At 51.4% G+C, this 140053-nt stretch overlaps 6 protein-coding genes and 2 pseudogenes across 13 annotated transcripts; 6 read left to right on the top strand and 2 right to left on the bottom strand.

Moving 5' to 3' along the window:
• Positions 1-4868: 4868 nt before the first annotated feature.
• On the top strand, positions 4869-5836 carry LOC308531171 (insulin growth factor-like family member 4; the record flags this gene model as incomplete). The annotated part of the gene is made up of 4 exons (XM_081108047.1): positions 4869-4887; positions 5220-5270; positions 5368-5627; positions 5750-5836. The coding sequence occupies 4 exons, from the start codon at positions 4869-4871 to the stop codon at positions 5834-5836; spliced, it is 417 nt and encodes a 138-aa protein (XP_080964173.1).
• Positions 5837-22711: 16875 nt separating this feature from the next.
• Positions 22712-23386, top strand: LOC308530636 (nascent polypeptide-associated complex subunit alpha-like; annotated as a pseudogene). The gene has a single exon. The product of its transcript is annotated as a nascent polypeptide-associated complex subunit alpha-like (transcript).
• A 2110-nt stretch (positions 23387-25496) lies between these two features.
• On the top strand, positions 25497-32281 carry LOC308531612 (peptidoglycan recognition protein 1-like). Its single transcript, XM_081108622.1, has 3 exons — positions 25497-28739; positions 31115-31236; positions 32031-32281. Exons 1-3 carry the CDS (start codon positions 28456-28458, stop codon positions 32207-32209), a joined length of 585 nt encoding a protein of 194 aa, XP_080964748.1. The 5' UTR covers positions 25497-28455; the 3' UTR covers positions 32210-32281.
• Positions 32282-32797: 516 nt separating this feature from the next.
• On the bottom strand, positions 32798-36603 carry LOC308531252 (centrosomal protein CCDC61-like). Of its 3 annotated transcripts, none has more exons than XM_081108181.1 (9): positions 36462-36603; positions 36194-36280; positions 34990-35695; positions 34752-34827; positions 34363-34502; positions 34199-34277; positions 33994-34051; positions 33249-33327; positions 32798-33113 (listed from the first exon to the last, which is right to left on the bottom strand). In XM_081108181.1, exons 3-9 carry the CDS (start codon positions 35606-35608, stop codon positions 33016-33018), a joined length of 1149 nt encoding a protein of 382 aa, XP_080964307.1. In that variant the 5' UTR covers positions 35609-35695; positions 36194-36280; positions 36462-36603; the 3' UTR covers positions 32798-33015. The 3 variants fall into 3 exon arrangements, with proteins under 3 accessions (XP_080964307.1, XP_080964309.1, XP_080964308.1); XM_081108183.1 differs by having other exon boundaries at positions 34945-35159; XM_081108182.1 differs by having other exon boundaries at positions 34990-35159.
• A 1996-nt stretch (positions 36604-38599) lies between these two features.
• LOC308530634 (nascent polypeptide-associated complex subunit alpha-like) lies at positions 38600-41263 on the top strand (annotated as a pseudogene). The gene is made up of 2 exons: positions 38600-38612; positions 40650-41263. The product of its transcript is annotated as a nascent polypeptide-associated complex subunit alpha-like (transcript).
• An 8043-nt stretch (positions 41264-49306) lies between these two features.
• Positions 49307-53093, top strand: PGLYRP1 (peptidoglycan recognition protein 1). Its single transcript, XM_081108297.1, has 3 exons — positions 49307-49862; positions 51940-52061; positions 52843-53093. Exons 1-3 carry the CDS (start codon positions 49579-49581, stop codon positions 53019-53021), a joined length of 585 nt encoding a protein of 194 aa, XP_080964423.1. The 5' UTR covers positions 49307-49578; the 3' UTR covers positions 53022-53093.
• A 516-nt stretch (positions 53094-53609) lies between these two features.
• On the bottom strand, positions 53610-77070 carry CCDC61 (coiled-coil domain containing 61). Of its 4 annotated transcripts, none has more exons than XM_081108177.1 (14): positions 77045-77070; positions 69532-69690; positions 69204-69286; positions 66273-66430; positions 64793-64954; positions 57489-57699; positions 57195-57277; positions 55815-55975; positions 55622-55697; positions 55177-55316; positions 55013-55091; positions 54806-54863; positions 54061-54139; positions 53610-53925 (listed from the first exon to the last, which is right to left on the bottom strand). In XM_081108177.1, the coding sequence occupies exons 2-14, from the start codon at positions 69677-69679 to the stop codon at positions 53828-53830; spliced, it is 1536 nt and encodes a 511-aa protein (XP_080964303.1). In that variant the 5' UTR covers positions 69680-69690; positions 77045-77070; the 3' UTR covers positions 53610-53827. The 4 variants fall into 4 exon arrangements, with proteins under 4 accessions (XP_080964303.1, XP_080964306.1, XP_080964304.1 ...); XM_081108180.1 differs by lacking the exon at positions 77045-77070 and adding an exon at positions 76967-76986; XM_081108178.1 differs by lacking the exon at positions 64793-64954 and having other exon boundaries at positions 77045-77068.
• A 16755-nt stretch (positions 77071-93825) lies between these two features.
• On the top strand, positions 93826-122410 carry NOVA2 (NOVA alternative splicing regulator 2). The gene is made up of 4 exons (XM_081108669.1): positions 93826-94088; positions 103987-104130; positions 109689-109855; positions 120943-122410. The coding sequence occupies exons 1-4, from the start codon at positions 94004-94006 to the stop codon at positions 122023-122025; spliced, it is 1479 nt and encodes a 492-aa protein (XP_080964795.1). The 5' UTR covers positions 93826-94003; the 3' UTR covers positions 122026-122410.
• Positions 122411-140053: the final 17643 nt, after the last annotated feature.

Here is a 140053-nt window from a genome sequence, read left to right as displayed (position 1 = left end):
AGAGTCTCTCTTTATCTTTTGCTCTTGGCATTTTAATTATGATGTGTCTTGGTGTGGTCCTCTTTGGATTCCTTTTGTTTGGGGTTCTCTGCGCTTCCTGGACTTGTAAGTCCATTTCTTTCACCAGGTAGGGGAAGTTTTCTGTCATTATTTCTTCAAAAAGGTTTTCAATATCTTGCCCTCTCTCTCCTTCTGGTACCCCTATAATTCTGATGTTGGTACGCTTGAAGTTGTCCCAGAGGTTCCTTACACTATCTTCATATTTTTGGAATCTCTTTTCTTTTTTCTTTTTCGGTTGGGTATTTTTTGTTTCTTTGTACTTCAAATCTTTGACTTGATTCTTGGGATCTTCTTGTCTGCTGTTGGATCTCTGTAAATTATTCTTTATTTCAGTCAGTGTATGCTTAATTTCTAGTTGGTCCTTTTTCATGTCCTCCATGGTCTCACTATACTTATTGAGGGATTCATTAAATTTATCGGCGGTTTCCATAAAATTCTTGAAAAACCTTATAAATGTGGCCTTGAACTCTATATCCAGTCGTTTGCTTTCCTCCATTTCTGCCATTTGTGACCTGTTTCTTTGCCTCCGCAATTTGGCTGCTTCCCTGTGTTGATAGAGTGGCCCTGCGCTCCAGGTATCCTGTAGGGCCCAGTGGCTCAGCCTCCCCAGTTACCTGGGGTGGACACTCTTGGTGCACTCTTGGTGCCTTGGTTGATGTAGGATCACTGGGAGGAATTGACCTCCAGGCCAATTGGCTGTGAGAATCAGCTGTGTCTGAAGTGGGAGAACTTCCGTGCTGAAGACACCCTTCTGGGGCAAGACTTGCTTCAGTGGGGCTTTGGTGCTCACTGAGTCTGCTCCCTGAGTGTGTCCCTTATGGATCTGAGGAGTTGCAATCTCAGAGGATGGTCCCCCTCTGACCACTGGGCACAGTGGCTCCTGGATCTAAGGAGGTGCTAATTCAGCCCCTGCCTGAGGCCACACAGCAGGAGCCATGAAGAGGCTCAGCTGTGAAGCAATGCAAGCCACTGCGGGGCCTTGGGCCTTCTCTTGGAAGTTCCGGGTCTGCCTGGCTTGGCTGCAGTTAGGTACATTCACATGCAAAAGCCTCTGCCGCAGCCTGGGTGGGGCGGGGTCTCAGGGAGTCAAAGGGCAGAGAAAGCAGCTATGGCTGATTCTCCTAAGGAGTCACGCGTCTCAGTGAGCCGATAATTGCTGCAAGCACCTCTGAGGGAAAGCCGCACTCAAGTTCGCCCACTGCCCGACAGACCAGCCTCTCCCCGTATGAGTCCTGGGTCCCCAGAGACTTCCCGGAACCAGAGTTCAGAGCAGTCGGGAGCTTGTGATTCAAAAAAAACAGCCGCGTCCTCAGGTGCCACCCCCTTTCCGCGCGCGCGCACGAGCCACCGTACCTCTGCACTTCACCTCCGCAGCTCCTCTGGCTCTCAGCGTGCTTTTCTTTCCTTCTAGTTGTAGAATTTACACTCAGCCAGGCTTCCTGTTGTTCTGGATGATGTCCGCTCTGTCCTTTGAGGTATTTTTCAATTGTTGTGGGAGGCGGCAATTTCCCGGTGTTTATCTATACCGCCATCTTAGTTTCCTCGATCTTTATAGTTTTGCCCAGATGTTACATCAATGGAATTACCCTGTCTGTAATCTCTGGAACTTGCTTCTTTCCAGCATAATGCCTTTGTGATCTGTCCAACTGTTTGGGTGTAGCAATAGTTCCTTGCTTATATTGCTCAGTAGTGTCCATTTTAAGGTTATTTCTACAACCTGTCTATCAATTCACCTGTTGATGGACATTAGGGTTGTTTCCAGTTTGGGGCTTTTACAAATACACCTGCTATAAGCCCACACAGAATTTTTGTGGGACCATAAGGTTTTGTTTCTCTGGGGGCAAATGCCCAAGAGTGTGCCTGCACCTGAAAAGCTAATGGATATTCTGTTAAGACCCGCCCGAGACCTTTCTCAGACTCCAGGAAGCCAAAGGAAGAGAAAAAGCTACAAGACAGCCCTGGCCAGTGTTTCTCAGTGGTTAGAGCCTCAGCCCACACACCAAAGCATTCGATTCCCAATCAAGGGCACATACCTGGATTGCAAATTCGATCCCCAGTCCCAGTCAGGGTGAGTGCGGGAGGCAACCAATTTATTTGTCTTTCTCACGTTGATGTTTCTCCCTCTTTCTGTCTCTATCTGCCCCCCACCCCTCTCTAAAAATCAATCGAAAAAATATCTTCAGGTGAAGATTTAAATTTTTTAAAGCTTCAAGACAAAGGATCCGGGCTCCCTCTCCCTCCTGGGAGCACACCGGCACCTTTCCCTTCCTGGACTTCTCCCCCCAGAGGCATGCATCTTCTAAACCCCAAAGGACTCACAAGAAGTGCAGCCAGGGAAGCGGTGGACAGAGGTATCTGGACCTGGGCTAAGCCTCTGACCCTGTCTCCAAGGCTCCCTTTTCTCTTCTTCTGCCTGTTGCTTCTTCTACCTTAAGCCCTCCCTTGGTTTCACTGCCCCCGGCTTTAATAAACATACTCTCAAAGCCACCTGGACTCCTGTTGTGAAATCTTTCCTACAGGAAGTTAAGAATCCACACACTACCCATGGGCCCTAGGCAGACCCGCCCCAGGCCCAGACCCCGTCCCGTAACAAACTGACATCTTAACTATATTTATACTGCATCTTCCAAATCACAATGTAAACGTCTCCCCATTTATTTAGTTCATCTTTGATTTCTTTCATTCATTATTTATAGTTTCCTCATATACATGGTGTACTTGTTTCATTAGACTCATCCCTAAGTATTTCAATGGGGGGATAAATGGTACTGTTTTTTCATTTTCAATTTCCCATTGTTAATGCTCGTGTATAGAAACATTAGTCTTTGTGTGTTGACTTTGTATCCTGCAACCTTTCCAATTTCAATGGTAGCTTTCAGTTTTTCATGTTTCCGCATGGGACACATAAGCCAGGATTGGGTGTGGTTAACCTTAATCTTGGCAGGACACTATTCCTCCTGGGACAGGAGAGCCTGGGAGGCTTAGGAAGAGCTGCCATAACGCTGTTCTCACTGCTTCTCTATCCTTCAGGGAAGCTGTCCTAGGAGCCTTTCTCCTTGTCATCTCCCAGTGACGACGGGTCTGAGGCTTCTACCTCGTGCCTGTGGGGTTGAGCTGCAGGCTCCAAAGCTGCTCAGACACAGCATGACATTCTCTCCTCAGCAGCAGGGTCCTGTCATCCTTGCTGCAGTCACCTGACGCCTTTGTTCGATTGTCATCCTGTGCAAAGGGGCAGGGGCAGCTGGCACCTGGCACCTGGGGCCAGTCTTACTTTCATTGTCTATGTAAGTATTAACCTGTCTGACTCTAAAAGGGTTTGATGGGCCTGGCCCGTGTAGCTCAGTTGCTTGAGCATTGTCCATGCACCAGGAGGTTGCTAGTACGATTCCTGGTCAGGGCATCTACAGGGTTGCAGTCTCCATCCCCATTAGGGGCCTGTCAGTGGATGTAGCGCTCTCACATTGATGTTTCTCTCCCTCCCCTTTCCTCTTTCTATAAAAAAAATCAATAAACTATTCTTTAAAAAATAATCAAAAAAAAAATTCTAAGGGCTCCTTGTCTTGTGACTGACTGGCTGAATCTATCAGCTTTGCCTCTGGCTCTACAGTAGCTCCCGTGGGATTTCTATGTAGACAATTTGATTACACAGACATGAAGTCCTCTAGGAATAGCTTATGGTTTTGCTTCATAGTCAGTGGTGCTGTTTATCGAGGGCTTTCCATTTTAGTCAGGAGTTCCTTGCCTGTAGATGGAGAATTACGAATGAAACACTAAGCTCATTTATTTAGGAAACAGGAATGTAGTCCTTCCGAGTCTGTTCTTCCAGCAGCTGTGCTGTGTAAATGGGAGGCGAGTCTCTAAAGGTGGGAGCCCAGGTGCATGGGCAGGAGGGCACATTAAGGAAACCTGCCAACATATATACCAACCCACACAGACACCTGCCAAATTAAGAGAGGAGGGCTGGCATACGTGAATGCATGGACCACTCATACAGAAGTACGGCACATACACTTAAGGGGAGGAAGTCCCTCCACTAACCATGAGCTTTACCAGGTCTGAAAGTCTCTGCCTCCTCTCTTTCACCTTCCCAACCTATTCACTGTGACATGGCGGGGGGTCGGGGGGCAGCAGAGAACAGAGGGGCCATGGAATAACTCACTTATTATCTTGTGGCAACAACAGTGATGGTAACAATACAATAACAGTGAGAATCATGGATGGAGCCTTTCTTTGGACCAGGCACTCTACAAGGTGCCCTTTCAGTCGGTTTTATGAATCCCAGAGGGTCTATCCTACGTCTGTTCCTTTTTTATTCTCCCTACCAGGGTTTCTGCAGCCCCTGCTCTCCTTCTAAATCACACTGCAGCTTCATAATTTCCCCTTAAAAACTCAGAAGAATTACAGACAGTGCGGGTTTGGAGGTGGATTATGTGCCAGAGTGTGGGAAGTGAGGACAAGGCAGCGTTTGATGGGTGAGGTGCCAATGAGTCTTTGCTAACTGGGTTTCCCTGTAACAAAGAAACACATCACAATTTGGAAAGGTTCCTAAGTAGTATTCACCCTGAGGCTTTGAGATACCTGGGAAGATGGAAATCAGTTGGAACTGGTTCAGAAACATTTTATTAAAATGTTGATGTGGTGTTTTCTCCCATACAACTATGACTCTTCAGGCCCCTTTCTGGCAGCCCTGCCCTTCTTTGTAATGTGAGGTGTGTAATGTGTGTTTGTATATAAGTCAGAATATACGGTCCCACACTCAGTCCTCCTGCTGCTCTGCCATCAACTACTCTGGAGGGTCATCAAGAACCATGGTGCCCAGAAGCTTTGGTAAGAGGGCACCAGCCCCAAGTCTAGAGTATGTGTTATCACACCCATACTACCTCTGAACCTCACACTTAATTCTCTCTCCTACTCTATTATTGGCTTCCTACCCCCTAAACCCGCCCCCCATAACATGTCTGACTGCATTACAATCTCTCCCCCAACCTGCAAATTTCAGAATCTTAGCTCTTCCTAGAGCCCTCCCTGCCACCCAGAGTCCGTTTCAAAATCCACTGTGAGCTGTTAGCAATGAAAGAAGCTCATTGGCATCTCTTGGGCCCCATCACAGCGACCAGGCTACTCTCCAGCATTATTCTCATTCCCCTTCTGCTTCTCAGCTGCCGTCTTCATTTTTGAACTCCTGTTCTCAGACTCGGAAGGACTCACAGGTGAGAAAGGTGGAGGGAGGAGGTGGCACTTTAAGTGGGAGGAGGCTTCCAAGGCCTAAGACCCATCCTGGAGCCCCTTCTGCTCTGGCTTGTTCAGATACTGGGCTGTGCATGTGCTATCCAGCACCCAAGTGTGGGGACGAGATCTACAACCCCTTGGAGCAGTGCTGTGATGAGGGCACCGTCCTGTCCCTGAACCACACCCGCCTCTGTGGCCACAGCTGCACCTTCTGGCCCTGCTTCCAGCACTGCTGCCTTGAGTCCTGGGGCTCTCAGAATCAGGCCACTGTCAGGTTTAAGGTCCCAGGCACAAAGTCCAGCTGCATTGCCGCCCCCCTCAGCAGGATCTGTGGCCAGGTAAGAGTCCAGTTCTGGCTGTGGGCAGGGCAGGGGATGGCATTTGTTGCATCAGTCTCTGCTGAGCTTCCCATCACCCATGTCTCTCTCTGGTTCTCTCTCATCTCTCTCTCTCTCTAAAGGAATACTTGCCCAGCAAGCCCTCTACCAGAACTGAATTTATCTGGACCATCCTGAGGAGCATAGACACAGGACACTCAAGACTGTAATATTTGCGGGTCAGCAGTCCTATGATAAACTATAAGGTCTTTAATCCTGGCCTGATAGCTCGGCTGGTTAGAGCATCGTCCTGATACACCAAGGTTGTGGGTTCAATCTCCAGTCAGGGCACATGCCAGAAACAATGTATAAATAACTGGAATCCTATATAATAAAAGGGTAATATGCAAATTGACCCTAATGGTAGAACCAGGAAGGACCGATCACTATGATCTGCCCTGACCACCAGGGGGCAGACGCTCAACACAGGAACTGCCCCCTGGTGGTCAGTGCGCCCCCACAGGGGGAGCTCCACTCAGCCACAAGCTGGGGTGAAGGCTATGAGCACAGAGGCAGTGGCGGGAGCCTCTCCCACCTCCTCAGCTGCACTAAGGATGTCCGACTGATGGTTTAGGTCTGCTCCCTGGAGCGGGCCTAAACCATCAGTCAGACATCCCCCAAAGGCTCCCAGGCTGCCAGAAGGATGTCTGACTGCCAGCTTAGGCCCAATCCCTCAAGAAGCAGGCTTAAACTAGGAGGTGGATATCCCCCAAGGGGTCCCAGACTGTGAGAGGGTGCAGGCTGGGTTGAGGGACTCACCCCCCTGAGTGCATACATTTTTGTGCATCAGGCCTCTAGTATATAAATAAACTGGAACAACAAAGTGGTGTTTCTCTCCATCACCCTTCCTCTCTATCTCAAACCAATAAATAAAATTTTAAAAAAGGTTAAATACTTCATTGTATTTAATAGTGCTAGATAAATAGTGGTATACAGGCAGTCCTTGGGTTACGTCGAACTCGACATACGTCGTTTCATGGTTATGTCACCATCTCCCATTTATTTATTAAAAAAAAAATTCCATCATTTTGATATATGTACATATGTGCTTTATGTTTTTTATTATTTATTGTATTTACTACAAGTAAAGGTCAGGAATTGTTATCTTTCTTTTAAATTTTTTTATGGTTTCACTTCACTACTGCTGTGTATGTGCTCCATGTGAGTGACATAGGTGCTTATGTAAGTGGGTTCCAACTTACGGTGAAAATCACGTTATGTCGCGTCATAGGAACAGATCTCCAATGTAGCCCAAGGACCTACTGTACTTTTTAGTTGATTTAAACAGTCTTGCCTTAACTAGAGCAAGTGGTAGTAGATTTAATTATATTTCTTTCTTTCTCTAGACTCCAAACAATTTTTGTACATATGTATGTATCCCAGTCTTTTTATTAAATTTATTGGGGTTAAAAAAATAAACATGATTTTACTTATATGTGGAATCTAATGAATAAAATAAACTAACAAACAAAATAGAAACAGACTCATAGATACAGAGAACAGACTGACAACTCTTAGAGGGAGGGTGCTGGGGATCTAGGTAAAAGAGTGAGGGGATAAAGTAAAAAACAGCTCATAGACAGATAACAGTATGGTGATTACCAGAAAGATATAGGGGTGGGGTGGGGGGTAGAAGAGGGTAAATGGAGGATAAATGCTAATGGAAGGAGATTTGACTTTGGGTGATGAACACACAATACAATATACAGATAATGTATTATAGAATTGTACACCTGAAACTGATATAATTTTAGTAGAGGCCTGGTACATGAAATTCGTGTGGGGGGGGGGGGGGTCCCCTCAGACCAGCCTGCACCCTCTCCAATCTTGGACCCCTCAGGGGATGTCCAATTGCCAGTTTAGGCCCAATCCTAGGGATAGGACCTAAACCTGCAATCAGACATCCCTCTCACAATCTGGGACTGCTGGCTCCTAACTGCTCATCTGCCTGCCTGCCTGTCTGATTGCCCCTAACTGCCACCCCTGCCAGCTGGGTCACCCCCAACTGTACCCCTCTGCCAGCCTGGTCATCCCTAACTACCCCCCTTGCTGGTCTGGTCGCCCCTTACTGCCCCCCTGCCAGCCTGGTCGTCCCCAACTGCTCCACCGGCTGACCTGGTTGCCCCCAACTGCCCTCCATTGGTCTGGTCACCCCTTACTGCCGCCTCTGCTGGCCTGGTTGCCCCTCAGAGCCCCCCCCCAAGCCTGGTCTCCCCACGCAGCCTGCTGTGCGATCGTTACTGTTACTGTGATGGCATCCCAGACAATTTGCATATACCACTATTATTAGTATATAGGTTAACCAAGATCAACCAATAAAGTCAATAAAAAAATAATTAATTAATTAATTAATTAATTAAAAAGTCTTGGCTACTAAGTGTATGAAGTACTTTTTTTGTTTTTTTAAATATGTTTTATTGATTTTCCACAGAGAGGAAGGGAGAGGGATAGAGAGCTAGAAACATCAATGAGAGAGAAGCATCGATCAGCTGCCTCCTGCACACCCCCCACTGGGGATGTGCCCGCAACCAAGGTACATGCCCTTGACCGGAATCGAACCTGGGACCCTTGAGTCCACAGGCCGACACTCTATCCACTGAGCCAAACCGGTTCTGGCATGAAGTACTTTTTTCCCCACAAGAAGTTATGTTATTTGTTTGTTTTTATTATTGACATTATTACAGAGTCCCCCAATTCTCCCCTTTACCCTCCACCCAACCCCAGCCCCAGACCTTCACCACATTATTGTCTGTGTCCATGAGCTATGCATATATGCATATATGTTCTTTGGTTAATATCTTCCAGTCCCTCAGCCTGCCTCCCCTCTGTAGAGTACTCTAACCAACTGAGCTATCCAACCAAGGCTTAGCATCATCTTTTAGACCTGTGATCCATTTCAAGTTAACTTTTGGCATGGCATGAGGCTTAAAAGTTGAGGTTTAATTTTATCTTAATGGATATGGCAATTCCTCCAGCATCATTTGTTGAAAAGATTATCTTGCCCTAGCCGGTTTGGCTCATTGGATAAAGCATTGGCCTATGGACTGATGGGTCCCGAGTTCAATTCCAGTCAGGGACACATGCCCAGGTTGCAGGTTCGATTCCCAATGGGGACGATGTGGGGGGCAACAGATCAATGATTCTCTCTCAACGTTGAGGTTTCTTTTTTTTTTTTAATTTATTGCTTAAAGTATTACAAAGGGTATTACATATGTGTCCATTTTATCCCCCCGCCCTAGACAGTCCCCTAGCCTCCCCTATCCCCCAATGTCTTATGTCCACTGGTTATGCTTATATGCATGCATACAAGTCCTTTAGTTGATCTCTTACCCCCCTACCAACGTTGAGGTTTCTATCTCACTCTCCTTCTCCCTTCCTCTCTGAAATCAATAAAAATATATTTTTTTTTAAAAAGAAGAGATTATCTTTTCTCCATCAAAGAACCTTGACAACTTTGTCAAAATCAATTGACCATAACTTAGAAAACGAAAGATGAGAAAAATCTATTTCATTTATTCTGTGTTGTTCTTTCTTCCTTTTTGATGTTTTAAGATTTCTTTTATCATTTCCTTTCCGTTTCAATACTTCCTTTTAGCCATCTTTTTAGGGTAGATCTGTGGGAAACAAATTTTCTTAGGTTTTCTTCATCTAGAAATGTCTGTATTTCCCCCTTTATTTCTGAGGAATATTTTTTATGGATATAAGATTCTGATTGACAGTTTTTTACTTTCAGTGATTGAAAAATACTAGGCCCACTTCTTCTGACCTCCATGGTTTCTGATGAGAAATCTGCTGTCATTTGAATTGTTTTTCCCTTACAAGTAAGGTGTTTCTTCTCTCCCTTGCTGCTATCAAGACATTTTCTTTCATCTTTAGTTGTCAGAACTTTGAGGATGATGTATCTTGAGTGAATTCCTTTGGGTTTATTTGTGTGGATTCCATATACCTTCTTGAATGCCTAGGTTTATGTTTTGCCAAATTGGAAATTTTTTCATCCATTATTTATTTGAATAATTTTTCAGTTCTACTCTCCTTCTCTCCTTCTGGGACATATAAGTTAGATCTTTTGTTATAGTCCCACAGTTTTTAGGGTTTTATTCTCTTTTATTTTTCTCTCTTTTTCTCAGATTGGGTAGTTTCTATTTTTCTTTCTCTCATGATTGTTTCCTCTGTCGTATCCATTCTGCTGTTGAGTCCACCATTATTTTTCTTTTAGTCATTGTATTTTTGAGTTCTAAAAAGTTCAATTTGGTTCATCTTTATATCTTTTATTTCCTTGCTAAGGTTATCTATTTTTTCATTTGTTTCAGGCATTTCATAATTGCTTGTTGAAGCATTTTTATTGATTTTTAGGGAGAGAGAAAAACACCAATTAGCTGTCCCACATGCTCCTCTCTGGGGATTGAGTGTGCAACTCAGGCATGTGCCCTGACCTGGAATCGAAACAGCAAGCTGTTGTGCTTGGAAAACAGCCACTCAACTGAGCCTCACCAGCCAGGGCTGTTGATGCATCTGTATATATAAAAGCCTAATAAGAGACTGAATGACCAAACTACTGGTTGACCAGTCACTATGACACACACTGACCACCAGGGGGCAGACGCTCAATGCAGGAGCTTCCCCCTGGTGGTCAGTGTGCCCCCACAGCGGGAATGTCGTTCAGCTGACCAGAATGAGTGGGGCCAGGATGAGCAGGAGTAGCTCCTCCCCGGATCCCCACAGGCCACACTGAGGGACCCCATCAGTGCACGAATCTGTGCACCAGGCCTCTAGTTTTTAATAAGATGGCTGCTTGACAATCCTAATCTGATAACTGTACAGATGTCAGATGCCAGAAAATTCTGACATCTGTGCCATGTTGGTGATTGTCTTTTCCCATTCAAGCTGTGGCTTTTCCAGCTTCTTAATATGATGAGTGATTGCTGATTTGTCCAGGATATTTTCTTCTGCCTTATAGGGCTCATCTGACACCATGCCACCTGCTTATTCTTTGGGTTCTGAGTCTCCCAGCCAGTTTGCCTCTTACCTTGATTTTTCAGGCTTCTTTTATATTTGCTTATATGTAATTTCCAGGTACTTATGTGCCTGGAAGAAATATGTGTGTACTTAATGGGAAAAATAGAAATAAGTTTGTCCATTCTCTCTTGTCTCAGAACAGGAAGGCCTGTGCACACTTTCATTTTGTAACAATTATTAGTGCAGAATACGGCCAAGGTACTAGCAGTTCCTGTCCTGCCCCTCAGGACAAAGCATTACTATTGGTGTGGACGCCACAGGGATGTGCTCCAGGGATGGGTGGACAAGCTGGCCTCCAACCACAGGTCCCAGTGCTGCCTTATGATGGGCCCTCTTCTTTCCCTTGACTGTAATACTGTGGCCACCACTGTTGCCACAACTGCTGCTTCTGTTGCTGCTATCACCATCACCACCCAGCCCAGGCTACCCCCTGTGGGCCCCTGCAGTGCCCAGACTGCCATAGGCATGAATATGGGTGCTGGGAAGCCAGGCCAACAGCTCAGTGTTCACACTGCCCACTATCTGCCATGCCCATGCAGGTGAGCATGTCTGTCCACCATGTCTCCTCTACTTATGCCCACAACCCATTGTCTCATTTTCCTTTTGCCTAAAATGCCCCAGACTCAGCGCTGAAGAAGCCACAACTGGGAAACACCATCAGACGCAGATTTTTTAAATGCCCCAAAAGATAGACAAAGGCACAGACTAGCAAGACAAGAAACGTTCAGATAATAATGTCTCCACTCCAGCCAAACACAACAAAAATAAAACTGTGAAGCCACCTCCACACACTTTGGCAAAAGATAAAGAGCTGGGATTTCCACCCTTACCAGGCTGTAAGGTGGAGTCTCCACAACACCCCCAGATGGTGTTAGAAGTCCCAAGAAAAGCATAGGGTTAGGGAACCTGGATTTTCATCCCCATCCAGCAGCAGCAAGGCTGCTATTCAACAGTGTATAGGAAGCTCTGGCCAGAAAAGTTAGGCAAGTACAAGAAATAAAAAGCATCCAAACTGGATTAAGTAAAACTATCTCTATAAAAAGATCTTGCAGATAGCAGATCCTTTAAAAATCCACAAACTACTAGACCTAGTAAAAGAACTCAACAAAGTTGAAGGATTCAAGATTAACACACAAAAATCAGTTGTATTTCTATGCACTAGCAATGAAGAATCCTAAAATCAAATTAAGAAAACAATTCCAGGAGAACCAAGATAGTGGCATAGGTAAACACCTGTACTTGCCGCTTCCCACAACCACATCAAAATTATAACTAAAATACAGAACAGCTATCATCCAGAACCGAGGGAAAGCTGGCTGAGTGGAAGTAGTACAACTAGAGAGTAAAGAAGAAAGCGCACTGAGACTGGTGGGAGCTGTGGAGGCGCGGAACAGGCTGGCACCCAGGTGTGCCACTTTTTTAATCAGGAGGGAGATACAAGGTCCGACTTGCTCTGAGCTCCAGTGCTGGGAGAGACTCAGGGGGACCCAGACACATACGGAGAGAAACTGGTCTGTCTGGCATTGGGGCAGGAATGCGGGGGCAGCTTTCTACCAGATGAGGTACTTGCAAGGGTCATTGTTCCTGTGCTGGGACCTCCCCGGTGCAGGGCTGACTGGCAGCCATTGCTGTTTGCTCCACCCTGGAGATTACCTGAGATCCTGCCCTACCCAATTTACAACCCTACCCAAGCTGTGCGCAGCAGCTTTTGCATATGAATGGTCTGAACTTTCTCAGAGCCTAAAACCTGTCACACAAGCTATAGCTGGGTCAGGGGCCCCCAAGCTATCAAAAGAAGGCCCAAGGCAGCACCAGCACAAGGCTGCCTTGCTTCACAGCTGGGCCTCGTCTGGGCACTTCCAAACCCAATACAAAGAGGAGGAATCTGCAGATCTCAATACTGGGTGGCCTCAGGAAGTGGCTGACTTTGCACCTCCTTGGAGATCCAAGAGCCAGTGTACCCACTGGTCAGTGTGAGACCATACTGGATTACAACTCTTCACATCCATAAGAGACACACTCAGGGGCAGAACCAGTGAGCACCAAAGCTGCATTGAAGCAGGTCATGCCCCATGAGGGTGTGTCCTGCACAGCAGCTCTTCCATTGTAGATACAGCTGGTTCTCACAGCCAGTTGGCCTGGAGGTCAATTCCTCCCAGTGATACCAACAACAATCAAAGCTCAACTACAACAAGACTGTGCACACAGCCCACAAAGGGGTGCACCAAGCGTGTCCACCTCAGGTGACTGGGAAGGCTGAGCCACTGGGCCCTACAGGACACCTACCACACAAGGCCACTCTATCAACTCAAGGAGACTTAGCAGCTACCCAATATATAGAAACAAACACAGGGAAGCAGCCAAAATGCAGAGACAAAGAAACATGTCACAAATGAAAGGAATGGAAGACAGCAAACTACTGGGTATAGAATTCAAAACCACAGTTGCAAGGTTACTCAAGAATCTTCTAGAAACCTACAAGAAACTCAGTGAGACCTTCAAGGATCTTAGTGAGACTGCCAAAAAAATGGAAAAGAATTAGTCAGAAATTAAGCATATACTGACTGAAATAAATAATAATATACAGAGATTCAACAGTAGACTAGAGGATCCCAAGAATCAAGTCAAAGAGTTGAAATAGGAGGAGGCAAAAAACACCCAACTGGAAGAGTAAAAAGAAAAAAGAATCCAAAACTATGAAGATATTGTAAGGAGCCTCTGGCACAACTTCAAGCATACCAACATCCAAATTATGGGGGTTCCAGAAGAAGAGAGAAAGATATTGAAAACCTATTTGAAGAAATAATGACAGAAAACTTCCCTTACCTGGTGAAAGAAATAGACTTACAAGTCCAGGAAGCGCAGAGAATCCCAAACAAGAGGAATCCAAAGAGGACCACACCAAGACACATCATAATTAAAATGCCAAGGGCAAAAGACAAAGAGAGAATCTTAAAAGCAGCAAGAAAAAGACAGTCAGTTACCTACAAGGGAGTACCCATACAACTGTTAGCTGATTTCTCAACAGAAACTATACAGGCCAGAAGGGAATGGCAAGAAATATTCAAAGTGATGAATAGCAAGAACCTACAACCAAGATTACTCTACCCAGCAAAGTTATCATTTAGAATTGAAGGTCAGATAAAGAGCTTCACAGACAAGAAAAAGCTAAAGGAGTTCATCACCACCAAACCAGGATTATATGAAATGCTGAAGGGTATACTTTAAGAAGAAGAAGAAGAAAAAAGTAAAGATACAAAATTATGAACAACAAAGTGACAACAAATACATATCTATCAATAAGTGAATCTAAAAATCAAATGAATAAAAAATCGAACAGAATAAACTGGTGAATGTAATAGAATCAGGGGCATGGAAATGGAGAAGACTGACAATTCTCGGAGGGGTTGGGGATGCGGGGAGGGTGTGGGAAGAGATTGGACAAAGATCTTTTTTTTTTTTTAAATATATTTTATTGATTTTTTACAGAGAGGAAGGGAGAGAGATAGAGAGTTAGAAACATCGATGAAAGAGAAACATCGATCAGCTGCCTCCTGCACATCTCCTACTGGGGATGTGCCCGCAACCCAGGTACATGCCCTTGACCGGAATCGAACCTGGGACCTTTCAGTCCGCAGGCCGACGCTCTATCCACTGAGCCAAACCGGTTTCGGCTGGACAAAGATCTTATATGCAGGTATGCAGTACCTATGGGCGCAGAGAGTGGGGTGGCAAGGGCCTGGGTAGGGTGGGAACCAGGTGGAGGGGAGCAATGGGGGGGAAAAAGAGGGACATCTGTAATAATCTGAACAATAAAAATTAAAGAAAAAACAATTCCACTTACACACAGGAATAAATTTAACAAAATGTGTTGAAGAACAATACACTGCAAAGCACAAAACATTGTTGAAAGACATTAAAGCCACATTCATGGATTGGAAGACTTCATAGTGTGAAGATGATGATATTCCCCAAAGTGACCTACAGGTTCAATATAATCTCTATCCAAATACCAACAGCCTTTTGCAAAAATGGACAAGCTGATTCTGAAGTTCATATGGAATTACGAGAGAGAGGAAAAAAAAAAAAAAGACCAACGTTAGAGGGCTCACACACACCTTGATTTCAAAACTTAATTTTATCTTACAGAATTGTTTCCAGTGATAAACTTCTATTTTCCTTAATGTATACATAACTTCAGGTTTTAGTCTATATACTTTTTGATTTTTTGGATCCCGAAATGAATTAAATTTGTTTCTAGTGCAACAACCACATGAGTACTTCTTAAATTCAAATGCTGAGCTTTTCTTTTTTTAAGGAAGGAGCAAGAATGGTGAGTAAGAAAACAGTGTGGTACTGCCATAAGGATAAACATAGAGACCAATGGGGTAGACTCGAGAGTCCAGAAATAAACCCATGAGTCTATGGCCAACTGATTGAGTAAAAGGGCGCCACCATCATTCAACGGGAGAAGGATAGGTCTCTTCCACAAATGGTGCTGGGACAATTGCAAAAGAATGAAGTTGGGCTCTCACCTCACACCACATAAAAACATTAGATATGGCCGAAACCAGTTTGGCTCAGTGGATAGAGCGTCGGCCTGCGGACTGAAAGGTCCCAGGTTTGATTCCGGTCAAGGGCATGTTCCTGGGTTGCGGGCACATCCCCAGTAGGAGATGTGCAGGAGGCAGCTGATCGATGTTTCTCTCTCATCGATGTTTCTAACTCTCTATCTCTCTCCCTTCCTCTCTGTAAAAAATCAATAAAATATATTTAAAAAAAAAAAAACGTTAGATATGTACATTATGTCACTTGCCAAATACATGTGGGTGCACTTCTTTTCTTTTTAACCCGGCCTGACACTGTTTAGTCTTAAGTTTGCAGCATTTTTTAAAATATATTTTATTGATTTTTTTATGGAGAAGGGAAGAGAGAGTATGGATAGAGAGTTAGAAACATTGAGGAGAGAGAAACATTGATCAGCTGCCTCCTGAACACCCCCCACTGGGGATGTGCCTGCAACCAAAGTACATGCTCTTGACCGGAATCGAACCTGGGACCCTTCAGTCCGCAGGCCGACGCTCTATCCACTGAGCCAAACCAGTCAGGGAAGCTTGCAGCATTTTAATTTTGATTACCACAACCTTAGTGGTTTAAAAACAACAGAAATTTGCCCTGGCTGGTTGGAAATATATTTTAAAAAAAGAAAGAAATTTGCAGTTCTGGAGGCCAGGAGTCTGAAATCAAGGTGCCAGCAGAGCCAAGCGCTCGCCGAAGGCTCTGGGGGAGAATCCGTTCCAAGCCTCTTCCAGGTTCCAGTGGATGCTGGTCTCTAGATTGTGGTTGCTTCACTCCAACCTCTGCCTCTGCCTCCACATCACCCTCTCTTCCGTCTGTAGTCTAACGTCCCTCTGCTTTCCTCATATATGACTGTACTTAGGGCCCACCTGGGTAATCCACGTTAACCTCCCCATCTCAAGACCCTTAACTTTATCACATCTGCAAAGACCCTGTCAGGGGATGATGGTGGTGGTGGTGGTGGTGGTGGTGGTATTTGCGATATAAAGTAACATTCACAGGTTCCAGAGATTATCTCTGGGGGAACCTACCACAACCATTATATTACACAGCCTTTCAAAGATACAGTAAAGACAACCTCCTGACCAATTGGGAGGTTGACACAAGAAACGAGTAAAAATCGGTCTACTTTACAAAGCGTCAAAGGGCACAAGAATTTGGCAAGAGGGCTGGTCTTAGGAGAGGCTACCTCCAGGGGCTCGGCAATACTATCACGGACTTGGTTTCTTCCGCGTCCTCTCTGCCTCTGGAGCACACTAATCAGGACTTGCCTCCTGGTTGAAAACTGGCTTCCAGGGCTTTCGTGGTCATAGGTGCCCTCGAAGAGTGTGTATCTCCCACTCCAGCTCCCTCCGCTCCCCAGAATGACCTCTCAAAAATGCAAAGTGGTGCCTGGCCAGTGTGGCTCAGAGATTGAGCGTCAACCTATGAACCAGAACGTCACGGTTCGATTCCCGGTCAGGGCACATGCCCGGGTTGCGGGCTTGATCCCCAGTGTGGGGCGTGCACGAGGCAGCCAATCAATGATTCTCTCTCATCATTGATGTTTCTCTCTCTCCCTCTCTCTTCCTCTCTGAAATCAATAAAAATATATATTTTTTAAATGCAAAGTGGCTCACATCACTCCCATCCTTATATGCTCTTCCATGGCTCCCCAGTGCCCACAACATGAAGTTGAGACCCTCAGTGTGCCAGACAAGTCCCAGAAATTCTGCAGACCTGGCTTCCCACACACCCTGGTCCTTTACACCCCAGCAACATCGAGTTTCTTATGGTTCCACAACACTGCCCTGCCCCTTCTCTCCTCCATGCCTTGCTACCCTGATCCCTCTGCCTGCAAAAGCCTCTCGCTCTCTCCCTCCCCGGCCCCTGGCTAATGGTGCTATAGACTCAGACAGATCTGAGGGACCAAAGTGCTGCGAGATCTTCCATACTCTTGGCTCTAAGTTGCTTCATACTGTTGTTAGAGAGCAAACACCGCTCGCCCTCTGGCGGCCAAAGGAGGCAACAGCAAAGAGGGATGCTACAACCTTTCCCCAGCGCAGGAACCAATCCCAGGGTCACAGCTGATGATGCTCCCTGGCAGGCACCAGGCTAATAGGCAACCACGTGCAATAAGTATATATTTTTAGTAGATACTATTTACTGTCTGTCTTCCCCACATGTGGATGCAAGAACTTCTGTTTTGTTCACAGCACCTTCAACAGGTAGGCGGAGCAGAGAGTAGGTGGTCAGTAAGTTGTGTGGAAAGGAATTGGCATCCATCCTGCCCTTAGACTCAGGCCTGAGTCACCCCCACAGGACGAGGGATCACCAGAAGCAAGATGGGTCCCTTGCTCTGGACATGCTCTGGGCCTCAAGACCCCAGAATTCCCAGAACAGGCAGCCCCTAGCCTCCTCCCAGAACGTGCGTGGGCCTTTTCCCTGAGTCAGTGATGCAAGGGGGACAGGCATGTGCCCCTAAACCCAAGGGGGCCCCTATTTCAGGGTCTGTAGACAGATCTGGGGCAGGCGAGTGGGGTGCACTGGAGGGCTCATGATAAGATGGAGGAGATTTGGAAAAGAAGAGGGGTGGGCTGCAAGTTGGGAGCCAGGAGCCTGCTCTCCAGAAGCCTCCAGAAATTCTACCCTGGCCAGTTGCACAGTGGTTAGAGCATCGGCCCGTGGACTGAAGGGTCAGGGGTTTGATTCCTGGTCAAGGGCACGTACCTGGGTTGCAGGCTCAATCCCCGCTTCCTTGCAGAAGACAACAATTCAGTGTATCTCTCTCACATTGATGTTTCTCTCTCCCTCTCCCTCTCTCCTCTTCCACTCACTCTAAAAGTCGGTGGGAAAATATCCTCCAGTGAGAGTTAACAAAACAAAAAAATTCCAAGGCATTCCAGGTTCCAACGGAGTCTTCCCGCCTCCACTCCCCGGAGGAACTTCCTAGGACGCGGTCTGCAGGGTGGCTGAGGGCACCTTGTGAACAGAGGCATTAGCCGGAGGCAGGAGGGAGGGGGGGGGAGGCAGGAGACCCCAGACAGGAGCAAAAGGGAGCAGTCCCCTCCCCCATAGAGAAGAAGGAAAAAGGGTATTTATTATGGGAGTTTCCCAAATGACCAAAAGAGGGACCGCGTCAACAACTGTGGGAGCAGGCTGCCTGCTCCCCTCCTCCCACCAGCCCCCCAGAGTGCGCCACGGCCTCCGGCGGAAAAGGAAATCCCTCCTGAAAGTGCCTCATCCACAGTCGCTGGGTGTGGACAGGTGCTCTGCACGCATCTTTCTGCTTTGCCTTTTCGCAGGTGCCTTTGTGAAGAGGGGAGTGCATTGTGTTCAGCCGCCGTTAGCTTGATTCTAACTTTTACGTACTTAGCAACAGGGCGCGGAGGCCTCCATCTGCACGCTTGTCCAGGAACACGCTTACGAGGGCAGCCCGAAGCTTACAGCTGCCCTGTGGGGGACAGGCTGTCCTTAAGCCCATTTCACAGATGGAGAAAGCAAGGGTGGCTTAATAGGTGAGACTCACAGGTCTTTGTCTCCAACTATGTGCTAGGAATGGGGGCTGGAATGAGGAAGAAGAGGGGACATGATCGCCCCTTCTTCGTCTTTAAACGGGGAAATTACCGATTCTGGGTTAGTTGGGACGGACCAGGTACATCTATTGACCCAGAATAAGCAATAGCTCCTCCCTCTGTTACTCTCAAGTGTCATTGTTTGGACAATAAAGTATACCGTGACCCTACTTATAGACCTACCTGTACAGCAGGAGAGACAGAAATTAATCAAAAGATTGCACAGTTAAGTTAATAACCACAGTTACAATAAATATGAAGAAAAAGCAGAAACCATGTAGGGAAAGCAAGTAAGGGGACCTGTCACCTCCTCAGAGGTGACAGGGAAAGAATAGTCAGTGACAATTAGGCCGGGGAAAGGAAAGTAAGCCGGGTGAGCATTCCAGGCTTGGGAACATCAAGGGAAAAAATTAAAATTCTGCATTGTGTTTTACACTTGCCCTTGCTATAATCACCATTTAATCTTATTTCTATTACTGTCGATACAACAAAGAAAACACGTGTTGTTTGCTAACTGCAAGAGAACCTGGTGAGTTTTTATACTGGCTGAATTAACTATAACACGACCAAATAAAGGCAGTAGATAAGTTAAATATTTAAAATGATAACTTCCTGAAGCATGCAGGGAATAAATATAATTTAATTTCCTACTGGAAAATCCCAAGATTAAAGGCAATAGAACAATTGCCCAATGACTAACGGTTCAGTAAACGCTCACAAGTGCGTGTCACAATCTTAGGCTGATAAGATGCAGACTAGATAAAACTCTAACAAGGGAAGACTTCACCGCCATCCCTGGCTAATAATTAGTCTTAGTATCATGAGGAACCTGACGTGCAAGTCTTTACGAAAGACTAGTTGAGTGTTTTGTAACCTTAAGGCTAAGATGCAAAGTTCCTGGATTTCACAAGCTTGCTGTGTTTGAAGCTGTGCGCGTGTGTACAAAAGTCCCCTCAGGGGCAGGGCAGTCAAAGCATCTTCAAGGGCGGCCAGAAGGGCAGGTGGCAGGGGGACGCAGGAAGAGGGGTGAGCAAGGTGAGGCGGATGAAGGCAGCCATGGTGAGGAGCTCGGGACCCTTCCTGAGTGTCATGAGACGCCACAGAAAAATGTGACTCATGCCCTGACCGGTCTGGCTCAGTGGATAGAGCGTCGGCCTGCAGACTGAAGGGTCCCAGGTTCCATTCCGGTCAAGGGCATGTACCTTGGTTGCGGGCACATCCCCAGTGGGGAGTGTGCAGGAGGCAGCTGATTGATGTTTCTCTCTCATCGATGTTTCTAACTCTCTATCCCTTCCTCTCTGTAAAAAATCAATAAAATATATTTTTTAAAAATGTGACTCATTTCTGAAGGTGACCTTCAGGAAATACGTGATCAGGTCTCAGCTTTGGCCTCACAGGGGCCAGGGTGCATGCTGGGAGGTCACTGAGCAGGGGGGAGCAAACTCGAAGTTCTAGGAGATGGTGACAAGACCAGGGTGAAGATAGTGGAAACAGACAATAGAGGTCTAATTCGTAAAAGATTTAGGAGGCAACAGCAACATGACTTAGAGGTGAACTGAATATTCATTTAATCATTTGGTATTTATTGAGCACCTGCTACATACTGGCCATTGGTTTGGGTACAAGAAACAAGAGGGAAGAGAATCGCTGAACCGGTTTGGCTCAGTGGATAGAGAGTCGGCCTGCGGACTCAAGTGTCCCAGGTTCGATTCCGGTCAAGGGCATGTACCTTGGTTGCGGGCACATCCCCAGTAGGGGGTGTGCAGGAGGCAGCTGATTGATGTTTCTCTCTCATCGATGTTTCTAACTCTCTATCCCTCTCCCTTCTTCTCTGTAGAAAATCAATAAAATATATTTTTTAAAAAAAAAGAGAGAGAAGAGAATAGAGGTTGGTCAAGGACGGTGCTCAGATGTATGGCTTCTGTAACTGGAAGGTGACCTTATAATTCCCTAGATAGGGACTCCTGCAAGAGGATTCATTTTGGAAGAATAACTCATGAGCCCTTTGGGGAATTTTACATTTTAAGTTCCTCTGGGACATCCAAGTGGAGATGTCAAGTACACGGGTGAACACACAGAACCAGAATTCAGTTGAAAGTTCTAGGCTGGACATAAAAACCTGGAAGTTATCTGCATTTCAGTGGTGGCTGAAGCATTACCTGGATAAGATCACCTGGCAGGAAAAGTATAACAAACAGAGAATGAGTGAAAGGGAGAACAAAGGACCGGCCAGAGAAGCAGAAGGAAAACCAAGACAGTCTTATGACACAGAAGCTAAGGGAAGAGAGTATTTCGAGAAGGAAGTGGTCAATTATGTCAAATGCTAACCAGTTGCCTGAGATCATCCAGTTAATAAGTGGTAGAGCTAAAATTTAAAACCAGGTCTTCTCTAGCCAGTTTGGCTCAGTGGGTAGAGTGTCGGCCTGCAGACCAAAGGGTCCCGGGTTCGATTCTGGTCAAGGGCACATACCTTGGTTGCAGGCTCCTCCAAGGCCTGGGCCCTGGTCAGAGCATGTGCAGAAGGCAACTAATCAACGTGTTTTTCTCACATCAATATTTCTCTCTGTCCTTCCCTCTTTCTTCTACTCTATCTTTTAAAAAAAAATCAATGGAAAAATATACTAGGGTGAGAATTTTTAAAAAATAATAATTAAAATAAAATAAAATTTAAAATCAAGTCTAACTATTTAATAAATAGTGTTGGGACAAATGACCAGCCATTTGGAAACAAAGTTAGATCCCTACCTCACACCATATACAATTATAAATGCAAGCCAAAGTAAAGGTGTAAAAGTAACACACACAAAAAAAAAACAATATTTTTTTAAAATAGACAAAGATTTATCATCTTGGTGTGGAGAGATTTCTTAAGGCCTTATAGGAAACACAGAAAGTGTAAAATAAAAAACCCAACAGGAAAATGATTTGAAAAGATGAACAGCCCTAGCCAGTTTGGCTCAGTGAATAGAGCCACAGCCTGCGGACTGAAGTATCCTGGTTCAATTCCGGTCAAAGACACATGCCCGGGTTGTGGGCTTGATGCCCAGCAGGGGACATGCAGGAGGCAGTCAATCAGTGATTCTCTCTCATCATTGATGTTTCTCTCTCTCCCTTTCCCTTCCTCTCTGAAATCAATAAAAATATTTTTAAAAGATTAACAGATTGCAGGAGATGCTGCAGTCATGAATATGTAAAAAGATGAAACCCTCTCTGATGTTCAAGATGATGCAGATAAAACACTAATAAGATACCATTCCTGGGTTGGTAAAGCATTTTAAAACTGATCACATGGCTGTGGAAAAGAAATACGAACACTTTTGTGAAGTGGTATTTGGCATTATCTATTCATAAATGTAGCTCTGGGTGCTGGATACATGGTGTGTTCACGATGTGAAAATTAATAGAGCTCGCCACTCTACTAATTCTATTAACTCTATAAATTTGTCCTATTAACTCTACAAAAAGTACAACTGAACACTGTTCTGTATGTACGTTATCTTTCATGCTTTTAAAAAGAACAGACACAAAATGTACATATCCAATAACTCAGCAATACCAGTTATAGCATTCTTTGCTCCATTTTCTAAATTGATAACAACAGCAAACACCCCAATTTATTTTTAAAATGGACAAGGGAGATGAACAGGCAATTGACAAATCCAAATGGCAAATCCAAATGGACAGCAAACATAGGAAAATACTCATTCTCCTGAGTGTTCATAAAAATGCCAATTAAAGTTACAAAGAGCTATCACTTCATGCCCATCCCAGATAATAAAAGCATAATATGCTAAGTGTCTGAATGGTAGACCACTCGACCAGTTGCTATGACGGACACTGACCACCAGGGGGCAGATGCTCTGATAGGTAGGTTAGCTTGCTGCTGGGGTCCAGCCAATGGGACTAGGCAAGAGGGGCACGACAGGCCCTGGAGCCCCCCACAGTCCCTCCCCAGCCTGCGGGCCCCAGTCGGCCCTATCCGGTGAAGCCACAGAAACCGTCCCTGCTACAGACCAAGAGCTGCCACAGCCCCAGGCTGAGACAGGGTCTGGGACAGAATCTGACAGTGATGAATCAGTACCAGAGCTCGAGGAACAAGATTCCACACAGGCAACCACACAACAAGCCCAGCTGGCAGCGGCGGCTGAAATCAATGAAGAACCAGTCCGTGAAGCAAAACAGAGCCGGAGTGGAAAGAAGGCACGGAAGGCTGTGTCCAAACTGGGTCTTCGACAGGTTACAGGGGTAACCAGGGTCACCGTACGGAAATCTGAGAACCTCCTCTTTGTCCTCACAAAGCCAGATGTCTACAAGAGCCCTGCTTCCGATACCGACATAGTTTGGGGGAAGCCAAGATCGAGGGTTTATCTCAGCGAGCACAGCTAGCAGCTGCCGAGAAATTCAGAGTTCAAGGTGAAGCTGTCCCAAACATTCAAGAAAACCCACAGGCTCCAACTGTACAAGAGGAGCGTGAAGAGGAAGAGGCCGATGAAACAGGTGTGGAAGTTAAGGACATAGAATTGGTTGTGTCACAAGCAAATGTGTCAAGAGCAAAGGCAGTCCGAGCCCTGAAGAACAACAGTCATGGGGCTGTAAATGCTGTTAGGGAATTAACAGTGTAAGCGCCTAAAAAGGAGGGCCCTGTTTTGTGTGCTTCAAAAGAGTTACTGCAGCTTGGTTCGAAATGTGCACTGTGTCTATCATTAATGAAGTGATGGCTTCTTGTGGGATGAACTCAGTGGGTGCTTGGTCTCTCCCCCCCCACCCTGAAAGCATGAAGACTTTAGAAATGAAAGCACGTGTATTTCTCTTAAGACCTCAGCTTCAGCTGCAAAGATTTAGGGCCACAGGTGACCCCTTAAAATCTCAGCCTTTTCCCTTCCTGTAAGAAGGAAAGTATTGTCTGCACCAGGCTCTCTGTTAAGAACTTTTTTTTTAATCATTATTGTTGAAAGTATTACCTATGTCCTCTTTTATCTCCCATTGACCCCTTAGGGCTCACCGCAGGCCTTTGCCACCTATTGTCTAGGACCTTCTTGTCTTCAGAGATGAAACTGAATTGTTAAGTTTCTTGTTTTCAGTTTCTTTCCCAGATGTTAACCGTGATCACATGCTGATTCTTCTTTATTTAATAATCAGCTCCTTCTCTAACCTGCAATCTTTCTGAACACTTTGGACCTTATCTTTCCCTTATGAGAGTCAGTGCACGTTGGTTACATTTTGACACCTAAGAGCTTGATAGAGGGTTGGAGAGATTGCATAACGGATGTGATGAAATGACCACACTTTGTATAACATCGGAAGCTATCTTATGAAGGGAAGGATTTGGGCTATTATGTACAACTAGAGGCCTGATGCATGAAATTTGTGCACAGGGGGCGGGGGGGATGTCCGACTGACATCCAATCTGGGAGCCCTCCGGGGATGTCCGACTGACATCCAGGGGAGGGGGCCTAAGCCAACAGTCGGGCATCCTTAGTGCTGCCACGGAGCCGGTGGGAGAGGCTCCCGCCATCGCCACTGCACTCGCCAGCCATAAGCCCAGCTTCTGGCTGAGCTGTGCTCCCCCTGTGGGAGCACACTGACCACCAGGGGGCAGTTCCTGCATTGAGCATCTGCCACCAGTCGTTCTGCTGTCCTGCCGAAACCGGCTCTCCGACATCCCCTGAGGGGTTCCGGATTGCAGGAGGGTGCAGGCCAGGCTGAGGAACATGGGAGTTTGGCCAGCTGGGGAGGGACCTTGTGAGGGCTCCAGTGTGTGTCCAGCCTGTATCGCTCAGTCCCAACCAGAGGGACCCTGCAGCAAGCTAACCTACCGGTTGGAGAGTCTGCCCCCTGGTGGTCAGTGAACATCATATCGAGTGGTGGAGTGGCCTTAGCATATCATTAGCATATTACACTTTGCTTGGTTGAACAGCCAACCAGTCAACCGGACACTTAGCATATTAGGCTTTTATTATATAGGATGCAAACACTCTGCTCTCACACATTTTAATCTACAAAGTAAATTATGATTAGGGTAGTCTTAATCATGCTAAGATAATATGTGAAAACCAGAACTGCACCAGGCAAACATACTTGTCATTACCCAGTTTATGATGAATATAAATAATGCTATAGAAGTCCTAAGAAGAGTAAAGTCAAATTTTCCAGGTTTAGGTTGTTAATATGGTCAAGGGTAAAGCATGGACTAGGAAAGCTCCAAGCAACTTAGAAGCAAGCATCTGAAATGAGTAACTGATATTACACCTAGAAGGAATGTTAGAAAGATTAACATCACGGAAGACTTTTGGGTCTAAAATTTATAGACATTTTATTGAATCCAATCTTCTTGGTTCCTATGGGAGTATTATTTTAGTGATGTGAAAGCTGAAGACCAAATAGGTTAAATGACTTCCCCAAAGACAGTCACTAAAAGGATTGTATGTACCTTTCCTTTGTGGCAGGCTATCCTGGAGAAACACAAACTGACTTCTGACTGAGAATGATGTCCTGCTTCCATTTCACTGGGATACAACGGATTCGTCTCATTCGGCTAACAACAGGCTTCTTGGCTGCCAAATCTGAGACAGCCAGTAATTCTCACTTCAGGAAAAAACTTAAGGATATTCACTCATAATTTATGCATCCTTCCTTCTGTACAGTTAACAAACTGCCAATTCTTGGTTACTTTTTTAGAGAATTGTATTGTTCAAGGCTATTATAGCCACCAGCGCTGTGGTTCTGTTTCTTCCCACCTCGAGGACCTTGCTGTTGCTAACCCTTCCTTACATTGATTCCTGTCCCTTAACCATTTTTCCCACCATCCTTGAAAGGTACAACTAACTTCCTTTGTCACAGAATGATTATGGAGTGCATAGTTCAAACCTTTTGAAGAGGAATTACTCCTTCCTGGTTCGCAAACTGATTAAATACCTGTATTCAAATATTTGGTAGACCATTTAACAATGATATCTTAACATCTGGCTTCATCTACAAAAATAGACCTACTACAAAACATATAGGATTGCTGAAAGTATTTGCCAAGTATCTGAAACTGGCACAGGTTTACTAAAAGACTTTTATTTTTTAGGTTGGGGGCGAGGGGGAGGGAAATGTAGTGGACCAGTTTCGTTCCTTAGCTATACTCTCACCATGTTGCTACCATTCTCTTAAAAATTGATTTTTTAAAGTATTAAATACTTGAAAGGATGTAGATAAAAGGCTGTGTGTACATCTGGCTTTTAAGAAAATAAGCATTACCCCCCAAAAACTAGAAAATAAGCATTGCAGTTGGTGACCTCTGTCTACCCTTTCTCAGTCCTATTTCCCTCCATCAAAGGTAACCACTATCATAAATTGGTTGTTTAATTTCTTAGTACCTATTTTATGTACCCCAAAAAAGGTAGCATTCTGCAAGTTTGGAAACTTTAAATAAAATTGTATATTATACATTAAAAAAAAGAATAAACTAGATGTAGTAAGTTGGAGCAATGTGCATGAAATATTAGGTGACAAAAGGCAAAGTGATATGCATGGTGTTTTTTAACTAGAGGCCCAATGCACAAAATTTGTGCAAGGGGCTTAGCCCCCACCGCCGCTGCCTCTCTGCCTTGGCCCCCGCCCACTGCAGCGGCCACCTTGGCCCTCACAGCCCTGGCTTCATCCAGAAGGTGTTCCGAAAGGCTATCTGGTCTAATTAGCATATTACGCTTTTGTTATTATAGATATTTGTTCCTGTATATGTTTGTAGGTAGTGGAATATATGGTTTAGAACTTAATCTCTGGAGCTAGGAAGCCTGTGGCTAAACCCTGGTGTCGCCATCTTCAAAGGAAAAAATGCCTCTGGGCTTGTTTCCTTGGCTGTAAAAGGGGGTTCGTAATAACATCTACCTCACAAACCTGCTGGGAGCAGATGATGAGGTAATTCAGGAAAAATGCTTAGACATGCCTGGTGTGCCACTCTGTGATATCGTGGGTATAAGCATGATCTACCTGAGCATGGAAAATATGGTGGAAGTAAACATACCACACTGTTCTCATTGGTGACCTCAGGTGGGCAGAGCTGGAGAAAGTAGGACACAGGTGAGTAACATTTTGCATCAATTCAACTTCTTAAAGCTAGCATGTGTTATTTTTGTCATTTTTTTCATGGTGTTTTATTTCTTTTTTTATGTATTGGTTTTGGGTGTACAGCTTAGTGGTTAGACAATCATATACTTTACATCGTGTTCCTACATAGTTATGACCATATTATTGATTATACTCCCTATGCTTTACTTCTGCCCCCCTGACTATTTTGTAACTACCAATTTGTGCTTCTTAGTCCCTTCACCTCTTTCACCCAGTGCCCCAACCCTTTTGTCATTTTTTAAAATATATTTTTTATTGATTTCAGAGAGGAAGAGAGAGAAGAACATCAATGATGAGAGAGAATCGTTGATTGGCTACCTCCTGCACACCTCCCTCCAGAGATGGAGCCCATAAGGGCATGTGCCCTGACCAGGGATGGAATCAAACCATGACCTACTGGTTCATAGGTCGATGGTCAACCACTGAGCCATGCCAGCCAGGCTGTCTTATTCTCCACCTGCCCCCCGCCCCCCAAAGTAGCAGGAAAGGATGATGAGCAAACTAGGCAATCTGCTCTGAGCCCACCACGTGCTCTAGGAGGGAGTGGGAAAAGGGTCCTGGTGAGAACAGAAGCCCCAGGAAAGCCTTCTCCCCAACAGGTGGTCCCAAGCCATTGGCTGGCGCTGGGCCAACGACTGTTCCTCTCCGGCCCACAGATCCCCTCCTGTGCAGCATGGAGCTGGGAGGGGCACCCACGTAAAGCATGTTGCCTACCATCAGGACAGATAGGAATTCAACGCCCAGTGGTGCTTACCTGGCACTATGAGTCAGGCATCCTCTGAGGGCCCAACGCTGTCAACCCATGTAATCCCACACTGACGCTCTTTTTAAATCCCATCCCCTTTTTGCAGGTGGGGGAAACTGAGGCACAGAAAGGTTAGGTCACTTGCCTGGGCCCACACACTGGGATGTGGCCGGAATTCAGCTGCAGGCAGCCTGGCTCTGAATCCAGGCTCTGGGCCCCCAGGCTCAGACATGTACCCTGTCTCCCCAACATGACTTCCCTTCGCCCTGCCTTGTGTACTCAACTGTGAAATGGGCTTCTCAATACTCACCTCCGCGATTTGCTGAAAGGGTTACATGACTTGGCCTTGGGGGTGGGGGTGGGAGAACTAAAACAAAGGGCAGCCTGTTGCAGTCTCTGCGGGAAAGAGGAAGTGGCCTGGGGCCTCTCTCTGGAGAGGTGTGCAATGCCCCAGGGGGAGGAGACAAAGCCGGCAAGGATCCAGGGCAAGGCCCTGGGTCTTCCAGAAACCACAGGGCAAAGTGCCCAGGGGCCGGTGCGCCGCTCCCTGCCCCCACTCTCAGCTGAGGGGCCCCTTGACTTTCTCCGGGGTTCCCCTTCCCCGCTTCCCTCCGGCCCAACCACTCGCATCCTGTTGCAGCTGAGACAGAGAAGGAAGCAGAGTCCGGGGTCCCTGTAACCTGCCAGGGTGTGAAGCAAGGCTTTCCCCGCCCTGAGGCCCCAGCATAAAAGGCAGCCCCGGGCACCCCTGCGCTCCTAGCCGACCCTGCGCGCCCTGCTCGCCATGTCCCGGCTCTGCGCGCTGCTCGCCTGGGCCCTGCTCGCCCTCCAAGGCCTCGGGGAGGGGGCGACAGAAGACGAGGCCTGCTGCGGCCCCATTGTGCCCCGGAGAGAGTGGAGGGCCCTGGCGTCCGAGTGCGCCCAGGAATTGGATCTGCCCGCGCGCTACGTGGTGGTGTCGCACACGGCGGGCGGTCACTGCGACACCCCCGCCTCGTGCCTGCAGCAAGCGCAGAACGTGCAGCACTATCACGCGCGGACACTGGGCTACTGCGACGTGGCCTACAAGTAAGTGCGGGGAGCGGGAGGGTGGCGGGGCCTGGGAGACAGCGGAACCCCCAGCCCCCAACCCCCACCCCTCACCCCGGTCTTGGAGCCGCCCCGCTGACACCTGCGCAGCTTCCTCCCTGGGTTCTCCCGGCACCATAGGCGGCTGGGCGCGTGCAGGCAGCACAGGATGCTAGGAGGCGCGGAAGGGCTCACGTTCAAGTTCAGCTCCCTGGAGGAAGGGCCAGGCTTTGCCGTGTTAGGAGGCTGGTGCCGGTGCCCAGCTCTGCTGTGGCTGCCTGAGACCCGGCCAGGCTGTCACCCTCCTCAGCCTCCTCCTCTGCAGTCGGGACTGGTCCACCTGATCACTGAGCCCACACAGGCGAAGCACTTAGGACACCCCTGGCATGTAGCGGGGCCCCCAATCCGTGGGCTATGCCGTTAGGCACCTGCCACACGCCGGCCGCGTGCTGAACGCTGGGGTGGGAATCTAGCCGACTGGATTTCGAGGCCGGCAGGGAGAAACACAGGCAGCACAATGAACTCGGATGGTGGTAGAAGTGATGAACAAGCGTGATTGTGGGGGACCCCAGAAGCTGGGCTCCTTCTGAAGGGCAGGCTGAGGGACCGGCTTCCTGTTATGGTGGCTCTGAGGTGGGCTGGGTGCAGGGGCTGAGGAAGTGTAGTAACCTAGGGGCAGGCAGAGGGGAAGGCCAGGAGGGGGTGAGCCCATGGTGCCAGAAGGCCAGAGCTCCCCATGGAGGTAGCTGGGAGGAGTGATAGGCAATGAGGGAAGCCATGGGAGGAGCCAGGTGGCAGGGCCTGCCCCTCCCTGAGGACTCTGGCTGTACTGAGGCCGGCAGGAGCCAAGGGAGGGAGGGAGCCTCCTTAGATACAAGAAGCCCCTGGAAACCGGGGCAGAAGCAGGGTGGCGACGGATCAGACCTGCCTCTGGGGCCATGCCCACCACCGCCCGTTCCAGGGTAACAGGCTGAGCCCGACAGGTTCGGAGATTCGGGGAGCACCAGAACCGCCTGACGGAAATGCAGGCCCCCGGGTCCCCCTTAGGGGGGCTTCAGCGGGGGGCTGTGGTGAGGCCCAGGAATCTGGGAACCTCACCTGGAGAACTCTAGAAGCTTCCAAGAGCATCCAGCTCAAGAGTTTAACATTCACAGGTTCAGCGTAGAGGTTTTGTCTCCACGTGTCCGGATTCTCCGCGTTCCCGGGGAGTAATGACCAGAGCCTGGCCCCACGGCCTCTGGCCTGACCACCTCACAGGAAAGCATGTTCCTCCGAAGTGTGTTTCTCAGATTTGGGGATTCAGAGTCTGATTCAAATGTTCTGAATCCTCCTTCCTTCCGCATGGCGTTCTCTCTCTCTCTCTCTCTCTCTCTCTCTCTCTGCCTCAGTTCTTCACCTGTAAACTGGGGCTCCGAGTGCACCACCTGGTGGTGGCGGTGGAGGTTTCAATCAGAGGCATCCTTCTAACAAACACACGAGGAGCACCCACTGCCTATGCCAGGCAAGGGGGACACAGCAGGGCTGGCACTGGCCCAGGCCCGAGGGCCACTATGATATTGCTGGTCTCTTCAGAGCCAGATTCTGAGAGTCTGGCTTCCTGAGATCGGTAGTTCCGACATGGGGGGCTGAGGCGGCAGGTTCTGCTTCTCTAAAGACGCTGACCTTCTAGATAATTCCAGTGTGCCAGGTCAGACTCACTCAATCAAGACATGTTGAATGAGAAAATCTTAAGGACCTGCCAGAATTGGGAACCTCAGAGGCAGGTGCTAGGGTTCCAGGGTCTGTGTCTGGTTGTGGCCCCGCCCTTCAGTCCCTGGTTCTGACCCCCAGCAGGCAACAGGAAGCAGGAGGCAGGCTGGGGTGAGGGCTCTGAGCTTCTCAGTGGAGATTTCTGAGGCAGGGGCCTCTGGGGCATGACTTTGGGGCATCACCTCTTTCTAAATCTGCTTCCTCAGCTTCAAGGGGGTGGTAACAACAGTGCCTGCCTCAGAGGACCTCACATGAGGACTCAGCAGATCAAGAGCTCAACACATCCTCCAGGAGGCAGGAGAGAGCAAGGCCTCAGATCCTGGGGGTGGGGCTCATGAGGACCTGGGCGAAAATCCTGCCTCTGCCCCTGACTAGCTGTGTGTCTGCGGGCAGGTGTCTTTACCTCTCTGGTTATCTATAGAATGGGGCAGTAGTGACTCAAGGGCTGCTGTGTGGATGAAAAAGGTGCATCCAGAGCTGTGCTTGGCAATCTAGGGGCCACTACCACTGGGGAGAAGAAGGGGGCGGGTTGTGAGTGGCAGGAGCAGGCGCAGGGCAAGCGGAGGAGGGACTCCTCTCCCAGGAAGCCCTCCTTCGTTCCTCAGTCTCCCTCACCCCTCACACAGCTTCCTGATTGGAGAAGACGGGCTCGTGTATGAGGGCCGGGGCTGGAAGATCAAGGGTGACCACAGCGGGCCCACCTGGAACCCCAGAGCCATCGGCATCACCTTTATGGGCAACTTCATGGGTGAGTGGCTGTCCCACCGGTCAGGACAGGGCGCCATGGCCCGGGGGGCACAGCACGGTGTGTAGTTAAGAGGCTCTGCCACCCACAAGCGCTGTGACTTTAGACAAGTGACTGCTTTTCCGAGTCTCACTTCCTCCTTTTGGGATAATGAGAACTGTCAGCCACAGGGTTCGGATGAGGATTAGTTGATCTATGTAAACGTTCTCAGGCCAGGCCCTGCCACCTAAGAAGTGCTTGCCAAGGTCACTGTGTTGGGCAGGACCCGAAGGCCTAGGGCCGTGGTCGGCAAACTGCGGCTCGCGAGCAGCATACGGCTCTTTGGCCCCTTGAGTGTGGCTCTTCCACAAAATACCACGTGCGGGCGGTACAGTGCGATTGAAACTTCCTGGTCCCTGCGCAGAAGTCGGTTTTCGGCCTGGGCGAGTCTGTTTTGAAGAAGTACTGTTGATATTTGGCTCTATTGACTAATGGGTTTGCCAACCACTGGCCTAGGGATCCAGGAGGAGAATGACAATGATCCTGACAGCCAGCACCTGCTGTGCCAGGCACCATTCCAGGGCTTTACATACACTAACTCGTCTTACGGTCCCAGAGCTCTGTGGCAGGTGCCACTATTCTCTCCTTTCACAGATGGGGAAACTGAGGCACAGAGAGGTTAAGTCACTGGTGGGGAGTGGCAGACCAGATTCTGGGATCTAGCGGGCAAAGCTGGGAGTGCACAAGCAGAACCACTACCCTCACTACCTCTGCCCTTCGAGGAAACCCCAGCTTAAATCCTGCCTCTGCCCCCACAGAGCGGACGCCCCATCCCCGGGCCATCCGGGCGGCCAAGAGTCTGCTGGCTTGCGGAGTGGCTCGGGGAGCTCTGCTTCCCAACTATGAGGTCAAAGGGCACCGGGATGTGCAGCAGACGCTCTCTCCAGGCGACCGGCTCTACGATATCATCCAAGAGTGGCCACACTACAGGGAGTGAGGCCCTGACCGTCTCTACCCCCCGTCAGAAGCCCCTGGCCTTCCCTCCAATAAAAGTGCAACTCCAACTGTGCTCCTGTGTCCGGCACACGCCTCCCCTCCCCGCCTCCCTCCCACAAAGACCTCAGCCACTCTCCCCCACCTCCCAGCACGCTGTCCTCGCTGGTACTCGGATCCCAGAGGCCCCAACCCTGAACCATCACCCGAGAGATCCCAACTCAGAGCAGCATCACAGCTCAGAACCCGGAGTTCTCAGGTCAGCGCGCAGGGGTCAGCAGCAAGCCGCCCAGATGTCACAGGCAGCAGCTCGGGGGTCCTCCCAGGCGGTGAGCCACGCTGCAAGGCCCCCCTCCCAGCACACAGCCAAAGACCTCCCGTGCGGGACCTCTGCTTGGACCCCTCTGGGGATGGGCTGCTCACTACCACCCCGCAGGTCCCCCAACTTTCACTGCTTTAAAGTGCAAGATTTTTCCTGAGCCTGAACCCCAACCTGCCTCCCAGTCACAGACATGCCCAGAAATGCACACAGGTACCCCCAGTCCTGATATCTCCCCCCTCTACCCCTACCCTTCAGTCATAAGCTTAGGGATCCCAAGGGTAAATATGTTTATTTACAAAATACACAGACCCTCTCTCCCAGCATGCAATGCCTGGGAGAGTGAGAGGGGTCCGGGCCTCACACACCTGAGACCCCAAGAACACCAGGAGGGGCAGGGCCTGGGCGGGGCTGGAAGGACACACCAGCCCCGCCCCCCATACCAACCCATTGGTGGGTAAGGGATGGAGGGGCAGTGCTCCTTCTCAAGGTCATGACCGTGTGTCCAGTCTGTTCATGTATTCCTGCAAGGCCTTCAAACGGGCGTCTATTTCTGCTATGTCGGTTGCCTGGTAGTCAGAGCTGTACTCTGTGAGAGCAGACGTGGGTTTGGGGGACTGTAGGGGCTGAAGCCACAGGGAGTTCGGGGGCCCAATAAATGCCCTCAGTACCACCCCAGCAGACTCTGGGCATGTGAGGGGGAGATGTGGAGTCCCAGGCTCACCTTTGATGGGGACCCAGCCCCCAGAACTGGCCAGATGCTTCAGTCGACGGCCACGTTCCATGGGGGTGAACTTCTGCAACTGGGGGCGGCACGAAAGGAGTCATGTATTCTTCCTCTACCCCTGCCCCCCAAATCCCACCAGAAATTCTGAACCTAAGGACCTCAGGAAAAATAAGAGCTGACACCTATTAGGCACCTATAACTTTGTATCTTCACCAAAATCCTCGAAGTGAATACTATTACCATCCCCGCTTAACTGATAAGGAACAGGCCGGGCTGGTGTGGCTGGTAGTGGAGCGGGTGAGCGTGGACCTATGAACCAGGAGGTCCCCACGGATTCTGGTCAGGGCACAGGCCCGGGTTTCAGCCGGGATCCCCAGTGGGGGGCGTGCAGGAGGCAGCTGATCACTGACTCACTCTCATCCCTGATGTTTCTCTCTCTCCCCCTCCCTTCCTCTCTGAAATCAATAAAAATACACTTTAAAAAAGGAAACAGGCACAGGCACGGAGGGCCTATCTTGGAGTCACACAGGTCGTGGGGGCGATTTGTGGCCAGAGCTGGCGCTTAACCAGTGTCCTCTGCCCCTCGCCACCCATCCTCCCTCCAACCCAGTGGTCTCAAAGCACTGTGTCCGGAGACTTCAGAGGCGCCCCATCCCCACCCTGGACGCGGGGAGAAGGGAACATGGGCTCTGGTGGCTTCCTGCTGCCCCACCTTCCCCGGGGCCTGAGGAAAGCCACTCACCGTGGTGGACCCACTCAAGGTTGTGGAGCTGGGCGGCTTCCCACGGTGGCGGCGAATGCTAGAGGGGGAATGGGGGCCGATGGGAGGGTCTTCGGCCTCTCCCCCCTCACCCTCCCCTCGGTTTAAAGCCCCATCGCTCCATTTCCCAAAAAGACTGTTCCCAATCTCCCCCAGGAGGCAGTCCTTTCCCCGACCCAAGTTTTACCCTCTAGAGAGGGATTCGGAGAAATCCTCGAACTCGCTGCAGGAGCTGGCGGACGAGCAGCGGCTGCGGAAACTGTCCACTAGGGGGAGAGGACACGGTGAGCCTCCAGCGCCCCCTCCCGCCCCGCCCACCTGCTGGCCCGGCGGCCCGTCCAGCCCGGTTACCGGAGGAGCTGCGGTTCCGGGAGCGGTTAGCCGCGTCCCCTCGGCCGGTCCCGGCAGCAGGGGGGCGAGCCTGGCGAGCCCAGGAGATGGACGGCCCGTCCCCGCTTCCTCCGCTGCCCAGTTGGTTCCGCTGCTGCTGCCTGGGGAACCGCAAGCAGAAGCAGGCCTGTGCGCCCACCCACGGGGGGAGGGCGTCGCTGCGCCCCGGGGGCCACGGCCAGGCCGGTGACCGCCTGAGGTCACGGGGCCAGGGGAGACGGAGCGGTGACAGGTGGGTGACAGGTGGGAGACAGGTGGGAGACAGGTGGGAGACAGGTGGGAGACAGACGGGACAGACCGGAGGAGCAGGTCCAGGGAGAGATGGGGCGGTGAGGGGGAAGGATGCTCACTTCATCTTGATCTCCCGCAGCTTCTGCTCCTTGGCTTTCACGAAGGCTGTGGGGTCAAAACGGGGCAAGCGACCACCTAGGAGGCGGAGGTGTGGAGAGAGGAGGCTGGCGCCACCGGATCGTCACCGGGTCCTGCCTCCACCGCTCTCGGCCATCCCACCTCCTCCCCCTGCAGGGCGGGGCTGGCACAGACCTGAGGGCGAGGGCGAGGTGCGGGCAGGGCGGGGCTGGCACAGACCTGAGGGCGAGGGCGAGGTGCGGGCAGGGCGGCCTCGGCCCCGGCCCCCGCGGCCACTCTCCCGGGAGGAAGAGCGGGCGGCGCCGCGGCCACGCGAACTGGACCGCTCCCTGGACGACGATGCCAGGTCCTCCCGGGCTGGGCGCGGCACCACCGGCGAAGCCCGTCTCCTGGGAACACAGGACCCCGCGGCCACTTCCCACCGGCCACGGCCACTCCTGCCCAGGCCTCTCCCCGGCTTCCCCACCGGCCACGGCCACTCCTGCCCAGGCCTCTCCCCGGCTTCCCCACCGGCCACGGCCACTCCTGCCCAGGCCTCTCCCCGGCTTCCCCACCGGCCACGGCCACTCCTGCCCAGGCCTCTCCCCGGCTTCCCCACCGGCCACGGCCACTCCTGCCCAGGCCTCTCCCCGGCTTCCCCACCAGCCACGGCCACTCCTGCACAGGCCTCTCTCCGGCTTCCCCACCGGCCATGCCCACTCCTGCCCAGGCCTCTCCCCGGCTTCCCCACCGGCCACGGCCACTCCTGCCCAGGCCTCTCCCCGGCTTCCCCACCGGCCATGCCCACTCCTGCCCAGGCCTCTTCCCGGCTTCCCCACCTGCGAACCTTCAGGCCCATCAATTCCAGACATTCCTGCCCTCGCGTATGCACACGACCCCACAGGACCTTCTCCCAGGCGCTGCCCCTCTCGGAGCCGCACTGCCCCTTCCAAAACACCACGTGTCACTTCCCTGCAGCCTAACGGCCCCCCTTCACCTGACCCTCCTTCCTGAGCCTCCCACAGCTCCTGGTTTTCCCTCCCTAATTATCTCCCCCACCCCAATAAAAACCTGCAGAAATCACCAGATTCCCACCTGCAGGGCAACGCCCCACCCTCAGGCCCCGCCCCTTCCCCTGGTCGCTTCCAGCAGCCCCACCTCCAGAATGCCGCCTCCAGCCCTGCCCATCTCTCCACACCCTCCTTTTCCAGCTACTGGAGTCCTGTATGCCACATGCAACCCAGTAGCCCTCCTGCCCCTCCATCCAACCCCTCCATCCAGCCCCTCCCTCCTACCCCCCTCCACCCAGCCTCTCCATCCAACCCCTCCCTCCTGCCCCTCCATCCAACCCCTGCCCCGCCGGTTCCACTCCGAACCCACCTGCAGGCCGGGACCTCGCTCCGAGACCGCCCCCTCCCCGACCCGACCCGGTCCAGCCCCTCACCCCCTCCGGTAGGCGGCCAGCTCGCTGTTCAGCGTCTTCAGCCGGACGCGCAGGCTCCGCTCAGACAGACGCCTTCACCTCCTCGAGCTGCAGGGAGGGGACAGGAGCGCAGAGTCCAGCCCGAGGCCCGGGTCGGCTCCCCCTCACCTCTTCGGCCAGGCGGCCCGCCCCCCCGGCGCCCCCTCACCTCCTTGGCCAGATGGTGGCCCGCCCCCCGGCCCCCTCACCTCCTTGGCCAGATGGTGGCCCGCCCCCCGGCGCCCCTCACCTCCTTGGCCAGGCGGCGGCAGTCCTGGCCGCGGCGGCCCGACCCGCGGGGCCCGCGCTCCCGCTCCTGCCGCAGCTCCGCCTCCAGGCCGCGCACCCGCCCGCGCAGCGCCTCGGCCTCCTGGCGCGCCGCCCGCCCGGCCAGCGCCTCCTCGCGCGCTCGGCCCAGCTGCGCCTCCAGCTCCCGCTTCTCGGAAGCTAAGCGCGACGCCCTGGGTGGAGGGGAGAGAGCGAGCGGAGCTGGGGGGAGCCGAGGGGCACGTCCCTTCTCCCCATTCCTGCCGGGGTGGGCACGCACCACCGTTTCACCTTCCCCGCAAATGGGAACCCACCGCCCCAGCGGCCCCGTGGTGCCCTCGCCCCCTCCTCCATTTGCCCCACGGGACAAGGACTGGCCCCCTGAGTCCATCCCGCCCACCGGGGGACACGGCTGGTTGAGTTCTACTTCCCAAACAGACCACCGATCCGCCCTTCTCCGCACCCCCAAAGCCTAACCCCGGGGTCCCAGCCTCCCTCTGGCCCTTGGCGGGTCTCACTGCGCACTCGCCAGAGGACTTTCTAAAATGCAAATACCATCAGGCACTACCGCGCTCAAAGTCCTCCTCTGCGAAATAGATGTACACACAGGCTACTACTCGCAGCACGTTTTGTAATACAGGAGAGTGGAAATAACCCAAATGTCATCAGCAGGGAACTAGCTGCATGTCTATGGCACGCCCACTAAATGTGTGCCACACACCCTAAGAAGGAAAAGGAAGATCTCCATATCCTGACAGGATCTAAGTTTGGAAACAATACAGAAAAAAATGTTTAGTATGTCTCTGTGTAAAAGAAAAAGGGAAATAATAAATTATAATGTTCATATTTTCAAAAATATATAAGGATAAATCAAAAACTTTAAAAAGGGAGGAGCAGAGGTGGCAACAGGGATAGAAGCTGGACCTCTGAATGTACCCTCCTTGTTAGTTTTGAATTTGGAACTATGAAAATATTTTGTGTAAATAAATGTTAATAAAAGCAGTCACTAAACATTTTTAAAGAAACTGGCTCAAACAGATCTAACGGTATCAGAGTTAGTGGCATATTGGAGAATTATGTCAAGTGACAAAACACACACACACATACTTTATTTTAGCAAGTAGGAAATAAGTCTAAGGAAAAAACTGCAAAGAAATCTTAAACTTCATTCAGTACTCTTCTTTTTTTCTTTTTTTTAAAATATATTTTATTGATTTTTTACAGAGAGCAAGGGACAGAGATAGAGAGTTAGAAACATCAATGAAAGAGAAACATCGATCAGCTGCCTCCTGCACATCTCCTACTGGGGATGTGCCCGCAACCCAAGTACATGCCCTTGACCGGAATCAAACCTGGGATCTTTCAGTCCGCAGGCCGACGCTCTATCCACTGAGCCAAACCAGTTTCAGCTTTTCAGTACTCTTCTTATTAGTAATTATATTGGTGTCATTAGGATAAAGAAAATAATTATGTTACTATAACTAGAAATTAAGATTTTCACTATGAGAAAAGACATACACATCAAAGAGGTGAACATGGACATCATTTTTCTCTTTCTAAAAATGTATCTCCTTGCCCTGACCGGTTTGGCTCAATGGATTTAGCGCCAGCCTGCGGACTGAAGGGTCCCGGGTTCGATTCCGGTCAAGGGCATGTACCTGGGTTGCGGGCACATCCCCAGAAGGGGGTGTGCAGGAGGCAGCTGATCGATGTTTCTCTCTCATCGATGTTTCTAACTCTCTATCCCTCTCCCTTTCTCTCTATAAAAAATCAATAAATATATTTTTTTAAAATGTGACTCATTTCTGAAGGTGACCTTCAGGAAATACATGATCAGATCTCAGCTTCGGCCTCACAGGGGCCAGGGTGCATGCTGGGAGGTCACTGAGCAGAGGGGAGCAAACTCCAGGTTGTAGGAGATGGTGACAAGACCAGGGTGAAGATAGTGGAAACAGACAATAGAGGTCAAATTCGTAAAAGATTTAGGAGGCAACAGCAACATGACTTAGAGGTGAACTGAATATTCATTTAATCATTTGGTATTTATTGAGCACCTGCTACATACTGGCCATTGTTTTGGGTTCAAGATACAAGAGGGAAGAGAATAGAGGTTGGTCAAGGATGGTGCTCAGATGTATGGCTTTTGTAACTAGAAGGTGATCTTATAATTCCCTTAGGGACTCCTGAATGAGGAGTCCCTTTCATTTTGGAAGAAAAATTCATGAGCCATTTGGGGAATCTTACATTTTAAGTTCCTCTGGGACATCCAAGTGGACATGTCAAGTACACCAGTGAACACACAGGATATTCAGTTGAAAGTTCTAGGCTGGACATAAAAATCTGGAAGTTATTTGCATTTCAGTGGTGACTGAAGCCATTGCCTGGATAAGATCACCTGGCAGGAAAAGTATTACAAACAGGGAAGAATGAGTGAAAGGGAGAACAAAAGACCAGCCAGAGAAGCAGAAGGAAAACCAAGACAGTCTTATGACACAGAGCTAAGGGAAGAGAGTATTTCGAGAAGGAAGTGGTCAATTATGTCAAATGCTAACCAGTGGCCCCAGATCATGCAGGTAATAAGTGGTAGAACTAAAATTTAAAACCAGGTCTGCCCTAGCTGGTTCGGGTTAGGGTATAGAGCATCGGCCTGAGGACCGAAGGGTCCCGGGTTCAATTCTGGTCAAGGGCATGTACCTCCGTTGCAGGCTCCTCCCGGGCCTAGGCCCTGGTCAGGGTATGTGCAGAAGGCAACTAATCGATGTGATTCTCTCACATCAATAATTCTCTCTGTCCTTCCCTCTTTTTTCCACTCTCTCTTTTTAAAAAACTCAATGGAAAAATATATTTGGGTGAGAATTAAAAAATAATAATAAATAAAATAAAATTTAAAACCAAATCTAACTATTTAATAAATGGTCCTGGGACAAATGACCAGCCATTTGGAAACAAAGTTAGATCCCTACCTCACACCACATACAACTATAAATGCTAGCCAAAGTAAAGGTGTAAAAGTAACACAAAAAATAACAATATTTTTTAAAATAGACAAAGATTTATCATCTTGGTGTGGAGAGATTTCTTAAGGCCTTATAGGAAACACAGAAAGTGTAAAATAAATAACCCAACAGGAAAATGATTTGAAAAGATGAACAGCCCTAGCCGGTTTGGCTCAGTGAATAGAGCCACGGCCTGCAGACTGAAGCATCCTGGTTCAAATCCGGTCAAGGGCGCATGCCTGGGTTGTGGGCTCGATCCCCAGCAGGGGACATGCAGGAGGCAGCCAATCAACGATTCTCTCTCATCATTGATGTTTCTGTCTCTTCCTTTCCCTTCCTCTCTGAAATCAATAAAAATATTTTTAAAAGATTAACAGTTTGCAGAAGATGCTGCAGTCACAAATATGTAAAAAGATAAAACCCTCTCTGATGTTCAAGAAGATGCAGATAAAACACTAATAAGATACCATTCCCTGGGTTGGTAAAGCATTTTAAATCTGATCACATGGCTGTGGAAAAGAAATATGAATACTTTTTTGAAGTGGTATTTGGCAATATCTATTCATAAATGTAGCTCTGGGTGCTGGATACATGGTGTGTTCACGATGTGAAAATTAATAGAGCTCTCCACTCTACTAATTCTATTAACTCTATAAATTTGTTCTATTAACTCTACAAAAAGTACATCTGAATACTGTTCTGTATGTATGTTATCTTTCATGCTTTTAAAAATAACTGAGACACAAAATGTACATATCCAACAACTCAGCGATACCAGTTATGGCATTCTTTTCTCCATTTTCCAAATTGATAACAACAGCAAACACCCCAATTTATTTTTAAAATGGACAAGGGAGATGAACAGGCAATTGACAAATCCAAATGGCAAATCCAAATGGACAGCAAACATAGAAAAATACTCATTCTCCAGAGTGTTCATAAAAATGCCAATTAAAGTTACAAAGAGCTATCGCTTCATGCCCATTCCAGATAATACAAGCATAATATGCTAAGTGTCTGAATGGTAGACCGCTCGACCAGTTGCTATGACGAACACTCACCACCAGGGGGCAGACGCTCTGATCGGTAGGTTAGCTTGCTGCTGGGGTCCGGCCAATGGGACTGGGAGAGAGGGGCAGGACACGCTCTGGGACCCTCCTATAGTTCTTCCCCAGCCTGCTGGCCCCCATCGGCCCTATCCGGTGAAGCCACAGAAACTGTCCCTGCTACAGACCAAGAGCTGCCACAGCCCCAGGGTGAGACAGGGTCTGGGACAGAATCTGACAGTGATGAATCGGTACCAGAGCTCGAGGAACAAGATTCCACACAGGCAACCACACAACAAGCCCAGCTGGCAGCGGCGGCTGAAATCAGTGAAGAACCAGTCTGTAGCAAAACAGAGCCCGAGTGGAAAGAAGGCACGGAAGGCTGTGTCCAAACTGGGTCTTCGACAGGTTACAGGGGTAACCAGGGTCACCGTACGGAAATCTGAGAACCTCCTCTTTGTCCTCACAAAGCCAGATGGCTACAAGAGCCCTGCTTCCGATACCGACATAGTTTGGGGGAAGCCAAGATCAAGGGTTTATCTCAGCGAGCACAGCTAGCAGCTGCCGAGAAATTCAGAGTTCAAGGTGAAGCTGTCCCAAACATTCAAGAAAACCCACAGGCTCCAACTTGCAAGAGGAGCGTGAAGAGGAAGAGGCCGATGAAACAGGTGTGGAAGTTAAGGACATAGAACTGGTCGTGTCACAAGCAAATGTGTCAAGAGCTAAGGCAGTCCGAGCCCTGAAGAACAAGTCATGGGGCTGTAAATGCTGTTACGGAATTAACAGTGTAAGCGCCTAAAAAGGAGGGCCTATTTTGTGTGCTTCTTACTGCAGCTTGGTTCGAAATGTGCACTGTGTCTATCATTAATAAAGTGATGGCTTCTTGTGGGATGAACTCAGTGGGTGCTTGGTCTCTCCCCCCCACCCTGAAAGCATGAAGACTTTAGAAATGAAAGCACGTGTATTTCTCTTAAGACCTCAGCTTCAGCTGAAAAGATTTAGGGCCACAGGTGACCCCTTAAAATCTCAGCCTTTTCTCTTCCTGTAAGAAGGAAAGTATTGTCTGCACCAGGCTCTCTGTTAAGAACTTTGTTTTTAATCTTTATTGTTGAAAGTATTACCTATGTCCTCTTTTATCTCCCATTGACCCCTTAGAGCTCACCGCAGGCCTTTGCCACCTATTGTCTAGGACCTTCTTGTCTTCAGAGACAACAACTGATTGTTAAGTTTCTTGTTTTCAGTTTCTTTCCCAGATGTTAACCGTGATCACATGCTGATTCTTCTTTATTTAATAATCAGCTCCTTCTCTAACCTGCAATTTTTCTGAACACTTTGGACCTTATCTTTCCTTTATGAGAGTCAGTGCATATTGGTTACATTTTGACACCTAAGAGCTTGATAGAGGATTGGAGAGATTGCATAACGGATGTGATGAAATGACCACACTTTGTATAACATCGGAAGCTACCTTATGAAGGGAAGGATTTGGGCTATTATGTACAACTAGAGGCCTGATGCATGAAATTTGTGCACAGGGGGTGGGGGTGGGGGGGGATGTCCGACTGACATCCAATCTGGGAGCCCTCGGGGAATGTCCGACTAACATCCAGAGGAGGGGACCTAAGCCAACAGTCGGGCATCCTTAGTGCTGCCACGGAGCCGGTGGGAGAGGCTCCCGCCATCGCCACTGCACTCGCCAGCCATGAGCCCAGCTTCTGGCTGAGCTGTGCTCCCCCTGTGGGAGCACACTGACCACCAGGGGGCAGTTCCTGCATTGAGCATCTGCCACCAGTCGTTCTGCTATCCAGCCGAAACCCGCTCTCCGACATCCCCTGAGGGGTTCCGGATTGCAGGAGGGTGCAGGCCAGGCCAAGGAACACGGGAGTTTGGCCAGCTGGGGAGGGACCTTGTGAGGGCTCCAGTGTGTGTCCAGCCCATATCGCTCAGTCCCAACCAGAGGGACCCTGCAGCAAGCTAACCTACTGGTTGGAGAGTCTGCCCCCTGGTGGTCAGTGCACATCACAGCGAGCGGTGGAGCGGCCTTAGCATATCATTAGCATATTACACTTTGCTTGGTTGAACGGCCAACCAGTCAACCGGACACTTAGCATATTAGGCTTTTATTATATAGGATGCAAACACTCTGCTCTCACACATTTTAATCTACAAAGTAAATGATGATTAGGGTAGTCTTAATCATGCTAAGATAATGAGTGAAACCAGAACTGCACCAGGCAAACACACTTGTGATTACCCAGTTTATGATGAATATAAATAATGCTATAGAAGTCCTAAGAAGAGTAAAGTCAAATTTTCCAGGTTTAGGTTGTTAATATGGTCAAGGGTAAAGCATGGACTAGGAGAGCTCCAAGCAACTTAGAAGCAAGAATCTGAAATGAGTAAGTGATATTTCACCTAGAAGGAATGTTAGAAAGATTAACATCATGGAAGACTTTTGGGTCTAAAATTCATAGACATTTTATTGAATCCAATCTTCTTGGTTCCTATGGGAGTATTATTTTAGTGATGTGAAAGCTGAAGACCAAATAAGTTAAATGACTTCCCCAAAGACAGTCACTGAAAGGATTGTATGTACCTTTCCTTTGTGGCAGGCTATCCTGGAGAAGCACAAATTGACTTCTGACTGAGAATGATGTCCTGCTTCCATTTCACTGGGATACCACGGATTCGTTTCATTCGGCTAACAACAGGCCCCTTGGCTGCCAAATCTGAGACAGCCAGTAATTCTCACTTCAGGAAGAAACTTAGGGATATTCACTCATAATTTACTCATCCTTCCTTCTGTACAGTTAACAAACTGCCAATTCTTGGTTACTTGTTTAGAGAATTGTATTGTTCAAGGCTATTATAGCCACCAGCGCTGTGGTTCTGTTTCTTCCCACCTCAAGGACCTTGCTGTTGCTAACCCTTCCTTACATTGATTTCTGTCCCTTAACCATTTTTCCCACCATCCTTGAAATGTACAACTAACTTCTTTTGTCACAGAATGATTATGGAGTGCATAGTTTAAACCTTTTGAAGAGAAATTACTCCTTCCTGGTTCACAAACTGATTAAATACCTGCATTCAAATATTTGGTAGACCATTTAACAATATCTTAAGATCTGGCTTCATCTATAAAAATAGACCGACTACAAAACATATAGGATTGCTGAAAGTATTTGCCAAGTATCTGAAACTGGCACAGGTTTACTAAAAGACTTTTATTTTTTAGGGTGGGACGGGGGAGGGAAATGTAGTGGACCAGTTTAGTTCTTTAGCTATACTCTCACCATGTTGCTACCATTCTCTTAAAAACTGATTTTTTAAAGTATTAAATACTTGAAAGGATTTAGATAAAAGGCTGTGTGTACATCTGGTTTTTAAGAAAATAAGATTTACCCCCCAAAAACTAGAAAATAAGCATTGCAGTTGGTGACCTCTGTATACCCTTTCTCAGTCCTATTTCCCTCCATCAAAGGTAACCACTATCATAAATTGGTTGCTTAATTTCTTAGTACCTATTTTATGTACCCCAAAAAAGGTAGCATTCTGCAACTTTGGAAACTTTAAATAAAATTGTGTATTATACATTAAAAAAAGAATAAACTAGATGTAGTAACTTGGAGTAATGTGCATGAAATATTAGGTGACAAAATTTGTGCAAGGGGCTTGGCCCCCACCGCCGCTGCCTCTCTGCCTTGGCCCCCGCCCGCTGCAGTGGCCTCCTTGGCCCTCGCAGCCAACTTCATCCAGTAGGTGTTCCGGAAGGCTGTCTGGTCTAATTAGCATATTACGCTTTTATTATAGACTAGGGGCCCGGTGCACGAAATTCGTGCACTGGGTGTGGGGTAGGGGGGAGAGTGTCCCTCAGCCCAGCCTGCCCCCTCTCACATACTGGGAGCCCTCAGGCGTTGACCCCCATCACCCTCCGATAGCCGGATCGGCCCCTTGCCCAGGCCTGAGGCCTCCGCCAGAGGTGTCTGGCTTGGACAGGGGACCCCCATCTCCCCCCCGATCACTGGCTCTGGCCCCCGCCCAGGCCTGAGGCCTCTGGCCCATGAATCATGCCTGGGCAGGGGACCCCCATCTCCCCCCAATCCCCGGATCCACCCCCCACCCAGGCCTGATGCCTCAGCCAGAGGAGTTGACCCTCATCACCCTCCGATCACCAATCACAGGATCGGCCCCTTGACCAGGCCTGAGGCCTCCGGCAGAGGTGTCAGGCCTGGGCAGGGGACCCCCAGCTCCCCGCGGTTGCAGGCTCCACCCCTGCCCAGGCCTAACGCCTCTGACCTAGGCGTCTGGCCCAGGCAGCGGGGACCTGCAGTGGCAGCGGGGGGCGCCGCGATCGTGGGCTCCGCTTTAGTCCCAGGCAAGGGACACCTAGCTCCTGGGACTGCAAGCTTTGACCGTGCCCAGCTCCCATCGCTGGCTCCACCCCTACTTCCTGCTATCACTGGCCAGGGCTGCAAAGGCGCCTGATTCTCCGATCATGCCTGCCCCCCAACTCTTACCTCCCCCCTGGGTTTCAGATCACTGTCAGTGGCAGGGGGCTTCTTCCTGCTTTCCCTTTCGCCTCCCTGCATTGTGCCTACATATGCAAATTAGCCGCCATCTTGTTGGCAGTTGACTGCCAATCCTAGTTGGCAGTGAACTGCCAATCTTAGTTGGAAGTTAATTTGCATATAGCCCTGATTAGCCAATGAAATCGGTATCGCCATATGCCAATTACCATTTTTCTCTTTTATTAGTGTAGATATTTGTCCTTATATATGTTTGTAGGTAGTGGAATATATGGTTTAGAACTTAATCTCTGGAGCTAGGAAGCCAGTGGCTAAACCCTAGCCTCACCATCTTCAAAGGGAGAAAATGTCTCTGAGCTTGTTTCCTTGGCTGTAAAAGGGGGTTAGTAATAACATCTACCTCACAAACCTGCTGGGAGCAGATGAAGAGGTAATTCAGGAAAAATGCTTAGAGATGCCTGGTGTGCCATTCTGTGATATCATGGGTATAAGCATGATCTACCTGAGCATGGAAAATATGGTGGAAGAAAACATTCCACATTGTTCTCATTGGTGACCTCAGGTGGGCAGAGCTGGAGAAAGTAGGACACAGGTGATTAACATTTTGCATCAATTCAACTTCTTAAAGCTAGCATGTGTTATTTTTGTCATTTTGTTCATGGTGTTTTATTTCTTTCTTCATGTATTGGTTTTGGGTATACAGCTTAGTGGTTAGACAATCATATACTTTACATCGTGTTCCTACATAGTTATGACCATATTATTGATTATACTCCCTATGCTTTACTTCTGCCCCCCTGACTATTTTGTAACTACCAATTTGTGCTTCTTAGTCCCTTCACCTCTTTCACCCAGTGCCCCAACCCTTTTGTCATTTTTTAAAATATATTTTTTATTGATTTCAGAGAGGAAGAGAGAGAAGAACATCAATGATGAGAGAGAATCGTTGATTGGCTACCTCCTGCACACCTCCCTCCAGAGATGGAGCCCATAAGGGCATGTGCCCTGACCAGGGATGGAATCAAACCATGACCTACTGGTTCATAGGTCGATGCTCAACCACTGAGCCATGCCAGACAGGCAGTCTTATTCTCCACCTGGCCACCCCCCCAAAGTAGCAGGAAAGGAGGATGAGCAAACTAGGCAATCTGCTCTGAGCTCACCACATGCTCTAGGAGGGAGTGGGAAAAGGGTCCTGGTGAGAACAGAAGCCCCAGGAAAGCCTTCTCCCCAACAGGTGGTCCCAAGCCATTGGCTAGCGCTGGGCCAACGACTGTTCCTCTCCGGCCCACAGATCCCCGCCTGTGCAGCATGGAGCTGGGAGGGGCACCCACGTAAAGCATGTTGCTTACCATCAGGACAGATAGGAATTCAACGCCCAGTGGTGCTTACCTGGCACTATGAGTCAGGCATCCTCTGAGGGCCCAACGCTGTCAGCCCATGTAATCCCACACTGACGCTCTTTTTAAATCCCATCCCCATTTTTCAGGTGGGGGAAACTGAGGCACAGAAAGGTTAGGTCACTTGCCTGAGCCCACACACTGGGATGTGGCCGGAATTCAGCTGCAGGCAGCCTGGCTCTGAATCCATGTCTCCCCAACATGACTTCCCTTCTCCCTGCCTCGGTGTACTCAACTGTGAAATGGGCTTCTCAGTACTCACCTCCGCGATTTGCTGAAAGGGTTAATTGACCTGGGCTTGGGGTTGGGAGTGGGAGAACTAAAACAAAGGGCAGGAGAAACTAAGATGGCGGCATAGGTAAACACCCGGAAATTGCTGCCTTCCACAACAACTTCAAAAATACAATGAAAAGACAAAACGGACATCACCCAGAACTACAGGAAGGCTGGCTGAGTGGAAATTCTACAACTAGAAGGAAAGAAAAGCACACTGAGAGCCAGAGGAGCTACGGAAGTAAAGTGCAGAGGTACGGAGGCTCGCGCGCACGGAAAGGGGCTGGCACCTGAGGATGCGGCTGTCTTTTTGAATCGGGAGGGAATCACAAGCTTCCAACTGCTCTGAACTCTGGTTCCAGGATATCTCTGAGGACCCAGGACTCATACGGGGAGAAACTGGACTGTCTGGCAGCAGGCAGAACTCGGAACTTGAGGGCGGCTTTCCCTCAGAGGTGCTTGCAGCCGTTATCAGGACACTGAGACGCACGACTCCTTATGGCAGGGCTGCGGACCCGCCATAGTTGCTTGCTCCGCCCTTTGATTCCCTGAGACCCCGCCCCACCCAGGCTGCGGCAGAGGCTTTTGCATATGAACGCCCCGGCCCTTTGCAACCTGAAAATTACCTAAAAAACTGCAGCAGGGCCAGACAGACCCAGAACTTCCAAGAGAAGGCCCAAGGCCCCACAGCAGCTTGCATTGCTTCACACCTGGGCCTCATTAGGGCACCTCCAAACTCCAAAAAAGGAAGGGGAATCTGCAGTTCTCTTCGTAGCTCCTGCCGGGTAACCTCAGGCCGAGGCTAAATTAGCACCTCCTGAGATCCAAGAGCCACTGTACCCAGTGGTCAGAGGGGGACCATCCAGATTACAACTCCTCAGATCCATAAGGGACACACTCGGGGGCAGACTCAGTGAGCATCAAAGCCCCACTGAAGCAAGTCTTGCCCCAGAATGGTGTCTTCAGCACAGAAGTTCTCCCACCACAGACACAGCTGATTCTCACAGCCAATTGGCCTGGAGGTCAATTCCTCCCAGTGATCCTACAACAATCAAGGCATAACTACAATAAGACTGTGCAAAAAGCCCACAAGGGGGTTCACCAAGAGTGTCTACCTCAGGGAACTGGGGAGGCAGAGCCACTGGGCCCTACAGGACACCTAGCACACAAAACCACTCTACCAACGCAGGGAAGCATAAAAAATGGGGAGACAAAGAAACAGGTCACAAATGACAGAAATGGAGGAAAGCAAACGACTGGATATAGAGTTCAAGGCCACATTTATAAGGTTTTTCAAGAATTTTATGGGAACCGCCAATAAATTTAGTGAGACCCTAAATAAGTCTAGTGAGACCCTCGAGGACATGAAAAAGGACCAACTAGAAATTAAGCATACACTGACTGAAATAAAGAATAATATACAGAGATCCAACAGCAGACAAGAAGATCCCAAGAATCAAGTCAAAGATTTGAAATACAAAGAAACAAAAAATACCCAACCGAAAAAGAAAAAAGAATAAAGATTCCAAAAATATGAAGATAGTGTAAGGAGCCTCTGGGACAACTTCAAGCGTACCAACATCAGAATTATAGGGGTACCAGAAGGAGAGAGAGGGCAAGATATTGAAAACCTATTTAAAGAAATAATGACAGAAAACTTCCCCTACCTGGTGAAAGAAATAGACTTACAAGTCCAGGAAGTGCAGAGAACCCCAAACAAAAGGAATCCAAAGAGGACCACACCAAGACACATCATAATTAAAATGCCAAGAGCAAAAGATAAAGAGAGACTCTTAAGAGCAGCAAGAGAAAGAAACTCAGTTACCTACAAGGGAATACCCATACGACTGTCAGCTGATTTCTCAACAGAAACCATGCAGGCCAGAAGAGAGTGGCAAGAAATATTCAAAGTGATGAATAGCAAGAACCTACAACCAAGATTACTTTATCCAGCAAAGCTATCATTCAGAATAGAAGGTCAGATAACGAGCTTCACAGATAAGAAAAAGCTAAAGGAGTTCATCACCACCAAACCAGCATTATATGAAATTCTGAAAGGTATTCTTTAAGAAGAGGAAGAAGAAAAAGGAACTCTTACCATTTGCCACAGCATGGATGGAACTGGAGAGCGAATAAATACCACATGATCTCACTCATTTGTGGGATATAATGAACAACATAAACTGATGAACAAGGACTGATCCAGAGACAGAGAGGCATTGATTGGACTGTCGGGCCTTGGAGGGAAGGTAGGGGAGGGTGGGGGTAAGGGGGAAAGATCAACCAAAGAACTTATATGCAAGCATATAGGCCTAACCAATGGACACGGACAAGGGGGGGGGGGGGGCGGTGAGGGCATGAGTGTGTGGGGGGGGGTAGGGGGTAAAGTGGGGATAAGGACACATATGTAATATCTTAATCAATAAAAAATATATTAAAAAACAAAAACAAAAACAAAGGGCAGCCTGTTGCAGTCTCTGCGGGAAAGAGGAAGTGGCCTGGGGCCTCTCTCTGGAGAGGTGTGCAATGCCCCAGGGGGAGGAGACAACCGCGGGCAAGGATCCAGGCCCTGGGTCTTCCAGAAACCACAGGGCAAAGTGCCCAGGGGCCGGTGCGCCGCTCCCTGCCCCCACTCTCAGCTGAGGGGCCCCTTGACTTTCTCCGGGGTTCCCCTTCCCCGCTTCCCTCCGGCCCAACCAATCGCATCCTGTTGCAGCTGAGACAGAGAAGGAAGCAGAGTCCGGGGTCCCTGTAACCTGCCAGGGTGTGAAGCAAGGCTTTCCCCACCTGAGGCCCCCCGCATAAAAGGCAGCCCCGGGCAGCCCTGCGCTCCTAGCCGACCCTGCGCCCCTGCTCGCCATGTCCCGGCTCTGCGCGCTGCTCGCCTGGGCCCTGCTCGCCCTCCATGGCCTCGGGGAGGGGGCGACAGAAGACGAGGCTTGCTGCGGCCCCATTGTGCCCCGGAGAGAGTGGAGGGCCCTGCCGTCCGAGTGCGCCCAGGAATTGGATCTGCCGGCGCGCTACGTGGTGGTGTCGCACACCTCGGGCGATCACTGCGACACCCCCGCCTCGTGCCTGAAGGAAGCGCGGGACGCGCAGTACTATCACGCGCGGACACGGGGCTACTGCGACGTGGGCTACAAGTAAGTGCGGGGAGCGGGAGGGTGGCGGGACCCCCCATACACACACACCCCGGTCTTGGAGCCGCCCCGCTGACACCTGCGCAGCTTCCTCCCCGGTTCTCTTGTCACCATAGGGGGCTGGGCCCGTGCAGAGCTCAAGTTCAAGTTCAGCTCCCTGGAGGAGGGGCCAGGCTTTGCTGTGTTAGGAGGCTGGTGCCGGTGCCCAGCTCTGCTGTGGCTGCCTGAGACCCGGCCAGGCTGTCACCCTCCTCAGCCTCCTCCTCTGCAGTCGGGACTGGTCCACCTGATCACTGAACCCACACAGGCGAAGCACTTAGGACACCCCTGGCATGTAGCGGGGCCCCCAATCCGTGGGCTATGCCGTTAGGCACCTGCCACACGCCGGCCGCGTGCTAAACGCTGGGGTGGGAATCTAGCCGACTGGATTTCGAGGCCGGCAGGGAGAAACACAGGCAGCACAATGAACTCGGATGGTGGTAGAAGTGATGAACAAGCGTGATTGTGGGGGACCCCAGAAGCTGGGCTCCTTCTGAAGGGCAGGCTGAGGGACCGGCTTCCTGTTATGGTGGCTCTGAGGTGGGCTGGGTGCAGGGGCTGAGGAAGTGTAGTAACCTAGGGGCAGGCAGAGGGGAAGGCCAGGATGGGGGGTGAGCCCATGGTGCCAGAAGGCCAGAGCTCGGCATGGAGGTAGCTGGGAGGAGTGATAGGCAATGAGGGAAGCCATGGGAGGAGCCAGGTGGCAGGGCCTGCCCCTCCCTGAGGACTCTGGCTGTACTGAGGCAGGCAGGAGCCAAGGGAGGGAGGGAGCCTCCTTAGATACAAGAAGCCCCTGGAAATCAGGGCAGAAGCAGGGTGGGGACTGATCAGACCTGCCTCTGGGGCCCATGCCCACCACCGCCCATTCCAGGGTAACAGGCTGAGCCCGACAGGTTCGGAGATTCGGGGAGCACCAGAACCGCCTGACGGAAATGCAGGCCCCAGGTCCCCCTTAGGGGGGCCTCAGTAGGGGGCTGTGGTGAGGCCAGGGAATCTGGGAACCTCACGTGGAAAACTCTAGAAGCTTCCAAGAGCATCCAGCTCAAGAGTTTACCATTCACAGGTTCAGCGTAGAGGTTTTGTCTCCACGTGTCCGGATTCTCCGTGTTCCCGGGGAGTAATGACCAGAGCCTGCCCCACCGCCTCTGGCCCGACCACCTCACAGGAAAGCAGGGGACACAGCAGGGCCGGCACTTGCCCAGTCCCGAGGGCCACTGTGATATTGCTGGTCTCTTCAGAGCCAGATTCTGAGAGTCTGGCTTCCTGAGATCGGTAGTCCCGACATGGGGGGCTGAGGCGGCAGGTTCTGCTTCTAGAGACGCTGACCTTCTAGTTAATTCCAACGTGCCAGGTCAGACTCGCTCAATCAAGACATGTTGAATGAGAAAATCTTAAGGACCTGCCAGAATTGGGAACCTCAGAGGCAGGTGCTAGGGTTCCCGGGGTCTGTGTCTGGTTGTGGCCCCGCCCTTCAGTCCCTGGTTCTGACCCCCAGCAGGCAACAGGAAGCAGGAGGCAGGCTGGGGTGAGGGCTCTGAGCTTCTCAGTGGAGATTTCTGAGACAGGGGCCTCTGGGGCATGACTTTGGGCCATCACCTCTCTTTCTAAATCTGCTTCCTCAGCTTCAAGGGGGTGGTGACAACAGTGCCTGCCTCAGGGGACCTCACATGACGACTCAGCAGATCAAGAGCTCAACACATCCTCCAGGAGGCAGGAGAGAGCAAGGCCTCAGATCCTGGGGGTGGGGCTCATGAGGACCTGGGCGAAAATCCTGCCTCTGCCCCTGACTGGCTGTGTGTCTGTGGGCAGGTGTCTCTACCTCTCTGGTTATCTATAGAATGGGGCAGTAGTGACTCAAGGACTGCTGTGAGGATGAAAAAGGTGCATCCAGAGCTGTGCTTGGCAATCTAGGGGCCACTACCACTGGGGAGAAGAAGGGCGCGGTTGTGAGTGGCAGGAGCAGGCGCAGGGCAGGCGGAGGAGGGGGTCCTCTCCCAGGAAGCCCTCCTTCGTTCCTCACTCTCCCTCACCCCTCACACAGCTTCCTGATTGGAGACGACGGGCTCGTGTATGAGGGCCGGGGCTGGAAGATCAAGGGTGACCACAGCGGGCCCACCTGGAACCCCAGAGCCATCGGCATCACCTTCATGGGCAACTTCATGGGTGAGTGGCTGTCCCGCCGGTCAGGACAGGGCGCCATGGCCCGGGGGGCACAGCACGGTGTGTAGTCAAGAGGCTCTGCCACCCACAAGCGCTGTGACTTGGACAAGTGACTGCTTTTCCTTTTGGGATAATGAGAACTGTCAGCCACAGGGTTCGGATGAGGATTAGTTAATCTATGTAAACGTTCTCAGGCCAGGCCCTGCCACCTAAGAAGTGCTTGCCAAGATCACTGTGTTGGGCAGGACCCGAAGGCCTAGGGCCGTGGTCGGCAAACCGCAGCTCGCGAGCCGCATGCGGCTCTTTGGCCCCTTGAGTGTGGCTCTTCCACAAAATACCACGTGCGGGCGCACGTACAGTGCGATTAAAACTTCGTGGTCCCTGCCCAGAAGTTGGTTTTCGGCCTGGGCGAGTCTGTTTTGAAGAAGTGCTGTTGATATTTGGCTCTGCTGACTAATGGGTTTGCCGACCACGGGCCTAGGGACCCAGGAGGAGAATGACAATGATCCTGACAGCCAGCACCTGCTGTGCCAGGCGCCATTCCGAGGGCTTTACATACACTAACTCGTCTTACGATCCCAGAGCTCTGTGGCAGGTGCCACTATTCTCTCCTTTCACAGATGGGGAAACTGAGGCACAGAGAGGTTAAGTCACTGGTGGGGAGTGGCAGACCGGATTCTGGGATCTAGTGGGCAAAGCTGGGAGTGCACAAGCGGAACCACTGCCCTCACTACATCTGCCCTTCGAGGAAACCCCAGCTTAAATCCTGCCTCTGCCCCCACAGAGCGGACGCCCCATCCCCGGGCCATCCGGGCGGCCAAGAGTCTGCTGGCTTGCGGAGTGGCTCGGGGAGCTCTGCTTCCCAACTATGAGGTCAAAGGGCACCGGGATGTGCAGCAGACGCTCTCTCCAGGCGACCGGCTCTACGATATCATCCAAGAGTGGCCACACTACAGGGAGTGAGGCCCTGACCGTCTCTACCCCCCGTCAGAAGCCCCTGGCCTTCCCTCCAATAAAAGTGCAACTCCAACTGTGCTCCTGTGCCCGGCACATGCCTCCCCTCCCCGCCTCCCTCCCACAAAAACCTCAGCCACTCTCCCCCACTGCCCAGCACACTGTCCTCGCTGGTACTCGGATCCCAGAGGCCCCAACCCTGAACCATCACCCGAGAGATCCCAACTCAGAGCAGCATCACAGCTCAGAACCCGGAGTTCTCAGGTCAGCGCGCAGGGGTCAGCAGCAAGCCGCCCAGATGTCACAGGCAGCAGCTCGGGGGTCCTCCCAGGCGGTGAGCCACGCTGCAAGGCCCCCCTCCCAGCACACAGCCAAAGACCTCCCGTGCGGGACCTCTGCTTGGACCCCTCTGGGGATGGGCTGCTCACTATCACCCCGCAGGTCCCCCAACTTTCACTGCTTTAAAGTGCAAGATTTTTCCTGAGCCTGAACCCCAACCTGCCTCCCAGTCACAGACATGCCCAGAAATGCACACAGGTCCCCCCAGTCCTGATATCTCCCCCCTCCACCCCTACCCTTCAGTCATAAGCTTAGGGATCCCAAGGGTAAATATGTTTATTTACAAAATACACAGATCCTCCCTCCCAGCATGCAATGCCTGGGAGAGTGAGAGGGGTCCGGGCCTCACACACCTGAGACCCCAAGAACACCAGGAGGGGCGGGGCCTGGGCGGGGCTGGAAGGACACACCAGCCCCGCCCCCCATACCAACCCATTGGTGGGTAAGGGATGGAGGGGCAGTGCTCCTTCTCAAGGTCATGACCGTGTGTCCAGTCTGTTCATGTATTCCTGCAAGGCCTTCAAACGGGCGTCTATTTCTGCTATGTCGGTTGCCTGGTAGTCAGAGCTGTACTCTGTGAGAGCAGACGTAGGTTTGGGGGACTGTAGGGGCTGAAGCCACAGGGAGCTCAGGGGCCCAATAAATGCCCTCAGTACCACCCCAGCAGACTCTGGGCATGTGAGGGGGAGATGTGGAGTCCCAGGCTCACCTTTGATGGGGACCCAGCCCCCAGAACTGGCCAGATGCTTCGGTCGACGGCCACGTTCCATGGGGGTGAACTTCTGCAACTGGGGGCGGCACGAAAGGAGTCACGTATTCTCCCTCTACCCCTGCCCCCCAAATCCCACCAGAAATTCTGAACCTAAGGACCTCAGGAAAAATAAGAGCTGACACCTATTAGGCACCTATAACTTTGTATCTTCACCAAAATCCTCTGAAGTGAGTACTATTACCATCCCCGCGTAACTGATAAGGAACAGGCCGGGCTGGTGTGGCTGGTGGTGGAGCGGGTGAGCGTGGACCTATGAACCAGGAGGTCCCCACGGATTCTGGTCAGGGCACAGGCCCGGGTTTCAGCCGGGATCCCCAGTCGGGGGCGTGCAGGAGGCAGCTGATCACTGACTCGCTCTCATCCCTGATGTTTCTCTCTCACCCTCTCCCTTCCTCTCTGAAATCAATAAAAATACACTTTAAAAAAGGAAACAGGCACAGGGACGGAGGACCTATCTTGGAGTCACACAGGTCGTGGGGGCGATTTGTGGCCAGAGCTGGCGCTTAACAGTGTCCTCTGCCCCTCGCCACCCATCCTCCCTCCAACCCAGTGGTCTCAAAGCACTGTGTCCGGAGACTTCAGAGGCGCCAGATCCCCACCCTGGACGCGGGGAGAAGGGAACATGGGCTCTGGTGGCTTCCTGCTGCCCTTCCTTCCCTGGGGCCTGAGGAAAGCCACTCACCGTGGTGGACCCACTCAAGGTTGTGGAGCTGGGCGGCTTCCCACGGTGGCGGCGAATGCTAGAGGGGAGAATGGGGGCCGATGGGAGGGTCTTCGGCCTCTCCCCCCTCCCCCTCCCCTCGGTTTAAAGCCCCATCGCTCCATTTCCCAGCAAGACTGTTCCCCTTCTCCCCCAGGAGGCAGTCCTTCCCCCCGGCCCAAGTTTTACCCTCTAGAGAGGGATTCGGAGAAATCCTCGAACTCGCTGCAGGAGCTGGCGGACGAGCAGCGGCTGCGGAAACTGTCCACTAGGGGGAGAGGACACGGTGAGCCTCCAGCGCCCCCTCCCGCCCCGCCCACCTGCTGGCCCGGCGGCCCGTCCAGCCCGGTTACCGGAGGAGCTGCGGTTCCGGGAGCGGTTAGCCGCGTCCCCTCGGCCGGTCCCGGCAGCAGGGGGGCGAGCCTGGCGAGCCCAGGAGATGGACGGCCCGTCCCCGCTTCCTCCGCTGCCCAGTCGGTTCCGCTGCTGCTGCCTGGGGAACCGCAAGCAGAAGCAGGCCTGTGCGCCCACCCACGGGGGGAGGGCGTCGCTGCGCCCCGGGGGCCACGGCCAGGCAGGTGACCGCCTGAGGTCCCGGGGCCAGGGGAGACGGAGCGGGTGACAGGTGGGTGACAGGTGGGAGACAGGTGGGAGACAGGTGGGTGACAGGTGGGTGACAGGTGGGAGACAGGTGGGTGACAGGTGGGAGACAGGTGGGAGACAGGTGGGAGACAGACGGGACAGACCGGAGGAGCAGGTCCAGGGAGAGATGGGGCGGTGAGGGGGAAGGATGCTCACTTCATCTTGATCTCCCGCAGCTTCTGCTCCTTGGCTTTCACGAAGGCTGTGGGGTCAAAACGGGGCAAGCGACCACCTAGGAGGCGGAGGTGTGGAGAGAGGAGGCTGGCGCCACCAGATCGTCACCGGGTCCTGCCTCCCCCGCTCTCGGCCATCCCACCTCCTCCCCCGGCAGGGCGGGGCTGGCACAGACCTGAGGGCGAGGGCGAGGTGCGGGCAGGGCGGCCTCGGCCCCGGCCCCCGCGGCCACTCTCCCGGGAGCAAGAGCGGGCGGCGCCGCGGCCACGCGAACTGGACCGCTCCCTGGACGACGACGCCCGGTCTGCCCGGGGCACCACCGGCGAAGCCCGTCTCCTGGGAACACAGGACCCCGCGGCCACTTCCCCACCGGCCATGCCCACTCCTGCCCAGGCCTCTCCCCGGCTTCCCCACAGGCCACGGCCACTCCTGCCCAGGCCTCTTCCCGGCTTCCCCACCTGCGAACCTTCAGGCCCATCAATTCCAGACATTCCTGCCCTCGCGTATGTACACGACCCCACAGGACCTTCTCCCAGGCGCTGCCCCTCTCCGAGCCGCACTGCCCCTCTCGGAGCCGCACTGCCCCTTCCAAAACACCACGTGTCACTTCCCTGCAGCCTAATGACCCCCCTTCACCTGACCCTCCTTCCTGAGCCTCCCACAGCTCCTGGTTTTCCCTCCCTAATTATCTCCCCCCTCCCCCAATAAAAACCTGCAGAAATCACCAGATTCCCACCTGCAGGGCAACGCCCCATCCTCAGGCCCCGCCCCTTCCCCTGGTTTCTTTCAGCAGCCCCACCTCCAGCCCTGCCCATCTCACACCCCACCCACCTTTTCCAGCTACTGGAGTCCTGTATGCCACATGCAACCCAGTAGCCCTCCTACCCCTCCATCCAGCCCCTCCATCCAGCCCCTCCCTCCTACCCCCCTCCACCCAGCCTCTCCATCCAACCCCTCCCTCCAGCCTCTCCATCCAGCCCCTCCCTCCTACCCCCCTCCATCCAGCCTCTCCATCCAACCCCTCCATCCTAACCCTCCATCCTACCTCTCCATCCAGCCCCTCCATCCAACCTCTCCATCCTACCCCTCCATCCAGCCTCTCCATCCAACCCCTCCATCCTACCTCTCCATCCAGCCCCTCCATCCAACCTCTCCATCCTACCCCTCCATCCAGCCCCTCCATCCAACCTCTCCATCCTACCCCTCCATCCAGCCTCTCCATCCAACCCCTCCATCCTACCTCTCCATCCAGCCCCTCCATCCTAACCCTCCATCCTACCTCTCCATCCAGCCCCTCCATCCTACCTCTCCATCCTACCCCTCCATCCAGCCTCTCCATCCAACCGCTCCATCCTACCTCTCCATCCAGCCCCTCCATCCTACCTCTCCATCCAGCCCCTCCATCCAACCTCTCCATCCTACCCCTCCATCCAGCCCCTCCATCCTGCCCCTCTATCCAACCCCCGCCCCGCCGGCTCCGCCCCAGTCCCCCTGCAGGCCGGGACCTCGCTCCGAGACCACCCCCTCCCCGACCCGACCCGGTCCAGCCCCTCACCCCCTCCGGTAGGCGGCCAGCTCGCTGTTCAGCGTCTTCAGCCGGACGCGCAGGCTCCGCTCAGACGCCTTCACCTCCTCGAGCTGCAGGGAGGGGACAGGAGCGCAGAGTCCAGTCCGAGGCCCGGGTCGGCGCTCCCGGCCGCCCCCCCCCCCCCCCGGCGCCCCTCACCTCCTTGGCCAGGCGGCCGCCCCCGCCCCCCGGCCCCCTCACCTCCTCGGCCAGGCGGTGGCCCGCCCCCCGGCCCCCCTCACCTCCTTGGCCAGATGGTGGCCCGCCCCCCGGCCCCCTCACCTCCTTGGCCAGGCGGCGGCAGTCCTGGCCGCGGCGGCCCGACCCGCGGGGCCCGCGCTCCCGCTCCCGCCGCAGCTCCGCCTCCAGGCCGCGCACCCGCCCGCGCAGCGCCTCGGCCTCCTGGCGCGCCGCCCGCCCGGCCAGCGCCTCCTCGCGCGCTCGGCCCAGCTGCGCCTCCAGCTCCCGCTTCTCGGAAGCTAAGCGCGACGCCCTGGGTGGAGGGGAGAGAGCGAGCGGAGCTGCGGGGAGCCGAGGGGCACGTGCCTCCTCCCCATTCCTGCCGGGGTGGGCACGCACCACCGTTTCACCTTCCCCGCAAATGGGAACCCGCCGCCCCAGCGGCCCCGTGGTGCCCTCGCCCCCTCCTCCATTTGCCCCACGGGACAAGGACTGGCCCCCTGAGCCCATCCCGCCCACCGGGGGACACGGCTGGTTGAGTTCTACTTCCCAAACAGACCACCGATCCGCCCTTCTCCGCACCCCCAAAGCCTAACCCCGGGGTCCCAGCCTCCCTTGGCCCTTGGCCGGTCTCACTGCTCACTCACCAGAGGACTTTCTAAAATGCAAATACCATCAGGCACTACCGCGCTCCAAGTCCTCCTCTGAGAAATAGATGTACACACAGGCTACTACTCGCAGCACGTTTTGTAATACAAGAGAGTGGAAATAACCCAAATGTCATCAGCAGGGAACTAGCTGGATGTCTATGGCACGCCCACTAAATGTGCACCACACACCCCTAAGAAGGAAAAGGAAGATCTCCATATCCTGTCAGGGTCTAAGTTTGGAAACAATACAGAAAAAATGTTTAGTATGTCTCTGTGTAAAAGAAAAAGGGAAATAATAAATTATAATGTTCATATTTTCAAAAATATATAAGAATAAATCAAAAACTTTAAAAAGGGAGGAGCAGAGGTGGCAACAGGGATAGAAGCTGGACCTCTGAATGTACCCTCCTTGTTAGTTTTGAATTTGGAACTATGAAAATATTTTGTGTAAATAAATGTTAATAAAAGCAATCACTAAAATTTTCAAAGAAACTGGCTCAAACAGATCTAACTGTATATCAGAGTTAGTGGCATATTGGAGAATTATGTCAAGTGACAAAACACACACACACATACTTTATTTTAGCAAGTAGGAAATAAGTCTAAGGAAAACACTGTAAAGAAATCTTAAATTTCATTCAGTACTCTTCTTATTAGTAATTATATTGGTGTCATTAGGATAAAGAAAATAATTATGTTACTATAACTAGAAATTAAGATTTTCACTATGAGGAAAGGCGTATACATCGAAGAGGTGAACATGGACATCATTTTCCTCTTTCTAAAAATGTATCTCCTTTCAGGCTCTTCCCACTAACAAGGCCTAAAAGTAATGTCAACCCAATGGCAATTAGCACCCCTCATAACCAGACTGTGATCTCTAAAAAGAATTTCCCACTCAAAGAAACCACAGCTCCTTGGGAAAATTACTTAAACCAGTTCTGAGGCTGGAAAGGCACAAGAAAGTCCAAGACATCTTGACAGGCCAGAAAACAGCCTCCCAAAATACACGCATGCCAGACCCCTAGGCCCTGTGCATGTCACCTTATGTTGGGTCCAATAAAATCAAGCACCTTGCCCGGCCAGAGTGTCTCAGCTGGGTGGGGCATCATCCTGGGCACCAAAAGGTCGCCAGTTCCATTCCCGGGCAGGGCATGTGCCTGGGTTTTGTGTTCAATCCCCAGGCGGGGAGCACACGGAAGGCAACCAATTGATGTCTCTCTCTCTCTCTCCCTTCTCCTCTCTAAGCATAAAATCAAGGACCTTAACATGAGAGTATAAAGTGGCCCTAAATATAATCAACAAGTGTCCTTATAAGAGAGAAGTGGCCCTAAATATAACCAGCAAGTGTCCTTATAAGAGAGAGGCGGAGGGAGATTAGAAGAGGAGAAGGCAAGGCCACTACACAAGCATGAAGTGGCTACAAGCCCAAGGAAGATGGCAGCCACCAGCTGGGAGAGGCGAGAACTGGGTTCTCCTGTAGAGCTCTGCCCAGCCAACACCTTCATCTCATCCCAAAGACCGTGATTTCAGGCTTCTGGTCTCCACAACTGTAGCGGAATACATTCCTGTGGTCTCAAACCACAGTTTATGGTCATTTGTCAGAAAGCCATAGGAAACCAACATAGCCTCAATTCGTTTTAAATTCATGCATTCATAATGATAGTAAAAACTAGACAAAACTCATTGATCTCCATGGAGGATGTAAGGCAACCAACTAATTATTCTGACAAAAGTTAAATTAAGTAAAATAAAAATCAAGCATTAATCATGCCTTTCCCATAGGAAATGTACCTCAGGGAAGCAAAGTAGTTGATGAGAGAATGCTTTTCTTTATTGATGAATCCCCACTAACAAAAGTATTAGAGAATTAGATCATTGCTCTTTAAAACCCCTAATGAAAAACCCATCTAGCCACTGATTGTCAATAGCTGCTAAAACTATATATTAACTCAATGGTTATCACCTGGCCTGAAGATCAAAATCAATTAAAGATCTGAAATACAGTGGGGCCTTGACTTACGAGTGTCCCGACTAACGAGTTTTTTGAGATACCAGCTGTCTTTCCGCTGATTTTTTGCATTGAGTTGATAGAGTAATTTGCGTTAACGAGCTCCTTAATGAGCTTGGTCTCGGAATGAATTATACTCGTAAGTCAAGGCCTCACTGTATAGAGAGAGATGCTTATGTTTGGGGCAAAATACTGAATTTACCCTTTGCAACCAATACCAAGACAAGGATGCCACCTATCTCTACTTTCAACGTGCTGGAGGACCTTGCCAGTGCAATGAGGCAAGAAATATAAACGAAAGATAAGGATTGAGAAAGAATTAGCAAAACTCATTTGTAAACATTGAAAATCAAAAAGAATCTACTGACAAATATGACATTTGACTGGTTACTATATATAAAATCAATATATAAATATCAATTATACAAAAGGCAATGTGACTTACATTTAAAGTAAAGAAACCATTAACAAAAGCACCTAAAGTGTGATGGAGCAACATTATTGAGACATTAAATGAGACAAACAGAGAGAAACTTGTTTATAGATTGAAATACACACTACAGTGTTTATAAAGATCTTTCCCTAAACAGTTCTATTGATTCAATGCAATGCCAATCAGATTTCCAACAAGTTTTTTGTGCTTGTACTGAAAAACCTATTGATTCTGAAATTTATACGGAAATGCAAATTGCCAAAAATATATGGAGCCCTGGCCAGTGTTGTTCAGTGGTTAGAGTGTTGGCCCATGAACCAAAGGGTTTCAGGTTCAATTCCAGTGAAGGCCATGTTCCTGGCTTGCAGGTTTGATCCCCAGCCCCAGTCAGGGCAAGAACGGGAGGCAACCAATCAATGTGTCTCTCTCCTTCCACTCTCTCTAAAAATCAATGGGGGGGCAGGGGCGGGTAATATGTTCAGGTGAAGATTAACAACAACAAAAATAACTTGAAAATGAAAAACAAAAGAGAGAAACTTGCTCTACCCATATCAGACCAATTACAACGCTACAGTAATTAACACAGGATGGTACTAGAACCAGGACACACAAATGAACCAATGGCCTGCAGAGCACAGAACCCCGCTATGTATAAACATGGCCTGTGATAAAGGCGACAATGGCTGAGCAGGAGGGAAAGGACACTTCTCAATAAATGGCACTGGGAAAGGCCCTCCACCTCACCAAACACCGACTCCAGGTGGACATGAGTGTGAAAAGCAAAACACAAAGAATTACTGATGATGACATAGGACCGTGGTCGGCAAACCGCGGCTCACGAGCCACATGCGGCTCTTTGGCCCCTTGAGTGTGGCTCTTCCACAAAATACCACGTGCGGGCGCGCACATACAGTGCAACTGAAACTTCGTGGCCCATGCACAGAAGTCGGTATTTTGTGGAAGAGCCGGTATTTTGCCGACCACTGAAGGAGAATGTCTTCATGCCACTGGGAGAAAAGGATTTTAAGTTAAGACATAAAAATTACTAACTGCAAAGAAAAATTTATGAGTTTACATAAAAATGAAGAACCTCTGTGTATCAAAAGACATTATTAAGACAGTGAAAAGGCCAGGGGAAGGAGGGTTTCTGAAACACACAAAATTAACAAAGGGCTTATGTCCAGACTATCTTAAGAACTCCTGGAAAGCAATGAGAAACAGAGGACCAGAGGAAAAAACGGACATGATAGGTGAACAGGCAACTCACACAGAGGAAACCCAAGTGGCTACTAAACATGAAAAAGTGCTCAACCTCCTGGGTAGCTAGGGAAATGCAAATGAAAACCACCAAGAGGCCCTAACCGGTTTGGCTCAGTGGCTAGAGCGTCGGCCTATGGACTGAAGGGTCCTGGGTTCGATTCTGGTCAAGGGCATGTATCTTGGTTGCAGGCTTGATCCCCAATAGGGGGCGCGCAGGAGGCAGCTGATCCATGATTCTCTCTCATCATTGATGTTACTAACTCTCTGTAAAATCAATAAAACATATTCTTTTAAAAACACCACCAAGAGATGCGGGGCTGATGGGAACCTCATAGGAGAGGAGCCCAGCTCTCAACATCAGATCTCATCAGTGCCAGCAGCCCTGGCAGGAGGCAGGTACGCAGCACCAGGCTGTCTTTCAAAAACCTCAATCTGATCAGCTGACAGGTTTGATAACCACATCACCAGAAATACGAAAAACAGAGCAATACATTAACTGTGGAGATAAAATCAACAAAATCCAGACTGTAGGGAACTCTACAGGACAAGTACCCTGGCTTCTCCCACTAATGTGTCGCATGAAAAAAAGGGGAAAATAATAAATTAAAAGATTTAAGAAACACATCAACAACTGCAATGTGTCCCTATATTTGGATATTAATTCACGCAAGCCAATTACAGAAGACATGTGTGAGACAATGCTTCTGCTTTTATTTTAAATGTCCTGTATGTTAAAGACACATATTGAACTGTTTACGGAGGAGTTTTTTTCTCAGGGGAGACGGGGGAACATAGACCAAACGAAGAGGGGCAAAATGTGGTGACCATTGAGGCCGCAGCACAAGTACATGCACATTGAACTACTGCCTACTTCTGTGTGAGCTTGGAATGTTTCCTAATAAAATGGTTCTCAAAATCTGTGGCTCCCCCAAACCCTCCAAGGAGCTTCCCATGCAGCCCCTTCCAGCAGACATCCCCTCCCCCAGCCCTCCCACCTTCCCCTCCCGGTGCTCCAGCCAAGCTTCTCTTAGCAAATACAGCTCCCTCCTCCCTCTCCAGGTGGAAGGACTCCACTCATCCTTCAAACATCACGTCCCAGGGAGGCCGCCGGCCCCCAGCCGGGCTAGGTCTGTCCCTGCTCTCCTGGCTCTCTGTACATTTCCTTCCTGGCTTCCCCGCTGGTGTTTATCAGTGTGATCATCTGTTTTCTGTCTGGATCCTCCCCCCATGAGGACAGTCACCGGCTGTCTGGCCAGTGGGAAGGAACCTGGGCTCTGTGGCCAGGCTGCCTACATCCAACTCTGCTACACTTATTACAAGCTGGTGACCTTGGGCAGTTTCACTTCTCTCTGTGAAGTGGGACAATAATAATAAAATACCTATAAGGTTGTAAGAATCTAGGAAGAGTGCTTAGACCAGGTCTGGCACTGATTAGGGGCCCAAAGAAACATTAATAGTGCTGGGTGATGTGTCTGACCCACAGTACGAACTCGTTAAATATTGGATGAATGAACGAATAAATCTTGGAGTCTTCCCAACTCCCTAACTGCATTGGAAAGCAGCAGCCACTGCCAAGCCGTGGATCTCAGTGCCGAGGGCGCCACCTTGTGGCCATCCGGAGAAACACGCACGCAGGCACCCGCCAGGCCTGGGGGCAGCTCCTCCTGCTTCCAGCCCGCGCAGCCCGCCCCTCCCGGAGACCCACCGGGCTCCCCAGCGCCCTGAGCCCTCACATCCGGGAGGGAGAGGCCTGGTTCTCCCTGTCGGCACCGAGGACCCAGTCCTGGGCTAGTAGCTGCCAAGAGTGCACAGTGGCGCCCTCGCCGGTTTGGCTCAGTGGTTAGACCCCCCGGACTGAGGGGTTGAGGGTTCATTTCTGGTCAAGGGCACACACCTCAGGTGCAGGTTCGTGGGGACACGTCTGGGAGGCAACCAATGGATGTGTCTCACAAGAATGTTTCTCTCTGTCTCTCCCGCTCCCTTCCACTCACTCTGAAAATCTAGGGAAGAAAAAAATGTCCTCAGGTGAGGATTACCAAAAAAAAAAAAAAAGTGCACAGCGGCTGGGAACCCAAAGGGACTTGATGCTGGCTGCCTGGATTCAAGACCTCGCCTGGCCATCTTGATCACTGTGACCTGCGGCAAGTCCTCTAACCGCTCTGGGCCTGTTTCCTCCTCAGTGAAAGAGGGACGGCAGCAATGCCTCCTTTGTGAGGACCGAGTCATGAAGCACTGAGCGGAGTCCCTGGCACCCGTTAAACGCTCAAAAACATTCGCTACTGGTATTACTATTATTACTACTACTACTACTATTAGCCCCCCCCCCAATGTGTGGGGCCTCCCCCAGGTAGAGACCGAGTCCCCAGTTCAGCTCCCCCTCAGCCCACAGCACGCAGCAGGCACTCAATATGCCCAACGCCTTTGCTCACTTCCCTCCTTCAGTCCCCTGTTCTCACCACATTCCCACCTAACACAAGGCCTTTGCACATGCTGTTCCCTCTGCCCAGAACGCTCTTCCCCAGCCCCTTCTCTGACCCACCCCAAGGCCCTGTCAGGTTCCTGTGACAGCCTTCCATAGCACAGGCTCTTTCCTAACCATCTCCCTTCGCAGGGATACACTCCGGGGCGTATGTATCAACACCCATCTGCCCCTGTGGTGGCACTCACAGGAGGGACAGGCAGGGGACCAGCACAAAAGCACTGAATAGAGCACTTCCTCCCACCCTGTCTTTGCACATGCTGTTCCCTTTGCCTGGAATACCACCCCTGACCAGGCCGGGTCAGGGCCCCTTTCTGGGATCCCCCACCCTGCCCACGCTGCGTCTTCACAGACCTGTCTCCCCCACGGGCCTGGGAGTCCCAGGAGGTCAGGGCCAAGATTGTGTCGTCACCACTGTGACCCCAGCACAAGGCGGCCAGAGGAGAGCTCAGAAGAAATATCTGGTGAATGATGGACCCCCTGCCTCCCAACAGTGCTGAGCACAGGGCCCTGCAGTGCATGATGGGATGTGCCCCCGCCCACAGCCCCAGCTGCCCAGCCTCCCAGACTCACTGCTCCCGCAGGTGCCAGAGCTCAGAATCCCGGGTGTCCCGAGGGTCCTGGCCGTCCGGCCCTCGAAGGCGGCCCAGCTCCTCCTTCAGGGAGCGGATGATGCCCTGAAGGAACACGGGGTCCGGCTTGCCCTGGTACGGGAGGGGCAGCGGGTAGTGAATCCTGAGGATTAGAACCGCGGCATCTCAGAGGCCAAGAACCCCGAGGGTATCGACCAGACCCTGAGAGCCTTGGGGCACAAAAACACACAGTTCCAACAACTTCCTTCCCAGAGGCCTACATTCCAAACACAGCTCCCAGCACCGCCCTGCCCCCTTTGCACCAGTCAGCCCCACTCCCCCCGCCCCAAGACCCTCTTATATAGCAACTGTGGAACCCCTGGGTCATGACACTTGCAGCCAAGCACAATCATAGCTGAGATTCCATAGTAGGCGACTCTGGATAACCTGGCCTGGTCCCCTTGGCTGGAGAAAGGTAGGGCACCTTGACGAGCTGCCCCACCAAGCGCTACTCACAGATTAACTTCCCACTAGAAAATCCAGAAGTTATTAATTACCAGAGTAGACACTGTGCCCAGCTACCCAACTGCCATTCCCAACTCCCTTCTCCCTTGCTGCCTCCACTATAAAGACAGACAGCCACTCATTTTCCCAGCATCCCTTTCATGTGACCACTTAGGGCCAAATACTACGGGAAAGGTCACATGACCATGTCTGGCCAAATAGTATAGGAAGTCTGTTGGGAGTCTTCTGGAAGCACTTTGTTTTCCTGATAAAAACAGTAGATGCATTTAGCAAGCACAGCCTTGTCCCCCTTCCTCTTGCTTGGATACGTATGCAGTGCCTGAAGGTCCAGCAGCCCCTCTGTGACCATGAAGAGGTACAGACGAAATCAAAATGCCAACATGTTGCCCTGGCCGGGTTGGTTCAGTGGATAGAGAGTCTGCCCTTGGACCGAAGGGTCACGGGTTTGATTCCCGGTCAAGGATGCGTTCCTCTATTGCAGGTTCCATCCCCAGCCCAGGTCTGGGGTGAGTGCAGGAGGCAACCCATTGATGTGGCTCTCTCACATCAATGTTTCTCTCTCTCCCGCTCCTCCCTCCCTTCCACTCGCTCTGAAAATATCAATGGAAAAAATATCCTCGGGTGAGGATTTAAAAAAAATGCCAACACTTTAAGGATGACATAGAAAACAAACAAATAAAAAACCATAAGGAGCCCAAGTCCCTGATGGAATTGTTGATTTCGACCACCTGCCTAGACATCTTGCTAAGTGATAACTATTGTTTGTTTAAGGCACTGGTGCTGTAGGCAGACACAATACTAAATGGCACAAACCTCAACCATGGAGATTCCAAAGGCAAGCTCAAAGCAGCATCGCTACCTACTCTGGGCACCAGGGGTTCCTGAGGCCTAACCACATCCTCTCCCAGCCGCCCACCTCGAGCCAGCCTGGACCTAAAGCCGGTCCTTTGTCCCACCTGTCGAACTCCACGGAGTAAATGAGAATCAGGTAGCGCTTGGAGTTGAGCTGGGCCGACCTCGCGGCCGAGGGACCTGGGCGGCCCCCCATCTTGCGGTTCCGCAGGGTCTCCAGATCTGTGTAGGTCAACAGGTCAAGGGTGACAGATTCGCTGCTCTGTTGGGAGAAGGTGGGAGGAGCTACAAGACTCAACATGGCCATGCCCAGAGCTCCCCACCCACTCACTGGGCCTCGCCCTGACCCGCTGTGGGAGCTATTGGGGCTTTCCTACGCGGCTCCTGATGCACAGGATGGCCCTGTCCAAGGTGCTGGCACAGGACATCGTCAGAGGGAGAAACTAGAAAGAACTAAATGTCCACAGCTTGGGGCTGGGGCTGTGGCTGTCCAAGTCCTGCCCGCCAACCCCTGGAGATCCCTGAGACGCTTTCCGGGAGGTCAAGAGGTCAAAACAGTTTGCATTCTAATATTAAGATCATTTTGCCCTTGTGCTGTGTTACACTAATGGTGCAAAAGTAATGGTGGGTAAATATGCTGGCGCCCATTAGCAGAAATTCAGCCAGTGGCGTCAAATGTTCTCGTAGTCACCGTACATGCCATGCCGTCTCAGCGGGGGGCCAGGAGGGCGAAATAAGCAAACAGACAGACAGACGGACAGATAAAACACGGGAAATGAAACCTGGGAATAAATATCCTTGATGGCGCTGTAAACTGTATTAATTTTATTGCATCTCAGCCCTGACGTGCACAGCGTCGTCGTACGACCATGTGTGACAAAACGGGCAGCACGCAGCCCGCTGCCCCCCGTGCGACAGCTGTCCCAGGAAAGCACTGCGCCATCGAGTTCTGAGCGAAGCTGGCCACTTTTTCACGAAACGCTATTTTTACTTGGAAGAACCACTGACAGACAAAACCAGGGTTACTCAGCCTTGGGTGTCTGGCAGGCATTTTCTCAAAAATGAACAGAGTGAGGCTGTCACGTCCAGAAAACAGCTGACAGTGCTTGTTGCCAAGGATACAATTCAAATGTCAAAGCGAAAATGGGAACTTGGGAAGCCTTGTATCTGCACAGCCGCGGTTGTTGACAGACTTTCCCGGTGCGATCAGTGAGGACGGTAACCAATGTGACTTCCCAGTGTGGTATAAGGACATGTAACAACATTCGGAAGAGCTGCACAACTCAGTGAGCCAGTATTTCCAAATGACCAATACGTGATGTTACAAAATGGGTAATAGGTCCAGGCAAAATGCAAAATACACCAGTAGATTTTAGTGTAAGAGAATACAAAAAGTTCATTGCTAAGGTTTCAGATGCCACAATGCAACCAACCTTTAAGAAACCACCACCTGCTGGGAGGGTGTGTGAGTGGGAGGAGATTAACCAAAGCACTTGTATGCACATATGCATAACCCATGGACACAGAGGATGGGGTGGTGAATGCCTGGGGTGGGGGGCAGGGGCAGGCTAGCAGGGGTCGATGGGGGGAAAAAGGGACATATAGAATACTTTCAACAACAAAGATTTTTTTAAAAGAATAAAAGAAAAGAAAGCACCACCTGCCCAGTGTTAATGTGTTGGCTAAGAAAGATAAGCACAATTATCTGAAAAAAACTATGAAAGGACTCCCTTTCGAACCACACATCCACGTGAAGCAGATTTTTCTCCACATACTGAACACGGGGGAGAACCCAGCAGCTTCCTGTTAGCCGTTTTAAAGTGACACCTAAATAGCATTCCCTTGTCACTCTAAGTTTCAACCAGCGCTTTTTTTTCTAGTACTACTTTTAACTACTTGACATTATATATATTTTTAAATATATTTTTATTGATTTCAAAGAGGGAGAGCAAGAGAGAGATAGAAACATCGATGAGAGAGAATCATTGATCGGCTGCCTCCTGCACGCCCCCTTCTGGAGATTGAGCCTGAAACCCAGGCATGTGCCCTTGACTGGAATCGAACCTGGGACTCTTCAGTCTGCAGGCCAATGCTCTACCCACAGAGCCAAACCAGCTAGGGCTATATATATTTTTTAGTTGTCTGTCTCTCCCACTAGAATGTCAGCTTCATGAAGACAGGGACTTGTTTTTTTGCTCACTGTTGTATCCCCATGCCAACAGCAGTTCAATTAAATGAATGATTAGCTATATTCACTAATGTAACTAAATTTTTATGAAATATTGTTGAATCTTTCAAAAGCAGGTTAGAGAATACCTTGGGAAATATATCAACTAGCTCTAGCCGGTTTGGCTCAGTGGACAGAGCGTCGGCCTGAGGACCAAAGATTCCCGGGTTCAATTCCGGTCAAGGGCATGTACTTCAGTTGCAGGCTCCTCCCTGGCCCGGGCCCTGCTCGGGGCTCATGCAGGAGGAAACCAATAGATGTGTTTCTCTCACATTGATGTTTCTCTCTCTCTTTCCCTCTCTCTCCCACCCTCCGTAAAAATCAATGGGAAAATATCCTTGGACGAGGATTAACTATATAGAGGGCAAAAGTACTAGTAGATTTACAGTTGTTCGTATGAAAAATAATACAATAATTAATAGATAATAATACAAGAATAAACTCTGTGTTTTGCGTACTCACAACTGTAAACCTACTTTTGCCCCACCCTGTATAATCGTAGATATGTAAATGCGCGCACACACACGCACACACACACACATTCACAAATGAATAGAGAAATGAAGAAATGACCACATTTTCACCAAAATATTACCAGGAGCATTAGGAGTGATTTCTTTCTTCTTTACATTTCTCTGTGATCTGAATCTTCTACATGAGAATAATTCTCATTAGAATAAAAAAAGAAATCCATTTACATTTGGGAAAGAAGAAGAGAAAGCGATAGCCCTGCCCCCTCAATGAAAGAGAAGAGAGAAGGTCTTACATCAGATGGGCTTCTACCCCCGGCCCCCACCCTGGTCCCTACCTGGGTGAGGGCGGACTCCAGCATGTTACAGAAGATGCTGAACTGTTTGAAGTTCCCTGTCTTGTGAGTCAAGTCTTCGATGACTGGGTGGGGAGAAAAGTCCTTCCTGAGCTCTGACACTTGCCCATCTCAGGGCAATGCATCCAGGCTTCCTGACTTTCCCTGACTCCAGTGCCTCCAGCTGAGGGAGGAGCCCTACACCCCCACCCACCTTAGAGCTTCTGGTCAGGCCCCAGGGGCAGGGGGGCAGGACCCCAATGGCCTCATCGTCTAGGAGAAGCTGATCCCGGGAAGAACAGGCGAGCCCACCCCCGGCAGGCACACTCACAGCTGGCATCGAACTCGCCCCGCCACTGGTCAGCCGTCATGCGGTCCTCCACCTCCAGCTCCAGCACCTGTCCCGACACCACCACCCGCACGGCGTGCTCCACACCCCGGAAGACGTAGTCCACCTGCAGGCCGGCCGGCTGGTCCATGGCCAGTGTCGCTGGAGAAGGGAAGGAGACAGACCCAGAGGGGCTGAGAGCCCAGGCTCAGGAGCCGGACGGTCAGCACTCATTTCCTGGTTCCACCATTTACCAGCCGTGGCACCTTAGGAAGGAGACTTTGCCTCCATTTCCTCATCTGGAAAATGGGTATAAAACGGCACCAACCTCATAGAGTTGACGTGAGGATTAAATTGGCCAATACACATAAAAGCACTGACACGGTGCCCTGCACATTACGATGCCCAAAACATGCTGGCTGATAGAATATATGATGTCCAACAAGAGAATCATGATTAATACTATTGATTATTTATTAATCCTTACGCTCATTATATATTTTTTTTATTATTCACTCATTCATTCAGCAAACATTTGCAGAGAAAACTCCAGCTGGAAAGGGGACGGAGAGTATTGAGGTCGGGCGGGCAGAGATTTCAAACAGGGGTGAGGGCAGGCTCCGGGAGAAGCCGACATCTGAGCAGGGAACTGATGGAGGGCAGGGGCGGCCATGTGGCTCCCCAGGGAGAGGTCCCCGTGGAGAGAACAGCCAGTGCTTCATATTATCAATGAAACACTAAGTCGTGTACAGTGAGTTAAAACTTGATTTTATTAGTTAGTCTGCTGTAGCATAAGCACCTTCTCTCAGCCGCAGAGCTCGCGGTCGGAGCTGGAAGAGAGAGCCAGGCCTCCGCCTCAGCCTGTCTCTGGGGCTGGTTCACAAAGGCGGCCCGGGCTGCCTGGGCTCACTCCAGGCGAGCTGTGCAGGGACATGAGCAAGTGACTTAACCTCGCTTGGAGCCAGATTCCTTATCTTCGAAGCAGGTGCCACCCTGGGTGCTGGGGATCTCGGGATCAGATGATGGCCCTACTGTCAGGGAGGGTGGCAACAGTCAGAGGTAAAGAAAGGTCAGGTAGTGAGGAAAGGGAATGCTGGGGGTGGGGTAGCTCCTTTGGCGCCGGTGGCCAGGGAAGGCCCTCTGAGCAGGGCCTGGAGGGAGGGGGGGGGGGCAGGTGAATAGCTGGGGAAGTGTCCAGGCCGAGGCAACAGCCAAGTAAAGGCCCCAACGTGAGTAGTTCCTGGTTTGTTCTAAGAACAGCAAGGAGGGCCGAAACCGGTTTGGCTCAGTGGATAGAGCGTCGGCCTGCAGACTGAAAGGTCCCGGGTTCGATTCCGGTCAAGGGCGTGTGCCTGGGTTGCGGGCACATCCCCAGTAGGAGATGTGCGGGGAGGCAGCTGATCGATGTTTCTCTTTCATCGATGTTTCTAACTCTCTATCTCTCTCCCTTCCTCTCTGTAAAAAATCAATAAAATATATTTAAAAAAAAAAAAAAAAAGAACAGCAAGGAGGGCAATCTGAGGGATGGAGAGGGTAAGTGACGAGGGCAGGGGTGAACGCGCCAGATGACGGTCATGCAGGACAACTAGGCGGGAAAACAGTGCCCATCTCCTTAGACTGGTGAAGGGTGAAATGAATGAATCATGGTAAAATCCTTGGAGAAACTGGGCCATGCCTACACTCAATACAAACACTCAATACAAACTGGCATTGTCATCATCATCATCATTATTGCTTCGTTGTTTCTGAGCTTGAAAGGGACTATAGAGACAAGGCAAGTGCATTCCCTCCCCAGGGTACAGACAGGGAAACTGAGGCTCAGAGAGGAAAAAGGGCCCTGTCCAGAGGCCCAAAGCTGCTCCAAAGACAGGGCCACCCAGGGCTGTCCTCAACCCCCCTCATGCAGACCCTCCTGACTGATCTTCGCTCCCCATCCCCTCCTTCAGTCCTCCCACTTTCCCCAGCAGCTCCTCCCAAAGTCTGATATCGGGAGATGTCATATTGTGAGGGAGAAAAGAGATGGGCCCTGAAACGCTAGGTCAGTGATTTTAACTTTTTACAGCCCTGGAAACTAATGAGATCTCTGAACACACACACACACACACACCCCTCCCCCCGCTACCCACTACCACCCCACGCCCCCGCCCCCCAGATAAATGAACAGGCCCATAACTTTTGCAATTAATTTCAGGGGCCAAGAACATTGCTTCCAGGCTCTCATCTACAGATCCCCTTCCTCAAAGGCCCAATGACAACTGTCTGAGCCCCACATGTCCTCACAGGCACCTGTCCCTAGACCCAAGCTCTTTCTCTTTTTTTAATATATTTTATTGATTTTTTACAGAGAGGAAGGGAGAGGGATAGAGAGTTAGAAACATCAATGAGAGAGAAACATCGATCAGCTGCCTCCTGCACACCCCCTACTGGGGATGCGCCCACAACCAAGGTACATGCCCTTGACCAGAATTGAGCCTAGGACCCTTCAGTCCGCAGGCCAGCGCTCCATCCACTGAGCCAAACCGGCCAGGGCTAGCCGCCAGACCCAAGCTCTTGACTTCATTAGCAGAGGGGTCTCTGGTCTTGGAGGGGCTCTTAAAATCTGAAGACCTCTTTCCCTGGAAAATTCTCTCTTGCAATTGTGCTTTCATCCTCTGGGCAGTTCAGAGGTCCCTACAACTACACATTTCAACGTATCACTCATCCCCTGGACCCCAAAGTGGGTGCCATGCAGTGCTGGACCTGTCCCCCCTCCCTCCTCGTCCCCCTGCCCTAGACCCCGCCCACCCTGAACATACCCCACCCCAGCCTGGGATTCCCTGGCCAGAGCCCCTCCCTCCCCTCTCCGTCCCCCTAGCCCCCGCTGACCCTACGCTTCTACCTGCATCCTCCATCCGCGCCCTGTGACCAGTGGCCCATCTGGTGGCTGGTTTTGTTCCAGCCCCAAGTCTCTCCCAGCTCCTCTTCCCCTCTCAGCTTCCAGACGCCCATCCCAGCCAAGCCTTCAAGGGCTCACTCTTCCCAACCCTCAACGTCAACACTTGAACGATGTGCTCGGTGTGGACACCCCAGAGCCCCACTCTGGCCCACACACAGCAATGAGACAAGAAGAAGAAATAAAAGGCATCCAACTTGGAAAGGAAGAAGGAAAACTGTCATTTGCAGATGACATGATACTGTATACAGAGAACCCTGAAGATTCCACCAAAACACTACAGAGCTGATAAATGAATCCAGTAGAGTAGCAGGATACAAAATAAATATCCAGAAATCAGTGAATTTTTATACACCAGTAACAAACTATCAGAAAACAATACACCAGTAACGAACTATAAGAAAACAATCCCAGCCTTAACCAGTTTGGCCCAGTGGATAGAGCGTCGGCCTGCGGACTGAAAGGTCCCAGGTTCGATTCCGGTCAAGGGCATGTACCTGCGTTGCGGGCACATCCCCAGTAGGAGATGTGCAGGAGGCAGCTGATCGATGTTTCTCTCTCACTGATGTTTCTAACTCTCTATCCCTCTCCCTTCCTCTCTGTAAAAAAATCAATAAAATATATTTTTTAAAAGAAAGAAAGAAAGAAAACAATCCCATTTACAACTGCATCAAGAAATAAAATAAAACCCCTAGGAATAAACGTAACCAAGGACATAAAAGATCTGTACTTGGAAAATAATAAGACACTGAAGAAAGAAATTAAAGATACAAGTGGAAACAGATACCATGTTCATGGATAGGAAGAACAAACATCATTAAAATGGCCATACTACCCAAAGGAATCTATCAATTCAACGTAATTCCTATCAGGATACCAATGGCATATTTCACAGAACTAGAACAAATATTCCAAAAATGTATATGGAACACAAAAGACCCAGAAGAGCCACAGCAATCTTGAGAAAGAACAACAAAGCTGGAGGACTCACACTACCTGATATCAAACGATATTATAAGGCCACAGTAATCAAAACAACATGGCGCTGGCATAAAAACAGACATGAGCCCTGGCCGGTTTGGCTCAGTGCATAAGAGCATCAGCCTGTGGACTGAAGGGTCCCGGGTTCCTTTCCAGTCAAGGACACATGCCCAGGCTGTGAGCTCAATCCCCAGCAGGGGCCATGCAGGAGGCAGCCGATCAATGATTCTCTCTCATCATTGATGTTTCTATCTCTCTCTCCCTCTCCCTTCCTCTCTGCAATCAATTAAAAAAAAAAAAAAAGGAAGACTTATAGATCAATGGGACAGAATAGAGACCCCAGAAATCAACCCATGCCTTTATGGTCAATTAATATTTGACAAGGAGGCAAGAATACAATGGGGAAAAGGTAGTCTGCTCAACAAATGGTGTTTGGAACACTGGACAGATATGTGCAATAAAAGTTCATCTAGACCACCTTCTTACACCACATACAAGAATAAACTCAAAATGGACTAAAGCCATAAAACTCCTAGAAGAAAACGTAGACAGTAAAATCTCAGGCATTTCTCATAGCAATATTTTTTCTGACATATCTCCTAGGAGGGCAAGGGAAACAAAAGAAAAAACTCAACTCCAAGAAAACAAACAATCCAATTAAAAAATGGACAAAGGACCTGAATAGACACTTCTCCAAAGAGGACCTACAGATGGCCAATAAACAAATGAAAAGATGCTCAATGTCACGAATGATCAGAGAAATGCAAATTAAAACAATGAGATATCACCTCCTACCTGTCAGAATAGCTACCATTAAATCAACAAACAAGTGCTGGTGAGGATGCAGAGAAAAGGGAGCCCTCCTATTTGGTGGGAATGCAGACTGGTACAGCCACCGTGGAAAGCAGTATGTAGTTACCTCGAAAAATTAAAAATAGAACTGCCTTATGACCCAGCAATTCTACTTCTGGGAATATATCCGAAGAATCCCAAAACAGTGATTCAAAAGAATATATGCACCTGATTAAATTTATTCCTAGGTATTTCATTTTATTCATTGCAGTGATATTTATTATAGCCAAGATTTGGAAACAGCCCACATGTCCAAAAATAGATGAGTGGAGCCCGGCCTGCATGGCTCAGAGGTTTAGCATTGACCTGTGAACCAGGAGGTTGTGGTTCCATTCTGCACAACACAATATACAGATGATGTATTATAGAACTGTACATCTGAAACCTATATAATTTTATTAACCAACTAGAGGCTCGGTGCACAAAATTCATGCAGGGGGTAGGGGGATCTCCTCAGCCCAGCCTGCACCCTCTCCAATCCAGGACCCCTCGGGGGATGTCCAACTGCAGGTTTAGGCCCGATCCCTGCACCAGCAATCGGACATCCCTCTCCCAATCCAGGACCACTGGCTCCTAACCGCTCACCTGCCTGCCTGCCTGATCACCCCTAACCACTCTGCCTGCCTGCCTGATCGCTCCTAACTGCCTCTGCCTTGGACCCCTACCACCATGGCTTTGTCCAGGAGGAGGACTGGATGACAGGAAGATGTCCTGTCAACCTGGTCTAATTAGCATATTATCCTTTTATTAGTGTAGATGTTGCCTCAATAAATTCAATTTTAAAAAGGGAATAAATAACAACTTAAAAGAAAAAAAAGAATCCCAGTGGATATTTTAAAAAAACAACTAACATATGTCAGGTGGTGATGTTATAAAGAAAACTCAAACCAAGTGGTGAAGGTCCAGGGAGTGACAGAATGGTTTTAGCTTGGCTGGTCAGCGAGGGCCCGTTGAGTTGACGTTTGAAGAGACCTGAAGAAGGGGAGGGAGAAGCCATCTAGCTAGACATCTGGGGAGAACACAATCCAGAGGGGACAGCAGGCACATTCTCCAGGTGGGATTGTAGTTGCCATGTCTGAGGGACCATGAGGAGGCCAGGGTGGCTGAGGCAGGGTGAGCAACAGGGAGTAGGAGGAGTTGAGGGCAGGGAGGAGGGGAGCTGCATCCGGTGGGGCCTGTGGGCTTGGCAAGGACTTCTGCGGGAGGTGGGAGACTCGGGAGGATCTGAACAGGGGAGCAACATGGGCCGGCTTGTTTTAACCAGCCCCTCCCTCCCCCAAACATGGGGTCAAGGGCAGAGGCAGGGATCCCAGTGAGTTCACTGCAACAGACCAAGTAGGAACAGGTGAGGGCTTAGGCCAGCGTGGCAGCGAGGGAGGTGGTGAGAGGTGGCGGGGTTCTGGGTGTGTTTTGAAAGTAGAGCGGATGAGATCTGCTGACCCACAAAGCATATGTGGGCGCTTTGAGAAAAAGGCGGAGTGACCGAAACTCCCAGGTTTTTGTCCCGAGTTCCTGGAAAAACGGAAATGCCGCAAACAGGGTTTGGAGGTTGAAGAGGGAGAAACCCTGAGTTCGGTTTGGGACAGGTCTTTCAGGTCTGCTTGTCAACTGGACTTGCAAGTAGAAAAGAGTCGGCCATTGGATATGGATTTCACCGCGGACAAGCCAGACTGGAAATAAAATCCTATATAACAAAAGTCTAATATGCAAATAGACCAAACCACTGAACAACCTGTGGAACAATAGGTCGCTATGATGTGCATTGACCACCAGGGGGCAGGTGCTCAATGCAGGAGCTGCCCCCAGCTCCCATGCCAGCCAAGGCGGGTGCCCAGGGGAGGAGCACCCATCACTCCACCGGTGGCCCTGCAGATCAGCCCTGATCACCAGCCAGGCATAGGAACCCTACCCATGCACAAATTTTGTGCACCAGGCCCCCAGTGTCCCCATAAAGACTGTCTGAACCCCAAAAGCTGCGTGAGGCCAGGTACAGTCAGAGCAGAGGTCATTCTACCCATGATGGAGCTGGGGCACAACGGGGTGAATCACTCTATGGTTCAAGGGCAGGGCCAGTGGCAAAGCCAGGATTCAAGCTCAAGCAACCCAAAGCCAAAGCCCTAACCTCAGCAGGGTTGTTAGAAAGTTTAAGGAGTTAATTCGCATGACACACTCGATAGGCGCCTTGCACATGCTCAGTCCTCAGGAAAGGCTGTGCCTCCCCCTCGTTACAGCACACCCTGGTCTCCGGAGGCCTCGCTCCCGCTCCCCTCAATATTGCATATGCCCTGCACCCCAATCAAAGCCTGTACCTCATCGCAGGGGCCTCCGCCGCCCCATAGCTGTGCAATAATAACCCTCTGCCTTAAAACCGCCCAGGAGATCGCAAGGCTGTATTACCAGGGCATTTCCATAGTTTACCATCTGCTGCCTCCTGCTTTACACACGCTCCCCATTAAAGATCCTCCCGCGAAACACAAAACATCCTCCGACTCACAAGCTGCCCTCCGCCTCAGCGCCCTCATTAGAGCGCCCACCCGAGTTAAAGGGCACCCCCCTCCCGATTCCCACACAGCGGGGTCAGCTGCCTGCCGCAGCCCACTCTCCCCAAGAGCACCCCCTCCCCCCAGGATCGCCAACCCGGCCCGCGCACCCGCCGCTCTCCGCGCCGCTCACCTTCTCCGCCGCCACCCCTCGGCGCGAGCGGTTCAACCGCCGAAGCTCCAGCCCCGCCCCGGGATCAGGCTTTCTCACCTCTGATTGGCTCTGGCTTCCTCACAGCCAAGTCCCCATTAGTCAAGCAGACGTCCGTCACTCTGTCCCGCCCCAGAGAAGAACCCGCCCCCCCAACGCTTGCAATTGGCCAACTCGGAAGAGGGTGGGCTTGTTGGTCTCCTTTCCGATCTCCACTGGCTAATCCTTCCTGCCCGTCATACAAAGAGGTTTTGTTATTTTGAGAGGGAAATCCCGGAAGGAGTCCCTTGACCCCGCCCATCACCCCCTGCGAGAGAGTAGGCCGCGCCCACTGGGATAAAAGGCCGGGGAGCCGCGGGCCCGGGTGGCGGGGGAGGCGGACGCGCATGCGCAAGGGGAGATCTTGGCGGTAGTCTGAAAGCTGCGGAAAGGGCTCTTAGCATAAGAAAGACTGGTTGAGATTTGTCATCGCTCAGGGCGTCCCAAGCCTGCACTAAGTACTTAGTGGGCCTTGGCTTATTTAAAGCTAGCAACCCTGCAATGGAGGCGCTATTGTAATCCCCATTTTGCCACTAAAGGAACAGGCTCAAAGGAGTGCAGCCGCTGGCTGGGGACCTCACAGCTGGAGAACACCTGTTTCAAGCCAATGAGGCATCAACGGGCGGACACAGCTTATAGAATGCGGTGAAGGAGCAGGGGAGGGATTGTTCTTTAAGGAACACAAAAATCACAAACACAGCATGTGTGTGAACATGCAAATTTACTTCGAACGTGAAATAATAACAAATTGCATATTTAAAAGAGCTGCCCTGGCTGATATGGCTCAGGTGGTTGGAGCGTGATCCGGTACACGGAAAGGTGGCCCTGGTCGGGAGCATAGGGGAGGCAACCGGTTGATGTTTCTATCTCACATGTCTCTCTCCCTCTCTCTCTCTCTCTCTCTCTCTTTCTTTCTCTCTCTCCCTTTTCCTCTCTCTAGAATCCTTTTTTTTTAAGCTGACAAATACCGCAAACATTGCTAAATCCCAAAAGATGATAGCGTAATGTTTTTTATTAATTTACTGCCTGACACACCTCTGTGATATGTTTCCTACTTTTTTGGCTTCATGTACTTGTTTCACAATATCCTTATCTCCAGCGAGAAAAGTACATTTTCCTTCCTCTAGCATATTTGATGGAACTTTTTTTAGTCATTAGAATTTTTTTAAATATATGTTTATGGATTTCAGAGAGGAAGGGAGAGGGCGAGAGATAAAACATCCATGAGAGAGAATCATTGATCGGTTGCCTCCTGCACGCCCCCCACTGGGGATTGAGTCTGCAACCCAGGCAGGTGCCTTGATCAGAATCAAACCCAGGACCCTTCAGTCTGCAGGCCGATGCTCTATCGGATAGAGTCTATCCACTGAGCCAACCCGGGTAGGGCAGAATTTCAGCTTCACCAGTCAGTATTGGTGATGTCATCTAAATTTGCAGGAAATTCGTGAAAACATTCGTGAACTTTAACTCATCTGTTAGCTGGAAGTTCTGGAAAGTGTTTCCACAGACTGGCTTCTGGCTCATTCCTTTTTTTTTTTTTTTTTTTAATCCTCACCCGAGGATATTTTTCCATTGATGTTTAGAGAGTGGAAGAGAGAGGGAAAGACAGAGGATATGGATGTGAGAGAAATACATCGACCAGGGCCTGGGCCGGGGAGGAGCCTGCAGCTGAGGTACATGCCTTTGATGGGAATCAAACCCTGGACCCTTCAGGCTGCAGGCTGAAGCTCTGTCCACTGAGTCAAACCGGCTAGGGCTTGGCTCACTCCTTTTAATTATTCACTCAACTCCCCTGTGAGGTGCTTCTGGAGTGAGACACTTATAGGACAGGTCATGCCACTGTAGACTGAGTCCTTGCATCTAGTGAGCTAGCACCCTGGACGTTAGGAGCATTCCTGGAAGCCATTCCTACACCAAGAAACTCAGTAGGTCATTGAAGTCTACCTGAAAGTGTCTCTGAACCCCACCAAATAACCCACAGAACTCAGTGTATCCTCAAACCCCATCCCCCCCAGTGAGGTCCCATAAATGCCTGACTACTCCATCGCCACCATGGTAAAGAGAAGTGCAACAGGGGGAAGGGAACTGGAAAAAGACAGTGGTAGCAACCAGTTGCATTTTAAATGTCCTCCTTTAAACGAGACCATAAGAACGTATCGGTAGGGTCTTGGAAGGGTCTAGGCCAGTGATGGCGAACCTTTTGAGCTCGGCGTGTCAGCATTTTGAAAAACCCTAACTTAACTCGGGTGCCGTGTCACATATAGAAATTTTTTGATATTTGCAACCATAGTAGAACAAAGATTTATATTTTTGATATTTATTTTATATATTTAAATGCCATTTAACAAAAAAAAATCAACCAAAAAAATGAGTTTGCGTGTCACCTCTGACACGCGTGTCATAGGTTCGCCATCACTGGCTTATCCAATCATGGGCCCGGAAGCTTACATGAGCTTTACTATAAACTCACCCTGAACCTGTCATGATGCATTTCCTGAGTGACCAGTGAGTGCCAGAAGTTAGTACCAGAAATCCTACCCTGAGGCAAAATAGCCAGCCGTGCCATTTCCACCAACTGGTTTCAGGGCCCCCTTTCCTCTCTGGGTATGAGTTTTCCTGCCTGTGAATTGAGTATTGATGACAGACTGACATTTAGGGTTGTGATGAGACCTACATATAAAAGTCACAAAATAGTCCAGTTAAAAACTTGAGCTTTGGCCCTGGCCGGTGTGGCTCAGTGGGTTGAGCATTGTCCCCTGCACCAAGAAGTCGCTGGTTTGATTCCTGGTCAGGGCACATTCCTGGGTTTCGGGCTTGAGCCCCAGTAGGGTGTGCAGGAGGTCACTCAATGTTTTTCTCTCTCCCTTTCTCTCTCTCTCTAAAAAAAAAAAGGAAATCAATAAAAACATATTTTTTTAAAAAACACACACACATATCACTATTAAAAGAAGAACTTGAGCTTTGCAGTCAGAGAGACCTAGAATAGAACCCAATGCTTCCTATGACCAGCTGGGGGCACTCCCACCAATCCTGCATCTTCTGTGGGCTTCACTTTTCTCTATCTATAAATAGAGTTCAATTCATTCATTCATTCATTCATCAAACATTACTGAGCACCTGCCAAGTTCCAGGAACTTTCCAGGGTTCTGGGTGTATCAATGAACAAATAGAAAAAGCTCATGACCTGCTGAAAGGGAGATAAACTATAAACTATAAATAAATAAATAAATAAATAAATAAATAAATAAATAAATAAATAAATAAAATGTCAGATGAAGATAAGTGTTTGGGGAGGAAATAGAGCCGAATAAAGGAGACAGGCTGGTCAGCGAAGGCATCTCAGAGAAGCTGACTTAGAGCAGAGACCTGTAGTCAGTGAAGGAGCCAGCCTCCTGGGTGCAGGAGTAGAGCATTCCAGAAAAAGGAAACGAGGAATGCAAAGGCTCTGAGGAGGGAACATGCTGATGCATTTAAAGAACAGTGAGGCCCTAGCTGGTTTGGCTCAGTGGCTAGAGCGTCGGCCTGCAGACTGAAGGGTCCCAGGTTCCATTCTGGCAAAGGCTCCTTGCCCCAGTTGCGGGCTCAATCCCCAGTAGGGGGAGTGCAAGAGGCAGCCAATCAATGATTCTCTCTCATCATTGATGGCTCTCTCTCTCTCTCTCTCTCTCTCTCTCTCTCTCTCTCCTTTCCTCTCTGAAATCAATAAAAATATATTAAAAAAAAACAGTGAGGAAGCCAATCTGAGTGAGTGGAAGGGTGGTAGAAGGTGTCTGGGAGGCGGTCAGAAGCCCAGTCCTGTAGGCCATTGTGAATGAGATCTTCGGGTTTTGCTCCGAATGGGAGGGGACCCACTGGAGGAGGGCAGCAGGAGCATAACTTTACTCATGCCTTACGTGGTCCTGCTGGTGGTTGTGTCAAAAATAGGCTGTTAGCCAAACCGGTTTGGCTCAGTGGATGGAGCGTCGGCCTGCAGACTCAAGGGTCCCAGGTTCGATTCCGGTCAAGGGCATGTACCTTGGCTGCGGGCACATCCCCAGTGGGAGATGTGCAGGAGGCAGCTGGTCGATGTTTCTCTCTCATCGATGTTTCTGACTCTCTATTCCTCTCCCTTCTTCTCTGTAAAAAATCAATAAAAAATATTAAAAATAAAATAAAATAAAATCTATGTGTTTGTCTTGCTGTAAGATGTGTGTACCAAACTTTCACATTAAAAAAAAAAATAGGCTGTTAAAATAATTGAAATGAGGTAACATTTTGGCAATTCCTCAGAAAGTTAAACATAGAATTGCCATATGACCCAGTGTTTCCACTCCTGCGTATACACCCAGGAGAACTGAAGACTGATGTTTAAACAAATACTTGTACATACACAGTCATAGCAGCCCCATTCAGAATTGCCTAAAGGTGGCAACAACCCAAATGTCTATTAATGGATGAATGGATAACAGAATGTGGTATAGCCATACAATGGAATATTATTTGGCCACAAAAAAAACCCATAAAGTTCTGATGGATGCTACAGTATAGATGAACCTTGAGACCATTATGCTAAACGAAAGAAGCCAGACACAAAAGGTCAAATATTGTGTGATTCCACTCATACGAAATGTCCAAAGTAGGCAGATCCACAGGGGCAGAAAGCAGATTAGTGCTTCCAGGAGCTGGGGGATGGGCGTAAGGATGCAGAGTCACCGTTTAATGGGTGTGGGGTCTCCTCTGGGGATAACGAAACGTTTTGGAACTCAATAGAGATGATGCTTTCACAATATTGCAAATGTACTAAATATCTCTGGATTGTGCCATTTAAAGTGGTTAATTTATATGTGGCTTTCACCTCAAAAAAAATTTAAGCAAAAGATTTTTTTTTTACATGATTCAAAAGAGAGATGGTAGCTCTTATGAGGGTGGTAGCAGTGGGGGTGGCGGGACGTGTTTAGAATCTGCATACATTCTGAAGGTAGGGCTGACAGAATTTGCTGATGGATCGGGTGTTGGGAGGGAGAAGTCAAAAATGATTGCAAGATTTTTTGGTCTGAGAATCTGCCAAGATGAAGTTTTCCTTTATTGAGATTACCTGGGGAAGGGGGGATCAGGAGTTTGTTTTGGGACATGTTGAGGTACCAATGGACTTCCAAATGGACGTGTTGACAGGATAGGTGAATATATGAATCTGAACTCAGGGTGTGTGTGTGGCAGGGGCGGGGGAGGTCCAAACAGAGAGATATGTGAACTTGGGAGACCATCACCAACGGAGTGATGAAGAGAGAAAGGAGAAGGGGACCAAAGACCCAGCCCCAAGACCCTCCAGTGTTTAAAAAAAAAAAACAAAATGAGAAAGAAACATCAGAAGTGACTGGGATGGAGCAGCTACTAAGAAAGGAGGGAAATCGTGAGCGTGGGTGTCCTGGAGGCCAAGGGGAGAAAATAAACCTAGGCAGAGGGTGTGATTATCAGTGAGAGGCTCTAGTCCAGCCGTGGGCAAACTATGGCCCGTTTGAAATGAATAAAACTATTGAAATAAAAGACCGTACCCTTTTATGTAATGATGTTTACTTTGAATTTATATTAGTTCACACAAACGCTCCATCCATGCTTTTGTTCCGGCCCTCCGGTCCAGTTTAAGAACCCATTGTGGCCCTCGAGTCAAAAAGTTTGCCCACCCCTGGACTAGTCACATGAGGTGGGTCACTGGACTGTCGGATTGAGACACATGGAGGTCGCTGAGATCCTCAAGAGTTGACCTGACCTAGTGGTGCAGCCACACCCTGGCTGGAGCGATTCAAGAATGCTTGGAGGAAAAGAACTGGAGACCTTAGTACAGGTCACTTTTTTTGAGGGTTTTGTTATAAAAGAATGTTGGAGCCCTGGCCGGTTTTGCTCGGTGGATAGAGCATCATCCGGCAGGACATGGCCCTGATTTGGGGCGGGGGGGGGGGGGCGGGGGGGCAACCAATGTGTCTCTCTCACATTGATGTTTCTCTCTCTGTGTGTGTCTCCCCCTTCCTTCCACTCTTTCTAAAAAATCAATGGAAAATTATCCTCAGGAGAGGATTAACAAAAAATAATAAAAAATAAAAGAACTTTGGAGCTGTAGCTAGACAAGGGAATAAAGCATGTTTGTATCAGAGCGTGTTTTGATGCCAATGAGAAGATCGAGAAGAGAGAGAACTGATGATGCAGGAGAGAGGGAGAGAACTGCTTGACTGACGTCCCTGGGTAGGGGAGAAAAGGTGGGATGTAGTGCGCACGTGAGGCAGTGGCCTTGGCCAGGCGTGTTTACGTCTTTGACAGGAGGAAAGGCAGAGAACAGGGTCTCAGGCGCAGGTAGCGGGGTAGACATCCTGGGAACCTGTGGAAGTTCTCTTCTGATGGCCTCGCCTCTCGCTGTGACATAGGAGTGGGGTCAAGGGTGAGAGCGTGGACCATGAGAAGGTGGTAGAGGCCAGAGGAGGAACGAGAACGTGTAAAGTAACTTCCAGGAGCATGGCAGAGTGAATGGACAGGAGTGATCTTGAACTTACGGGGAGCCCATTCTCATTGCAGCGTGTGTTTTTGTCCAGCCGTGTTCGGCCGGCGGGTGCAGGCGCAGAGTAGGTGGAGAGCTGAGTGGCACCTGCCCAGCAGTCTCATTCACACAGGAACTTGGGAACGGGACGTGTCTCCCGGTGGGTGCTGGAAAGGAAGCCGACTGTGATAGTTACAAGTGCTTTGACTTAGGAAACGGAAGGGCTGTGAAAAGGATGGGGGCTACCGATGGGGACACCAAGGCCCAGGTGAGTCCCTTCCAAGTTTCATGCATGATTTTTTAAAAATATGGGATGCGATATTATTATGCCTATAATATGATCCAAAAGCCAAATCCATTATCAAATTTGCTGACGCAGCAAACATTGCCCAAGCCCCTCTAGGTTGTCCTGTCTGATTATTAAAGCTGTGATAGCCATAACTGGTTTGGCTCAATGGATAGAGCCTGAGGACTCAAGGGTCCCAGGTTCGATTCCGGTCAAGGGCATGTACCCTGGGGGTTGCGGGCACATCCCCAGTAGGGAGTGTGCAGGAGGCAGCTGATCGATGTTTCTCTCTCATCGATGTTTCTAACTCTCTATCCCTCTCCCTTCCTCTCTGTAAAAAATCAATAAAATATATTTTTTAAAAAGTTGTGATAATAAGGAGGATTCTTTCAGCCCCAGGTGCTCTTCCCGTGTCACCTCAGGGACAGGTAGTGAGGTGGTTACTGAGCCTGTCCACCTGGGTTTGAATCCCAGCTCTGCTTCTTACAGTCAACTGCTCCATGTCTCAGTTGTCGCATCTGTGAAATGGGGATGATAACAGCAGCATGTGCCCCAGAGTGTTTGGGGGGTGAATAGATGAATTGATGCATGTAAAGTGCTTAGCACAGTAAACACTCAATAAGCAGGGACCATTGTCATTTCATTAAATTGTCTTAACAACAAGGGAGAAAGGTACTATGATGACCCCTTGTTTGCTGTGACAGGAGCTAAAATATTAAAGTGTTAGCATTCAGCCCTAACCGGTTTGACTCAGTGGATAGAGCGTCGGCCTGCGGACTGAAGGGTCCCAGGTTCGATTCCGGTCAAGGGCATGTACCTTGGTTGCGGGCACATCCCCAGTAGGGAGTGTGCAGGAGGCAGCTGATCGATGTTTCTCTCTCATCGATGTTTCTAACTCTCTATCCCTCTCCCTTCCTCTCTGTAAAAAAAATCAATAAAATATATTAAAAAAAATAAAAATAAAGTGTTAGCATTCAAAGCCTTACACACACACACACACACACACACACACACAGACACACACAGACATGTGTTCGTGTTGAGTAATTTTGAGTGGCTATGAAGACTAAAGCCCACCAGTCTCTGGGCTGGTGTTTCGATGTTTCGAAATGCTAAACTGATCTGCATAAGAGAGTGAAGCAATGCTTTCACATGCATTAGCCTGGCCAAACTTAGGCCGCCTAAGAACATCACGTTCTAGAGAAGAGTGTGGAAGAGGGGCCACCCAGCACTGAGGGTAGGAGTACGACTGGGTGCATCCTTTCCAGAGAGCAATCTGGCAATACTTTGGGAAGTTAAATGTGAAGATGGCTGACAACCCAATTTCCCCCCTCTCTCCAGCAGGCTCCTAAACGAGGTATGTATGCAAATGAGAATGAGGGCATTTTAGGTGGCAGAGAGTCGGAAGGAATTTTATGTCCATTATTAGGGCTCCAGAAGCAGAATGTGGGATACATGAGGGAATACCACACGGTCATATAGGAGCCAGTGCAATGCTTAGTAAGTGCCTGATACTAAATGCTTGAAGATGCCAGCTTGCAACGGCCTTATAAGAGAGGTACCATTATTCAACACCCTCTATTTTTTAAAATAATTCTTTACTGTTGAAAGTATTACATATGTTCCCTTTTCCCCCCATTGACCCCCTCCAGCCCGCCCCCGCCCCCCCCCCCCCCCCCCGCTCCGCCCCAGGCCCTCACTGCCCTATTATCTGTGTCCACGGGCCATACATACTGTATATGCATACAAAGCCGTTGGTTGATTAATCCTACCCACCCACCCTCCCCTGACTTCCCTCTGAGATTCCGCACTTTGTTTCATGCTTCTATGTCTCTGGATCCACTCCATTCATCAGTTTATTTTGTTACTTAGATTCCACAGATGATAACAGCCTTTTTTTTTTTTTTTTTTTTTTTTAGAGAGAGAGAGAAAAGGAAAGAGAGAGAGAGAGAAACATCAACGTGAGCAAAACGTTGATCAGCTGCCTCCTGCATGCCCCCGACCAGGGATCAAGTCCGAAACCCGTGCATAGGACCTGACCAGGAATCTAACCCGCAACCTCTCGGTGCACAGGACGACACCCAACAAACTGAGCCACACCAGCCAGGACAACACCCTCTGTTTTACAAAAGGAGAAACTGGAGCCCAGAGAGGTTACGTAACCTGCCCTGGGCCATCCAGCTTGTGAGCAGCCAGGCTGAGACCTAAGCCCAGGCAGCCTCCCCTGAGCCCTCTTCAGACTCACCCATCATGAGCTAGAAATAAGCAGCCCCACGCAGAGAGCGCTCAGAAAGCACAATGAAAGAAAGGGAGGTTTGTGGCTCCAAGGCGCTTTTGCAGATTTAAGACATATATAAGACAAGATGACCTTGGAGGCTATATACATGGATTTCAATGAAAGAATAGAAGAGGGATTGGGAGCCAAAAGTTCAGCACCCTAGAGAGGGTACCTATGGGAGGGGGCGAAGATGAAGGGGAGAAATTACTAAAATTAAATTCAAGCAGAAATGATTGCATAGCATCAGCTTCATCCTATGCACTGTGATGAGCTAGAGGAGCAGCTAAGTGGGGGTGGGGGGTGAGGGCGTGGTGCATACCTGGAGAAAGTTGGCTGAACAGAGAGACATGTGAGAAAGAGGCAGGGAGGTAGAATGGTTCAGGAGGTAGCTTCTGCAGCCAGGTGGCCAGGGTTCAAGTCCCAGGTCTGCTACAAGTGACTTAACCTCCTGTGCCTCAGTTTCCCCATCCATAATATTTGTAAATGCCCACGCTGTGGGAGAGATGCACAGAAAGCTCCTTCTCCCTCCACGAACCTAAGGCCAGAAATCTACACCGTTCCTCAAAGTTCTTACAGAAATCCCCCCGTTTTTTATTTTTTATTTTCTCTCGCCTACAGTGCCGTGTATGATCTGACTTGCTTTTTAAAAGAATGACTCTGGGCCTGCACTTTCCCTTCCCATGGAAGACTGAAGACCGCTGGCTGGCTGAGCTGAAACCCGGAAGACGTCCTGCCAGGACCGAGCAGCGCAGGCCAGGGCAGAGTGGCACAGGGTGGAGGGGCCCAGAGCAAGGTGGGGCCGACCAGCACCGACCAGCACCGCAGGCCAGTCTGGAGCAGAGCTGAGCGAGCTGCCTGCGGACTGGGGCCTGGCCGAGGGCTGCTGGCCCCAGGCTGCCTCCAGCCATGCGGTTTTCACCGTCCTGCTGTATCACAATGGAGCTGTGTGCTGAATCAAGTTTCCTTCTCCACCATGCCCCAAATGGGGGATTCCTGTTGGCAATGAATTGGCACCAAGGGCCATTGATTGACAAGTGGTAGAAATACTGTCCTATATGATCAATTGATTGCCTTCTAATACAGATGGTTTTGCCTTCAGAATGAAGAGTTTTAAAATTATTCGGTTGCCCTAGCCGGTTTGGCTCAGTGGATAGAGCGTCGGCCTGTGGACTAAAGGGACCCGGGTTCGATTCTAATCAGGGCACATGCCCAGGTTGCAGGCTCAATCCTCAGTAGGGGGCGTGCAGAAGGCAGCCAATCAATGATTCCCTCTCATCATTGATGTTTCTATCTCTCTCTCCTCTCCCTTCCTCTCTGAAATCAATAAAAATATATATTTTAAAAATTATACTGTTGCCTTAGCTGGTTTGGTTCAGTGAATAGAGTGTCAGCCTGTGGACTGAAGGGACCTGGGTTCGATTCCAGTCAAGGGCACATGCCCAGGTTGCAGGCTCGGTCCCCAGTGCGGGGTGTGCAGGAGGCAGCCGATCAATGATTCTCTTTCATCATTGATGTTTCTCTCTCTCCCTCTCCCTCTCCCTTCCTCTCTGAAATCAATAAAAATATATTTTAAAAAAATAAGAAATATTGTCCTGTTAAGTCTAGTAATTTTAACTTTAAGATGTTTATTGTACTTCTAAACTTAACAATGTAGGCCTGCTCCAAAATTCTCCTAAAACTCTGTTTTTCTAGGTATAATGACATATTCAAATATATTGTGAGTTATATCTTTTTGCTTACAGTCTAAGTCAGGGGTGGGCAAACTTTTTGACTCGAGGGCCACAATGGGTTCTTAAACTGGACCGGAGGGCCGGAACAAAAGCATGGATGGAGTGTTTGTGTGAACTAATATAAATTCAAAGTAAACATCATTACATAAAAGGGTACGGTCTTTTTTTTTTTTAGTTTTATTCATTTCAAACGGGCCGGATCCGGCCCGCGGGCCGTAGTTTGCCCATGGCTGGTCTAAGTTAAAGGTCTAAATTTTTTTTCAAGTTGCTGACTTTTTTGTCCCAATACCACATGTTGAAAGAAATATAAATTTTCAATCAAAACTAATGCTGTAGTTAAAAAAAAAAAAAAGGACTCTGTCTGTTGAAATGATGGGCACGGGTGGGAGTGGGGCGCACAGGAAAGGTCCTATGAGTCTGGCGGGGTAGGCGGGGGGGCTGCTGAGGGCCTGGGCCTTGGCGGTGTTGATAGAGGCTGCGACATGGGTCAGATTTGGAATCCAAAGGTGCAGCAGAGAGCATTTGCTGATGGATTGGCTGTGGGTGTGAGGCAAAGAGGGGGTGTCAAGGGCAAATGCAAGGTTTTTGGCCTGAACAACTGGGAGAGTTTGGAATTGATCCCAGAGGCAGTAGGAAGTCATAGGAAGATATTAAGGCTGGGGGGAGGGGGGAGGGGACGCGGTCAGATGCCATAATCACCAAGGAGGCAGCCAGGGCTGGGATGGATTCGAGCCCTGGCTCAGCCCCCAGCTCTCTGTGGGCTCCTGGGCACGATGAAACCATTCTGGACCCCCATCTCCCCGTTCTACAAAGAGGCTGTGAGGAGCAAAGGACCCCTCGAGACCTTCGCAGCACCAAGACTTTTGCTCCAAGATCCTCTGACTCAAATAGCCCGGGATCAGATCTACACACACTCATTACGCAGTCAGACCCCTCTTCCCCATCCTCCCCGAAGGCCTCCTGGCCCCCGTGGACAGGACACAGAAGTTCCCTGGTCTGGGAGCCTGGGGGGTAACGGTGACAATGACAAGCGGTATTTGTTGAGCACGCATTCTGTGCCAAGGGCTGTCTCAGCTCTGTCACACTGACACCGCACAGGAGCTCTGAGCGGTGGGTGTTTTATCATCACCCCCGTTTGGTAAATGGGGAAACTGAGGCTCAGGAGAGGTGAAATGATTTGCCCACAGTCACATGGCAGAACCAGGACTCCAGGGATGTCTTCCCACCTGTCACCCGGGCCCAACCACCTGCACTTCCCACCTGCGTGGTCAAGATTCCCACCTCCGTACTTCTACCACCACCACCACCACCGGTCCCTCCACCTCCCCCTGCCCGCCGCCCCCCCCCCCCCGCCCTCGCAGTATTGTTCGCATGCAGCCAAAAGGATCTTGTGATAAAACCTAAATCAACTCACATCCTTCCTCAAAACTCTCCCACGGTCCCATTTCACTCTGAGTCAACGCTAAGTCTTTGACCGTGGCCCTCAGAGCAGACAGTCGGCTCCCTGCCTAACTCTCTGGCCTCATCCCTCCCACTCTCCAACTTCCCTGGGCTCCTCCTCTTTCCTCCAACAAGCCAGGTACACTCCCGCCTCGGGGCCTTTGCACTGGCTCTTCCCTCTGCCTGGACTGCTCTTTCCCCGGAGATCCACCTGACCTCACCTCTTTCGTGTCTCTGCTCAAATGTCACCTCCTCAGTGAGGTCTTCCCTGTCCATTCTATCTTTTCTTAAATGTTTTTATGTTTCTTGTATGTTTGTATTGATTTCAGAGAGAGCAAGGGAGAGGGAGAGATAGAAACATCAATGATGAAAGAGAATCATCCATCAGCTACCTCCTACCCTCCCCCTACAGGAGATTGAGCCCCACAACCCGGGCATGTGCCCTGACGGGAATCAAACAGTGACCGCATGGTTCATGGGTCTACGCTCAACCACTGAGCCACACCAGTGGACTGACTAAGTGAATTGCTTACTGTGGGTCAAAAAAGTTTGCAGAACCCTGCATGGAACAGTCCTACCTCTCCCAGATCCCATGTACAGACTGGATAGATGATGCTAGTATCAGCTCTTCACTGGGTCCCATGCTAAATGGTCTTACCTCCTTTGGCTCCTGGATTTCTCACTACCCACTTGACAGATAGGAAGACTGAAGCTCAGGCTAGAGAAAGCGCATGCCTGAGGTCACCGGGCTGGGAAAGAGAAAAGCAGGGCTGGAGCCCCAGCCGCCTCCCTCTCTCCTGCGCCTACCCAGTTGCCCGCTTGCCTACCCCTCCCACTTTGCTCCCCACCTACACAAAGCACTCAAGTGTGCCAGCCTGTCCTCAGAGCCCCCGGGTACAAGCTGCCTCGTAGATCCTCCAACAGTGCAGCCAGCAGGATCGTTTTCACTCCCATTTTGCAGGCTAGCAAACTGAGGCTAGAAAGCATTTCCAAGAATCGGCCATTCTATCCCCCTCTCCAAACTCCCCTCTTGGAGAAGCAGGAGAGAGCAGTGGCTCAACATGTGTCTTTCCCCCCCTCGGTTCAAACCCCATGCTTCCAAACTCTGTAGCTGTGCGATCCCAGGCAAGCTCTCTGAGCCTCGGTTTCCTTCTCTGCAAAACAGGAATAATAATAGTATCTGCCCCCAAGGCCATGCTTAACACTTAAATATGTTGGAATACGTGCAAAAGTATTAGGTCAGCAACCACACCCCTTTGTTGGAAATCTTACCCGCACCCCCGTGTAATTGGACTACTATTTGCCCCTGAACTTTGTCAAGGAGGCCCTTTCTTTTCTTTTTCTTTTTTATTTTATTATTATTATTATTATTATTATTATTATTATTATGCTGCCTCCTGCACCCCCCGATCAGTAATTGAATCTGCAACCGAGGCACGTGCCCTTGACCAGAACCAAACCCGGGACCCTTCAGTCGGAAGGCCAGCGCTCTATCCACTGAGCCATACCAGCTAGGAGAAGGGAGGCCCTGTCTTGAGTTAATACAGCTAGAAAGGGTGAGGGTCAGAATTGGGACGCAGGTCTGCCTGGCTTTTCACCACCGAGTCACAATAGTCCTTTGGGATGTTAGTTTCAACAGCAACAGCAGCAAGATTGTCCAAATGAAGGAACGTAAGACTCAGAGAGAGTTAAGGGTATGCCCGAGTCACACCGCGTGTAAATGGCAGGCCCAGGTTTTGAACCCAGGCTGTGTGTCCAGATGCAGGCTGACTTTGGTCCCGTAGTCCCCTCCATAAAGCTCTGATCAGCTGAAGGGAAAAGCAAGTTGAGGGTTGCCCTTGTCCCAGCTCAGTCTGATGATCTTGTATTCCTGGCTCCGGCCCCTGCCCAGCCTCCAGTGGCTGCTTCCCTGAAGACTCTAGGCTGAGGGTACTGGGGTGGCACGGATGATGGCAGAGGGTGCAGCAACCCCCTCCACTGGCCTCTGATTGGGGCCCTGCAATCCCCCAGGATTTGGTGCTTGGAAAGCTGACGTTGGGTTGCTATGGCAATGGGTTTGGGGCGGTTACCATAGCAGCAGAACTAGCCTGGGTTTAAAAATATCTAGGAGGAGGTTTGTGTTTGTGTGTGAGTGTGAGTGCGTGACCGACCATGCTGTCGTGTGTGTCCAACTGGGAGGGCTTGGGGGGACTGTAGAGCTGGGGCTGCAGGCATGACTAGGGGGTGGGGGCTGAGCTGCACACGGGACTCCATGTGTGTTGTGTATGTTGCTGAGTGATCTGTGAGGTCTCCCGTATTGTGTGCATGAGACTATGTGGGACATGTATCTAAAGGTGTGTGATTACCCACTTTGCGTGGAAGACACACTTGAGTCCGTGTGTCTGTGTATTTCACATGTCACTAACATGTATGCCTTATGTAACATGGGTTGTGCTTTTTCGGTGGCTGCAATCATGTACTCACAACTTCTCAGGGCGTGTGTGGCCAAGTGTGGAGTAGTTTTGGCTCTGAATGTGCGCACCTGGGAAATACTCTGATATCAGCTGTGCATGTGTCTATTTGTGTGTGAGTGCCTGTGGTATGGCTTTGGGTCTGCCTGACTAAATGTGCATTATGCATTATTAAGGAGTGTGTGTGTGTGTGTGTGTGTGTGCCTATCCCCCATGAGTCTTCTTCATACATCAGAGTGTGCCTATGTGGAACTGTTGAGAGTGTGTACCTGTGTGTCTGCAAGAGGGCCTGTGTGACTGGGACCGGCGGGACTTCACACCCAACCCCATGGATGTTGAAATATGTACCTGTGTGGTGTGAGTATATGTAACTCAAAGGGTCTAGGTGTGGATCTCCGCCTGACCCCAGTATCTCCCTGCATTCCTCTGCCTCTTCTCCATCTCCATGGCAACCAGCTCCTCAGCTTCCTCCAGGAAGATGGAGGGGGAGGATCCCGACTGCAGTGGACCACAACCCCCTACGATCCCCCTTGGCTCTGGGGACAATAGGGGGAGGGGACAGATGGGTGACCACCCCATCCACTTCAGGCCATCTGCTACCCTCTCCATCCTGGGGACCTGAGAGCATGGCAAGGGAGGGGGGGGCAGCAGTGGGATGGAGCAGAGAGAGGAGCCCCCCCCCCCCCCGCCCCGGCTGCCACAATCACCCTCACTCAGGCCTCTTCTGAGCCTAATCTTGCCTCTGGCTGACCTAAGGAAGGAAAGAATCCTTGGAGACCAGGAATCCAAGGAGAAGAAAATTAATGGATCAGTGAACGTTGACTATTAGCAATGATCAATTCCAAGGAAATACCCCATACTTTCCATGATTTTCGGCTCTGAAATTAAACTTGTCCTTCATTCAAATCCCAGTTTCCCCCTCTGTCTATCCGTGTGCCCTTGGACGAGCCACACTCCACGCTCCTGGGCCTCCACTTTGTCATCTGAAAAGTTGTTTTTCTTCATGACATGAATAGTAACACTTGACAAGGGGCGACTGTTTTGTCCCCCGGCGTTGTAAGGGACAGTGCCTGGCACCTAACATGTTGATTGAACTGAACACCAGTGGTGCGCTAGGCTCAGAGCTACACGCTTTAACTCAGGTATTCATTGAATTAATACCCAGGGGCCTTGCAGTAACCCTGTGTTAATTCTTCAAGGAATAAATGCAAAGTTTCGAGGAGGAACGTCCCAGCTGGGGTGGGAGACTGGTGACGTGGGATTTCTTATCTCGACCGAGTGATGTCCAGCTGCTGAGGCTGTTTCCTCCCCTGTAAAATGGGGATAATAAGAGCACCTAAAGGAGCCGGTTGCTCTGGGGATTCCATGCGATGCTTGTGCAGCGCTTGCTTAGAACCGGACCGAGCACATAGCAAGTGCTCAGTAAACGTGCTTTACTGGCCAGGGGCGGGCAAGTGTTGCCTGAGTCCGGGGTCCCACTGTAGCCTGGGGAAGCTGAGTCCCTCCGGCAGCGGCGGGAGGGGCGTGGCCAACACATAGGGGCGTGGTCTAGGCTTCCAGGGCAGGCCAATGGGGGCGCCGAGGGGCGTGGCCTTGACCGGCATGGGTGTGGCCTTGCGTGGGTGGGCGGGGCCAGGCCGCGGTGGGAGCCTCCGGGAAAGAAGATGCTTGGTCCAGCAGCCACCGCCAGCCCTGCCGCCGCTGCCACCCGTGCCCGCCGAGCCCCACGTCCCCACTAGCGGCTGCCTCCGCCTCCCAGCTCCGGCCCCCCGCCCCGAGCAGGGTCTGGGGGGCTCGGCCCTCCTCCCGGGGCAGCCAAGAAGGGAGCCCCATCCCTCCAGTGGCGCGGCCAGTCCCCGGGCTCCCTGATTTCGAGAGAGACCCCACCCCTGAGTTTCCTCCGGACCCCAGCGGAGACCCCCTGGGCCCTCCCCTACGGCTCACATCCGTTCTCTTGTCTCTGTCAGCCCCCCCAGAACCAGCTCCCTCCCTCCTTCCCTCCCCGGGGCTCCCCCTCCCCCATCCCTCCGCCGCCGCCCCCTCCTCCTCCCACATCCCCTTCCCTCCCCCTCCCCTCTCCCCTCTGCCCCCCCCCCCCCACCATGAGGATGATGGCCGCCGGCGCGGTGCACGGCCTCTTCACGGCCTCCGCGGCCCCGCAGCCGCCGCCGCCCCCGCCGCCGCCGCCGCAACCCCAGCCTCCCCAGCAGCCGTCGCCGCCGCCACAGCAGCCGCCGCCGCCGCCGCCGCAGCCGCAGCAGCAGCAGCAGCCGCCGCCCCAGGCCCCCCCCATGGAGCCCGAGGCCCCGGATTCCCGCAAGAGGCCCCTCGAAACGCCCCCCGAGGTGGTCTGCACCAAGCGCAGCAACACGGGAGGTGAGAGGGGGCTGCGCTCGGGGTGGGGGAGCGCGCAGGGGGCCTCGCCTTTCTCCATCCTCCTCTCTCCCCGGTTGGCAGGTGCAAGGGCTCTAGGGAGGGGAAAGGCGCCCCTCCCTAGCCCCGGAACCGGGAGGGGAGTTGGGGAGAGTCCGGACCCCCTCCCCTGCTGGCCGCGGCCCGGGGCTGGGAGCTTTGTCTGCGACCGGAGGAGTTGGGGGGGGAGGGGGTGGTAAGTGTCCTTGGGGGGGCGCAAAGGATGGGGGCGCGGGTCCCTCCGAGCCGGTGTCCGTGTCCTTGAGGGGTGTGTGATGTGACCCTTTGGGGCAGGGGTGTTCCCGGCTGGCGCGTCCTGGCGGGGGGAGGGGAAGGAGGAGCGGAGGCCTGTGGACTCGGAGCGCTCCAGTCTCCTCCCTGGGGATGTCCTGAGCAGGGGTGTCCTGGAGGGAGGCATGTGCGGGCCACGGCGGAAGGAATTGTGTGTGGGCACCAGCGGGTGGGTGTGTTGGTGAGATGGAGGAAAGGGTGGGTGTGTAGAGCTAGGTGGGAGAATGTGTGGCTGGGACAGGTGTGTGTGTGTGTGTTCGTGTGTATTCATGTGTGCGTGTGGGCCCTGTAAGGCCTGAATGTGTGGCATTAGGGATCATGGATACGGCAGGAAAGAGGGTGTGTGTGTGTGTGTGTGTCTGTGTAAGAGAGAGGGCAGATGAGAGGGGCTGGGATCCATGTTTGAGACCCTGGTATGTGTAACAAGGAAAAGTGTGTGCATGTCACCCCAAAAGTGGCAGCGGTAGAGGAGTGAGGGTGTGTGTGACATGCAAGCGGGTGTGTGGGGGGCGCTGAATGGGCTGGCTCTGGGTGTGAGCCATGAGAGGCTGTGCGGATCAGGGGGAGGCAGTTTAGTATGTGACACAGGCGTGTCTGGGGTGGGGTGGGACCAGGAGAAGCGGGTGAGGGTATGTGACCAGAAAATGGTGTGGGTGTGACTCCAGAGAGGCTGTGGCTGGGTGTGACACATGGAGGTGTGCAACAATGACATCAGAGGGGGTGTGTGCCACAAGCGGAGGTGGGTGTATGACGAGGGAGAGGTTGGGGCTCCGGGGGTGAACCGGGAACAGGGAACATGTGCATATGACACCCAAGGGGTATGAGCAGGAAGGGTGCGTGTGTGACAGCCAGCGTGTGTATAGTTGTAACAAGGGGAGAGGTGTGTGTGTGTGCGCGATGGTTGAGTGTGTGACACCGGGGAGGTGGGGATGATTGTGTGTGGTTGTCAAGGGAGTGTGTGTGTAACACCACAGAAGAGGGGCCGTCCCTGTGTGTGACCTGAAGAGGGATGTATACGGGAGAATAAAAGACATGCTGGGGGCGCTAGGTGTGTGTCTCAGGAGCAAGCAATTAGTCGGGGGGTCCTCCGAGCCCAGCCCATTAGCCCTGGACGAGGGGAGACCCCAGAGCAGAGAGGCCCCTCCTGGCGGTCACCTTGGCCAAAATCTCTGCTTCCTCCGGCCTTTTCCTCTGGATGGGAGCCGGATGGCCTCAGGCAGGGTGCACCTTCCCTTCTCGCTGCCAGGCTGCCGGGCGCTGGAGTGGGTCGGGTGGGGACCTCCCCCATCCGCGCCCCCCAGACTAACACAGTTGAGTCTCTTCCTTCTATCCCAGTGCTCCCCCCACCCCTGTCCAGGTGGGACAGGAATCGGGGACCCCCTGGCCGCCTATGAGGGTGTCCAGCAGAAATTGGAGGAAAGGGAAGTTGGGGGAGGGGTTGGGAGTGAGTTTCCTGTCCTTCTTCCTGCTCCCCCACCCCCAACACACACATGAATACGGCCCCTCCGACTTCCTTCCCTCCTTCCTGTCCCATTGCCATTCCCAGTCGCTGAGAGGGTCAGGGACCCAGGTGGCCCCAGAGCCCGGCCCGGCAGGCAGTCCAGCCCCGCCCCCCGCTGTGGGGAGGGGAATCCCATTCTTCTCTTAAAGGGGCTGAGAGGCTCCAAAGCAGTGCACTCAGAGCAGCACAACCTTTCTGCCAAAGGTGGTCAGGCCCGAGCCCTTGGCACCCTACTCTGAGCCAGACTCTGAGATACGGATTAATTTCCCAATGAGTCCCTCCAGGGAGATGATTTGGGCTGCTTTTTCAGATGCATAGAACAGAGGCTCGAGGAAATGGAGCCACGGCCCAGGCACACAGCTCATCGGTGCTGGAGCTGGGAGCGGTCAACCCCGGTGCCGGTGCCGGTGCCGGGTTCCAGGGCTCATGTGCTTGCTCTCGGCAGCAGGGAAACTAGGATGAGCCCTGAGGGACCGCTCCTCCAGGCTCTCGCCCCTCCTCCCCTCCCATTGACACACGGGTAAACTGAGGCCCGGGAAACGCAAAGGGGCAAGCCTCCATTTAGAGCAGTGGTTCCCAGCCTTCTGGCCCTTTAAATACAGTTCCTCATGCTGTGACCCAACCGTACAATTATTTTCGTTGCTACTTCATCACTGTCATGCTGCTACTGTTATGGATCGTCATGTAAATATCTGGTATGCAGGATGGTCTTAGGCGACCCCTGTGAAAGGGTCGTCCGACCGCCAAAGGGGTCGCGACCCACAGGTTGAGAACCGCTGATTTAGCGAAACACTCAGGGGCAGGGATGGGCAAGGGTCTGAGACTTTCATCTCAGAAGTGAGGGAGCTTTCTTTTCTTTCTTTTTTTATATTTTATTAATTTTTTACAGAGAGGAAGGGAGAGGGTAGGGAGTTAGAAACATCGATGAGAGAGAAACATCGATCAGCTGCCTCCTGCACACCCCCTACTGGGGATGCCCGCAACCCAGGTACATGCCCTTGACTGGAATCGAACCTGGGACCCTTGAGTCCGCAGGCTGACGCTCTATCCACTGAGCCAAACCAGTCAGGGCAAGTGAGGGCTCGTTCTGACACTTTCATGACTGTGGGGTGTTGAGTCAACATCCCTTTTCTGAGCTTCGGTGTTCCTACCATCTGCCAAATGGGGAAATAACAGTGACCACAACGATAATAATAATAAAAGCTACCAGTATCATTGCTTAATGCCTTACATGCAGCATTTCATTCATTTAATTCTCCCAGTATCTAAGATGAAACATTAATAATAATAACAATAATAATAAATTACAATGATGGCTAGCATTGAAGGTCTGCAGTGTGCCGTGCCAAGAAAAATTATGGAAAACATTTGGTACCGGCCAATCATTGAATCCTTACAGTTCTATTATGTTATCCATCTTACCGACGGCAAAGTGCGGCCCAGAGAGGTTAAGTAACTTGCCCAAAGTCAGTCAGCTAATCAGAGGCAGAGCCGTGATTCGAACTCGGGAGGCTGCCTCCATTGTGTGGGCAGACACCGTAGGGAACCTCATTTTCAGGTGAGGATAGGCTCCGCGAGCTGGGGAACTCCTCTGGGGTGTCCCAGCAGGTTGTGGCAGACGGGGCTGACGGAGTTCTTGCCCAGGGCACCTGCCCCGTTCTTGGGGGCCGATAGAGGAGATGGTGGCTGTTAAACTGGCTTCCGGGCACCGTGACTGGCAAGCAGGGGCGGCTGGGAGGGAGATGAAGCTCTGAGGACAGGAGGCGTTAGATGAAGAGGTGGCTGGAAACTCCAGTTAGAAGCAGCGGATGACCAGGCTGAGGGGCAGTAACAAAGAGCGTCCCCCTCGAGTACAGATGATAACTCTGAAGGTGCCGATAGAATGGCCCCCGTACTTCTGGCCGTGTTCCCACCTCTGTCACCCCCATATATAAACAGAAACGCACACTTCACCCCCCACACGTAGCTTACACCAGCCAGGTCCTGTTCCCGGCATCCCTCACATCCCTTAACACAAAGACAACGGCACCAGGGTTAAGGGCGCTCAGGTGGGACCTTCCAGGGCCCGTCTCCTCCCTGTCCCTGTCCTGTGCTTGGTGTGGGCCCCTCAGGCACCCTGTTTTGCTGCTCTGAGGCTCAGTCTCCTCGTCTGCAAAATGGGGACCGTAAGTCCTCCCTCTGCCTCTCCAGGCTGCTGTGTGGGTTCAGTGAGGTTGCGTAGGTGAAGTGAGGCCTGGCAGATGGCAAGCACTCAATAATCAATAGCTGTCATTCAGTATTTTTATTATTGTTGTTGTTGTTGTTGCCATGAGACTGTCGCTGTCCTGTTCCACCACTCACGGGTGAATTCCCCCAAGGGAGTCATACCCCACCCACCTTTCTCTCACTCAGAGACCGTGTCACCACACAAAGTCAGCATCACACCTTCCGGGGCTCATCCCTTCAGGAGCCGGCTCCAGTAGTGTTACACTTCTCGCACCATCCTTCACGGAAAGGCATCCCAGGCCTGGCGTCCCCCCACCCTCCTCGGCGGTACCCTCCAGCACCCTCACACGCCCCATGACAAGATCAGCCTCAGCCTCAGCCTCCGCACTCCTCACAGAGCACGTGACCCTGCCGCCCCGGACCCCAGGCAGGAGCAGGTGCCATGGGTACAGCACCCGGCTCTGGCTTCCCCAGGCCACTGTCACGGAAAACAGCACCGTCACAACGTACACCCCCAGCCCTGCCTTTGCATGGGTGACCTCCCGTTCAGATCAAAGCCGCTTTCCAGGGTCCACTCTCTGACTGTAAAAAGGGCCACTCCTTCCCAGCACCCCAGATCTTTGGGGCAGGCAAACGTTATTTAGAGGGGCGGGGGGTGGGGGTGGTGGCTGTTTGGAAGCCTTCAGAAGCACTCCTGAGGAGGTGGGCACCCAGGGGTGGGGGGTGGGGGGGGAAGACCAGAGACTCATAAAGGCTAGAAGAGGGAAGACAGCCCCTTCCCAAGGTGGAAATACTTGCAACTGTAGCCCGAGGGACACAGATGAATCAGGAGAGCCGAAGCTGGCATCTCTTCAGTCCCTGGCATGAGTAGAGGGAGCTACCTGAGCCCAAGGAAAGTGCTAAGAGGGGGTGGAGCATGGGTGGGTGGAACGTTCTGGCATCTCGATTCTGCGATTCTGCGTCAGTAGAAGGAAGAACTTTTTTCACGGGCAGAGTCCTGAGTATTCAAACAGGGTGGGATGGGTGAGGCTTGGGGGCTCCAGGGTCAGCAGAGGTTGCGTGTCTCCCCTTGCTGCAAGGCAGGCTGGGAAATAGAGGCCTGGCTTCTTCCCCGGGGAAGTGGGACTCACCCGGTGAGAAGTGCCCTCAAATAGGAAGGACACGCAGATTCGAGAGAGGACCAGACTGGTGGCCAGGATGGGGACGCCTGGGACCTAGAGTTCGGAGTTTGAGCAGGTGGGAGATCTCAGCTGCTGAGACTGGCTGAGGAGGGGGCTCCAAATTTCCACGAGTCTGATACAGCGACCACCTAGCACCCCTGGATGGTTTAAGGGGTCCATGGAGAGACTTTTTTTGTTGTTTTTTTTACCATTGTGTGCTCATATGAATGCGCTTTGTGGGGGAGACACAGCATACATGTTAAAAGTGATTGGATTTAAGGTAAAGGGATTGCCTGTCTTGTGTCATGATATATCCCCAGCACCTAAAACCAGGCCTGGCCCTGGCCGGGTGGCTCAGTTGGTCGGGCGTTGTCCCATGCACCAAAGGGTTGTGGGTTTGGTTCCTGGTCAGAGCACATACCTAGGTTATGGGTTCGATCCCCCGTCAGGGCGCGTAGGGGAGGCAGCCAATGGATGTTTCTCTCTCACATTGATGTTTCTCTCTCTCTCTCTCTCTCTCTCTCTCTCTCTCTCTCTCTCTCTCTCCCTCTCCCTCTCCCTCTCCCTCTCCCTCTCCCTCTCTCCCTTCTTCTCTCTCTGAAGATCAATAGGAACATATATTCAGGTGAGGATTTAGAAAAAAACATTATAAAATGAGGCCTGGCACATATAGTGGGTGCCAGGAAGGATTTGTTGGAGGAAGCGAGGGAAGAGGGAGAGAAGAAGGAAGGAAATAGTAGTGCAGAGGGATGGGGAAAGGCAACATTGAAGAAGGTGGCAGGAGGACGAAGAGTATCACAGAGATACTGAGGCAGGAGAATGGGCGCAGGGTCTCACTTCTGCCAGTGAGAAGCCATTTCTCCTCCACGAAGCAGGGAAAAGCCAGGGCAGCCCCTAAGGGGGTAAGTGATGGAGGAAGCGGGGTCTCCCCTCCTTTTCATATTTCCCAACAAAACCCCAAATCTTACAGGCTCATTTCCCCACTTAGAGAACACTTCCATGTGTCAGACACTGTGATAAGAACTTATATTCATGAAGCACGTAATAATAATAGAAATAATTGCCCTGCCAGGGTGGCTCAGTTTGTTGGAGCATCACCCATACAACAAAAGGTTGCAGGTTCAATTCCCAGTCATGGCACATACAGGAGGCAATCAATAGATCAGTGATGGCGAACCTATGACACGCGTGTCAGAGGTGACACGCGAACTCATTTTTTTTTTTGGTTGATTTTTCTTTGTTAAATGGCATTTAAATATATAAAATAAATGTCAAAAATATAAATCTTTGTTTTACTATGGTTGCAAAGATCAAAAAATTTCTCTATGTGACACGGCACCAGAGTTCAGTTAGGGTTGTTCAAAATGCTGACACGCCGAGCTCAAAAGGTTCGCCATCACTGCAATAGATGTTTCTCCCTCACATCGCTCTCTCTCTCTCCGCTCTCTCTAAAAATCAATAAAAATGTATCCTCAGGTGAGGATTATAATAATAATAATAATATGATGATGATGATATCTAACATTTTTCAAGTGCTCCATGTGCCTGAAACCATCCTAAGTACTTTACAGTTTATCATTTTATTACTGACAGTAGGCCTGTGGGGTAGCACTATCATGTCCCCATTTTACAGATGAGAAAGCTGAGGCACATGGGCACACGGGCTATCGGTGACAAAATTCACACTCAGTCTAGGGCTGTTTCTGCCATTTCCTATGGGAATTCTGACAAAACCTGGGAAGTGTGAGAAAGGGCACAGGAAATGGGGTGGGGACCAGTTTTTCAGAGCAGATGAATATCTTCTCTCTTCAAGAGGGACGCTGGCTGGAGGGAAGATGGGGACTGGAGTCAGAGGACGAAAGAGAACTGAGCCCTAGGGAGAGGGGAAGGATCTCCCTGTAACTGGACCCTCTTTCTGAGCCTTCCAGGAGGTAGAGAACTAGCCCTCATCTCTGAGCCAGGTTTAGGGGCAGGGCAGACAAGGGGCCACCTCTGGGAACCCAGGGGAGAAAGGGAATTGGGGGGAGGGCTGGGATGATGGATGGGAAGGCACCCTGGGGCGAGCCAATTACCTAAGAGGCTTAATGGTCTGATTAGGCAAGTTTAAGAGGATTGCCTTGGGCTCAGGGAAACCCCTTCATTCTGGACCCCCTCCCCATGCAGGCACAGCCACATTCAACCCCTCACCCTCGGACCCCCACCTTAGCACATTGGGGAACCCAGAACCTTCCATCTTAAGGGACCGGGTAGAGATGGGCAGGGCTCCCAGGCCCCGACCCTGCTCTGCTCCCACTTTTCCCAGCAGTTTCTCCTTATCTGAATGTTGGAATGTTGGAGTTTCATGGGAGAACATTGAAAATAGGTTTCCTTTGCTTGGGAGGTGTTTTACAACCTTAAGCTTTGGAGACAGGACGACCTGGCTCCCCCCTCCCCTGTCCCCCTACTCCCCACCCCCACCCCCCGCCACCCCCATGTTTATTGCATGCCCTACTACTGCTGGGCACCGGTCAGTCCCTGGGACACCAGGGTGAGCTCTAGCGCATGGCCCACAGTGGGCTTCAGGGATACATTGCTCTGAATACAACCCCTCCTCATAGTTTAAGGAAAGCTTCCAAGAGTTAAGAGGCATTTGAGTGGGGATCTGAAGGACAAAAGGAATTCATTGGGGGGAGGGGAGTTGCAGACACAGAGAATGTGCAAAGGCCCTGAGGTGGGACGGAGGAAGAAATGTTGGAGGAACAGAAAGGAAAGTATGCCTAGTGCCCATAGAGAGAGACCAGGACCTGCAGCTGGAAAGGTGGGCGAGCCCGATCACCAAGGGACTTCGGTTGAGAAGTCAACAGTTTGGTTAGAAGGTAGGAGAGGCGAGGCACTGGCCTTGAGACTGCATTAACCAAGAGCTTTATCCATCCATGACCAAGGAAATGGCCATAACAAAGAGTGGCCAAGCCCCACAGACACCCTTGGCACCACCTTGGCACCTCCGGTCTTGAGACTGACTGTCCTTGAACGCGTTGGCCTTTGGCCACGGGCAGTGGAGGGTGTTAAACAAGGGAGGGCCAAGAACCAAGCAGAATCGCATTTGAATCTCAGCCCAGCAACTAACTGTCTCGGTGCCCTTGGGCTGGTGACCTGGAGCTGGTGGTGCCTTTCCGTCTCTGAGTCCCTCCGTGCCTCAGTTTCCTGTTTTGTAAAAATGGGGCTCGTCTACCCCCCCTCACTGGCAGGTTGCGAGGAGTGGACAAGTTCAACCTTGCCAAGCAGCACAGCGCCAGGGCCGTATGAGTGTTGAGGACATTTCTGGAATCCGGCCGCCTCCCTCTCACCTCTCGCTGCCTCCACCAGTCAGACTGCCATCACCTCCTGCCCAGGCCTTTGCAGTCCCCTCCTCACTGGGCTCCCAGCTCTTCACCCTGGCTGCTCTCAGCCTGCTCCCCTCCTGGGTGCCAGAGGGATCTGGCAACCTAAGTCAGAGCACATCCCTCCTCTGCTCAGAGGCCTCCGTGGCGCCCATCTTATTTGGAGTAGAAACCAAAGACCTCATGGTGGGCCACAAGCCTGAACACCCCGCCACCACCACCCCTCTGAGCCCTCATCTGTTCCCCCTCTCCTCTCTCACTCAACCCCAACCACCGGCCGCCGCACTCCCTGAAACAACCCAGGCATAACCCCACTCCAGGGCCTCTGTCCTTGCTCTGTCTCCCAATAGCCACAGCCGGGGGGACAGGATAGCATGGTTCAGAGCTAGGACCCTGGATCTCAGCCCTGTCACCTATGCAAACGGGGGCGCTTTCTTCACCTTTGTTTCTCATCTGTAGAATGGGTGTGTGTGTGTGTGTGTTTTGTGTGTGTGGTGGGGGGGTTGTTGTTGTCAGTCCTCACCAGAGGATATTTTTTCATTGATTTTTAGAGAGAGTAGAAGAGTGGGAGGGAGGGGGAGAGAGAGATACTTCGATTGGTTGCCTCCCACACACACCCCAACCGACTGACTGACTGGAGGCTGGGATCAGGGATCAAACCTGCAGCCCAGATACTTGCCCTTGACTGGGAATCGAACCTGCAACCCTTCAGTGCGTGGGCCAACGCTCTAACCACTTGGCAACACCGGCCAAAACGAGACTGTGTTTTTTTTAAAAGTACCTCCCTCGCCGCATCAGTGTGAAAATGAGAGGAACTGGCTTTTGTAAGTGCTTGGGAGAGAGTCTAGCACATAGTAGGGCTGCTGCGTGTTTGACAGAGAAAGCCCCATTCTCGGAAGGGCTTTCCTGGCTGCGGGACCTGACAGCGCAGCCCCTCCACTCCCCAGCCCTTTTCTGCCTCTTTTTGTTTCCCTCGCACTTGCCACCATGCTGTCTGTCCCCCCCCTTAGTAGAACGTAGCTGTGCAAGCTCTTGGCTTAACCACTAAAACCCTCGCGGCCTCATTTTATGCGCGAAATCAGGGAGTTTGCTTCTTTCGTGGCTGTTTGGCCAGCACAGTGCTAAGCACACAGCAGGTGCTCGGTGACTATTGGCGAGTGAATGAATGATCATTATTTTCCTTTCTGCTGTCCTCATGGTTATTGCTCCTGTATGTTAGTCACCGTGAGCCCAGTGGTTTCCTAGGGCACCCCGTGCTGGCACCTGAAGAAGGGGGACCCCAAAAGGTGAAGACCCCTCCGCCACTCCCCTCCCCCTGACTCTCCTCCCGCCATGTGCCCCTGCAGAGGAGGGTGAATACTTCCTGAAGGTGCTGATCCCTAGCTACGCAGCGGGCTCCATCATTGGCAAGGGCGGGCAAACCATCGTGCAGCTACAGAAGGAGACAGGAGCCACCATCAAGCTCTCCAAGTCCAAAGACTTCTATCCGGGTAAGCCCCTGCCAGGACTCTGCCCATCCCTCCCACCTGGGCCCTGGAGGAGGGGGAGCAGCTGCCCCAGGGACTGTGAGAGTGGTGGGGGACCTCCCCTCCCCCTAAGTGGGGGGCGGGGGGGGGTGAGGACAGAGCTGCTCTCAGCCCCTGGGGCCAGGCCCAGAGCAGATGGGGGTGGGGGCAGGGCCAGACAATGGGCCTGCTGCATATTCATAAGCTCATTTGCATGATGTGCTGGCAGATGTGCCCCTTCCCACACACCTGCCCCTTTGGGTCAGTTGGAGGAGCTTGGGCGGAGGGGCAGGGAGGCAGGTGTTAGGATGCTCCTTGGGGCTTGGGGGCCAGCCATCCTTGTCACACACACACACTCTGTTCCCCCTACTCTGTCCCTTTGGGCTTCTCTGTCGCCCCATCTTGCCCGCTCTGAGTCTCACTGGTTTTCTGCCTGTTTTGTCTCTTTCTCATTCTATCTCTGACTTTCCCACCTTTTGTTCCCTTAGACTCCAGTCCCATCGGCCCCCCTCTGTCTCCCTGGCTCTGCTGGCTGTCCCTCACATCTTGTTCTCAGCCTCTCATCCGGTCTGTCTGTCTGTCGTCCGTCTCTGCCTTTCCCTCTCCCTCCCCTCTGCCTTCCCTCCCTTTCTATCTTCCCATCGCTACTCCCCATCTTTTCCTTCCCCCCCCACCTCTCATATGCTCCCCTTTTTCTTTCTCTTGCTCTCCCGACTGCATCTGTCCAATCACCCATTCAGCCAGTGTTCAGTAGCGCCCCTCAGTGAGGTCAGCCTCTGTTGGGGATGCCCCTCACTTCTCCCTCCCTCCGCCTGCCCATCGCTGCCTTTATGTTTCTCTCCTTTTCCTACGCCTCAGCTCCCTCCTGTGTGGTTTCGTTTTTATCTTGTCCTCTCTCCAAACCCCAGACTTTCTTCTGCCTCTCCTCCATGTCTGTCTGCTTTCCCACAGCCATGCATTTTCAACGCCCCTCCGCTCTCTCTAACCCCCCTCATACCCCTCACCCTGCATGTCTCCCTCCCAGGACCAATGCCCGCGCTGGGCATCTAGGATTCCAGGGAAGCCCCCCAATTATCGCACATTTGCCCCAGCTGGTTCTAGTTCATCCTTAATCCCCTTGGATTTTTTTTAGGTCAAACACCAGAGATGGAGCCCAGGGTCAGGACACATTTATTCATTCTCATTCTCTCTCTCTCTCTCTCTCTCTCTCTCTCTCTCTCTCTCTCTCCCTCCCTCCCTCCCTCCCTCCCTCCCTCCCTCCCTCCCCCGCAGTAAGCAGCTTTGGCAAGAGGTTTAGAGAACAGTCCAGGGAACCAGGCAAGCCCCCCCTTTCTCTTCTCCCCTGGCCCAGTGGCCCCCAGGTCCCTCCATCCCACAAGAGACAGATAAGACCTCTGCTTGGGACATGCATCCGAGGACACTGGGTTTCTTGCCCCTGAATCACATTCTGAGACATGAGACACGTCATCATCCCCTCCCAACTCAGTGACACACCCGCAGACCGGGCAGCTGGGAACCCCAGAGGATGGGACAGTCATTGACTCTCCGGGGATAAATACAATTCAAACAAACATAAGCCAGCGTCTGTCCCCAGTCCTTGGACGTGCGACCAGCCTCCCTCCCTGCTCCAGATCATATGGCCTGTGCCAGCTCCTGACTCATACAGAGGACCCAGCCACTCTACCCTAGTCCTGTCCCTAGGACTTCCCAGGACCACGGGAACACAAGATGCTACTGCTCAAGACAAATCGTTATGTCCCTCTGCTTCTGGCTGACACCCTTTCTATCATTCATTCAGCACACAGTCTCTGAGCAGCTCCTCTATGCCACCCTGTGCTGGACAGAGATGGGGACACAGCCATGACTGAGGTGCCCAGCCTTGCCCTCTCGAATCTCACATCCCAGTACGGAAGACAGACCCAACATAAGTGGTGATCCAGAGTGGTCAGGGCGAGGTGGGGAAGCCCAGAGGATGGTGAGCGCTCAGAGGGGGCACTCGACTCAGCCTGGGGAGGTCAGGAAGGCTTCCTGGAGGAGGAGCCCAGAACAATAAGTATAAGTGAGCGAGGTAAAGAGCAGTAGGGTGTTCCAGGAAGATGAAATAGCGTGTCCAAAGGCTTGGGGGAGGGCTGTTTATTCAGTGTAGCTGAAGCGTAGAGGGCAGGAGAGAAATGGAAAGGGTCTGCTAGGCCTAGTAGGTTCCCACATGAACACATACACTGCACTTGTGTGTCTACCATAACACCGACCTGGCCCTTAACCTCAAGGGAGGGGCAGAACGCAAAGGGGGATCCCTCCTGGGTACAGGAAACCCCAAACCCCAGATTTAATCCTCTCGGGTCATCCATGGAGACACTGAGACCCAGAAAGAGAGTCAGGTCCCTGTCCGAAGCCGCACAGACTCCTGCGCACTCACCCAGACACCCTCGTGATTCGAAACTCCTCTTGAATTTGAGCATCCATCTGAAGCCCTGGCCCTTATCCCAGAAGGAAAACAGACACACACGCTTTTTAAAAATTGATTTATAATATATTTGCACCAAAGGACAAAATCCTAAGTGACCACTTAATAAATTCACACATATTCTTTTTTACTGTCAAAAATACAAAAGCAGCCCTAGCCTGTGTTGCCCAGTGGTTAGAACATCAGCCGGTGCACCAAAGACTCCTGGATTTGATTCCCAGTCAAGGGCACCTACCTGGGTTGCAGGTTTGCTCCCCACCCCCGATTCGGAGGCAACCAGTCGATATGTCTCTCTCACATAGATGCTTCTCTCTCTCCTTTCTCTCTCTTTCTTCCCCCACCCCTCTTTCACTCTTTCTCCCACTCCCTCCCTTCCACTCTCTCTGAAAAGCAATGGAAAAAATATCCTCAGGAGAGGATTAACAACAACAACAACAAAAAGAAGCAAAACTGCAATCCTGTTATGCCTCCCTTCCCCCCCCCCACACACACACACGTATTTCGCACCCCGCAAATTTAGTACATGTGGCTCAGTGGTTAAAAGCTCAGACTCTACCCTGGCCAGTTTTCCCAATGGTTAGAGCTTTGGCCTGTGGACTGAAGGGCTCAGTTCCCGGTAAAGGGCACATACCTCAGTTGCAAGTTCCACATGCGGGGTTGGGGGGAGGGTCGGCAGCCAATCGATGTGTCTCTCTCACATCGATGTTTCTCTCTCTTTTTCTCTGCCCGCCTCCTCCCTCCCTTCCACTCTCTCTAGAAATCAATGGAAAAAGTATCCTCGGGTGAGGATTAAAAAAAAAAAAAAATCAGACTCTGAGCCAGACACCTGGGTTCACAACCCTGATCTTTCACTCCGGGCTGAGTGAACGTGGACAAACCCCAAAGCTCCTCTGTGCCTCAGTGTCCTTAGCAGTAAGTCAGGAATAATAATGTCGCCTGTCTGATATATTAAAGTGAACAAATATATATAAAGTGCTTAGAACGGCGCCTGGTGCCGGGTGTTATGTAAGCACCAGCTGTTATTATTGGACAGTCTCACCGAGTTTAACTGGGCCCCGTAAAAGCCCTGTGGACCCGGGTTAAGAACCACAAGGGGAGGGGAGATCACAGACTCTCTGAGCCGGAGAGAAACCCCGCAGTGATGGAGAACCCGGCCACTTCATCCAGGCTCTCCCTGGGGCCGCCCCGAATCCCCCCAGTTCCCACCCTGACCCACACCCTTTCCTATTTACACCCAGACGGAGGCAGCCTGCGCGCTGACTCACCCTTGGCTCAGACCAAGCCATTGTTCTGGGGCGGGGGGGGGCGGGGATCAGAGTGAGGAACAGCGGCCCAAAGGAGATGGAGGATGTCAACTGCACAAGTGACCCAAGACAGGGACACCCGCACAGGGCAAGACTGGCCTGCGAGGCTGCGAGGTGGCAAGCGAGGGGTCAGAGCAGTAGCGCCAGCACGCTGCGTGAGAACGCCCCCAGGACACTGGACACGCGCCCCAGTGTCCCAGACAGGCAGTCACGTGAAGCCTGGCACACACTCAAAACCAGGGAGCTAACTGGTCCTACAGACGGAGTCCCACCAGAGAGAGACACACACAGCCCCACACACCGAACAGGGCCAGCTCCCAGGCGCTCACATCGTCAGACCGGCCCGTTCATAGCAGAGTCTTCTTTGGCTGTAATACATACAGTCCCCCCCACAGACTTACATCTGGGTCTGCCTGTAGGTCTCTTTCTTATGTTTACACACACATCAGTCACAGTCCTGTCTATATCCTATACACACTGTCGCACGCCTATACATTCATACCACGTACCCGTCATTCAGATAGTGTTTTGAACACCAAGGGTATCTAGCTGTCTCTTTCCTTTACACACCTATACACACATACAGGCACACACACATACTGTCATACAGTTACAGTGATACACATTCATTGTATAGCCTCAGTGTTGCTTCCTGAGATTCTTTGTCTCCTTCAAATTCACAGTGTACTTAACCTTGAACATCACAGCGACTTTCTCACATACGAGAGTACACACAAACTCCTTTCCTGGAATCACTATGTCATGCAGTCCGTTTATCTCTCATCTCTTCTGCCCTTTCTCTTATACACACATACTCGGATAAAGATCATTTACCCAGTCCTGCCCCCAAGTGAACACACGCGTGTGCTCACACACACACACACCACTCAACCAGAGTCACAAATATACACACACTGCTCTCACAGTGTCACCCAGTGTGTGTCTCCCACAGAATTACCCCAACACCACCCAGAGTTCTCCCTACTGCCCCCCAGCACACGCACACACACACACACACACACACACACACACACACACGATGACACAATGATGCCTGGGTCAGAACCAGAGCCAATATGTGGAGAATTTCCAGCAAAGGCACCCAGTCCCCCATTGCCTAAGCTCCCATGAGTTGCCTTTGACCCCCTCTGCCCTCCCCTGTGTCCACACCCATGCCCTCCCCCACCCCTCAGCCCTCCATCTGGTGGGTCCAGGCAGGCACTCAGGCCTCTCTTCTGTCTCCCCATCCCCCAACCCTTCCCCATCCTCTCCAAAAGCCCAGAGGCCCTCGCTGCAGGCTTTCAGGGGTTGCCATGGCAACAGGGCCTCATCCCTCGTCCCCCTGGGGGTGGGCTGAGGACCCGGCCAGCCAGACCGATAAGGGGGTTCCAGTTACTGTGGCAACCGTTGCAGGCCTGAGCTCTCCCGCTTCTGGAAGGGGGGGGGGGGGAGTGAGTGAATGGTTGCCAAAGCAACCGGGAGCCAGCAAGGACTGGGAAGAGGCAGCTGAGCCCTGTCTCCCCTGCCCAGGGCTGCTGTGGGCATCGCCAAGCACTTAAGCATCATTCTTCCATCCCCTCGGGTTGTTTTAGGGGAGGGGAGGGCCGAGAAGTGCAGGTTACAAAACAGGGATTCCACTCACTCTCCCAGCTGCCCGCGATGGCCCGGGAGCCCGTGCCAGCTCCACCGGCTTCCCATGTGACCCCACATTCTCAGGTCCTCCGCTTTCTCTTCTCTTGCCATTAACCGGGGCCCGTCTCTTCCTTGCTCAACAGGAACCACAGAGCGAGTGTGCCTGGTGCAGGGCACGGCAGAGGCCTTGAACGCCGTGCACAGCTTTATTGCCGAGAAGGTCCGAGAAATCCCACAGGCGATGACCAAGCCTGAGGTGGTCAACATCCTTCAACCCCAAACCACAATGAACCCCGACAGAGCCAAGCAGGTCAGCACAGGGCAGCGTGGGTTTCTGTACAGCTGGTGCGGTTCGGGAAGTGACACCTTCGCCCATCGCTGGATGATTATGGGGCTCAAAGGGTTCATGTTGATCACATGTTGGGCAATCGAATACACGGCCGTGGTTAGTATGATTACTCTTAGGGAGCCCGCCTGGGGACTCCAGACTTCCGGTCTAGGTCAGTGGTCGGCAAACCGCGGCTCGAGAGCCACATGCGGCTCTTTGGCCCCTTGAGTGTGGCTCTTCCACAAAATACCACGTGCAGGCGATTGAAACTTCGTGGCCCATGCGCAGAAGTCGGTTTCCGGCCTGGGCGAGCCTATTTTGAAGAAGTGGCGTTAGAAGAAGTGGGGGTACCTTCGCTGAGGTCGACCCCTCAGATTGAGGACGTTTTTAGCAAAGGCCAGCTTAGGAGCACCCTAATGAAGTTAATAGCAATGCACCTACCCATATAGTTTCAGTTTAAAGAATTTGGCTCTCGAAAGAAATCTCAATCGTTGTGCTGTTGCTATTTGGCTCTGTTGACTAATGAGTTTGCAGACCACTGGCCCACAACCCCCTGCGTCCCCCTCCTTCCTGGGACCCTCCACATCCTCTCCGCCCCCCATCTCATCCCATTGTCTCTCCCGGCAACCTGCCTCCCACTTCCGGTCCTCACCGGAAGTAACCTCAGCGACAGCCCGTCCACCTCCCGAGGCGCTGAGCCTCTCATACTCCTCTCCGTGAATTATCGTACGGGGGCAGCCACCATTTTGGAGAAAGGATGTTTCGTTAGCGAGCGAGGGGCGGGTCCTTCTCCGACAGAGCGCTCCCGTCAGCGTCTCTCCGCCGTCTCAGTTCCGGGGAAGCGGCGGCCGCCAGGGGCGTGGCTGGGAGCGGACCAATGGCTTCCCAGGCCTCCCCGGTTGCCATGACCACGGTGCGGCAGGTGGGCCGCTGCGGAGCCCCCAGCGGCTGCGGCGTCTGGAGCGCAGGGACCCAGGCGGAGGGGCGCGCGGGGCGAGCTGCGCATGTCCGTTCTCTCCCCCCCGCTCCCGCTCCCATCGCCCTGCACGCGAGGTGTCAGAGGGGCCGGAAGCCCTGGGCGGCGGACAGGGTTCCTGAATGTCTGCCTAGAAACGAATGGAGGGCCTTGGCAAAAGGCATCTGGAAGTCTTGGTCATTCTTGTTGCGCTGAGGTGGGGGACCGCGTTTCCCCAAGCTCGTGGGGGAAACGGTGGCGGGAGAGCCTCGGAAGAATGCTGCCCAGCTGAGCGTCCCCCAAAAAAGGACGGCGGGGCTTGCGGCGCGGTCGCTGTCCGTGGTGCTGAATCCGCTCCGCTCCCTGCGCCCCGCCGGCCTCTCCCACCAGCAGCTGACCCACAGGGTATTGCTTCTTCCCTCCACCTTGGCCGCTGCCACAAGGGACCCGGGGCTCACCAAGAGTTTGTTCATGTTGCAGGGGGCATGGGGTCAGCACCGTCTGTGCCTGAGCCTCCCACCCCCACCCCCTAATCCACAGGAACTCTGAGACCGTGGAGTCGAAGGTTTCTAGAAGCAGGGTTTTTCCTCTGCCTTATTATTCCTCCGGGCTCCACGGAATGAGGGGGACAATGACTGAAGGCTCGGGCCCTGGAGTCCGGTGTAGAGCTGAATCTTACTCTGACACTTCTGGCCTGTGTGACCTTGAGCAAGTGACTTGATTTCTCCGTGCCTCATTTTCCCATCTGTACAATGGGCTTTATTATGGTACCCGCTTAAGGTGGTAGTTCATGTTCACTGATGTTTGAAAATCGCTTAGCATGGATGCCTAATGCATGGAACGTTCTCAAAAAAAAAAATGTTAGCTGTTATTGTTATTATGGGATTTTTTTAGTCAGGAGACAGGTCGGGCTGTTCCCTTTTTCCTTGGACTTGCTGTATTATTCTGGGTCTTCTTCCTTTCTGTGAGCCTCAGTTTCCCTTTCTTTACCGTGTGGGAGCTGGGCCAAACCAGGGATTATAAATGGAGATGCCTCCAGGATTCAGAAAGGGAACGTGAAGGATTGAGGACCAAGGCTTCATCATAGAGATATAATACCACCCTTTAAGGGGGCAGCTGCTGCTCAGCTACACTTGATACTTGCCCTTTGGGAATGTGGACATAGGGTTGCCACATCTTCCAAATTTTTCAAAAGCAGCCAGAAATATTTGAAATCAACTGATTTTTAAAGGACAGCTTCGATTTTAAAGCACTGTGTGGCGCCCTAGCTGGTTTGGCTCAGTGGATAGAGCACCGGCCTGCGGCCTTTGAAGGGTCCCGGGTTTGATTCCAGTCAAGGGCACATGCCTGGTTGCAGGCTCCATCCCCAGTAGGGGGCGTGCAGGAGGCAGCTGATCAGTGATTCTCTCTCATCATTGATGTTTCTGTCTCTCTCTCCCTCTCCCTTCCTCTCTGAAATCAATCATATATATATAAAACACTGTGTGGCTATAGGCTGGCTATGGCCTAAGGACCACCAGTTTGCCACCAGTTTTGCTAAACGGGTGATGCTCAGCCCTGGCTGGTATCTGAATTATCTAGGTAGCTTACAATATATACTCCAGGGTCCCCACCCTGACCCAGAATTTCTGGGGCTAAGGCCTTGGGATCTGAATGTGGACTCTGGCCTGGGATCAGATCCTAGCTCTGTCGTTCACTATCTGGTACCTGTAACCTTGAGTAAGTTACTGAACCTCTCTGTGCCTTTATTTTCCAATCCGTATAAAGTGATGATAATAATAGTACATACCTCATTGGGTTGTTGCCAGGATTAAGTAAGTTGCTGTATGAAAGTTTAGAAAAGTGAGTGGCACATGGTAAACACCATTAGCTGCTGCTGCCGCCGCTGCTGCCATGGTTATTGCTGCTGCTGCTGTTGTTGTTGTTGTTACTGTTAGTTTAAAATCTCCAGACTTGCAAATCACGGGACAGATGGTCTCCGAGGTCCTTCTGGCTCTCAAATGCCTACAATTCAGTGGCTCGATGATTCCAGGATTCTACGCATGTATTATTCTAAGATTCTCCTGTTCTGACATCCTGAGACTCCAGGATTCCGTGGAGCTGCCCCCGCGGGTCACTCTGAGATGCTGTGGTTCTCCGTTCTGGGCCTGTTGTGAAGGCAGCGACTGTTTTTCTGAGGGCTTCCCTTGCACCAGGCACCAGGCAGTCGCTTTAGTGGTTGAATATCCCCAATCATTGCCTGAGTAGCTGTGATCATGTCAGAGTGGGAGATGAGGAAACTGAAGCACAGAGAGGGGAAGCCATTTGCTTTCACCGTTTCTGGGTGATCGGTTTTGGGGTGAAATGATTCCATCCTCCCCCATGGCTCTGAAAGGCGCTATCACATACTAGGCACCTCTTTGCTGTCGGGTCTGGTTTTCGACTTTCTTTTGTTCTGTCCCTTTCACTTGTCAGACTTCTTATTTTCTAATGACTTGTTTTTGAAATAACAGTTGTATTGAGCTATAATTCACATACAGTAAAGTTCACCATTTTAAAGTTTGTAATTCAGTGGTTTTAGTACAGTCACAAAATATACTAAATGCATTGTTATTATGGGAATAGCCCGACCTGTCTTCTGACTAAAAAAAATCCCATAATAACAATAAAATGCATTGATCACCACTATCTAATTCCCAAACATTTCTAACCACCTCAAAAAGAAGCTCTGTAACCATTGAGGATCACTCACCATTCCCTCTGGCCCCCCTCCCAGCCCTTCCCACCACTGATTATTTTGGTGTCTAGGGATTTGCCTGTTCTGGATATTTTATATAAACTAAATTAAATTTATGTGGGGTTTTGTGCCTAGCTTCTTTCCCTTAACATAATGTTTTCAAGATTCATCCATATTGTAGCACAAGCATGTCAAACCCAAAGGCTAACACGGGCCAAATAAACAAGGTTTTAATGTATGTGGGCCGCAAAGAAACAAAAGCTTCAATTTTCATAGGAACGTAGGTTTATTTCGATAGAGACATGCAGAATAAAAAGGGCTGAAATAAATGAGTCATCGTTAACATAAAATAATAGAACATTTTAATAAAAATATTTTTCTTGAACATGAACTTACCAGACACTGAAGATCTGCACAAATTAATAAGCGTAACGCACATAAATCTATTATTCTTGTTCTCCAAAAGCGAAATATTTCCTGTTGTGCACACCAAACAAGTCAGTCCAAGACTAATGAGGTAGCAATCAGCTGCTAAAATATTCACTGCTAGTATTAGTAGAGAGAAATGGTGCGCCTGCGTGTAAGGTGCGTAAGGGAAATGAATGCAACACAATTATAGTAATCAGTCATTAGCGGACATTGTAATTTATTATTGGTAATTATGTATAACAAGATATTGTAAAAATTAAGTTACAAAATTTTTTTAAAATATATTTTATTGATTTTTTACAGAGAGGAAGGGAGAGAGATAGAGAGTTAGAAACATCGATGAGAGAGAAACATCGATCAGCTGCCTCCTGCACATCTCCTACTGGGGATGTGCCCGCAACCCAGGTACATGCCCTTGACCGGAATCGAACCTGGGACCTTTCAGTCCACAAGCCGACGCTCTATCCACTCAGCCAAACCAGTTTCGGCAAGTTACAAAATTTTTATTGAAATGTTTCTTACATACCGTTATATTGGCTGGGCCGCCTGCGGCCCACGGGCCACAAGTTTGACATGCTTGTTGTAGCACATATCAAAACCTCATTTCTTTTTATGGCCAAATAATATTTCATTGTATGGATATACCACATTTTTAATCCTCACCCGATGATATGTTTATTGATTTGAGAGAGAGAGGGAGAGAAAAACATTGATCAGTTGCCTCCTGTACACGCCCCAACCAGGGATGGAACCCACAATCTAGGTATGTGCCCTGATGGGAATTGAACCTACAACCTTTTGGTGTACAAGATAACGCTCCAACCAACTGAGCCACCCGGCTGGGGCTGAATATACCACATTTTTTCTATTCATCAACTGACAGAAATTTGGGTTGTTCCTACTTTTTAGCTATTATAAATAATGCTGTTAGTGAACATATGTGTGGACATATGTTTTTAGTTCTCTTGGGTATATACTTAGGGGTGAAATTGTTGGGTCACAGGATAAATCGGTTTAACCTTTTGAAAAATTGCCAGACTGTTTCCCAAAGTGGCTGTAACACAGATGTGAGATTTACTAGTAAATTCAGGCCTGTCTAGGAGGTAACAATGACAGCAATCATTTTTTTTAGTACCTACTACAGGCACATACTAACTGCACACTCACGTGGTACCCTATGCTTAACATAGCATGTGCTCAGCAAATGTTGCTTGTTTGAATGACGTAGGAGGTCCCAGCGGACCTAGTTGTATAGTCTGATGACATGCCCACAGGGGCCAAGCAGAAACATGACTAAGGGGAGGTAGCCAGGTGTATTCTGGCAGTGGTAGGCTCTGTGAGTCACCTGGAGGGCAGCTATACTAAGTTGTGGCTAATTGTGACCATGCTTGACTTTTAAGTTCATCTTTTTTTATATATATAATTTTTTTAAATATATTTTATTGATTTTCTACAGAGAGGAAAGGAGAGAAATAGAAACATCGATGAGTGAGAAACATCAATCAGCTGCCTCCTGCACACCCCCCACTGGGGATGTGCCCGCAACCAAGGTACATGCCCTTGACCGGAATCGAACCTGGGACCTTTCAGTCCGCAGGCCGACGCTCTATCCAATGAGCCAAACCGGTTTCGGCAAAGTTCATCATTTTATAATGATCTCAGTTGGGCCTCACAATAATCCTACAGAAGAGGTATGACTATCCCCATTTTACAGATAGGAATACTGAGTCTCAAAGAGATTAAATCTCTTGCTCAGCATCAGTGATGGAACCAAGATTTGAACCTGAGCAGGTGTCTCCAGAGTCCAAGGCAGCTTTTCAGTGATGTGTGTACACAGACTGCACACTGGTGGCCTGGCTACTGCACAGTGGTCCTTAGACATTTTCAAGAGGTTGCCAACATTTAAAAAGGTGGATGCTTCACATATGATAAGTCAGAAGGTCAAGTTAATCTTAGAAAACTTAGATGGGCCTGAGTTTGATAACCCAAGTGCACAGCATCCTAACACACACACACACACACACACACACACACACACCACCACCACCACCACCACCAAGTGGTATACACCTGGTTGCCTCCACCCAGTAAATCTCCTGCTTGGTCCTGTCATCATCCATTCTTTCATTTATTCATTCATTCACCCACCCTTTGCTGAGTGTGTACCAGTCACTCCTCTGGGCACTGAGCACCCAGGAGGAAACATGTCTACCCTTGTGGATCTTAAATTCTTCCAACAGAGGATGATAAATCTTCCATCAGAAACAGAAACCAAGTAAAATATATAGGGAGACTTAACTTGGGGTGGTGAAGAACACACAGTACAATATACAGATGATGTATTATAGAATTGTACACCTGAGACCTATGTAATTTTATTAACCAATGTCACCCCAATAAATTCAATAAAAAAGAAAATATTTTTTACAATTTAAAAATCAAAACTGGTTAGATGAAAAAAAATTTAATATACATAAAGTATAAAATATATAGGATATCAGAGAATGAAAAATGCTATGAAAAAATCAAGCAGAGAAGAAGGAAAGGGACTATAGGAGTATATATATATATTTTTTTCTCCTGACTTTTTATTTTGAAAATGTTTAAAGAACAGTATAATGAATTCCCTATACACTGCACTTAGATTCACCAGTTAACATTTGATTTATCTCTACATACACACACACATTGTTTTTTTGTTTGTTTGTTGCTGATCCATTTGAAAATAAGATGTAAATCTCATGACTCTTCACCCCTAAGTATGCCAGCATTTATCTCTCAAGAACAAGGACAGGCTCCTATATTAGTATTACTATTATTATACCTATAAAACCTATAATAATAAAAGTGTACTATGCTAATTAGACAGACATCCTTCCGGACAAAGCTGGGCTGCGAGGGAAGCCCGGGTCCTGGGTGCCAGAGGGAAGCCGGTGCTGGCACCCGGGGGAAGGAAGGCCTACTCTTGCACAAATTTCGTGCATCGGGCCTCTAGTTAATAATAATTCCATACTATTATTTAACAAAAAGTCTATATTCTAATTGCCCCAAATTATCTTTTATACCTATAGAGTATGCATTTTTCTATTCAAGATTCAGTGAGTGTTCATTCGTTGCATTTGGTTGTTATACCTCATTAGTCTCTTTTGATCTAGAATCCTAGGATGGTTTTGACGGTAGAACCAGCAGCATTGCTGATTGGATGTTGAGTGTGAGGGAAATAGAAGGTGCCTAATCTTGGGTCTGAGTAATGGAAGGATGCATTGTCCATGGGCAGAAATGAGGAACATGATGGCAGAAACACATTTGAGGAGAAAGATGAGAAGTTCCAACTTGGACTTTAAGTTCGGGGTGTCCATTCGACATCATACCAGAGCTGTGAGGTTCACAGCTGAATCGGAGTCTTGGTGTGTCCATGCTGGGGACATAAAATGGGCAAATAAACAGGCTTTGATAATTGGTTGGTCAGAGAAGACCTCTCTGAGGAGGTGCATTTGTGCAAAGACCTGAATGAAGGGAGGGGTGGGCCTCTTTTTGGGGGGAAAGTGTTCCAGATGAGGGAACAGCCGTGCAAAGGCCCCGAGTCTGGACTGAGCTTGGCAAGTTAGAGGAACAGCAGGACGTCAGGTGTGTCTGCAGTGGAGTCAGCAAGCGGGGGGGCGGGGGGAGGAAGAGCTGAAGTCAGAGAGATCAACAGGGAATAGACCCGGTGGAGTAGTGAGCGGTTCTCAGCCTTGTCAGACCCAATGTCCTCTTTCTCCGACAAATACTGCCTATGCCCACTTACTCTCTAAAATTATATATAAAATACAGATGTGATACATAGCTAGATATGTAAAATTTTTTAGTGTTTTTATTGATTATTTTTAGAAGGACAGGAAGGGAGAGAGAGAGAAACATCAGTTTGTCGTTCCACTTATCTATGCGTTCATTGGTTGATTCTTGTGTGTGCCCTGATTTGGGGGTCAAACCCGCAACCTTGGTATATCAGGACGACACTCCAACCAACTGAACTACCAGGGCACGGCTAGATCTGTAAGATTTTTTAAAAATATGTTTTTATTGATTCCAGAGAGGAAGGGAGAGGGAGAGATAGAAACATTAATAGTGAGAGGGAATCACTGATGGCCACCTCCTGCACCCCCACAACTGGGGATGGAGCCCACAACCTGGGCATGTGCCCTGATGGGGAATCGAACTGTGATCTCAACCACTGATTGAACTGGTTGATCTCACACTGGTCGGGCTGTAAGATTTTTTTTTTAAATATATTTTATTGATTTTTTACAGAGAGGAAGGGAGAAGGATAGAGAGTTAGAAACATCGATGAGAGAGAAACATCGATCAGCTGCCTCCTGCACATCTCCTACTGGGGATGTGCCCGCAACCAAGGTACATGCCCTTGACCAGAATCGAACCTGGGACCTTTCAGTCCGCAGGCTGACTCTCTATCCACTGAGCCAAACTGGTTAGTGCATGGCTGTAAGATTTTTAACAGTAAAGTACAGTTCAATGGTTTTATGATATGGAGTTGTGCACCCATCACCAGGATCCATTTTAGAACATTTCATTTCCTCAAAAAGAAATCTGGATCCCCTTAGCTATCACCCCTTAATCTGCAGCTCACCACCGCCCCCCCTTCCCCGCAGCTCTAAGCCACCACTAATCTACTTTCTTTTCTATAGATTTGCCTATTCTGAACATTCATATATAAATAGAATCATACACTATATGGTCTTTTGTGCCTGGCTTCGTTCACGTAGCATGTGTTCTAGATTCATCCATGTTGTAACCTATACCAATACTTCACTCATTGAAATTGATTGCCAAATAATAGTCTGTTGTGCAGGTGGACATTTTCTTTATCCCATTGGACTTTTTAACTAAAGAAGAAATGAAAGTAAGGTGATTTGTCATAAAATCGGATGCATTTTAATATGTAGATGCTCGGCCAGGACCACCGCAGAAAAGATAACGAAAGGCTCATACCTAACATCGCCTGAGTGAGACAGCGGCAAACGCAGTGATCCAGAGGGTGGTATTGGGAATATAAATGGCGCAAGTGGCATCACTGCTGGTGTCACGGTTTTCTAAACGGATGAAAAGACTCTTGGTAAAGTTCAGAACAAAACAAAGTACAATCTTCCCTTCATTTCCTAAGAGTTGCATGCCTGGAAAATTGCAGTAGATCTTAAAACCGTGCAAAAATAAATAAATAAATACCTGGCCCTTTACATGTATCATGGTGTTCAGCGATTTATAAACAGACTTGCCACAGCATGCATGTCAGGGGGACATTCAAAAGTCAGAGAGGATCCGGGATGAGTGTTCACTGTGAGGAGCTGCCTCTCACATTGTGGGTGCAAACATCCGTGGCCCTGCCCACTGAACGCCCATATCTGCCCCTAGTCATTGCCACAACCAAAACGACTCCCTCAAATTCCCAGGTACCCCCAGGGTCTGGCTTGGGGGTGGAGAGGAGAGGCAGAGGTGAGAGAGAGAGCTTCAGGGGCTAGAATCCACAGGTCTGAGGAGGCGTGGGAAGGATTGGGAAGAAGGAATTTGTGTATAGAAATGCTCTTGGAGATGAGAAAGGAGACCTTTCATTGTGAAATATCCCCGCTGGAATTCAGATCGATCAGTTTTGTGGCTGCAGAGGATGGGCTGCTTTGCCACCTGGGAGAGGGGACCACCATGGTCAGGTGACCGGTTCTCCCCCTGCCTTCTCGGGCGTAAGGTTTCGCTGCCTTCATTTTACAGAGCAGACACCTGTGTTAGATCACGAGGGCTGCCGTAGCACAGCCCCGCAGACTCGATGGCTTAAACAACAAAAATTCATTTTCTTACAGTCCAGGAGGCCATCTCCAAACACAGTCACTGAGGTAGTGAGGGTGAGAACGTCACATATGAATTGGGGGGTGGGGGGTGGGGAGAGGGTAGAGGGAGGAACAATTAGGCCTATAATGACAACAAAGAGGTTAAGCAGGTGACCATGTCTTAGGGTGGGAAGCTCAATGGAGCAGGACTCCAGGAGGCTGAATTGCAGCTCCTTCACTATCTGGGTGACCTGGGGACAAGTCCCTTCCCCACTTAGGCCTCAAGTGGCCCATCTGTAAAGTGAGACTAATGATGCCTTTTCTGGGGCTCAGGAGACTTTGGTTTTTTTTAAATTGACTTCAGAGAGGAAGGGAGAGGGAGAGAGAGATTGAAACATCAGTGATGAGAGAGAATCATTGATTGGTTGCCTCTTGCACGTCCCCTACTGGGGATCGAGCCCGCAACCCGGGCATGTGCCCCTAATGGGAATCGAACCTGAGACCCTTCAGTCCGCAGGCCATCGCTCTACCCACTGAGCCACACTGGCTTGGGTTCAGGAGGAGACTTGTAATGATAGAGAAGGAAGGGCGTGGGCACCCTGGCAAGCTTGGAGCGGAGTCCTGGGGGGCCCCCCGGGATCAGCCACAAAGCCTTCAAGGTGCTGGTTGGAAAGGAGGTCCCAGCGGACCTAGGGGCATGGGGCAGGGTGGCCGAGAGGCTACCGAGGGGACTTGGGTTACCAGCTCTTTTTTAACTAACTAATAGGGAAGCATTCCGATATATTTCCTCTGACTTTCAGAGAGAGAGTGGAAGGGAGGAGGGGGAAAGAGAGAAAGAAACATACATGGGAGAGAAACACAGCGATTGGTTGCCTCCCGCACGCACCCCAACCGGAGCTGGAATTGAACCTGCCACCCAGGTACGTGCCCTTGACGGGGGATCGAACCCTCCACCCTGCGGTCCACAGGCCGACGCTCTATCCACTGAGCACACTGGCCAGGGCCCGGTATTTTTTAACAACCAGCAGGACCTGCCGGCGCCTCTCCCGGGGGCCTGATTTGGGACACTTGAGAGCAGAGGTGGGAGTGACACTGCTGTCACTGTTCAGGCTGCAATGACCACCCTGACGATCCTCCCGCTCTCTCCTCGCAGGCCAAGCTGATCGTCCCCAACAGCACGGCGGGCCTGATCATCGGCAAGGGAGGCGCCACGGTGAAAGCCGTGATGGAACAGTCGGGGGCCTGGGTGCAGCTGTCCCAGAAGCCAGAGGGCATCAACCTGCAGGAGCGCGTGGTGACGGTCAGCGGCGAGCCCGAGCAGGTGCACAAGGCCGTGAGCGCCATCGTGCAGAAGGTACAGGAAGACCCCCAGAGCAGCAGCTGCCTCAACATCAGCTACGCCAACGTGGCGGGCCCCGTGGCCAACTCCAACCCCACCGGCTCACCGTACGCCAGCCCCGCCGATGTGCTGCCCGCGGCGGCCGCCGCCTCGGCCGCTGCTGCCTCCGGCCTGCTGGGCCCCGCGGGGCTGGCCAGCGTGGGCGCCTTTCCCGCCGCCCTGCCTGCCTTCTCGGGCACCGACCTGCTGGCCATCAGCACCGCCCTTAACACGCTGGCCAGTTACGGCTACAACACCAACTCCCTCGGCCTGGGCCTCAACTCGGCCGCCGCCTCCGGGGTCCTGGCCGCAGTGGCCGCCGGTGCCAACCCCGCCGCTGCCGCCGCCGCCAACCTCCTGGCATCCTACGCGGGTGAGGCCGGGGCCGGGCCCGCCGGAGGGGCTGCCCCACCTCCACCCCCGCCGCCCGGAGCCTTGGGGTCCTTCGCGTTGGCCGCGGCCGCCAATGGCTACCTTGGGGCCGGGGCGGGCGGTGGGGCGGGCGGCGGGGGTGGCCCGCTGGTGGCCGCCGCAGCGGCCGCGGGGGCGGCTGGTGGCTTCCTGACGGCGGAGAAGTTGGCAGCTGAGAGTGCCAAGGAGCTGGTGGAGATTGCGGTGCCTGAGAACCTGGTGGGAGCCATCCTGGGCAAGGGGGGCAAGACGTTGGTGGAGTACCAGGAGCTGACAGGCGCCCGAATCCAGATCTCTAAGAAGGGCGAGTTCCTGCCAGGCACGCGGAACCGGCGGGTTACCATCACCGGCAGCCCCGCGGCCACGCAAGCCGCTCAATACCTCATCAGCCAGCGGGTCACCTATGAGCAGGGAGTGAGGGCCTCAAACCCCCAGAAAGTGGGATGAGGCCTGTGGTGTGTGCTCCCACCCTCCTCCTCCTCCTCCTCTCCCTCCTCCTCCTGCTCCTCCTCCTCCTCCTCCTCCTCTTCCTCCTTCTCCTCTCCACCTCTTGACCTCAGCTCGGTGTGGTCCTGCTCCTCCTGGGATTGGGGCTGGGGCTGGTCTGACTGCACCCCCCTCCCTTCTGGTAGTTCATAGGCAGGATTGAGAGATGGCTGGGGATGGAGCCCACAGCTCCCTCCCTGGCCCTGAACTGACCCCTCCTTCCTTCCTTCCTTCCTTCCTCCCTTCCTACGCTTGGCTGGGCCTGACTCCCCTCCCCCAGGGCCCAGGTCTGTGTGATATCTGTATATATTGCATTTTGTTGATTTTAATAGAAAACAAAGCGTTATTTTCTCTTTCTTTCCCTCCTTTTTTTTCCGGTAAGGATTTTGTTTTCCCCCTTGATCTATATGTTTTTGTTTCCATATGGGAAGAGGGGAGGGAGCCTCTGGGTGACCTAGAATGAGGGGCCTCCCCCAAACCACACCCACCTCTCCTGCGTTCAGGTCCCGCTCGAGGGATGCAGTGGGAGGAGAGGTAGCTGAAATGGGGCATTTGCAGCAGGAACCCCAGTTCCTCAGCTACTCTCCCCCCATTGCAGTCACCCCTCCGAGGTGGGGCTTTTAACTTTTTGTTGTCAGGTTTATGGGGGGTGAGGGGGGGCTTGTGCTGCTGGGAATGAGGCCGGCTCTCAGACTGGGCCGGTCCAGTGGGCGAGACCCTTGCGAAAGGCTGGAGCCGCTGCCTATGGCATCTCCTATGGCTTTTCCTAAAGTAATAGGCATGGAAGTCCTTGTTGTGATGTCACTGAGTCAAGGACTTTCTGGGGCGCTTCCGGCATTCCTTGTGATGTCACAGGAAGTAGTTCCCCAGAGGTCACTTCCCGTGATGCTAGGAGAGATAGGTACTTGCTATGACGTCTCCCGTGAGCCTTCCTTGAAGGTTACTTTCATGATCTCCTGGGGGCATGGACTGCCTGTGGTGTTTCCGGGGTACTTCCTGTGATGTCACGGGGACGAAGCATGCACTTCCTGTATTGGGCCACGGCCAGTTAGTGACTTGACCCTCTTTCTCCGCCCTCGCCCCTCTATGGTGGGTCTTGGCCTGGGGGTCTTCCCAGGAGGAGAATAAGGGGTGGGACTTGGATCTGACCTGAAGGACTCCAAGGAAAAAGACCCGGTATTGTCAGGGTCGCCTCCGTCCAAACACACCAAGTCTGTGAACTCACCTGGCAGGGAGGGGCGGGAGATGGAGCTAGTGAAAACGACAGTCAAAGACCCCCATCCCTACCCCCCACCTTGTGTGTGCATGCTCGTGTCTGCGTGGCTTTGTTTCATTGAGTCTGGTGAGCCACGTGTGTGGTGGCTCTGTCAGGCCGGCGTGGCCCGCTGTCGAGGTCAGTGAGCCACGGTAGGGGCCCGAGGCCAGAAGGCTTCGTGTGGCCTAGTGGGTTAGATCGGCTTGTGGTGTCCAGCGAGCTGGAGCACTTTGGTGGTATCTGATGAGTCAGAAAGTTTTGACGCTCTCACCATAGGCTCTGAGGAGCTAGAATGTTCTGATGGCGTCTGCCAAGCCAGGCAGCCCTGAGAGTTGGTGTGGGAGTGGCTCCCTGAGCTCTGCGGCTGTGGTCAGATGGAAGGCCTTGTTGGCAGGCTGAGATTTCAGGACCTGACAACCCTGTAGACTTAGGATAGCTGAGACCCACTTCTGTCCCCATCCATCTCCCCCTCCCGCTCGGAGACCAACTCCACTTCCTCCAACCCCAAGCAGGGCCCCCAGGGCCCTGGTTCCATCATCAGCATCTGTGGGGGAGGGGCACCCCATGCCCACCCTCTCCCCCATTTGTCCCCTCCTACGTCTTCCAGACCCTTCTCTTCTCCACGGCTTTGGGGGAATCGGCCTCCTCGTCTCTCTCTCCCAAAAAAAGGAGGGAAAGAAAAGCCCGAGACAATTCCCCGCCCCCCTAAAGCCCAGGAGACCACTGCCCCTTGCTAGAGAGCCACCCCCAAATCAAAATGTGAAAATCCCTAGAAAGCAATAGCCTTCAAGGTACCTTGCACTGAATTTCCCACCCTGGCCCTTCCACCTGACGGGAGGCTGTAGCTTGGGCACTAGGGTTACCTTTGCCAGGCCATCTCCATCTCCAGGGTGGAGGGCAGGCCCCACCTCCCCATCCCCTACCTCCTGCCACTGCTGCCCCCGCCCACCCCCAATCTCCAGACCGAACCCCGATGGAGATCTGAGTGCCAAAACAATTCTTGATGTAACTTTGTACATATCTTCTGCAAGGGGGTGTCCTGAGATTGGAGGTGGAGGCGGCCCTGGGGGCCCTTGCTCCTCTCCGCCTGTCAAAAAGACCTTACAGTATTTCACAGTAACTCCACCCACATGTGGGCATTGCAGTGTCTAACTGGAATGTGCCCCCCCTACAACTCCCATCCCCAGGCCCCCAGGAGGAGGGAGGAGCCAGGGAGAGGTACCGTCAGGTCTGGGAGTGGGGAGGTGGAGTTTGAAAGTGCTCATTTGCATATCGTTTGCATCCTCAGCTGCCCTCTGCTTGTCAGATGTTTCCTGTACCCATTTCTGGGGGTCCAGTATCCTTTCACACAGACACGTCTCTGGAGGCTGGGCCTCCTGGAAAGTGTTCCTTTGGGATATCTGTGTGACAACCCCCTCCCTATTCACATTTCCCGGGGACCCCCCCCCCAGCCCGCCAGCCAGGGTTATCTGGAAGGTAGCTTGCTAGCTCAGTGAGCGGGTTTACTCGCCCTGCTGGAGAGCGGATCACCACCCGCCTTTCTCCCTGTCACCCTGGGAAATGCACTCCACCATCTTCCGCATCTCCTGAAAGTCCCTTCTGCAATCTGACCTCAATCTTTTTGTGCTGCAGTTTGTCCAGAGGGGACGCGGGCGTGGAATCAGAAATGGGGATCATCGACAAACCCATCGCCTCTTTCCTCCCCTCTCTCCCCGTTAGCCGGTCAGGTCTCAGAGACGCTGAGTGGCTTCCGCGCACCCTGCTCCTCAGCACCCATTTGGTGCTTAATAAGTGTTTGCTGCATTGAATTGTCTCCCTATTCCTTTCCCATTTGCCCTCCGACTCCCAACATTCCCCCCTCCACCCCCCAGCATTTCCCTCTCTCTTTCTTTCTCTGACTCCCTATGGCTTTCTACTTCCTCTCCCTGTGGTTCCCAATGTCATCTGTCCCGTCTCTATCTTTTGTGGACGTCTGATTTCCCCTTCTCCTCTCAACTCTCTCAACTCCCGCCCAATTTCCCCACTGATTTAAAAAAAAAAAAAAAAAAGTGCCAAACTTCCTTAGAACTGAGCCGCTCTGGGGGGGAGGGAACCTCAGATAGGGGGCAGGAAACGGGACCATTGATCTTGGAGGAGGCCCCTACGAGGCATTGAAAAAGTCCGTGGACACTTAGCTAAATTGGGTCCCCCTTCCTCACCCTTCCCACCCTGAGTTTTTCTTAGAATCTTTGTAAGAAAAGAAAAAAAAAAAAGAAAAAGAAAGAAAAAAAATTCCCCTTCAGCTGACCCCTAACCTTTTGAATCCCCCAAATGCCACCAGCCAGGGAGAACCCCCACTTGCCTCCTTGGGGCAAAGCTGTAGAAACTGGGGGAGAGCGGAGACCAACTCAACCCCTCCTCTGCTGGCCCAAAGGATGGTGCCCCCCGGATTGCAGAGAAGGACCTCAAGCACTTACAAGAAGAAGGGGTTCAATGTGCCAAATTCACCTCCTCCGTCCCCCGTCTGAGGGGGCGCTGAGCCAACCTGCCCCAGCCACCTTCTTCTGCCCCGGCCCGGCCTTCTCCGCATGGGCGAGGGGGCTCTGCTGCAATAATTCTTAGGGATGAGAAGGCAAAGGTCGTGCCATCGTTATCTGCCCTGACACCTGCCCTGGACTGGCAGGTGAGCATGACATGCATCACCATTGGCATTTAAGAGTCCATCTGTAGATGGTTGGGGACCAAATAGGGAACCGCTTTTATCTGCCTGGTGTTTTCCTCCCCTGCTTAACCCCCAAGCCCCTCAGTATCCCCTTGATCTGTGTCTCCTCCCCGGTCCTCATCCCACACCCTCCTCATCTCGTTTCTGAGTTGGCGGCCTACTGTTTGGAAAGTGAGCGGATTCCCCTGCTTTGATGTCTTGCTCTGGCAAGACCAGGATTGGAGGTTGAGAGCGAGAGAGCGAGCGGTGGGGAAAGTGTTCGCCGAGAGTGGCGAGGAGGCGGCCACGTGCGCGTCCAGGCTGCTGACTGGGGGCCCTGGGGGCACCCTGTGCCCACAGCCCCGGGGGTCTTCGCGGTCGCCACGCACCTGCCCGGCCGTCTGGCACCCCTTCCGGCTGTCTGGCTGTCTGTCGCCCAAACCCGAGCTGGGTGTCACGAAGGGGAGACCGGGATCGCGATGCCCAGGTGCGGACACTGGGGGCCCGGGACCTGGCCCAGGGCTCCTGGGGTCGCCCTGCCATCACCATCCCTCTCCGCCTCGGTCAGCGGCCTGGGCACCATGTGGGGGGACTGGGTGCCGGGAGGGAAAAGGGGGAGTCTCTGTGGAGGGGGGGGGAGGCTGCTGGTTTTTAACCCCTTCTCAGCCAGTCCAGGATACTCTTGTCTCCCAGAGATCATTGGGGGGACCGCCTAACCCCCCTCCCCTCCCCTCCCCCTCTCTTCCCTTCCACCCCACCCCCAAAACCACCAACCTCTCATTTCCTGAGTGACTCCATCACCACCGGCCACCGGGACCTGCGGCCTCATTGCTCCAGCCCAGCCCACTCGACAGTCAGACTTCGCTCATCGAACTTTTTTAATTAACCCTTTCTGTGTCCATCCCACGGAAAACTGTGTGTCCGGCGGGGGGGAGGGGGGAGGCGAGGGGCAGTAGCTACCTTTCCTCCATCTCCTCCCACCGCCCGTGCCTCCCCACCCGCACCCCATCCCTCCCCCCTAGGGTCCTCCCCGCCCTGGGGATAGAGACCCTTTATACAGTCTGTCTGGCTTTGTCCCTTTCCAAGGCGGGGGTGCCAGGGGCGTGGCCTCCCCCCCCCTCCCCAGCGGAGAGCTCACTCTGGCCCCACCCCTTCCTGTGCCCCCTCCCCACTCCCCACCCCTTCATTGTAAATAGTCACTTTTGTACTGGGTTTGAGCCAGAGGACGTGGGGAGTCATTTTTTTTTCTTTGTGTTGGCATCTCAGGCCCCTGGAGGCATGGCCCACAGCCCGGTGTGATTTGGGAGAATCCCAAGGTGTGTGCCCTGCCCCGCGCCCAATGCTAAGGGTTTCAAGATGATCAGTATTCGCCCCAGAGGGAGGGGCAGCACAGATCCTCGGGCAGGGAGGCGGGAGAAGTGTGAAAGCGTGTAGTCGGGACAGGACGATTCAGTTTTCCCCATCTGTGAAATGGGCTCGCCCTCGGGGCTCCCTGAGGAGCCTCTGGGAGAGAATGGCATGGGGTCAGAGGAGTTAGTCTCTCCCCTCTTTCCGTTCGGGACAGACAGGGTAGGAGAAGAATCGGGGTGGGGAGAGGGCTGGAGAACTGATTGCTAAATCCTGATTAGGACCCTAAGCTAGCCTCTCCCAGCTTGTTCTCTCCCTAGGCAAATGGGAGACTGGAGGACCTTGAAGGTCCCTTGGATTCGAGGCCCAAGCCCAGGGCTGGCCCCCTGTCTGCTACCCCGACCCCACATTCCATTTCCTGGGCCCAGACCACCCGCCTTGTGGCCATGCCTCCAGTGCCTCCATTCAACCCCCTCTAACTGATTCCTTCCATCCTCTGCAACGGAGACGCGCCACCTCCTCCCCACCACCTCCAGGAGCTCCCGGCTGGGGCCCACTGCCTCTCCTCCCCTCCCCCCATTGCCATGCCTGGGCCACGCCCACCCCACCACCCACCCCCAGTGTCCGTGTGCGACCTAGTGCACCATGTATTAGCTTCCATGGCCCCCACCCCGGCCCCCACCACACCCCCTCCCCCACCCCCCTCCCTCGGCGACTTCACCTTTTTTTGCCGCGATAAACGCCATCTCAGCATCTGTGTCTAATGTTGTCTTTTTTGCTTGACATCACACACTCCTTCTTAACCCATCCCCTTCCCTCTGCCTCCTCCCCACACCTCCACCCTCATCCTGAATTCTTTCCCCCTCTCCCCCAGGGCTCTGGGCATCTAGGGGAGGCGGGTGGGGGGACCCCTGAGGATGGGTGACGGAGGGGCGGGGCTGAATGTTCTCTCTGGACGGGATGAGCACCCAGAGCAGGCGTGTCTGAGGGGAGCAGGTGCCCCGGGTTTCCTTTCCAGGCCTCAGTGTCCAACCAGGAGGATGGGCACCGCCACATGGCACATCCTCGGCACCACGGTCCCGCAGACACGCTCCCGGGCACACACCCCCACACACAGCATTGCACAGGCACAACCCCACGCACGCCAGGGTAGCCTAGGGCCGTGGTTGGCAAACTACGGCCCCTTGAGCGTGGCTCTTGCACAAAATACCACGTCCGGGCGCGCACGTACAGTGCGACTGAAACTTCGTGGCCACACTCAAGGGGCCAAAGAGCCGCAGGTGGCTCGCGAGCCGCAGTTTGCCGACCACTGGCCTAGGGTTACGGTGTGGGAGTCCGTTGAGATCCGGGTTCAAGTCCCAGTGCTGCTATGGAACCCTGGGACTTTGCCCCTCTGTGCCTCCATCTCCCCATCTGCAAAATGGAGATTTTTTTAAATTGTTATTTCTATGGCGTCTGCTAGGATTTAATACACCACTCACTTCAAAGATATATGGAGCAGCTATGATGGGTAAGGCGCTGTGCTAGGTGCTGGGGATAAAGCAATTAACAACAGACCCACACGCCTCTGCCTATTCTACTGGAATCTGGAAATTCTTCCTCAGCACAGAAGCTGGCACATGGAACTAAAATCAACTCAGAGGCTGCAAGCCGCCGCCAGCCGGCCTGGCTGGGGCACACGTCATCTTGTTTGGGCCAAACAGCGTTTGTGTGAATTCAATCCTAGCATTTCATCCTGGGGCGGCTTCTGTAAATGTGGCTTTCCAGCCCCTCTTGAGAAACTGGATGTGGTCTCTTGGGGTGGAGATAACTGGATGAGTTGGAGCGTCGCTGCCCATCTTCCTGGGCAGGGGGCTGTGTCACAGGCCTGGCCCCTGGGCCCATTGGGATTTGCAGCCCCCGTGCTGTGTGATACTAATCTCCTTACATGCGTGGAGGTGCCAGGTGATGAGGTGGCCAGCAGGAGGAAGCATAGAGAGGGAGAGGGAGAGACAAGAGACATGTCTAGGGAGAGGCCAGACGCGCTGGTTCTGAAGTGACCAGGGCACCTCCCTTCTTTCTGGATCTCAGCCCCCACATTTGGAAAACACCCGGGAGAAGCTGTCCTTACCTTCTGGAATATTCCAGAAGGATTCCACCAGCGAATCACCTGGCACAGAGGAGATGTCCAGCAGATAGTGGTCACTGGAGAGAAACCCCTCAGATGAAAAACTGACAACAGGATTCTAGAGAATGACAAGCCAAGAGAGGGGGGCAGGAGGGAAAAGGAGGCAGGAGAGGACCAAGTGAGAGCAGCGATGGGGATAAAGACAAGGGGAGACGTGGAAAGGCGTCCTCAGCCGCTTGGGGTATGTTTTTTTATTTATTCACTCGTTCTTTCATTCAACAGGCGTTTACGGAGCACCTATTATGTTCTCAGGCCGAGGGACATGGCAACAGCCATGACAAGTCACTGGTCTTGTGTTAAGAGCCTGTGAGCCATCTCCCCAACTTTTAGGACGTAGTAGATGCTCAAAAATCTACCATGCCTTGCTCACCGGCACCTCTGGTCCTGACCTGTGACCGTCACATACTGCCTGGTATTTAGAAATATCACCAAGTCGGGCCATTTTCAGGGCAGAGTATAGAGGAATTTTCCACCAGGAAGCTGGGGACTTGGAAGGGATTTGGAGGAGAGGGTGGCGTTTAGTCTCTGTTCTGCTGTGTGATTTTGGGAAGTTCTCATGACCTCTTTGGCCAGGAGAAGGAAAGGAAAGGACATGAGGCCAGGATGCAGGTGAGTAAAGGTGGATTCCTCACTCCCTCAAAGCCTCCACACCTCCTCTTGGGGGCAGGGGTGGGGGTGGGAGGGAGAATTGCAGAGGTCTGGTTCCTCGATGAGAAGAGAGATAAAGAAAGAAGACAGAAGAGGACCCTGGAGGGAAAAGATGGCCCTAGAGACAGGGCTGGGCTGGGAGGGGGGGGGGGAACTAGTTGGGGGTGTCAGGGGCTTAGGGGTGGCTCTGACCTTGGGGCAAGGTCGTTAAGAGGACAGAGATGGTGAAAGTAGACTGGCAGAGGGAAAGACAAGAGCAAACAAAACAAAGCAGGCAGAAAGAGAACAGAGATGGGGAGGGAATCCCAGATTTAGCGAAAATATAGTACGTCTGGTGAGATTTGAATTTCAGATTATTTTTAATGAATCGTGTATTTGTTAATCCTCACCCAAAGATATGTTTTTACTGATTTTAGAGAGAGGGGAAAGGAGAAAGAAAGAGAAACATCAATGTATGAGAGAAACATTGATCCATTGCCTCCAGTATGTGAACCCGAAACCTAGGCATGTTCCCTGGCCAGGAATCGAACCAGCAACCTTTCGGGGCATGAGATGATGCTCCAACCAACTAAGCCACACCGACCAGGGCAGTAATTTCTTCTTGTTTTTTTAAACATGTTTTTATTGATTTCCGGGAGAGGGAGAGAGAGATAGAAACATCAATGATGAGAGAGAATCATTGATTGGCTGCCTCCTGCACGGCCCCTACTGGGCATTGAGCCCACAACCAGGGCATGTGCCTTGACCGGGAATCCAACTGTGACTCCTGGCTCCTGGGTCAAAGTTCAACCCCTCTACCACACCCACCCACCAAGCTAGGGCAGTCATTTCTTAAGTCTAAGACTGTCCCATGCAAGCTTGGGGGCCAGACTTACGCTAAAATATCTAACATTGAAATGTAACTAGTTATTCTGCATTTTATCTGGCAACCCTTGATGGAGAACGAAGATCAGAGGGGCAGTAATGAAGCCAAGAGAACTTATGAGAGGAGCCAGGTCATCCAGGCCCACTGTCTGGAATCTTAAATCGGGCGTGCCTTGCGCACTGCCCCTCCCTCTGCCCCTGGTCTCCGCTCTCTCTGCCTCGGTCTGCCCAGCTCTATCCCCGGGCACCCCTCTTTTCCACTGTCCCCTATTCTCGGAGACCCTGACTCCGCCCCTCCACTCCGCTCAGTTCCGCAGTCTTCCTCTACCCTCAGGAGTCTGCCTCAGACATCAGAAATGGTTGGGTCCCCCAGCTCATCAAGTGGAGGCTGGGACTTCAGGGACAAGGCCCCGCGGGCATGTGACAGAGAGGTTGGGAGTGCACTCGGGGACACGACCCCCCTCAGTCGGGCTGTTAAGCTTGGGGCTCGAAACAGACATTTTGCCAGAACGCTCCATGCGCGGCAAGGCCTCGCTGATTCCAACAAGTCCGGCCCTCTCCAATGTCCTCCCATCCTCTTGCCTCCAACCGCTACGCCCGCCCCCTGGAGTCCAGGCTCTAAAGCAGCGGTTCTCAACCTGTGGGTCGCGACCCCTTTGGGGGGTCGAACGACCCCTTCACAGGAGGCTCCTAAGACCATCGGAAAACACATATATAATTACATATCGTTTTGGTGATGAATCACTATGCGTTCATTATGTTCAATTTGTAACAATGAAATTGGGGGTCACCACCACATGAGGATCTGTATGAAAGGGTCGCGGCATGAGGAAGGTTGAGAACCACCTTTAGGAAAGGGTCCCCTTCCCACTCGGCTGCTCCAGCAACCGGGGAGGTCTCTGTCACTGTTCCCGGCCCCCTGCCCTTGCCTCTGCCAGCACGCCTCTCTGCCTCAGTTTCCCTTCAGTCCTTCTCTGGGTGTCCGTCTCACATCTTCCTTCTTCTATCACTTATTTTATTTTTTTTCAATTTCATCCGCTGTATCGCTGAGCTGGTTGGGTCTCCCCTGTCTCTGCGGGGCGTGGGGTCTCGGCGTGGCTCTCTGAATCGCTACCTCTTTCTCTCTAGCTGTGCGCCCCTGATTTCTCAGCGGCAGCCAACAGGAAGGACCCAGTGGGGCAGTGAAAGGAGAAAGGGACTGATGAAGGGACACAGTGCCCGTCAGGAGACACAGACTCTAGGCCACCGCCCAGAAAAGGCCACCCCGGGGGGCTGCTCCCGGCGCGATCAGAAGCCGGCTCTCACCCACACCGGCTCGCTCCGACCAGCTGCCCTTCTCCCACCTGAGCTTAATTAGAAATCCAAGCTTCCCGCGAAGGCATCTGATTGGTGGAACCTAAATCTCTGCCTGCCACACACCCCCACCACAAGGCATTCTGGGAAATGTAGTTTTAGCCGGCCCAGCCAGCAATTAGTGCAGTAGGAGCATTAAATAGATGTGACGTGGAATAAAATGTTGCGGGGCGTCCATTTTCTCCCCATTATTGCACGCACTCTCTCACTGTCCATTTGTGTGTGTGTGTGTTTTAAATTTTATTACAGTTGACATTCAATTTTATACATACAATTTTCAATTACAGGTGACATTCAATATTACATTCACTTCAGGTGTATGTACAGCATACTGGTTAGACGTTCATATAACTTACAAAGTGATCTCCCCTTAAGTCTAGTACCCAACTGGCACCATACATAGTAATTACAATATTATTGACTATATTCCCTATGCTGTAGGTCTATCTCTCCATGTTCATATGTTTCTCTCATTCACGCCTTCTCTTTGACTCTTTTTTACTTTTTATTTCAGAGAGGAAGGGAGAAGGAGAGAGAGAAACATCAATGAGAGATAGTCATTGTTCAGATGCCTCCTGCACGCCCCCTACTGGGGATCGAGCCCACAACCTAGGCATGTGCCCTTGACCGGAATCGAACCCGGGACCCTTCAGTCCACAGGCCGATGCTCTATCCACTGAGCCCAACCAGCTAGGGCTTTGTCTCTGTTTTTTTTTGCCTCTTTTCCACGGTCCAGTTTTATTTCAGTCCTGCCGTCTCTATGGCTTTCTCTGGTCCTCTTTATTCAAGGCGGGCTGCTCAGCACTGAACCCCATAGTCTCCCTGCCTCAGCCTCACCCTTATCGCCAGGTCCAGCTCCAGCACGGAGGGGCGTCTCCCTCTCAGCCTTCACCCCATCGCAAGCTGAACGGAGGCTCAGAGCTGCAGGGAGGGAAGGTATGGGTGCCCCTGATTCTGCATACGAGCCAGGAAAAGGACCCAGACCTAGGCATTTCTCAGCTGCTCTCTGTGCAAGTGGGCAAACCCAGTGCCTCCAGGTGGGCAACGTGAACCCAAAGAGGTTGGTGAGTTTCTGGCTGGAGCTGGGGTGGCCACAGGAGTTTGGGGACAAAGCCAGGCCCTCTGTCAGCCAGATGTAATTGACAACTCAACCAACCTGCTCTCCTAGAAGCTGTGGCTCCCTCGGCTCCCTGTCTCTTCACTCACTGCTCCTCCCTCCCCTGATGATCTTAGAACTGCAGGGCAATGGAGCTCTGACCTTCTCAGGAAGCACCAAAAGTATCTGCTATGTGCCGTCGATTCATTGCCAGGCACTGTTCTAGACACTAGGGAACAAAGGGGACAGCAATGTCCCTATCTTTCAGAACTGACACGTCACTGAGGAACAGACAATGAACAAGGTAAATAAGTTATACAGTGCACTAGGCGATCATGCATGGCGTGAAGGAAAATGAGACAGAGAAGGGAAATAGTGCTGGAAGCGAGGGGCATTATCATTTTGAGTAAGGTTAACGGAAAGGCTATACTGAAAACGTGACATGTGAGTAAAGGCCTGAAGGAGAGGTGGGAGTGAGAATGTGGGTATCTGGGGAAAGAGCGCTCCAGGCAGAGGGAACAGCAAGTGACAAGGCCCTGGGGTAGAATGTGCCTAGAGCAGTGGTCGGCAAACTGCGGCTCGCGAGCCACATGTGGCTCTTTGGCCCCTTGAGTGCGGCTCTTCCACAAAATACCGACTTCTGCGCATGGGCCACGAAGTTTCCATCGCACTGGACGCGCGCCCGCACGTGGTATTTTGTGGAAGAGCCACACTCAAGGGGCCAAAGAGCCGCATGTGGCTCGCGAGCCGCAGTTTGCCGACCACGGGCCTAGAGTATATGTGGAACAGCAAGAAAGCAAGAGTGGCGGGAGCAGAGTGAGCGGGAGGGTGGGGTGGGGGGGGGATGAGATCAGAGAGGAGACAAAGGGGCCCCTATTAATTAGGGTCTTGAGGGCCAATGTGGGTCTTTGACTTCTATATCTTGTGAGGTGGAGGCCATGGAGGGTTCTGAGCAGAGGAGGGATGTGAGCTAACTCAGGTTTAATTTTTTTTAATTCTTTATTGTTTAAAGTATCATATATGTCTGCTTTTCCCGCCATCGACCCCTCCCCAGCCTATTTTACATTTTCAAATACATTTTTATTGATTTCAGAGAGGAAGGGAGAGGGAGAGAGACAAAAACATCAGTGATTAGAGAGAATCATTGATTGGCTGCCTCCTGCACGCCCCACACTGGAGATCGAGCCCATAACCAGGACCTGAACTGGGACCTCCTGGTTCATAGGTCAACACTCAACCACTGAGCCACACCGGCTGGGCCTGACTCAGATTTTAACAGGATCCCTCTGGTTGTTGTGTGGGGAACGGGCTGTGGGGGATGGGGGCTAGGGGGCTGGAATAAAACGGGAGCCCAGTGAGAGGATGCCCGCAGAAGTCCAGGAAGAAGATGCTGGTGGCTGTGGAGGAGGAGAGGAATGGTTGGACACTGGGAGAATTTGAAGGCAACATGATAGCATTTGCTGGCCAACTCGCTGTGGGGAGTGAGAGACGAAGAAGAATCAGGGATGACTTCTTGTCACAGAAAGCTCTTAGGACTGGAGTTTGGTTCCAATTAGGATTAGAAATTAATCAGATTAAGGCTAAGAGTAAGGATCAGGCCTTAGCCGCTTTGGCTCAGTGGATAGAGCTTTGGCCCACAGACTGAAGGGTCCCAGGTTTGATTTCAGTCAAGGTGCGTGCTGGCTGGATCCCCGGCCCTGGTCAGGGCACATGCGGGAGGAAACCAGTTGATGTGTCTCTCTCACATCGATGTTTCTCTTTGTCTCTCACTCTCCCTTCCATTCTCTCTCTAAAAAAAAACAAAACAAAAAACAAACAAACAAAAAAACACCAACAACAACAATGGAAATATCCTCAGGTGATCATTAACCAAAAAAAGGGGGCGGAGGGAATCAGTAGCAGTCAGTATCACCAGAATTTGGTTTAGGGTTGAAGAAAGGGTTAAGATTCCCTGGCCGGCCCTGGCTGGTTTGGCTCAGTGGACAGAGTGTGGGACTGTGGACCAAAGGGTTCCAGGTTAGATTCCAGTCAAGGGCACGTACCTCTGTTGCAGGCTCCTCCCCGGCCCAGGCCCTGGTCAGGGCGCTTGCAGGAGGCAGCTGATCTAGGTGTTTCTCTCACATCGATATTTCTCTCTGTCTTTCTCTCTCTCTCCCACTCTCTGTAAAAAGCAATGGAAAAATATCCTCGGGTGAGGATTTAAAAAAAAAAAAAAGATTCCTGGCCAATGTTCCCAATTGGCAGAGCATCGACACCCGGGCACTTACACACACACACACACACACACACACACACACACACACACACACACAAGGGTTGGGGGTTTGATTCTCTATCAAGGGCGTACCTGGGTTGCAGGTTTGCTCCCTGCCCCCATTCAGGGCTCCTGTTGGAGGCAACCAGTCGATGTGCGTGTGTGTGTGTGTGTGTGTGTGTGTGTGTGTGTGTGTCTCCTCCCCTGGCTCCCTCCCTCCCACTCTCTCTGAAAAAAGCAATGGAGAAAATATCCTCTGAGGATTAACAGCAACAAAAAAGATTGAGGTAAAGATGACAACTGACATTGGTGTTTGGGTTCTGATGGTGGGTAGGGCTCGGGGTATGTAGGATAAGGGTGAAGAGTAGGCACAGAGTTTAGACTCTGCTTGTAGCTGGAATCAGTCAAGGCGAGGCTTATGGCTGAGGTGGAGGCTATGTGTGGATCTAGGACTGGACTGGAGTTACGTCTGGGGTCAAGGTCAAGGTGAATCTGTGGTCAGGACCAGGGTTAAGGTTTAAGACTGGAGTATATCATGATCATCAGGTTTATAATTAAGGGCCAGGGTCAGGTCTTAAGTTTAGGATTAAGGACCGTGTTGAGGTGCAGAACAAAGTCAGAGCTAGGTTTTTAATAGAGACAGGGCTCGGGATATAGCTGAGGTCAGGGTCAGGTTAGGCCACCGGTAGGGGTAAGACGAGGACTGGGGTAGGCTTACCTTTAAGTGTTGACCCAGCTTTTGTCAGAATGTGGGCTGGGGTGGCTGGAGGGCAAGGCGGGGGCCTGTGTGGCCTCTTTGCCTCTTTTTGCCGCCCGGACACTGCACAGGCCCCTGAAGATCCAGACTTCGAAGCACATCGCTGAAACTGTTACAACAGCTGCAAGGCGGAACCACCCACACCCTCTGAACCCCAGCGTGGTCGGAGTGGATGCACTGGACAGGCATATAGATCCTTCTGGCCCTTTAAATACAGTTCCTCATGTTGTGACCCAACCATATAGTTCTTTTCGTTGCTAATTCATCACTGTCATGTTGCTACTGTTGTGAATCGTCATGTAAATATCTGATATGCAGGATGGTCTTAGGCGACCCCTGTGAAAGGGTCGTTCGACCGCCAAAGGGGTCGCGACCCACAGGTTGAGAACCGCTGCTGTAGAGGAAAACAATGGAACGCAAATCCACGCATATTTCACTTACAAATATGGGTTCAGTAGGTGAGAGACATACATAAACCACATCCTCCGGAGGCAGAAAACACTGTTTTGATTCAAGAGGCCGTAATCGCTGTGAAATGAGTCGGTGTCAGTAGTTGATCTCAAGGGGCTGATGGCAAGTGTGATATCTTCAAATGCCAAGGAAGGCCGAGCAGCAACGGGCTGGGCCATACATCGATTAAATGCTGAGGTTGAAGAATTGACGGCTTTGGCACCCGCCCACCCCCCACCCCCATGGCAGCAGCAGCATTTGTAGAGAAATGATGAAACTTGGTACACAGCACCCACTCCCTCAGGTCTCTCCTAGCGGGCATTACATTTATTTGTTATTTTAAAATTCCACTGCATTTTAGGTAGATTTTTTTTTTAATAAGCTGAAGGCTATATGACTTGAGCAAAACAAAGAAATACAGGGCTTCTAAATAAAACAGGGGGAAGAATGCGGGTTGGGTTAAGGTTCTGATTGAGTTAGGACTAATGCAGGCTGGAGGTGGATGTGAGTTGAAGGTTTGGGAATTTTATTTTATTTATGTATATCCTTTTTAAAAAAATATATATTTTATTGATTTTTTACAGAGAGGAAGGGAGAAGGAGGGATGGAGAGTTAGAAACATCCATGAGAGAGAAACATCGACCAACTGCCTCCTGCACACCTCCTACTGGGGATATCCCCGCAACCAAGGTACATGCCCTTGACCAGAATCGAACCTGGGACCCTTGAGTCCGCAGGCCGACTCTCTATCCACTGAGCCAAACTGGCCAGGGCTTATTTATATCTTTTTATTGATTTCAGAGAGAAAGGGAAAGGGAGAGAGATATAGAAACACCAATGATGAGAGAGAATCATTGATCAGCTGCCTCCTGCACACCCCCCACTGGGGATCAAGCCCACAACCTGTTGCTCGGAATCAAATCTGAGACCCTTCACTCTACAGGCCGGTGCTCTATCCACTAAGCCAAACTGGGTAGGGCTATTTTATTTATTTTTAAGGTTTGGGAATTTTGAGGTCTCGTCGGCTTTCCGTACGGGAATGTATGATGAGTTTGGCATTAGGTGAGGTGACATTAGCTGCTGTAACCAATAAACCCTGGCATCTCAGTGGCTTAAGACAACGATGCAATGTGTGTCTAAAGCAGGAAACATTCATGTGTTGGTGCTACTACCATCAGCACAAGGAATCGGAAGGGGGACAGGAAGCCTTCCTAGCTTCTGCCAGCCCAGAAGTGACCCAGGTCACCTCTGCCCATCTTCCTCCCAAAAACACTCGTCCCGCGGCCCTCCCCAGCCATGCAGAATGGGCTGTGCGATGACAAGAGTGGGAATCGAGGAAGAGAAAGATGGAGTCATAGTCCTTCGCCCTGGGTGGGAGGACTGAGAAGGGGACGTGGCCAAAAGTCCAAAGACATGACAGAGAGAGACTGAGAAAGAGAACGCAAGACAGAAATGGACAGAGACCAGAGAGAATGAGGGGAGAACTCGGAGAGATAAAGGGACAGAAACGTAGAGAATGGGACAGAGCCAGAGAGAGGGGGTTAGGGGGTGAGGGGTGAACACAATAGATTCCCAGAAGGGTGGCAGACTGAGACCCAGAGAGAGAAAGAGAACAAAACAAAACAAACAAAAGAAATCCGGAAGCCCCCTCCTACCCTCAGCTGAGCCACCCTTCCCCTCTCTCTGGGCTTAGTGAGGCCTGACTAGTGGGTCCCTCTGAGTGATATTCATACGTAGTCCATTGGTTCATTTTAGTAGAGGTGTCATTTTCTATTTCTTTTCCTTCTCTTTTTTCTTTTTTCTTTTTAACTTGTATATCTTAGAGGCAATGAGAGGGAGCCTACCAATTCTGACCACTCCTCTTTAGAAACAAACTGACAAGGCAACCAAACCCTTCCCTTCTCGCTGCAGAGCTGAGATTGGGGGGACCTTGGAGGATGAAGGCAGCTTGTCAGTGGCCTTGGCTGAGCGGTACCGCGCCTCGCCAGGTGCCCGCGGCTCTTGTCTCCCCACGAGAAGAGATGGTTTTGGTCCCTGGAGAGGGACCAGGTCACTTACAGACAAAGGGGTGCGGGTGGGTAGCCGTCTCTGGGTCCGTGGCCTTTACAGCCTCTGCCTAACCCCCTCCGGAGGCCCAGAGATTCGTGTGGCCCCGGCGCAGGATGTACCTCGCCAACTCCACTGGGCAAGACCTTTCCAGGGGCAAATACAGTCTCCAGGACCCACACCCTCCGCACAATAGTGACTACTCGAGGCTCAGGGCTTTGAGGGGAGGGGGCGGCGGGGTGGCAGACCCTCAAGGGCAGGGGGCGGTGCTGGACCGGGTGGAAGCAGGGCAGCCGGAGTGGGTGGGCAGGAGACTTCGCGTTGGGGGCTGGAAGGGAACCAAACATGAAATCGATGGGGGCGTGGCTTCATGGCGATGATTGCAGGACTGAGGCGGGGCTTGTCCTAGTACCGTGGGCGTGGCTCGGGGGCGTGGTCCTGTTTGCCGTGGGCGTGGCTTTATGGCGGTGATTGAAGGACTGAGGCGGGGCGTGGTCCTAGTGTCGTGGGCGTGGCGTGGGCGTGGCTAAGGAGCGCAGGCCCTCAGCTGACTTGCCTTAGCCCTGGAATGGAGGGCTGCGGAGCGGACCTGGGTCCCCACCCCGCCGGTTCGGCTCGCACGGGGGCGGGCGTCGGAGAGAGGATGTTGGTTCCCTCCAGGCCTGGAGAGAGGATGCCAAGGGGTAATCTTGTAACTAGTCCTGGAAGCGGAAGTTCCGGAAAGTATCTATTCTGGCCGGCTCCTCCGACTCAGGAAAACACGGGGTGGCAAACATAGTAACAACACCCAGCGGGCAGCCATGAAGCCGATGCAATAGGCGCCAGCACACACTGTGGAAGGACAGACACACTTACCCCAAGAGGCCGCCCCGGCTGAGCCCCCAACCGCACACTGGGCTGAGCCTGGCACGTGACACGCGCCATCTCCCTGAATCCTCAAAAGGCCTACGAGGCAGAAACTTACCTTCATTATACAGACAGAGAAAAAGAGGCACAGACGCTCAGTAACCTGTCCCAACTCGCCCCGCCGGTGAGATGTAAGCTGGGAGTGAAGTCATGCAACCTCCTTCCC

This window comes from Myotis nattereri (assembly GCF_964212035.1).
Source record: "Myotis nattereri genome assembly, chromosome: 15".
NCBI lineage: Eukaryota > Metazoa > Chordata > Mammalia > Chiroptera > Vespertilionidae > Myotis > Myotis nattereri.
Note: the sequence above shows the minus strand (reverse complement) of the source record. Positions and strands in the feature narration are given on the sequence as shown.

Coding starts and splice junctions, on each gene's coding strand:
- LOC308531612 (XM_081108622.1), top strand. CDS start 28,456: ATGTCCCGGCTCTGCGCGCTGCTCGCCTGGGCCCTGCTCGCCCTCCAA. Junction 28,740..31,114: donor TACTGCGACGTGGCCTACAA/GTAAGTGCGGGG, acceptor CCCCTCACACAG/CTTCCTGATTGGAGAAGACG. Junction 31,237..32,030: donor CTTTATGGGCAACTTCATGG/GTGAGTGGCTGT, acceptor CTGCCCCCACAG/AGCGGACGCCCCATCCCCGG.
- LOC308531252 (XM_081108181.1), bottom strand. CDS start 35,608: ATGGGCCTGAAGGTTCGCAGGTGGGGAAGCCGGGAAGAGGCCTGGGCA. Junction 34,828..34,989: donor CACCTCGCCCTCGCCCTCAG/GTCTGTGCCAGC, acceptor TCCGCCTCCTAG/GTGGTCGCTTGCCCCGTTTT. Junction 34,503..34,751: donor CTGCGGGAGATCAAGATGAA/GTGAGCATCCTT, acceptor GCGGTTCCCCAG/GCAGCAGCAGCGGAACCAAC.
- PGLYRP1 (XM_081108297.1), top strand. CDS start 49,579: ATGTCCCGGCTCTGCGCGCTGCTCGCCTGGGCCCTGCTCGCCCTCCAT. Junction 49,863..51,939: donor TACTGCGACGTGGGCTACAA/GTAAGTGCGGGG, acceptor CCCCTCACACAG/CTTCCTGATTGGAGACGACG. Junction 52,062..52,842: donor CTTCATGGGCAACTTCATGG/GTGAGTGGCTGT, acceptor CTGCCCCCACAG/AGCGGACGCCCCATCCCCGG.
- CCDC61 (XM_081108177.1), bottom strand. CDS start 69,679: ATGGACCAGCCGGCCGGCCTGCAGGTGGACTACGTCTTCCGGGGTGTG. Junction 66,431..69,203: donor TGGAGTCCGCCCTCACCCAG/GTAGGGACCAGG, acceptor TTCTCCCAACAG/AGCAGCGAATCTGTCACCCT. Junction 57,700..64,792: donor CTCTGGCACCTGCGGGAGCA/GTGAGTCTGGGA, acceptor CCCTCCACCCAG/GGCGTCGCGCTTAGCTTCCG.
- NOVA2 (XM_081108669.1), top strand. CDS start 94,004: ATGGAGCCCGAGGCCCCGGATTCCCGCAAGAGGCCCCTCGAAACGCCC. Junction 94,089..103,986: donor CAAGCGCAGCAACACGGGAG/GTGAGAGGGGGC, acceptor GTGCCCCTGCAG/AGGAGGGTGAATACTTCCTG. Junction 104,131..109,688: donor GTCCAAAGACTTCTATCCGG/GTAAGCCCCTGC, acceptor CTTGCTCAACAG/GAACCACAGAGCGAGTGTGC.